Source organism: Cupressus sempervirens, chromosome 9 (assembly GCF_028749045.1).
Source record: "Cupressus sempervirens isolate cs-2001-9-10 chromosome 9, ASM2874904v1, whole genome shotgun sequence".
Taxonomy (NCBI): Eukaryota; Viridiplantae; Streptophyta; class Pinopsida; order Cupressales; family Cupressaceae; genus Cupressus; species Cupressus sempervirens.
The window spans coordinates 670519734-670663912 of NC_143126.1; the positions used below are offsets into that span (position 1 = coordinate 670519734).

The 144179-nt window shown below is 35.8% G+C and overlaps 1 protein-coding gene across 1 annotated transcript; it reads left to right on the forward strand.

The window, feature by feature from the left end:
- The first annotated feature begins 11906 nt into the window (after positions 1 to 11906).
- On the forward strand, positions 11907 to 66348 carry LOC149540519 (putative serine/threonine-protein kinase At1g54610). Its single transcript, XM_089801604.1, has 7 exons — positions 11907 to 13151; positions 16925 to 17209; positions 22474 to 22791; positions 54259 to 54486; positions 62992 to 63092; positions 63420 to 63543; positions 65317 to 66348. The coding sequence occupies exons 1-7, from the start codon at positions 12714 to 12716 to the stop codon at positions 65644 to 65646; spliced, it is 1824 nt and encodes a 607-aa protein (XP_089657730.1). The 5' UTR covers positions 11907 to 12713; the 3' UTR covers positions 65647 to 66348.
- The last annotated feature ends 77831 nt before the right edge of the window (positions 66349 to 144179 follow it).

The window sequence follows — 144179 nt, forward strand, 5'->3', positions numbered from 1 at the left end:
GGTTATTATGCTTATCTGAAAGCATAGAGAAAAAAATATTATCAAGGTAGAAACAATCTAGCCTAGAATAGATTCTAGACTGACCTTTTTGAAAATTACACCAGGTATACCAAAGCCCAGGGTTATTGTTCTTGTTCCCACTTAGCAGATCAAAAAGAGATTTAGAAAATTTAAAATTATTCAAGGCAAATTTCTCCTGATCTTTCCAGGAAAAGGAAAGACCTCCTATTTTATCTTCTTGATCTTCTATCATATTAAAGTCACCTCCAAACATCCAAGGGATATTTGGAAGCGAGCTAAGCCAAGACCAAAAACATAATCCTTTCAGTATAGTCATTGGCAGCATAAATAGAACATATGCCAAACTCCTAATCATTATAATTAAAGATCAACCAAATAGCTCTGTTGTAGGGAGAGAAACCAAAACTCTTATTTCTAGGTCTCTAATTAGGGCTCAATAAAATCGCCACTCCTCCTCTTCCATGAGGATGATTAGTGGAGAATTTGATAGGATCTTTCCAAATAAAGTTGAGATTGGATTCAAGATTGAATCCAATAGATTTAATTTCTTGCAACATGATCATGTCAATATTATTTCTAGAACTAAGAAAAATTTTAACCAGACTTTCTATCAGGACATTCAAGTCCTCTAATATTCCATGAAACACAATTCATTGAGACATAATTTTAGAGTTAGACGCCTCAGCACCCACAATGTCTTCCATAGGAGAGACGTCACCAGAGTCTGTGTGGTTTTTTTTTTTTTTTGTTCTTGTTTTTGTTTTTTGAACCAAGAGGTCTCCCTTTGCTCTTTGCAGTGAGGATATCCTCACTATCAGATAGAGAAGGAGAGGCAATATCCAGCATAGAAGGCTGGTTATTAGCCGAGGATGGGATTGCTGGTATAACTTCAACAAAAAATTTATCTGAAATCTCTTGAAAATTTTTAACTGAGAGTTTTGGTCTTGAGGTTAAGAGTTTGGTGAAGGTTTTTGAAGCGGAAGAGGAGGGGGTGAAAAGCTTAGCAGGGTAATTAACATTCAATTTAACTATTGGAGGAGGGGGGTAGACAGGCAGATTTAGGGCCAAATTATTTTTATTCAATCGATTTTTCCTCTTTTTGGTTACAGTTTGAAAACCATCAGCATCCATGATGCTAGTAGTAGTCACATTTTAAGAGGATGGTGTCGACAGAGAAGAAGGGAAAGATTGCGAGGAGGCGTAATGAGAAGGCAAAGGGTTGGTTTTAACAGAGGAAGAGGGAAACAATTGGGTAGAGGTAGGGATATTCAAAGGATTAGAGTTTTTAGGAATTTTATTTCTGATAATGGGGTAGTCTTTCCTAAGATGCCCTTCTTTTCAGCACAAAAAACACGTGTTTAACCCTCCTAGGGTTTCTACAGGACAGGAAACCTCTTCATTGGCAATAGTAATGGTGAGCTCTTTAGGTAAATCATGACCAGGTTTCAAAGCAATAAGAACCCTAACATCTAGATGGGGGACTAGCCAAATCAAGTCATCCATGCGCATAAACTTTTCAAGGGGTTCGACAAGTTGAGGAACAAATCACCATAAAAAGGGAGGAATATGCTTAATAAGGACCCATCTGGGGGCTAAGAGGGCAACAACCTCATCTAGGTTAGCCTTAGAGCTCCAAGCCAGAGCTCATAATGTGGAGTTGCCAATAGTCCAATATTCTCTCTTAAGCATAGCAAGCTGAGATTCATTATTGTTAAAGAAAGCAACAAACATACCTTTATGTATTTGCCTACAAAAGGAGATTTGATAGCCAAGTTTCAAATTCCAATAATTGTGAAACAAATCATCTAAAAATTTCCTAGCAGGAACCTTGTCAATTTCAACCGTAGAGAAGAAAATGGCAGTGTTCCTTAACCTTTTTTTTCCCTTAATTATCTCAGTTAACATTTTGGGGTTAGGAGTAACATGAAATGCAGAAGGATCCCCAGAATGCTTACTGTTTGATGGGTTTTCATCATGTGATGGCATGGTGAAGTGAGCACCAGAAACAATTGCAGGAGCCGAGCTTGTGATTGCCTCCATAAAGGATCTCGGCTTACCACTAGTGTTAACAGTAGTTTTGGTAGCATTGTTACCAGTATTAAGCACAACATTAGACTTGGGTGCAGATGAATTAATGGTTAGCGATACAGAGCCAGCTAAAAAATTAAAAGGCATATTGATTTTAGGGTTAGGGGGAGAAGACAGATCACACCTGGAGCTGTCCTTGTTCGCCAAGTCATTGTTGATGAGACCTTCATTACTTGCCACCTTTCCATTGCCTACGTTATCCGAGTTCGCAATGACGCCAGCAATATCTATCGGTGGATCGCAATCTAACATGCTCCTATCAACTGATTTTGTCAACTTCAACAATATTTGCTAAAAAAATCGCTAAAATTAATTTTGATTTTAGTTTTTAAATTTTATTTATTTATATTAGTTTATTTTTCTTTAAATATATATTTCAGTTTCTATAATTTATCTAATCAATAGAATATTTGTTAGAGATTTTTTTTTTTGTATTTCTCTGATTAATTTTTCATAATAGATTTTTTGATGGGTTTTTTAAAATGGTTTTTTTTTCATATTTGATAAATATAATTTAAATAAATAATATTTATTAATCTATTTAAAATATTTTAGTAAATATTATGTTATTTAAATTAAAAATTATTAATAATCTAATTTGTTCACATAAGATTATATTTTAAATATTCACTTTTAACTATTGTTTTTCCTTTTTTATTTATTTTAAAAATATTTTTTTCATCAGATAAACGATCGAAACCTAGATTAATTATTGTAATTTATTGCAATTAATTATTTTTATGTGTTAAGCGAATTCAAACTCAAAACCTCACACATGAGAGGCTCACAAGTTACTGTTGTGTTGTAGGCTCTTGCCTTTTATTTAAAAAATAATTACTTATGATCTCCACATTAGATTATGTTGTGATATTTATTTATTAAACTTTTGATTTTTTAAATTGATTTAGGTTTTATTTTGAAAATTATTTAAATTTTTTTTTTTTTTATATTAATTTAGTTTTTCTTTAAATATTATTTTTTCAGTTTATATAATTTATTTAGTCAATAGAATATTTGTTAGAGATGTCACTATTTTTCTTTTTCTTTTTTGTATTTCTCTTATTAATTTTTCGTAATAAATTTTTTGATAGATTTTTTTTAAAATGATTTTTTTCCATATTTGATAAATTGAATTTAATAATAAAATCTTGAAATTATTGAACATGTTTCTTAAGCAATATTCAAATTTTCTAAATATTGTAAATTTTTTAGCCGATAGGCTATTTGTGGGAACTTTGTTTCTGAAAATTGAATTTTGATGTAAAATTTGTAAGAGTGATCACAAAATTGAAAATCCTTCTTGTTAATTATTTACCGGCCAATTTTTATCTCCCTCCACTTTTAACTCTTATTTTGATATTTATTAGTTGTTATCTCCACTTTTAACTATTGTTTTTTTTTTCAATTTATTAGTTGTGATCTCCACATTAGCTCATGTTGTGATCTATTAGTTAACTTTTAATATTTAAAATTGATTTAGATTTTAGTTTTTTTTTTTTTAATATTATTTTTTAGTTTCTATAATTTATTTAGTCAATAGAATATTTATTAGACATATTTTTTTTTGTATTTCTCTTATTTATTTTTCATTATAGAGTTTTTGATGAGTTTTTTAAAATGATTCTTTTTTTCATATTTGATAAATTTAATTTAAATAAATAATATTTATTAATCTATTTAAAAGATTTTAGTAAATATTATATTATTTAAATTAAAAATTATTAATAATCTAATTTGTTCAATTGTAATTTAAATATCCACTTTTAACTATTGTTTTTCTTTTCTTATTTATTTAAAAAATAATTACTTGTGATCTCCACATTAGATTATGTTTTGTGATCTCAGTTTATTAAACTTTTGATTTTTGAAATTGATTTAGGTTTTAGTTTTTAAATTACTTTAAATTTTTTATTATTATATTATATTAGTTTTTTCTTTAAATGTTATTTTTTTAGTTTCTATAATTTATTTAGTTAATAGAATATTTGTTAGAGATGTCGTTATTTTTCTTTTTTTCTTTTTTGTATTTCTCTTATTAATTTTTCGTAATAATTTTTTTGATATATTTTTTAAAATGATTTCTTTTTCATATTTGATAAATTGAATTTAATTGTAAAATATTGAAATTATTGAACACATTTCTTAAGCAATATTCAAATTTCCTAAATATTGTAAATTTTATATCTATATTTTAATCTTCAACTTTTTTATTTTTGCATTTTCATTTAAAAAAAACTTATATTTACATTAGTTAATGTCCAATCTACATTTTTCTCTTAAAACTCATCTCTTATCGACACACTTGTTGCACATACAAAAGCATGCGACTGCTAGTATATCTATATTTTAACCTTCAACTTTTTTATTTTCATTTTAAAAAAACTTATATTTACATTATTTAATGTTCATTCTACATTTTTCTCTTAAATCTCATCTCCTATCGGTGCACGTTGCATGTACAAAAGCATGCAACTGCTAGTTAATGTTGTTATGGTTATTATTAGCTTAAAATAGTATACATGACCCACTATGAATCAAGATGTGCGTTTAAGATTATTGAAACACGATAATATTATATGACAAAAATAGATAAAATTCAAATGTCAAGTTTAAGATACGAAAAAATAATCTTGAAATTAAAAAAAAAAAACTAAAGAAGACTTTGATTTAATAGATAATGTGAAAGCTAGTGAACATTAAAGAATAAACATAGCACGTAATATAAACTTATTTTAATTTTTAAATTACAAAAAAGTCTTTATATAATTGCTAAAAGGTCTACAACAAAATATAATTCAAAAATAAAAATAAAAAATGATAAAAATAGTATAAAAAATTATTGATTTATATAATTTAAAATAAATATTTATTTACAATTTTTTGAAATTACATATTTACATACTTTTGAAAATAAAATTGTAAATTATATATATATAACTAAACAACTAAATTTAAAATGTAAAAAAATTGATTGCTTTTAATAATATAACATCACTTGACCCACCATGAATCAAGATGTGGGTTTAAGATTATTGAAACACAATAATATTATATGACAAAAATAGATAAAATTCAAATGTCAAGTTTAAGATAGGAAAAAATAATCTTGAAATTAAAAAAAATACTAAAAAAGGCTTTGATTTTTTAGATAATGTGAAAGGTAGTGTGAACATTAAAGAATAAACATAGCACATAATATAAAATTATATAATTACTAAAAGGTCTACAACAAAATATAATTAAAAATATATATAAAAAATGATGAAAATTAAAATAGTTTTTAAAATTATTGATTTATATAATTTTAAAAATAAATATTTACATTTTTTTGAAATTACATATTTACATACTTTTAAAAATAAAATTGTAAATTAAATACAATAAATAAATATATAAATTCTACTAAAAATTACTGTTTCATTTATAAGTAATTAAAATACACATTTCATTCTTGAAAACCAACAAAATTTAAAATGTAAAAAAATTGATTGTGTCAACGGGCCCTTGGTCTACTGGTGAACTTGAATGGCTCACAAAGAGCCCACCAGGGATCAAGTCTTGTTGAGTGTAAGGTCCAAAGACATCAAAAAGGGATGAGGCCGAGATCATGCCTCGGGCAAATTTGGCAGCGTGGATGCTCCTCAGTCCTTGGCTCTTAGCCAAACAGGTTTCAGGCATGCATGGGCCCGTATCGGGTACTTAAAACGTCTTTGTGGATGACCTCCATAATTTTTATTTATTTTTTTAATTGTTTTTAATAATATAACATCACTTGAGTCATAAAGAAAGAACATGTGACAAATTAATAATTGAAAAAACAATAAAATATGTCAAAATAGAAATTGGTTTTTAATTTAAATATTTTTAAAATCAAATTTTTTTTATTAGAAACATTTTTTTAATATATATGATTAGTCAATGGGCCTTTGGTTTATTGGTGAAGTTGAATGACTCAAAAAGAACCCACCAGGGATCAAGTCTTGCTGAGTGCAAGACTCCAACATCATAAGGGATAAGGCTGGGATCATGCCCTAGGTGATTTTGATGGCGTGGTGCCCCTTAATCCTTGGCTCTAAGTTGAAGAGGTTTCAGGCATGAGTGGGCTTGTATCGGGTTCCTAAAAAGTCTATGTGGTGGCCTTCGCTGGTTGGTAGCTCGTAGGCTAGGCTGCCTCGCAGGTCTAAACCCTCCATATACATATAAGATTAAAAGTGATAGCTTCTATAATGAAATGTAATTTTTCATTTCCTAATGTAATCTACAATAGTGAGAGAAAGATAACAAAATTTTATGCATTTATGATTTTTGTTTTATTGAATGTAAGATAAAAGTTTCTTTATTTTATCCAAGAATTAATAATTTGTTTTTTTAAAATTTTAAAAGAGAATATAATTTTTGTATAACAACTTTAGTATTTACCATTAAAAATTTGTAAGCTTATATTTATTCTCTTTCAACTCTAAAATACATAATATGTAAAGTTCCCAACGCACAGGTGAGGACTAGATGACTCTGATGATGTACGGTTGCAACTAGAGGTCGTACAAGGAAGCCAAAGAGGGCCGTACGGTAGTAGTAGAGGCACAGTACGGTAGAAGTAGAGGCACTGTACAATAACAAATGATAGGTTGTATGGTGGTAGCTGAAGGGGTTGTACGGTTGAAATGAATAGATAATATGGTGGGAAGGATAGTCCGTACGAGTGTGAGGGAAACAATAGGTCGTACGGTGTGGCTGATGTAATCCACTAGAGGGCCGTATGGCTATGGCAACGCTAATTGGAAAGAGACTGTGTGTTTTGGTGAGGGGTCTATAGAGGTTAATGCCTTAAAGGCCATACAGTTAAGAGACTAGGCCATATGTTGGCCGTGCAGTCAGTTATAATTGTGTAATAGAGGAAAAACAAGGATGTCGTACAGTAAGGTATTATTTTTGAAGCATAGAAAATCAACAACACAAACCAATTTATAGATCCAAATTTATCAAACATAATTAAGTAGAACATCAATATCCTTCGATTAATATTTGCCAAAAGATGGTACTCCAATTTGCTAGATTCAAGTAAAGTAGTACATGCAACAATGGAATAGGGTGAGGGTTGATTCCCACCGAAACCACAATAAGCCAAATAGGGAAGATCTTTCACTTCCGAAATGGCAAACAATAGAGAAACCTGAAAAGGAGTTTGTAGTATAAAGAGATAATCCAGAATGCATACCTACTACTACCTACAAGTTGTGCTTAAATACCCTTCGGATAAACATCCCAAGGGTTTAGAAAAATAGCTGACAGCCAACACCTACAGAACAATTAAATAAAAAATAGGTCCGAGATATACTAAATCAATTGAAACCCCTAAATACAAACATTAATAACTTGGGCCCAAATTAATTAAAATTGGGAACATTATAAATCCTCGCCACCCAAAAATTGCTTGTCCTCAAGCAATTCACAAGTCCAAGATCCAAAACCGTGCATTGACGGGGATAGCCATATTTTCTAGAAACTCCATGCTTCTTCATAATCACACGATCATGATTGAATTCAACTGAGGTTAGTAGACCACCATCAAGATTTTGATGCACCACTTTGATATAAATGTTGTCGTATCCTGAGTCACCGGGATCCCAAGGATGCCAATCATAACATATATCGATGTCATCATGTTCATCAATTTCTTCAGGTATGATCATACACACAGACGTCAATGTTGGTAAAAACCCAACAATTTCACCTGTAGATAAAACCTTGGCAGTACACAGAACCTCGGTTGAAGCCTTGATGATGGATAGAACCTCGATAACGAGCAATGTCTTGATGGCGACAAATGTAGGTCTTGCAACTAATGCAGCCACAAAGATAGACACATAATGATAATAGACACAACCATGATGCTGTCGATGGATACAACTACAACAACGAATACACTCTTGATGACAGATACAGACTTGACATCAGTGATGGACACGAGGTTGATAGATGTAACAACGGTGACAAACATGATGACAAACTTGGCAATAGACACGGCTGTAGTGATGACAATGGACGCAATGAAACACCCATGATGACAACGACAGTGTTGGACATGGCAACAAACATAATGACAATGATGGATATCGTGAACGGTGACAACAATGGACACAATGATGGTGACAAACACAAACTCGATGACGCACATAGACTTGGTGTCAGTGATAGACATGAAAATGACAAATATGAACTTGACAAGGGACACAAACTTGTAATCGATGATGGACACGACAGTAATGGACATGAACTCGATGATGAACATAGACTCGGTGTTAGTAACAGATGCGACGGTGATGAATACGAGGGATAGGAACATGACATCAGTAATGGACATGACGATAATAGACACGATGATGACAAACATGACAATAGTGACAGATACAAACTTGATGAGGGACACAAACTCGACATCGATGATGGACACGATGGTAATGGACACGAACTTGGACACGAACTCGGTGATAGACACGATGGTGACAAATATGAACTTGACGAGGGACACAAACTTGACATTCATGACATACATGACGGTGATGGATATGACGATAGTGACAAACATGACGATGATGAACACGATGGTGACAGACACAATGATGGTGACATACATACAACTTCAGCAACATACAAGACCACGATGATGGACATAGCTTCGATGATAGACATAGAGCCTCAGTAATAGGCACAAAGCCTCGGCAACAGGCACAACTTCTATGATGGACACAACTTCGGTAACTAATGCAACTTCTTGAACAGATAGTGCATTGGTGACAAGCACAACCTTGGGCACAACTTGATCCGTCCATTTCTTCACAAGATCCATGCAAGCAACCTCTTCATTTCTTTGGTGTTCTCCCCATGTTGGTGTAGTAGAAAGATTTAGCAAATCCTCTTGGACTAGCCCTGTAATCATGCCTTCATTCTCCTCATGTATAACATCACCCTTATCAATGTCATCCATTTTCTCCAACTTGTGCAAATGAGATATTAGTTTTTCTTCACAATGCTTGAAAACATTACTGACCAATCTATATGTTGTTATAGAAGGGATACATTCAAGATTATGAACAACCCATAACATAGATGTGATGGGTTGGGACATCTCATCCATCTCTTTAATGCACAAAATCATAAGACTCTCCATAGCAACTAAAATCTTAGTATCATGATCTTCCTTGATGGTGACTAAGAAGTGATGAAACATATCATGGACCAAATTTTGCAATTCAAGATCTAAGAGAAGGTTACTTACTTTGACATTTGCACAATTCTCCAATATTGTAGATCTCCTACCAAAAGGGTCACTATTGAAGTCATTAAGACTCTGAAAGCTGTCAACTATCAATTGCAATATCTCTATCATGGTGTTATCATCATACAATGCTTTAGGAGCTGAAATTCTCAAGATCTCACTAAGACATGCTGCAACTGCCAATCTTTTATCCTTGTCATGGTGTCTCAAAAGCTTGGTTTGACTTAAGGCCTCCTTAATTAGTGAGAGGATTCTCTGTATAAATCTTGGAGGTAATTGGTTCACCTGACACAAACAAACTTCCAATATATCTAATGGAGGATCAATACCCTCGCTAAGTTCTTTGCCAATCTTTTGTAGTGCTTTCAACCACCACTCTCCATCGCTGTCTGGTGCCATAGTGTGATCCCAATACCAAAATTTCTCAATCATCCCAGCAGGTTGGCAAGATCACTAGCTTTGATACCACTATAAAGTTCCCAATGCACAGGTGAGGACTAGACGAATCTGATGATGTATGGTTGCAACCAGAGGTCGTACAAAGAAGCCAAAGAGGGTCGTATAGTAGTAGTAGAAGCATTGTATGGTAGAAGTAGAGGCACAATACAATAACGAATGATAGGCCATATGATGGTAGCTGAAGGGGCTATATGGTTGAAATGAACAGATCGTATGGTGGCAAGGACAATTTGTACGGGTGTGAGGGAAACAACAAGCCGTACGGTGTGGCAGATGCAATCCACTAGAGGGCCGTACAGGTAGGGTGACGCCAACTAGAAAGAGACTATGTGTTTGGGTGAGGGGTGTACAAAGGTTAATGCCTGAAAGACCATATAGTCAGGAGACTAGGCCACAGGTTGGCCGTACGGTCAGTTATAATTGTGCAATAGAGGAAAAACAAGGATGCTGCATAGTAACATATTGTTCCTGAAGCATAGAAAATCAACAACACAAACCAACTTATAGATCCAAATTTATCAGACATAATTAAGTAGAACATCAATATCCTTCGATTAATATTTGCTAAAGATGGTGCTCCAATTTGCTAGATCCGAGTGAAGTAGTACATGCAACAACGAAATAGGGTGAGGGTTGATTCCCACAGAAACCACAATAAGCCAAATAGAGAAGATCTTTCACTTCCAAAATGGCGAACAACAAAGAACCCTGAACATGAATTCGCAATACAAAGAGATAATCCATTATGCATACCTACTACTACCTACAAGCCATGCTTAAATACCCTTCAGATAAACATCTTGAAGATTTACAAAAATAACTGACGACCAACACCTACGAAACAATTAAATAAAAAATAGGTCCGAGATATACTAAATCAATCGGAACCCTTAAATACAAACATTAATAACTTGGGCCCAAATTAATTAAAATTGGAAACATTACATAATAAGGAAAAACTTAAATGCAATTTCTAATTATATTTATATCTTCCTAAACATCATTCAAAATTATTTTATTGCATAACAAGCTAACATTGTAAGAAAAATAAATAAAAATTGTAAGTCTTATTTTAGTTCACAATAACAATATTCAAGCTTTATTGAAATTTAATCAAAGTATTGAAATCCAATCTACAAAGTCACTTCAGCTCATTCTCATGGATAACATAAATTAAAATAGGTGGGTGACAAGCTACAATCTCCATCAGCAACAAAGCAATTTCATTAACTACACAAATTATTTTAAAAAAAAAACTTCAAATAATTTGTCAAATACTATACAAATCTAACTTATATATCTTGGATGGTATTATAGGGCAAAATTGAAAGTATCAAGAATATAAAAGAAAACAACATAAGAAAAAGTCATTCAAGAATCTAATGCAAATTGTAAAACCTGTAAAACATTTTATAAAAATATGAGAACCTAGAAAAATTAGAAACTCTTGAGAAAAAAGAAATATTAGAAACTTTAATGATAAAATGAAAATATGAGAAGAATAATGTTAATTTTTTAGAAACTTCTAAGAAAATATTTTTAATCAGAAAAGTAATCTGAAAAATTGAAAAAATGAAGAGTCTTACAACATTTCAATAAAGCAAAGCTCCCACATAAAACCTATCGACTTAAATTATCCATAATTTCAACCTACTATAAATTAAAAATTAAAACATTTGGATAATAAAAATATAGTTAGAAAGAATGAGAATTCCAATTCCAAACATTTGGATAAGAAAAATATAGTTAGAAAGAGTGAGAATTCCAACTAGTAAGTAGGTAGGCAGTCAAAAATGCAACACCCAAAAACCTGTACGCCAAAAAAAGCCCTTGAAAAGTAATCGCACACTCTTTACGGGACACGATAAAACAGCGCACTGTTTAAGCGTCGTCCAATGAGGACCGCGTAACCTGTCCTCACGTCCAGTCTAAAACCCCTAACGAGAATCTCGGCAAAATAACGTCGACGTGGCAGTATGATTGAGACAGAGGACCCCTTTGACCAAATCTCTGTTAATCACTGCAATTTAAATAGGCGTTTTAGTTTTAAATAATAATTACGTGAACTGTTGTCATCATTATTATTATTCCCCGCTCTATGCTCCAAATTTTCAACGACGCCACAATTGGAACGTAGATAGACAAATTAGAGCGCGCTGCCGTGTTGGAAGAGCCAAGCGGAGGTCGTAGGGTCGAGCCCGGCGAAAGGAACAGCATCACTTGATCCTCCGCACTGTCAAATGCACGCTCCCAACGACGAGATCGTGGATTTTTGGAAGCTTCCGCAGTTTCTCGCTGTGTTGTGATTTCATTGCACACGAACAAATCTAGATCAATTTTTTTTCCACGGAAAAAAACGAAAGATTTCAAGGCGTGGCGTGTAGTGAGTGCATCAGTAGCTTAGAAAAATACTACGAGGTCTGTTTTTCTTGTTATTATTTTTTGGGTTTTGGTTTTTTTAAATGAAGGGGAGACTGGACCGTAGAATGGGAGCAGGGCGTGGAAGTAATTCGGGGTTAAGGAGGGAAGAAGAACGTAGGGTTTGAGGATTTTAGGGTTTGGAGATCGGAATTTGTGGTCTCTTAGAAATGCTCCTGGACTAGGTTTTCAAAATAATGGAACGAGATGCTCTTGTTAACTGTTGACCAGACTAAAAGCCTTCAAAGTCAAAGCAACGCGTGAGGTAAAATTGGAGTGCACGACGAGTGTACAAAGGCAGCGTGGTCAAATTTGTAGGCTTAGAGGTTTGCTTCACGGGGTGGACGTTGATTGATTCTTAGCAGAATTTACCTTCTGCAGCTGCGAGTATAGGAACGCAGAATGAAATTTCGAGGTAGCGTAAATGGCCTGACGCTATAGATGAGGGATGGGGTGCATATTTGCGAAGCAGCCAGCTCCCGCTGAAGCCCCTTCGACAGGGTATTATAATTCTGCAAGTTCGCCTCCTCCCAAGGAAAGTATTTCTGCCTCTTATTTGTCGTCTGGAAGAAAGCCTAATGTTTCTGTAACAAGGATAGAAAAAGGTACTGCCGACGAGGTCTCTAATGGAGTGGAAGAAGTGAAGGAGGTGATCAAGGTGAAGAGCAAGCACAATGGGAATGGTCATGGGAGTGCAGGTGGTGAGACGCATGGGACTCGAGAGAGGAAGAGAGAGAAGCCAAATCCGAGATTGAGCAATCCACCTAAGCATATTCATGGAGAGCAGGTTGCAGCAGGGTGGCCTGCCTGGCTGTCAGCAGTGGCGGGAGAAGCAATCAAAGGGTGGACTCCACGCCGGGCTGATACATTTGAAAAGCTTGATAAGGTGAATACAAGTCTTCTTATACCCTCATCTGGATGCTGGGGCATAATTTGGTGTCATAGGTTTGCAGCAAAAATTTGCTTGATTTGGTTCACCGAATCCTCTAATTTCATGTATGTTTATGCATAGAGTCCACAGGTGTGGTTTTTAGCTAAAATCCTGCGTAATGCCTTTTATCTGCACCCAACTAGTTGGATGCGGATATATCTTACCTGGAAGCAGTAGTTTGTACAATTCCAACAATTTATCATGCTGCCTGAATTTTGAATGTAGGCTTCATTAAAAAAAGTCGAATTCTGCTACCACTTGAGTTCATTACACTTTACTTATCTTAGAATGTTTCATAATTCTATGTTCCGTCTGAAATTGCTTGTGGGAATTAGTATAAGCCTATTATTTATGCAAATTTCTCGTGTCTTTTTTTGCCATTTGAAACTTAAGCTTCAGCCTTAATTTCAATTTTGAGATTTCATTTTGAAAACTAGTATAATACTGCTGGGAAGATTTTGAAAACTACGTGGCTAATCTTTTCCAATGGTGTTAATTTCAAATCTGCTTTTGTATAGTGTCCAAAAATTGTTAGAGAAAAAATAGTGTTCTAAAAAAATGCAGGTAATTCTTCTTGTTAAACGTTAAGATCAAATCTGGCAAACATTTTTGGTAAATTTTAGAAAAAAGTAGTCACTGTAGATCTTTTCCAATGGTGTTAATTTCAAATCTGCTTTTGTATAGTGTCCAAAAATTGTTAGAGAAAAAATAGTGTTCTAAAAAAATGCAGGTAATTCTTCTTGTTAAACGTTAAGATCAAATCTGGCAAACATTTTTGGTAAATTTTAGAAAAAAGTAGTCACTGTAGTTTTATAGATGTTGGGTGGATATGAAGGGATTGTTGATGAAAGCTTTTTTCACTTTTCTGTTCCATTTTCTCTTTGCCAAATTTTTAAAGGTTTTTCAGTTCTCCAATACCCTTTGACCTTAATATTAAATTTGTTTTAAATATGGCAGAACTGGAGTACTTCCTATCCCATTGTTCATCCCAAATGTTCAGGTTAGACTGTGGAAGTCCTTGACATGATGATTGATGCTATTTAATGTCTTTTGGTCAGTTTCTTGCATCTTAACATCCTTATCACCGTCACCTGATACACTGAGTGCCAAGGAAATGGGGACCATTCACTCTCATGGCTGATTTCAATTTTGCCTTGGTAGAACTAAATTACTCAGCCATTCAAATGATCTATATCAACATTAAATATAGAAAAGCTGACTGCTGATGTTAGGTCATTATAATGGTTCGTTAATTTTCTTGATGACCGATCATCGCTGAACCCAAAAGAAGTTTCAAATTAGCCTTCTTGGCACTGAAATATCGCTTTATACCATTGTCTCAGGATTTGGATAAGTTTTAGTTAACCTGCTGATGTTAACAGATTGTCTGTGATCTAATAAGCTTTTGTATCTGGCTGTGCTACTTATATAGATTTTATCTTCACAATATGTTTGGTTCAGTCATTTATAACTCCTCATAAGTTTGCATGCCATTGAAAATCATCAGGATATGGATTAACATCATTCTAATGCTGGTGCAAATACATTTGATCATGGCGTAGGCAGTTGTTATATTAACTTCTATTAATGATTATAAATTATATCATTTAGGATGTTTTGATATTTTATTATGTTAAGTTTGTTATTTTAAAGCATAGGGGTGCTATAGGGCCAACTCTGGAAATCTTTTGCCCAGTCACTTTTCTGAGTTTTCTCACACTATTTATTCACAATTTGTATAACTGGGCAAAAAGAATTCAATATGTAGAATAGAAATTGTTTAATGTCAAAAGCTAACATATGAACAAGGGGATGATCTATGTACTATGCCATGAGCAATTAAAATAAAATGTAGAAGTGCAATTAATTCAAAATGTTTAGTTGAGTGTGCCTTTTCAATGATCCAAACATCTTACTCTTTCTTGATGTCAAAGGTGTTGTCATCATCTGTGGTGCACATGCAGTGCTGTGCCCAGTAATGCATTGAAAATAAATAATTCTGGCAAAGCAAGATTGTTTCATCCATGTCAGAAAATGGAAGTCTACTCAAATTCATCACTTTTGCATCTTTGGCACCCATATTTACTCTTCTTTCTTCCTAAAAAATTTTCATCTTAGAAGTGAAACATTTTCCAAAATTTTAGGCATGCAATAATTCACAAAATGTTTAGGGAGATTGATAGCTTTTCTAGAATTGATTTGTTCCCCAACAGTTTAGTGCCAAGGGGTTAGCCATACTTAACTTTTTCCTTGCAGTGTGTTCAAATATTCTCGAATCCTCGAAAGATTAATCAATTTAAGTAGTTCTTTTGTTCAAGAAATTTGCTTGCCCTACCAATAAAATTTGTTTTTGCACTTTGTGACAGGAATTCACAATGTAGCACTTGCCAGTAAGTATGATATCAAAATCCCACTTACATGCTGCCATTTGCCTGTTTCAAATTTCGAAATGATTTCACCCAGTATACCAGTTTCTTTCATATCCAGTTCCACAGGCAGCCATGCACAAATGGGGAAGGGTAAAGGATGTTTATAGGTCACTGCCAAGCTAAATGCCATTTTGGTGTATGAGACTTCTCTTGTTGTAATTGATAAAAGGGACTCTTTCCAGTTGTATTATATATTGTTCAAATTTAATGCTCCTGGCATTTCAACATTATGACCAAGTTGAGAGAACTGAGCGCTGCCAATCCATCTAACTTGGCATCAAAATTTTGTAGCCCTGGGGTTTTGTCACCATGATCAAGTTTAGGAGTGAAACCCATCTTTCCTAACCACCTACATCCATAGTACAGAGTCTTAAAAGTGATATGGATCTTGTACTTTGTTTTCAGCTATGGGCTCAGACTTTTTAAGGTATTCCCAGTCTTTACCAATTTTTCCACAAGACAAGATCGATAGATTGGGAAGCTTCATTCCTAGAGGGATTAAAATAGGGATATGGGTTCTATTAGAAACCAAGGTTGAATGGATATGGAGTGAACCCCAAATCAAAAATACTTTTCACGAGCCTTCAAATGATGCTCCTTATTCATAAGACTATCCCTTATAAGATGCACAGACAATGCCTTTTCATATTATCTAAAGGCCCATGCCATACATAGAGAGGACGGGGAGATGATTTAAGTATGGCTGTAGCAGAAGCCGTGCATAATACTTGCAGATGTCAAAGGTATGCTGCACATAGAAGAGACTGTAAAACATTCCATAGGCAGGAGTGGAGCTGGAGATTACCGTTGCAGATTCCTTATCTCAGTTTCAGATAAGTAAGATTCACTGAGAATTCCAAGTATCACTGCCAAAAATTGTCATGGACATGAAGCTAAGTCTTATCATGATGCCAGGATGCTATACCATAATCTGAGATCTTAGCATGATGAATCATGAAAGACAATCCACACCCCTTTCGTTCTGGAAGACTAGAATATGGCTATGCCTGTATTGGTTTCAATACTCTTTGATTTTCTGTTTCATTAAATGTTATACATTTAGAGAGTGTATGTTTATAGCTGGCTTGCTAACAGTTAGTTGAAAGCAGAAATTTCATGGCCATGGAGATGTATACCTTCTTATTGGAATTATGAGCTAACATAGTTTCGAAAGCTTACTCTGCTGATCTGATCATGTTGAGACAGGTCCTATTTTATTTTTGATATAGGTTGCTATCAAATATGACTTGTGATTCATATGTCAGTTTTCAAGTATCTAATAATTATTTTTTACTACAGATTGGACAAGGCACATATAGCAATGTTTATAAAGCTCGGGATATTGTTTCTGGAAAAATTGTTGCTCTAAAGAAGGTTCGCTTTGACAATTTGGAACCCGAGAGTGTAAAGTTTATGGCTAGGGAGATTTTGGTATTACGACGCCTTGATCATCCTAATGTAGTGAAGCTGGAGGGGTTGGTAACTTCAAGAATGTCTTGTAGTTTGTATCTTGTATTTGAGTACATGGAGCATGATCTTGCAGGTCTTGCAGCTTCTCCTGGAATCAATTTTACTGAGCCACAGGTTAGTGTGTGGTCTCCCTTTCTCTCGGTTTCTTGTCCTTGTTGCTTTTACACTTTTGAACTAGATATGCCTGTGTCCTATTTTTCATTGGAGAGGCTGTGTAAAGAGTGTTTCTTTTCAAGATTGTCAGATATCTCTCAAATGTATTGGAGGCTGGAATAGTAGAAGTTAAAATATAAGCTTTACATCACAGGTAGAAGGGATTTTAAATTTTTCCTTTAGTCTAACATTCTCATCGGTGCTGACAGGTTAGGGAGTAGTAGTTCTGTTTATTCATCACCAAGCCTTGTGCATGTTTTAAAGTTTTTAATAAAGGAAATAAATTAAATCTTTATTTGTAATCTAAAGTCCATGACTATATATGGTCACACAAGGCAATCTGTGTTTTTCTGAAGTTCCTTGGAGACTTTACAGGTTATGATTTTGGACAAGCTAGATTAGCTCCATGTCCTTACCAATGTATGAAAATAGTGTATATTTCATGCAAATTTTCTGGATTGTACAGTTATCTGGGCAACAAACTCATTTGCATTATTTTGGAGTTGTCTTCTTGGGAATTTATTTTTAATGGGCATATTTTCTGAGTTATTTGTCTTGTCTTCTAGTTTTTCAGAATATTCAATCATGGTTTTTGCAAACATATAGGACAAATGTCTCATATTCTTGGCAATTTATTTTGAATGGGCATATTTTCTGAGTTATTTGCCTTGTTTTCTAGTTTTTCAGAATGCTTTCCTATTCAACCATGGTTTGTGGCTGTGCCAAGATATAGGATAAATGTCCCTCAAAAACTTCGGCATAATTATGCTAACGTTGGCTGAAATCGAAGTGCAACTATGGTTGCAATAGGTAGTAATTGTTGTTTCTTCTTCAAAAGTATCCATTTGTATTTCAAAAAGACTATTGGGCGGTAGTTCTGCTGAGCTATTGGTTTTAGTCTTTAACATACTCTGTCTAGCACACATGCAAACGTTGGTCCATATGGTCTTGATTTACCTACTTATTTTTCATTTTAGGAAGGAATATGAAATTTTGGTCTGATCTTGTTGCAGAGATGGTTGGTTGTGTGACAATGAACAGGCTTCCTGTTGATACATATCTTATTTATCTGAACAGTCACAAGAGTATCCATTTGTATTTCAAAAAGGCACTTAAAGAATAGCCCTTAAGAGCTATTAGTAGAGAGGTGTATCTCCCTTTGCCAAGCTCTGTATGTGCCTCACTTTTTAAATTTTTTTTAAATTTCTTCTAACAGCTAAGATCTTCCCCAAATAATCCATGTTGTGATCTGGATTTTCCTGCGAAGTTTTTGAGGTTTATTCAACTGTTTTCCAGCTTAGGGAAATGTCCAATTGCACATTGCAGTTGTTTTCTACATTACATGTGGGCGTTGAGTTCCTAATGTAAATGGGTGGAATGAGTTGTTATTCTTAGTTGTTTCTTTCGAGATCATTGAGCCATCAATCTTGGATACTTCCCCCACCAAATTTACTGTAAATGTGGGCGTGTCATAAAGTGCCTACTATTTTGTGAGACATATAAACAATCCTATGCTAGATTAGGGCTTGACATAAGACATTATTGTGGCATAGGTACAGTATGCTGGTATTACAATTTTTAGAGTGGGTCTTGGTGGAGGGGATAGGAGGGGGGAGGTGTACATTTTGGTATATATATATAGTATTAAAATTTAATATATAATATATATTATATACAGTATCAATAATTCATTATTAAACTATTGGCAACATATGTAACATTTATTATATGTGCAGAATTGATAGTATACGTTTCTGAATTTGTATGAGTACATTTAATGTAAGCTATACAGAAATAATATAAAATCATAAATATGTACCTGTCTCAGCCTAAGAAATTATATAAACTTATGCTATATTAAATTTATCTTTAAATGTGTTATATAATAATAAATATTGAAAAAATCGAATGAGGACCGACTTACGTGTAGAATATGGATAAAAATACCTTTCAGAACCCTTTGACACAGATACCATCAAACATGACATTCTTAAAAAAAATGCATATATGACAAGCAAATAGTAAATTTGAATAATTAAACTTCAATCAATATAATACTAGTTAATATATATTTAACAAATATTGATTTAACTAATAAACTAAGCTTAATTAACAATATGCTTCATTAATAATAATTGTAAGATTAGTGGGCAAGAGCCTACAACACAATGGTAAATTGTGAGCCTCTCATCTGGGAGATCTTGGGTTCGAGTCTACTTGAGCTTAACACATAATAATAATAATTAATCTTAACAATTAATAATAATAAAAATAATAAATACTCTAGGCTTTCAACCCAATACTTATCAAAAATAAATAAAAAATGTAAGATTAGTAATTATAAAAAACAATTTTAGATTTAATAAGATTTTAAGAAAAACAAATGATATTAAAAAAAATAATAGTAAAGCTATCTAAATATTAATTAGAATTATTGAAATCAATTTTAGGGCATCTCTTTGGTAACTTCAGTCTTTCTGTTGTTTCCCTACTTTCTAATGAGCAGGTAATCAATCATGTTATCAATTATTTCAGTTCCCATTGACTATCTTGCATTATGTGTAAAGTTTGTATGTAGCATAATGTTAAATACAATTTTGAGAGTGATGAAACGTTTTTATGGGCGAGATTGTACTACAACAATGTTTTGAGGGGGAAAAAACCTGCACAAATCATGTTTGCAGGTTGATATGTTTGGGATTCTGTTCAGAATTGACATGTTGTTGGAGTGAGCTGGATTTGACAGAAAAGGAATGATGGAATTCATAGGTGATTCGAATTATGATCCATTTTCATGATGTCTTGTATGTAGAATTGGCTGCTGATTCAGAAGCATTGTATAAAACTTTAAAATATTTGTTTCTTGTTTTAACCCTTGGCAGATTTGGGTCTGATCAAGCCTGGATACGAACCTGGTTTCAGTTTGCAAGGGAGTTTGTCTAGGGTTTCAAAAAAACCAAGGTTACCGGGAGATGGGGAGGCTTGGAGGTCTTCGGTACTGGTACTAGTACCGGTATGACTATTTTAAAAAAAATAGGAGACCGGGTGTACTTGGAGACGACAACTTTTTTCAATAGTTTGAAGAGTAATAGTAAATACAAAATAGTAAAACTGTAAAACTAAAAGACTAAAGTAAACACTAATAGTAATGTCACATTAATGTAGAGTCAACAGTTCAAAACTCACACAATCACATTAATATATTACATAGTCATATCTGATTTCTGAATATTGAATACGATCATCATCATATCAGTTTAATAATCGCTGAGATTATCATTACATATTCAAATTTTAAATTAAAAAGTATATAGTTTGATGCTAAATCCTTGATATGCAAACAAAAATGAAAAAACTTGGTACTGTAAACAAAAATCAGGAATCTATCTAGTATCTAGTATGATGATGATAATTATTGCTGGTCGGGTTGGATTCTGGAATAAAAATTAAATAAATTAAAAGTGCTTTTAATATTTTTAAAGCTATAAAATAAAACTTTAAAATGATTTAAATGATTAAATCATAAGAACATTAAAATGAGGGCCAAAAGACAAAAAATTATTATATATATTTTAAATCTATTTTTTAATCAGGAGACTCTGGGGAGACTTAACTTTTTGGATTCAGAGACTTGGAGACTCCAGGAGACATTGTCATGAAGTCTCCAACCTTTTTTGAGGTCTATGGAGATGCAAAAAGTCTCCGACACGTGTCTCCTAGGGGGGTGTGTCTCCTGGGAGGGGTGGGTAGGGGGACGAGTCTCCCTGTAACATTGAAAAAAACTCAATGGGTTCATCAGGGGTGAACCTATCACTAATTCTGTGATGTTTTCTGCTGTTGCTGCAATAAATCTGCTACTTTAATTCTCTGAATCACATTTAAAATATTTGAAAATTCTCTTGGTTTTTGTTGTTTGCCATTTGTTTGCCCCGCATTTTTCTATTTCCATGGGTTTGGAAATATTATGGTGTCCATAACATGTAGCTGATTTTTTCAGGAAAGTTTCTGTTGGCATGATTTTTTGGAGTGAGCACTTGGGTGAAAAAGTAGTTTTTGGTCTGATTTCTGATAAATAACAAACTTTTGGTAACATTTGATCCTATTGCTTAAATAAACAATAAATATTAAATAGTGACAAAAAAATTGTGAATCACAATGAAATGTTATATTGTGATTCACATTATAATCATGTTTGCTGAATGTGACATGGGTATATGGTAGCATCTAATTGTTATGCGCTTTAATGTGGTCCTGAAATATTGTGGCATTGGTGTATGTCAATGATGGTTTTAAACTGGCACGAAATCACTGTCTACACTGGTGGTGGGGGACTACAGATTTCAAATTTTCCGATATGTATATAGTTAAAGGATTGGTAAATTAGATAAATTAAAGAAGTTACAAATATTAGTTGTGATTATAAGTTATCATTAATAGTAATAGTAAATAGTTGTGTAAATTAATTATAAAATTAAACAATATATTACCCATTTGAACAATTATAGTTATGCAAATCAATAACACTTTTTTGAAGAATGATTCTAATTTTGTTGAAATCCCCCTTGGAAAACAATGAATGCCAAGCTAAATGTATGACCTGCTATAAATATCTCTTTAAATAAATGTTGGCTTCTTAACCAGAGGAGCATGTAGCCCAAGATGCAAATTATATCCTTTAACTAATGCCACCTTGTTTTCCTGCTTGGGAAAATTTCAGACAGTAATTCTAAATTGTGAAATCCTTTTCTGGAAGAGAAATTCATTCTAAGTAACAGTTAAAAATTCTGTGATTTCTTCAAACTCGTATGCTACTACTCTCCTCTTATCAGTTGGAAACATCATAACAGTTAACTAGATATCCATTTTGTCTTAGGCTATTAATTTTCTGAGATGGTACACAGTGATGTTTCTTGACCAATAATAAATGTTAAGTAGGAGATATCCTCCACAGATGTGAAATTGTGATATCACTATCGTGATTCATCTGTGTAGTTTTTGAGTCTGACTCAGAAAACTACACAGTTGAGTACTGATAGCAATATCACAATAATAAATGGTTTATGTCTTCATTTCACTAATTACTGTCCCAGATGCTTTGACAAGGATATAAAGCTACATTGTTTCTTTCAGTTTACTGCCATAGATAAATGCTTGTTTCAGTTTGGTAAATTCCGTAGCTGGAACCTTGACAGTAGTGACAATATTGATGCTTGATTTATTTGCAGGTGAAATGCTATGTACATCAGCTGCTTTCAGGACTTGAACATTGTCACAACCGAGGCGTCTTGCATCGGGATATTAAAGGCTCAAATTTGCTTCTTGATAATGGAGGTGTTTTAAAGATTGCTGATTTTGGACTTGCAGCATTTTACAATCCTGATCACAAGCAGCCTATGACTAGTCGAGTGGTTACACTTTGGTATCGTCCTCCAGAACTTTTGTTAGGTGCTACAGATTATGGTGTAGGTGTTGATCTCTGGAGTGCAGGTTGCATACTTGCTGAGCTACTTGCAGGCAAACCGATAATGCCTGGACGTACAGAGGTAATTGTAGAAGTCAACTCACAGTTCTGTTTCTCTAGTTGATATTCTTGATTACGGCATGCATAGATCGTGACCTATGTTTAAATAATTTTGTGAATTAACCGATCCAGGTTTATATGTTTACTTCTACATGCCATCTTGTGTGGAAATAAATAGGATTGTATTTTGATTTACTTCTTTCCTCCTGTACAGTGAGTCATGATTACTGAAGGTTGCCCAACACTATTTGGGTTCAATTTGTTGAACAAAATGGAAAATAATAGCAAGAGTTCTGATCTTATTACATCCTGGGAGGTTGTTTTTTATAGTTTCATCTGTTTATAGCTGTTTTCGTATTTGTGTATAACGTGCTGACTCCCAGTGGTACTTCTGATTTGCTCATTTCATTGAGTTTGGAGCATGTACATATGCTTTACCAGCAACATGTCTTGTATGGCAGCCAAAACTCTATAGTTTCTGGTTATGATGCCCCTGATTGTCATAGCAGAAAAACCAGTTTCATTCTCTAGTTTTAACTCTTGATGATCTTTGGATCAATTGTTTTCTCAGCTAAACTTTAAAGGAATGCAACATTCTAGGATTTACTTAGCAGCGTCTGTGGACAGAGTCACTCTCAATCCTTTTACAACATTCCCATTGCCACTTGTCAGGAACTTCCCCCTCTCCTGGTCAGATATGTGTATATGCATAATGGATGGGAGATACAGACAGTATTTCTGAATGCATACATTATATCCAGACATTACATATATGACCCTGTATGTTGGGCTGTAGCTGATATGTCTGATATGGTACCATAGTATCAGGTGCCTTATTCAGTTGATTGTTTGGTAAAACTTTAAAAAAATAGTAAAAAAAAGTAAAACTCAAGATACATTTGCTCCAGGAATTTAAAATATTCGCCAAACACTAACCCCTTGTACTATCTAACAACCTTTGAGAGGCAACAAAATAAGTAAAATTATTTGAACACAATTAAAAGTTGTGGGTTGTAGCTCTAATCATTGAGTAGAAAACAGTGATATTGGTGTTGTTAGCATACTTTTTCAATTTCACCCAAACTTTTCATTACGGGGAATCCTTGGTACTTATCTAACAATTTTTGAGGGGAAACAATAAAAGAAATAATATTCGAACAAAATAAAAACTTGTAGGTTGTAGCTCTAATCAATGAATAGAAAACAGTGGTATGGGTGTCAGCATATTTTTTCAATGTCACCGGAACTTTCCAGTACAGGGGCTGCAAGGGACAGGGGGATGAGTTTTCAGGCAGATTTTTTTTGCCAAGTTTGGGGACAGCAATGGCACAACTATATAAATATAGGGAAGTTTTTAAATATAGAGAGAAATTTGCCTTAGTTACTGGATTCGTGCCCTAGAGGTTGGATTTGGATTTGGATCCGATTCTGATCTGGATTTGTGCTGATCCGGGCAGGATCCTTATTTTATACAGTGGATTTGTCCGGATTTGCGGGCCACGAATCCGGACGAATCCACTGTGTAAAACAAGGATCCTGCCTGAATCAGTACAAATCCAGGAAAAAATTTCAAGGGTCCAATGCGAATCCTCAATGATTGACTGGCAGGCCAAGGTTTTAAGTGGGTCTAACTTATTTAATGACTTTTTTACTTAGTTACCGGATTCGTGCCCTAGAGGCTGGATCCAGTCCATATCTGTGGCTGGATTTGTCCGGATTCTTCCAGTTTTCTTTTTTCGGATTATTTTATTATAATCATAGTGGATTTGATCCATAGATTCATACTATGAAATGATTTAGAATCATAGCTTCCTACTTTAAAATGATTTAGTTTTAGAAATATGTATATTTCTCGCATTTTTTAGTATATACTATATATAATGCATATTATATGTTTATATATATATATATATATATATATATATATATATATACACACACACATATATATAAATATACACGAATCATAATTGAGAAAAAAATTATGAATCCACAGATCCAATTCATGTGCCCGAATCGGATTCATTTCACGAATTAGTAACTAAGTTTTTTTAATAATGTTTTTGCGTTCTAACCCTAAAATGATATATATATATATATATATATATATATATATATATATATATATATATATATATATATATATGTATGTATATATATTTGCGAATCCTCCACGAATCCTAATTGGGAAAAATAATAATTCAGGAATCCATGGATCTGATTCACGTGCCCAAATCGGATTCGTATCACGAATGGGTAACTAAGAAATTTGCATATATACATTACATTCATATGAAAGCATAGGTAAAGCATGCCATTTAAACATCATAGAACCTTAATGTGTGACAATTCAACAGTCAAACTCAATGCTCAAGAGTCAATATGCGTTCATAATTTAGAACTCATTGTCAATATGCATGTAATATTTAAATAATAACTTACAGATTTGAAATACACCCAAGAACATAATTTAGAATTCATTGTCAATTGCAACAAAACAATTACCTACCTCCCAAATTGAAGCACACAACTATCATTTAGGTCTGATATTAATTATCGGCGTACACATTATAAGCATAGTATTACAATTGCTGTCAAAGATAATCATTTGCACATCAATGTTTGTACATGAAATAACATCCCCATGCAATACTAACATAAAAATCCTTGGAAACTGTGTTGGAGTTGACTGTTGCAGGTTTGACATTGCCTCTATAAAGGGCTGCTACAAATAGTGGATCAAGTATGTCTCTCAATGCTCGTCTCACTCTAGACTACATTCACCAATGATCTAAATTGGGGTTACACCATTACACCCCAAAAACTATGAGTCTAGCTCATTGTAAATGGATTGATTGTAATATGAACAGGTCTGCTATACAGTTCCAAACATGATATAGGTCTGTTACAGCAAATTGACACATTGATGCAACCTCCAATATTCACCAAATCTTCCACAAAGGACCCAAATCAATTCACAACCAACCTAGCTCTGATGTATTGCCACAAAATGGCATAAATATGCATGTTTTAGCCAATAGGCTATTTGTGGGAACTTTGTTTCTGGAAATTGATTTTTTGACGGAAAAGTTGTCAATTGGCCGGAAAATTGTAAATCTTTCCTATTAATTATTTATTGGCCAATTCTCATCTCACTCCACTTTTAACTCTTGTTTTAATATTTATTAGTTGTTATCTCCACTTTTAACTATTATTTTTATTTTTCTATTTATTTAAAAAAAAATTAGTTATGATCTCAATTTATTTAACTTTTGCTTTTTAGAATTGATTTAAATTTTAGTTTTTAAATCATTTAAATTTATTTTTTTATATTAGTGTAGTTTTTTTTTTAAATACTATTTTTTAGTTTCTATAATTTAGCCGATAAGCTATTTGTGGGAACTTTGTTCCCAAAAATTGAATTTCTGACGGAAAAGTGGTCAGTTGGCCGGAAAAGTTGTCAATTTGACCGAAAAATTGTAAATCCTTCCCGTTAATTATTTACCAATCAGTTTTCATCTCACTCCACTTTTAACTCTTGTTTTGATATATATTAGCTGTTATCTCCACTTTTAACTATTAATTTTCTTTTATTTAAATTATTTATTTATTTGTGATCTCCACCTCATGTTGTAATCTCTATTTATTTAACTTTTGATTTTTAAAATTGATTTAGATTTTAGTTTTTAAATTATTTAAATTTATTTTTAATATTACTTTTAGTTTTTTCTTTAAATATTATTTTTGCACTTTCTATAACTTATTTAGTCAATAGAATATATATTTTTTAGAGACTTTGCTATTTTTTCATATAATTTTTTTGTATTTCTCTTATTAATTTTTCATAATAGATTTTTTGGAGGGGTTTTTTAATGATTATTTTTTCATATTTGATAAATTGAATTTAAATAAATAATATTTATTAATCTATTTAAAAGATTTAAGTGAATATTATGTTATTTAAATTGAAATTTATTAATAATCTAATTTGTTCACATAAGATTATATTTTAAAAAATAATTATATTATCTAGCACCTATCAGCTTATCATTGCAAGCACAAAAGCATGCAACTTCTAGTCTAGGTTTGTAATGCACTTTTAATACTTTCCCAAAACCTTGCAAATAGTCTACTATATGATTATGACACATGTAGCATGATTTTAGCAACATTCTTAATATGATGTTGTTAAATACTAATCAAAGGGACCCCAAATAGCAGGAATTAACTACCATACAATAATAAACGCAATAGGGCAAACTTGGAAGGAGGGACCCACTTTAATATTAAAAACCAAAGAGTTTTATAAAAGAAAAATGTGTTTAAAAAGTTGAATTATTGGGAGAGGGGCAACTAGTGTGATCAGAAAGGATACGCTCTGCAACTGGTAGATGAAAAGTCATCCTCCTAGGGCTATACCTTTTGGTTAGCTCTTTTCTTGCCCACTTGCTGCCCTTGGTTTTCTTGCATATGCGGAGTGTCATTGCTTGATTTTTTTGCATTGCTTATTTTCTTGTTTAGTTTGCCTTGATTGTTTCTTTGTTTCTCTTAATTGTGTGGGCTCTGGTTTCTTGGCTAGGGCTCGCGTGTGTGCTCTATCTTTTCAAGAACTCTTTGCCTGTGGGTTCAACCTTGAAACCCATTCTGAATTTAATTTGGTGCATTTATGGACATTGAGAAGCCAATGCTTGACAAGGAGGAAGTTGGGATTAATAGTAATGTTGAGAAGGTTATTGAGAATGTTGTGGCAAAAGAAAACTCTAAAGAAGTGCAAAAGATTTCTCAGAAGCCCTCGTTTAAGTTTGTGGTTGTAGAAAACCTTGCTACTGTTTGTCTGCTCATCACTTCTTTTGATGGAACCATTGTGGAGCAGCCCCAGATGGTGCTAGAAGGATCTTTGGAACTCGGACCTGATAGAGGTCAATATGGAAGCCTACTCAATTTGGAGATCTCGGAGGGGGAGAAAGTGGTAAGCATTCTCCTCTTAGCTAGACTAGTCTCTCTAACTCTCCCATTGAGGATATGGTTAAGGCTATTAGGAATGAGTAGGTTCGCTTGAAGAATGAGGCAATTCTTTTTCGATTGTATGAAGAACAATGCTTTGCCTTCCTGCAAGTTGTTTGATGACCGGTTGGCTAATGTATGGGGAAAGAATTTAAGAATTAATGTGAACTTCTGCTGCATAATTTTGTTGTTTCTTTGAAAACTCGTAGTGTGAAAGAAAGGTTTTTAAAAAAATGGTCTTTCTCTATTTTGTGCCTTTCCTTGGTCCCCAAAGGGTAGCCCTGAGACTGTTGTAGCACATTCTTCTCCCAATTGGATTGAAATCAAAGGGCTTCAACTTGAATTCTGGCTGTTTATTGCTCGGCTCTCCAAGTGGAAGAGTTAAGAGTCACCCTTCCCCATTTGAATGCTTTGTCTCTAGATGCTATAATCCTTGAAAGAACTATTTTAAGCATTGACAAGGATATGCTTGGGATGTTGCTGTTTGAGGAAATCTTGGTGCTTGTTTTCATTGTAAGTTGAATGGACACACTAGAGGAGAGTGCCCATCTCTAAAAAGATGTTCTGAATGTTAGTTTTAATGTGAATTCAAACCTTAATATGGGGCCTGACCCTAATGTGAACTCTATGGAGAATGATTTTGTTACTATTGAAAAAATTGTTGTTGATTCTAATGATGAAGTCAATGTGGATTCTATGTTGGGCAGTATGCATGCAGATAATGCAACAATCAACTTGATCATGTTGGTTCTAAATTGATATCTTTAGCAAATCCTCTATTCGAAGAGGAACTTGAAGTTATCCTTGCAAGTGGGTATATTCAGATCATCCCCAAGGTCCAAGATGGTTGTCAACCTCCCCATTTTGATAATGAAACCCTTGTAATGTCCCCACTCCTTAGGACAAGTTTAACATAGATAAATTATTAACAACATAAACTATTAAATTTAATTCTAATGATTTATATCTAGGGATTCCATTAATACTACACATCCTTAAGGATTCCTTCAATGAGGCTTCCTAATCCTTTGGGAGGATCCCCTGTGTCCTAAGGAATGGTCCTTGATTATTCAGCCTTCATTCTTGAAACTACCTTACAAGTCTAGCTTCACAATCCTCTGTGAAGACCCTCTGTGCTCCATAGGACGACCCTTGATTAGTTAGCCATCTCATTGAAGAGAGTATCATTAAGGTCTACTAGGTTGGTCTATCAAAGTCACTACAATTTATATTATAATCAATCATTAATCCTTGATATTAATAATCTAATATAAATTTATTTATTTATCTTATAAGAAATTATATTGATATCTTATAACCAAGTAATTACTCTTATAGTATCAAATATTAAATAATCACTCTTTGAACTAAAAACCATTTTCCAAATATTATTTAGATAAAATAAATATATTTTGTAAAATCCATATATGAATATGTTCACATATATAAATAATAAATCAAGAAAGAGGTATATCAAAAACTTATTTAACAAATAAAAAACAAAGAAACTATTTCTAATTAATAAAATACACTTACATTTTTATCACATACCTTCCATCTTTTACTCCTATAATTTTGGCTATTATTTCTCTTCACTCCTTATTTGGTGGACCTCCTCTTATGTATGCATTTCTTTATTAAATTTTTCCCATACTCGTGCAAATTTATACGGGTTGCTTGTATTTTTGTTTTGTTCTTTTCATTTGATGCTTTCTTGTATGCCATAATGTTATTTAAATACCATCCCTATGTTTTTTTTCAAGAGATGTGACTTGAGTGGGTGTTGCTAATATATGCATACTTTCCCATTAATCCAAATATTAGTTTGTTATAAATGTCATTTTCTAGTTTGTTATTTATTATTATATATGTTTGTGTTTCATATATATTTGTTTGTTATTATGTTTATTGTTATTTAATAATATGAAATTTAAGCAATTAATAAATATAGATTTAATATTTCTTGTCTAATCAATTAATAATTATTAATGTTAATTGATAATATTTAATTATTAGTTTAGTTTAATACTAATATTGTTTATTTTTCTATTATATAGATTTATCAATAAATTAGCTAGTTTTATTAAATGATTATTATTAGAGGGGATACTATAGGCCTACCCTCCTAAAATTGCTTGACCTCAAGAAATTATGACTTCTATTTGATTTGTTAGAGCTCCATGAATGTCACTTTGTGTTATCTCTAAATTTGGATTAAATGATACAATCAAGAGTTGAAGAGAAATTGATTAATGCTGTGAGTGATTCAACTTTGATTTACATGCTAATCAAGTTGTTAAATATGATGGATTGATCAATTCATTTTTACCCTACAGGATGGCAAGATCATTGCTCTGATACCACTGTAATGTCCCCACTCCTTAGGACAAGTTTAACATAGAGAAATTATTAACAAAATAAACTAATAAATTTAATTCTAATGATTTATATCTAGGGATTCCATTAATACTACACTTCCTTAAGGATTCCTTCAATTAGGCTTCCTAATCCTTTGGGAGGATCCCTTGTGTCATAAGGAATGGTCCTCGATTATTCAGCCTTCATTCTTGAAACTACCTCTCTAGTCTAGCTTCACAATCCTCTGTGAAGACCCTCTGTGCTCCATAGGACGACCCTCGATTAGTTAGCCATCTCATTGAAGAAAGTATCATTAAGGTCTACTAGGTTTGTCTATCAAAACCACTACAATTTATATTATAATCAATCATTAATCCTTGATATTAATAATCTAATATAAATTTATTTATTTATCTTATAAGAAATTATATTAATATCTTATAACCAAGTAATTACCCTTATAGTATCAAATATTTAATTATCACTCCTTGAATTAAAAACCATTTTCCAAATATTTTTTTAAAAAAAAAGAGGGGTAAAAACTTTATTAACAATCAGAACCACTTATTACACATCAGCAGAGGGCCAAAGCCCAAGGAACCCTAAGAAATCACAGAAAACAAGAGCAAGCTGATCAACCTTTCCTGATTCCCCTAACATCCTTAGCAAGAGTCCTCTCCAAATCTTGACATAACTCTGTGGGCATGTGCTCCCAATCATCAATCATCCCTCCATCTATATTTTTCGACGCCCATTTTCCCAAACTATCAGCTGCCCGATTCCATTCCCTTGGAATATGGGCATAAGACACTGAATCCATCAAGGAGCTAACCTGTAATATCTGTTGCACTATCAATGACAGCTGCCAACTGACATTTGAGATCTGCCTCTCAAGGAGAAGATTAACTAAAACTTGAGAGTCAGATTCACAGATCACCTTACGCCATCCAAGAGCATAAGCCTGCTTCAAAGCATGTAAGATAGCCATCCCCTCCATCCTATTAACAGTCTGCACCCCTCTATTGGCCGAGAAAATAAAGACTACCGATCTTGAAGAATCCCTACCAATCCCACCTATGCCAGCCGGACCTGGGTTACCCCTAGAAGAACCATCTGTATTAATTTTCAAAAAACCAGCCGGAGGGGGCAGCCACCCGCCCATCCTTTGGACTTTCTGCTTCACACGCCAACCTCTCCTGACACAGGCTGAAGCCTGAGATAACCTCTGTATTCCCAACCTATCAGCCATCTCCGCATCGCTCTCCTCAAGTGGCAACACCAACTCACTCTTAGCATTGACAGACTCCTGGATCATACCCATAATTCTGAGCCAAACCTGGTGAATCCCCAACTTTTCACCCCGGAAGATTCTCCGATTCTTTTCTAACCAAACTTGCCATAACAAGAAGATGGGTCCAGCGTACCAAACATCCTGCAAAAAGGGAGTCAGGGAAGGGGGCCTCCCCAGACTCATCCAGAACTCCGCAAGGGAGGAGGCATGAATGCATGGCCGTTTCCAAACATCCCACCAGGAATGCCAAAGTTGAAGAGTGAAAGAGCAGCGAAAGAACAAATGCTTAGAATCTTCCTCTCCACAGCTACAGAGAACACACCTCGAAGGGCCATAAAAACCTCTTCTTCTGGATATTGTCCCAGGTCAAGCATCTATTCCAGACCAAAGTCAAAATAAAGCAATTACACTTCGGCCAAGAAAGCTTATTCCAAACTCTCTTCCACCACTGAACCTCCCCTCCCACAAGTTGTTGGGAAAGCAACTCCTGATACCCAGATGAAATAGTGTAAGTACCCTTAGGATTAGGGGACCAGGCCAAAACATCCTCTGCTGAAAGGGAGCTACAGTTCCGGCCAGCTAATATGTACTGTAGTTCAGTGCACTCCATATCCAACCCAAAAATCGGCCATTCCTCTGGGCTCTTCCATCTTGGCTCCACCAACTGTCCTTGAGTGTAAAAGGACTTAAAGTCGCTCACCCTTGTCCATCTAGCTTCACAAAACCTCTGGGACAATATGCGCAGATGAGGGAATTGAACAACCAGGGGAGGGTAGCCATCCCAAGCATCATCCCAGAAATGTGCCTCAGATCCACTTTTGCATATCCAAAAAAGGCCACCTTTAATGAGTGTAGCCCCTCTCCTAAGGGTGGTCCAAATCATCGAACATTTCCCATAAAGGCTATATCGGGGAATATCCTTGTGGGAGATTCCAGGAAAGTACTTCTGAGACAAGATTCTAGCCCAAACACGATCCTGTTCAACACACCATCGCCAATACAATTTGGCCGCCAAGGTAGTACCAGTTAGCATTGATTGTCTTAGTCCAAGACCCCCGAATTGCTTAGGACTACAAACAACCTCCCATTTAATAAGACTCCACTTAGATGTAGATAAACTTCCAGCCCATAAAAACTGTCTAGCTAAAGCATCCAAGTCCCTAACAAAGCTCATGAGAGCCACTTGAATCATACACCTATATAGAGGAAGAGCTTGAAACACAGATTGGATCAGCTGGACCCGACCCGCAAAGGATAGCCACCTATGGGTCCAATGAGTGACTTTGGCTCGAAATTTATCCAGAATGGCCTGCCAAGACTCCCTAGATTGTCTGCCCACAGAAATGGGAATCCCAAGATAGAGAAATGGAAGACTCCCAGTTTGGAATCTGAGAATATGAGCAATTCTCCTTTGAATAGACAACGGAGTGTTGAAGAAAAAGATGGAAGACTTGCCCTCATTAATTAGCTGACCTGAGGCTGTAAGGTAGACGTCCAACACCCTGCGAATGTTAGAAGCTTCCTGAACGGTTGCCATACCCATCAAAGTCGTATCATCCACAAACTGTAAGTGTGATTGAACCGGAAGGCCCCCTCCCCACTGCCAACCCTAAATGAAGCCCCCTGCTACATTCATCTTTATCAACCAACCCAAACCTTCCGCCAGAAGAATAAACAAGTACAGAGAGAGTGGGTCACCTTGCCGTAGACCACGAGAGGCCCCAAAAAGATCAGAGTGCTCCCCATTAATCAAAATAGAGAAAGAGGTTGAAGTCACGCAACTCATAACCTAACAGATCCAATCCTTCTCAAAACCAAAGGCACCCAAAACCTTTTGGAGGAATGACCAACGAACCCTGTCATACGCCGTAGCCATATCTAGCTTGATGAACATAGCCTTGTCCTTAGATTTGGCCATGGAATGAATAGTCTCAGTAGCCACCACCACCCCATCCAAGATTTGGCGACCCGCCACAAAGCCACTTTGCTCTTCAGAAATAAGCTTTGGAAGCCATGTTTTTAGCCTATTAGCAATCAACTTAGATATAATTTTATAAATGACATTGCAAAGAGAAATAGGGCGAAAGTGACTTAATTGATCAGCCCCTTCCTCCTTGGGAATGAGAGCAAGGAAGGTAGAGTTTAAAGCCCAAAGCATTTGCTTATTCCTCTGGGATTCTTGAACAACTGCCAGTAAATCTATCTTGATAATGTCCCAAAATTCCTGGAAGAACTCAATCGGAAAACCATCCGGACCAGGAGCTTTCCCTTTTTTCATCTGGAAAACAGTCAATTCTAGCTCCTCCAAAGAAATGGCTCTCATAAGGTGCTCCTTCATATCCAAAGAGACCAAAGAAGGAATACAGGAAAGGACCTGAGCCTCCTCCACCGATTCCCCCTCCGAATCCTCCCTAAATAAAGAAGTAAAGTACTGCATAGCTTCATTGGAGATATCCTGAAAGGAAGAAAGAACCTCCCCCCTATCATTCACCAAAGTTGATATAGCATTACCATGTCGTCTAGCCTTCACTGAATTGAAGAAGAATGCAGTATTCTTATCACCCTCCTGAAGCCACTCAGTCTGAGCTTTTTGTTTCCAAAAGATTTCCTCCCTCAGCTTCCATTCCTCCACAGATCTTAAGACTCTAGCTTCGTCACTTAACAGATGCTCAGACACCCCATCTTCCCTAATCTTCCTAGTGATATCATTCAACTCAGCTTGAGCCACCCTTTTCGCATGGAAGATATTGCCAAAACATTGCCGATTCCATCGTTTCAGCTGATATTTAGTGAACTGGAGGAGTTTAACAAAGATATACATTGTTGTACCATAGGCTGGTCTACCAATCTTCCACCACTCAGCCACACATCCATACAGGTCCGGGTCCCTCAACCACCTGAGCTGGAATTTGAAAGGTGGCCTTTGAGGCAACCGGGTAGAAGAAATAGCAAGCCTAATGGGCCAATGGTCCGAACCACGCCAATCCAAAATGTCAGAACTGGAAGACCACAATCTGCCCACCCAAAAACATGAAACCATAAACCGATCCAGTCGTTCAGCAACACATCTATCTCCTACCCTTCTGTTGTTCCAAGTGAATTGACCATTGCTGGGATTAACATCCACTAGATTGAGTGCCAATATATTATCTCGGAATAACACCGAAGAGGGCTCAAGTCTAGCATTGCCCCCCCTTTTTTCAGATAAATCAAGGATAGCATTAAAATCCCTTGCCATAATCCATGGTAAGTAAGGAAATTGACTACGAACAAAATGAATATTATTCCATGCAAGAAGTTTACCTTGGAACTCAATAGGAGCATAGACATTGGTAAAGAGAACAGATTCCCCCGACTCAGGGCACAAAGAAACCATGGATAAGGAGGATCTAAAAGATAACCACCACAAAGGATGAATCTTGCGAGGGTTCCAGAGACATGCCACCCCCCCTGAAGAGCCCTGCGCACCAATGCATTGACACTGCCCACTCTTCCATAATTTAGGTGCCATAATTTAGGTGCCAGGCTCATCATGCACTCAACAGAGACCTTCGTTTCCTGAAGAAAAAGAACATCAAGAGAATGACTTCTAACCAATTCTCGAACAGCTTTTTGTCTAGGGCCGTTGTTCAAGCCCCTAACATTTCATGAAATAACGATCATTTTGGGGGGGACGAAAAATGAGAATCCAGGGTCTTAACAGATCTTGACTCCACCAGAGTTTCCCCAACCATCTTGATCTTCGCCAAGTCCTTCTTACGTCCACTCTTACCGCTTTTCTCTAAAACCCCCTTCTTGCCATCCTTCTGAAGGATACCCAAATGGGAAGATGCTTGCCACGCTTGTCCATATCTGAAGCAGTCGTCCTTGCAGAAAGAATAGGGTCCTCTTCTCTCTGCCCCAAATCAGCATTTGACTCATGAACCAATTGGGCACCTGTATGCCCATCAGTGACCATAGGCGTATCAGATTCCACCTGTAGAGCTGGGACAGGAATGGAAGTGGCAATTGCCAGGCTTTGATCCGCCGCTAATTGATCTACACTAGTAAAACCAGGAATGGCATCATGCTGACCCAGTTCATCTAGGACCTCAAACCTGTTAAAAGTATCCCCCTCCTGTCTTTCCATTAGAGTCCTCTTCTGACCTCTTCTTCGGTTACGAGCCTTAACCTGAACAAAACCCTCAACATCCATACCATCACCAGAGGCGGGCTTCTTCCCTTTATCCAAACCAGGGGTATTTCTAGGAGGAGGCGGAGGCTGCTGCTCCCCAGTTTTGGCCTTCGAGCATCTTCTCATCAAGTGCCCATATTCATGACACAAGCGACATCGAAAAGGAAGGGTTTCATAATCCAGTTGCTGCACTCGAGTGTGACCCTGCACACATATCCACCGCATCTGGCAAAGGTTTACTCAAATCAAGCTCCATGCAAATCCGAGCAAAAGTCATTACCTTTTTACCAAGGGTTTGTGTTGAAGGCCCCACTGGCCTCCCAAGCATCGAGGCCAGCATATGAAGAACATCCTCCTGGCAACATTCTATTGGAAATTTGGGTAGACGTACTCACACTGGAACCCGATTTGGAAGCTCCTCAGAGGGATTAAAACCTGCATGCCATGGCTTAACAAAAAGCCCAACTTGGTTATAAAAATAGGGCCCTCCCTCAAAAACCCTATTGCGATCCGCCATGCATGTGAATGTAACCATGAAATAGTTATTTGCAAGCAGGGAGACCTCCATTTCACCCTCTGGATCCCACGTTCTCCGAGCCCAATTCTCCAGAAATTGCAGGGAGACTCTTAATCCCAAAAATTTACAATATAACGAGTGCTTCGAGTAATATTCAACATCTTCGGCAATCATTTCAAAAGGGATTACCAGCTTTGGTCTTTCTTTACATCTCTCAAGGCAACCGTTGATCTTCAAGATCTGGGATTCACCAAGCGAGCTCGAATCCGTAGCTCCTGACCTCTGAGAAAAGAGAGCATTATCGAACATCCTCGCCCTTTGCCCTGACGGACGCACTTCCTCCGCATCAAACAAATCTAAATCGGGCGTAGCCCTAGAAGGCTCACCCCGAGACATCGTTGGGCACCAACCTGGACAATCAACCCTAGGTCACCCCGTCCAAGTATTCCCCCTACAGATTGACCAGGCAGAAACCCTAAAAAACACGTCCAAGACAATACAAACCCGCGTCCACCAATAATTGCAGCAGCTGTTCTTCCCCCCTACACAACCAGACACCCCCCCCCCCCAGCCTACGCAAGCACAAAAAGAACAAAAACGAGCTAGGGCACGGCTGCCCTAGCTCGGTGTCGAGATGCAGAGCTCCGCCATTACCGAACCAATCTGAAATCACTACTCTAGAATACTTTTTCGACATCCAACCATTTTCCAAATATTGTTAACATAGAATAAATATATTTTTTAAACTTCCATATATGAATATGTTTATATATATAAATAATAATATCAAGAAAGAGGTATATCAAAAACTTATTTAACAAATAAAAAAAAAGAAAATATTTCTAATTAATAAAATACACTTACATTTTTATCACATACCTTCCATCTTTTACTCCTATAATTTTGGCTATTATTTCTCTTCACTCCTTATTTGGTGCACCTCCTCTTATTTATACATTTTATTATTAAATTTTTCCCATACTCGTGCAATTCTTTCCATTCCTATTTATACGGGTTGCTTGTATTTTTGTTTTGTTCTTTTCATTCAATGCTTTCTTGCATGTCATAATGTTTTTTTTTTCAAGAGATGTGACTTTTGAGTGGGTGTCGTTAATATATGCATACTTTCCCATTAATCCAAATATTAGTTTGTTATAAATGTCATTTTCTAGTTTGTTATTTATTATTATATATGTTGGTGTTTCATATATATTTGTTTGTTAATATGTTTATTGTTATTTAATAATATGAAATTTAAGCAATTAATAAATATAGATTTAATATTTCTTGTCTAATGAATTAATAATTATTAGTGTTAATTGATAATATTTAATTATTAGTTTAGTTTAATACTAATATTGTTTATTTTTCTATTATATAGATTTATCAATAAATTAGCTAGTTTTATTAAATGATTATTATTAGAGGGGATATTACAACCCCCAAGAGAAGAAATGCTCAGCAGTGCTTTGGATTCCATTAAAGAAAAAGCAGAAAACTTGGAAATTCTAAAAGGGTGCCCATGGAGCATAATGGCCTTACACCCGAGGATATGGACTCTTCCTGAGCAGATGCTTTTGATAAACAAATTGTTCCCTTAGTCCCAAATTTGGATTTTGCAGTTGGTGATGACTCCCAATTTGCTGAGGTTGTAAGTAAAATTTCCAAGAAGAAAAGGAATGATACAGATAAACAGTCTGTCTCTAATTCATCATCCATAGATAAGAATCAAAAGAAGAAAGTTTCGGATATGCCTGACTGTTTCACAAGGGTTTACCAGAATCAGAAGCCAACCTCTCATAATGTCTGACCCCGGGGCACAGAATGGTCAACAAAGATATTGTCTGTCTCAGGAAGTTAAGGCTACTGGTTTCTTAGCCTTCACCATAATGAAATTCATATGGGACCAAGCAACCTGTTTGATCTCTGATTATGATAAGGGTAAAGGAGGTGTTGCTATACTGGTTGGGCTGGAGTGGGCTGATAAGATTGCCTATCATGGAGCCTCTCCCCGTTAAAGAGCATACCGGGTCACTTTTTAGATCTTGGACAGTGTGATTGGTATCTGCAACATTTATGTTGCTAATGACTACAGAAAGAAAGCTGCCCTTTGGGATTGGCTTGCCACCTCTCTCCCTAAGACATACTGGATATTCTTGGGAGATTGCACTATGGTTGAATACAATGAGGACAAATGTGGAGGATCTAAGAATACCTGGAGGAGCAATGAGCACCTTTTTGGGCCAAGTTTAAGAGAAGACTGAATTTGATTGATCCTTTTGGAAAGAGAAAGGAACTTTGTTACGATATTTGGTTTACATGGTGTGACAACCATGAGGGGAAACAGAGAGTATATTTTAGACTTGATAGATTTTATGTGGACTCGACAATGTTCTCTTTTTAGTTTTTAACTAATGAATTGGAAAATGCTGGTTGTTGTCTCTCCTGCTTTCTGATCATTCTCTAATCTCTGTTGTGATTAAAGGTTGAATTGAATTCTATCCTAACCTGACGTAATACATCTCTACTTCGGGATAGTGATACTCTTGATACTATTAAGATGGCTACTTGTCTCTAGGAATCTTGGGCCTAGAAAGCAATGGGATGCCCTAATTGCTGTATGGAGGAATATGTTTCAGTTAGTGGGGGAAAAGAATGCCAAAGCTAAATCTGAAACCTAAAGAAGAAACTTTATGAAACTGAAAGATTGTTACAGACCAATGGGCACAACAAGCAGTTTGTAGAACTATGCTTTACCAAGATGGAACTGAGGAAACTCCAGAATTACAAATTTCAGGGTCAAAAAATCAGTAACCAAGATGAACTGGCTAAGGGAAGGTGATGGACACAACTTATTCAATATCATAAGAGAAAAACAAAAAAAGAGAGTTAATTGAGGAAATTCAGGCTGATAATGGTGTTGCTTGGAATGAAGAAGAAATAAAATTAGCGTTTTACAATTTCTATAAAGAGTTGTTTTCCTCTGAACATGGCAGTAAGAATCAGGAGGGTCTTGATTACTGTGTGAGATTGATCCCCAAAAAACTTCTCCAAAGATGATGCTTAAGGCCCTTAAGCAGTTTGTCCCTGTTGATGAAATAGAAGATACCATCAGGTCTCTTGCTAATGAGAAATCTCCCAGACTTGATGATCTCTGCAGAATTCTGCAAGGAAAATATTGAATGAATCAGTATAGAATTGTTAACCCTTAATAATGATGCCTTTGAACAAGGTTTTCTTGGTGAGAACATAAATAGAGGGGTGATTAAACTGATTCCCAAAAATGGAGACAGAACCTTGGTGAGGAATTGGAGATCCATTACATTATTGAACCTTCATATAAGATAATTGCAAAAACTCTCGCTGTAAGGATTACTGGAATATTAAACAATATTATCTCAGTTTCCCAAATTTCTGGGAAGCCCTTAATTGGGCTAAAGAGGGTGGGCAGAACTGTGCAACAGTTTTGCTGGGCTTTGAGAAGGCTGACGATAGGATTGAGTATCCTTTTGTTCTTGGCATGCTTAGGGCATTTGGTTTTCCTACATAATTTTCGTAAGTGGATCCATATTCTGTTTAAACTTTAAAGACTGTTCTACTGTCATTGATGTGAATGGTAATTTATCTGAGCCCATCTTATTAAGGCGTTCAGTAGGCAAGGATGCCCAATTGTACTAGGCTTTTTTGTTAATGCAGCATATGCTATGTTCTATATTCTCAGAGCCTCTTCTCTTGGTCCCCTAGTGAAAGGTATTACCCTCCCCAATCAGGAAGAGTTGATTAATGGCAATGCCCAATTTGCTGATGATATTGCTCTTTTTTTCGAAATTTCTGAGGAATATTTTGGTAATGTATTGGATAGACTTAAGTTATTTTGCGTGGAATCTGGAGCAAAAGATGCGCTCTCCCCCCACCCCCCCACCTCCTCCCACAAATCTACCGTCCTTGGCTGGTTTGAAGAAGCACCTAACTAGATGGCAATGGGTATGGGTTGGGCCCTCAACTATTGTCCATTATATTGGTATACCTTTCTCTATTTCTCCCTCTGCAAAGGACGTGGATGTGGGGTTATTCTAGAGTTGAAAAGAAACATTTGAAATGGAAAACACATCCCCTTTCTCTGGTTGGCAGAGTGCAGGTAGTTCAGAAGGTACTACCCTCTCATTTTATATACTTTTTCTTCATCCTGGCTCTTTGCTAACCATTAGATTAACAATTTAGAAAGAGTCATGAGAGACTTTCTTTGGTCAAATGGATTGGGATCTAAAAAGAGGCCCTCTGTCAAATGAGAGTGGTGTTGCATACTAAGAGAGCTGGGTCGGCCAGGATTTAGGGCTGCTCTTGCATCTAAATGGATCTTCAAGGCCATACATTGCAATGAGACCTCGGAGGTACTGGTAGGAAATAAAATTTTGAGATCTTACATAAAAATGGGTTAAAGATCAAAACACTTTTTTTTTTTTGACATCCTCATGGGGGATATCAATATAATTTTTTTAGGTTACAATATTTTTGCATCTCTATCGAAAGCTTGGACTTAGGTTAGAGGGTTATTGTGCTCCAAGAATACAGTTGGTGGTCCTCCCCATATTCTTTGTTGGATAGGTCTTTCTGGTGGGGTGGGCAAATGAACAGTATACCCCTTGCTCTCATCCAAAGTTGTTCTGCTATACAATGGAACTCTCGTGAGATCTCCCTTATAAAGGATGTGCTAATTGATAACAATCTTGGATCTTGGGAAGCCCTGAAAGCTAAATATGGGATCCTCCTATCCCATAAGAAAACATACACTAACTGTTAAGGCTACTGGAAACTTCTTTCCCGGTAAGATCTTAAACAGCTAATCTTTTCTTAGACAACTTAAATGGTAAGATGACACTAATTTGTATGATGTTTCTACTAATTGGATATATAATATGATGGAGGACTTTTGCATACTTAAGTGGTTAAATTAACTTAGGAGTCTTCAATGGCTGAACTGAAAATGGCATTTTATTCTTGATTTGATGTGGCACCAACCTGTTGAACTGAAACAGCCTGCTTTAGATGGAATTTGTTGCTTAATAGACTTGCTTCAGGCACTGTTTATCCTCTGTTGGCATTACACCCCCTTCTTGTTCCATTTGTAATGTGCCTGAGATTGTTGCACATGTTTTTTTTGAATGTCAGTTTGCTCGTTTGGTATGGTCTATCTTCCTTGGCTACCCTGTGATATGGAATTCACACCCTTTCTTGTCTTGGATTGAAGTATTAGCTGGTTATGTTGATGTTTTTGATCATAAGCTGAATAAATTTTGGGCTGTCCTGTGTGCTGAGATTTTATGTTTCCTCTGGATGCAGAGAAACAAGGAAGTTCCCCAGGCTAAGAGGGATGGTGTTTACTGAGTTTAAGTTTAAATCCACACTTTATTATGATGCAGGTCTCTGCGGTACTTGCAATACCATAGATTAGATTCATGATTCTTGTGCAGGAAGGTGCTCTTCTTATCTACAAATCATAGATTCGATCAACTCACTACTTCAACAGTTGCAGAGATATGCTGGATCAAAAAGAGCTTGATATGCTGAACCAGTTCCTAGAAGAAAAAGGTATTGATAAAGAAACAATGAAAGCAAAGAACAAGGAGCCCAAAACAGTAGATGCATCAAGTTGGGAGGCTGCAACAAATGTTCCTCCAGCTGTTGATCCTCCACTTGGGACATGAGATTGATTGTGCTGGTTGCAGCAACAAGATAATTGCGTCATGGGACTTTTGATGACCTATAGTAGACTTAGAAACATCTACTTTTTTTGCTCTTAGATTCTCAATGCACCTATATTTTGATATGTAAAAGCAATGTAATATGCATTGCAGATTGATAGTACAGTTGCTAGACTAGGAACAAATACTCTCCATTCTAGTTTCTTTTGATAATGATACTGTCAGCTTGCTGATATAGTCTAACTGATATAGAAAAAGAAAAATGTGTTTTTTAAACACAGATGCAGCCTATCCCATTGTGGGAGGTCTATATGTCCTGGGGATTTCCAAGGTGCCCGTAGCTGTCCCTTTGATGTACGATTGTCCCCCCCAATTTTAGGCAGCATTGTTTAGTTTTCAGGATGTCCTGTCATTTAAAAAAAATCAGGGATTGGGAGGGGACATCCCCTAATCGTCCCCCCATCTTGGAAATGTTGCAAGTATGGGGACGTCAGATTTCTGGCCAAGGATGTGTCTCCAGGTCACACTGTACTTTTTTTCTTAGTTATGTTTTACTCAATCAGTTATGTCCGACATAGATGGAAAAGTTGCAGTTTTAATGCCGAGTTTTACAAACTTGTTGGTCAGGGTCACTAATTTTTTGATAAAAACTCGGCGAGTTGTTGAATAACACTTGTCCGTGTGGTGAAACAGAGGTGTGAAATGCCCAAAAACATCATTTTTTGATATTGGTTTACATTGTGGAGCATGGTTTCAGCATCTAAAAGAAAAACGATGTTATTCTTGAGGCTCATTTCTTATTTGCAGGAGGATTTTGTCATCTTTTCAGCTCAGGGGCAGGAGGATTTATACAAATATAACATTTAAGTATAAGATACTTTAAGTTATTTTTCTATAAATTCTGTAAGGATGTTTGAGATAGTTTTCAGCTGCATAGGAGTTAAAATACAGATTCCGGATTTTGGGGGTTTTCGAAAAATTCTAGGATTAGCCAAATTATAGGATTCAACATGCCTTCATCAGTGTTATCTCCTGCAATCTCTCCTGGTTATTAGAGGTCAAATTAAAGCGAGAACAAGGATTTTCTAATGATTCTAACTCATTTTCTCACAAATCACTTGGTTTCAATTTTATGTTTTGAGCTCTGACAGACTTAGCTCAACCACTTGCTCACACCCAAGAGAAGCATTACTTTCCAGCAAGCCAAAGTTGTTCAAACTCACTTTTGAATTATTTTGCTATGATGTATTTACTTCTAGTTTTATAGAAACTATTTACAATGATGTATTTCTAGTTTTATAGAAATTATTTACCATTTTGCTTCTTGCCATCAACATTCCACATGCCAATGCAATTTTGTATCTGCTTAGCATTTATATATATCTGAACTCTGCTTGTTTCTTTTGTGTTCTCATTTATTAACTCATTGGATGCATCTTCTCATTGAATTTAGCAAAAAAAAAAGGTATCTTAAAATTAAATTTAAATTGTTTTTAGGTTCTTGCGTTTTTTCAAAAATTGGTCGAATTTTTCTTAAGTTTTTTGGGCTTTGACAGTTTTTTCCGTGTGAGAGTTTTCCATCTATGATCTCCGATATGTATGCTAATATTTGGCAGCTTGTGGAAATTAATAGAAAAATAGTTTCTTGGTAATTGTTGAAAGTTGTTCCTTGGTAGTGACTGAGGGTTGATATAGATCTCTAGTAGTTAGGGAAGGACACATGTTTGAGTTACTTCTTGAACTATAGTTTTGTTCGAAAGCAATTATTGTTACTCTTTTGCAAGTTTTGGTATACCATTTAAATATATTAATTTTTTTTTTTTTGCTATAGATATTTCTTCATTTATTGAGTAGTAGGCGTTTAGTGTTGTTTTAGATTAAGGTAAAAACAGGTTTTGAAGGGACCTGAAACCCTTTAACAAAAACAAAAGATAAGCATTAAGAACCAACTAGGTTTTACAAGGACTTGAAACCTAGAGTAAATCAAAAACACAAAAAACCAAGTTTTACAAGGACCTAAAACTGCAAGTTTTTACCAAAAACTCCCAGGTTTTACAAGGATCTGGAACCTAAAAGTTTTAAATAGAAAGTTGGAAAAAATAAAAATAGAACAAGCAAAAACACCCGGATCTGCAACCAGCACACCAACAACCACAACCAACATTTACACTAGTTCATTGATGCTCTTCTCCACCTCCTTACCAACTTCAGTAGTAGCGTGGATAATATCAATCGTGGCAGAAACATGAAGCTTAGGAGCATCAGCAATCTTTTTTCTCATACTTTGCCTCATTCTCTTGCTAGGCCCTCTTGGACTCCTCACCGCAGCAGTGATGGGGACATGATCTCCTCATTGCTTTTCTTGACTAGACTGGCCGCAATGACACACAAATTGGAAGTGACTTGCTCCATTCTTTGCCCACTTTCCTTAATAAGTTGATGGAGTTCCAGCGCATAATCCTTAAGTTTATTAGGTATGTTGTCAACAAGTTTCTCCAGTTGGGCTCTCATAACACGTTCATGGTCCAACTCTTTTTCAATGACTCCAACCTTTTTCTTGAGCACCATGATTTCATTGTATAGCATGAGTTCGCTTGAAGAGAGGCTTCCTCTTTAAGTTTGACAGTATGAAGAAAGGAGAGTTTCACATGGTGGGTCTCATCCTTGGTATCTTCTTCAGTTCTAATCGCAGCGTCAATAGTAGTATTATTGACCTGGATGTCAGTGTTAGCATCTTGCTTCTCCTTAGACTCCTCTTTCTTCTCCTTACTCAGGCTTTGCTCTTTCATAACAAGGACATTACCCTCATTGTTTTTTTCTGTGTCAATGTCCATTTTCTCCTTGCTGGATTTAGTAGGAGGAGAAGAAGGAACTTGATCTTCCCCCCCATCATCCTTTAAAGCTTCAGACCCAACATTTGATTCAGTTTTTCTATCTTTACTCTCCTCCACTTGTTCCTTACCAGTAGACATGCCCTTACTTCCCGAGTAACCTTCCAAATTCGAGCTAAGGTCTCCCATTTTTGTCTTCTTGTCCTCCTCAGCAGAATTCTCAGAATTTGTCACTTCTTCAACATTCTTCTTTTTCATCTCCTGCTTATGACCCTTTTAGTGCTCTTACTATCACTGGTGCCTTCCTCACTTTTAACCTTTTTCTTAGAGAGTTCATTACTAGACACTTCCCCTTTTTTCTCCAAAGTCCATACTTTTAAATAAGAAGGATTAAACCCTTGTGAAGCACACGACGAGAATCCTCATATGTGCTTGGAGGCTTTGTATCAGAGAGTTCTTAAGGTAGAACGGGAAGGAAATTCTATCTTTATACCTAAAATGATTTAGGAATACAAAATGAAACTTGTGGTCTCTTAGCTCTACCATCAAGGATAAAATACTCATTGATACACGAAAGAACATCCCTCTAGATAACCTTAATCTGCTTTAGATCATAAAAATCGCCATTCTTCTCCAGTCTTTTCACCTCGTCATCAGTTTTGGGGAATTTTTTGAAGGCCGCATTCGAGATACTGGTTTCCTTACCGAATTTAAGATCATTGGACGACCCGTAACCTCAGCGATGAATTACTCCGACTATCTCACAGTAACCCCATGCAACATTACGCTGTCCTCAATCCAATTTTTGAAGAAGGCCTCAGTAATGTGTGGCTTATACCCTTGAAGTTTCTCAATATAAGCTGTGACCTTCCCTTTTTTAGAATTTCCCAAACATTTGAATTCGCCCTCCATTCTTTGTAATTGTTCGGCTCTTGTTTTCTTGGTTTCCCTTCCATCTTGTCTTCGGCTCTGCACGTGCAACTGGATTTGAAAAACGATCACCAAAAAGTAGAGTAAGTTGTTAATGATTTCCAAGAAACCTTCAACCTTTCATGTGTGCCAAGTACAATCCATAATTATGTAAAAGTGCCGTCTAGGGATACGCAGAAATTCCTCCACAAACCCATCACTTCACTTAATAAATTCCTCGATCTTGTGTGACCTTTCCTTCATTAGCATGTGTCATATCATACTTAGCAATTGCCGTCGACTTCCTTGCTTAGGTCATCTTGCCAGCTCAACCTAGTTTCCCTATAGACCGCTTGATTAGCAATCCAGTCAACAACTTTGTTGCCCTCCCGAAAAGTATGAGAAATATAGACATTATCAAATTTATTCATAAGCTCTTTTATTTCCAATATACTTACCTCTATACTCCAACTAATCAGACTCTTGTTATTCAACATGTTAATGATGTTAAGAGAGTCTCCTTCCAACCAAAGATTTCGAAAACCAAATTCCATAGCCATCCTTATAGTGAAAAGAGCAGCCGTTGCCTCAACTTTATGACTAGTAGACTTCCCAATAGGGATTGCAATAGCATCCACAACTGTACTGTAATGGTTTCTCCAAACACCACCACATCTAGCTTTTCCCAGGTTCCCTTTGGTAGAGCCATCAAAATTTTCCTTAATCCAACCCATAGGTGGAGATCTCCACTTAACATTTTGTCTTTGATCCTTTTGTTTAATAGTAGTTTCTTTGGCATTCATAGGATTACTTATTTGAATCTCATCAGACATTTTCCTCTGAGCTTTGAAATTCTCTTCTATAGCTCTGATAATATTATGACCTAGAACCCAATCAGGAGTCTCCTTATTTCTGAAAATTCCATCATTCCTCTCCTTCCAGATTCCCCACCAGAGATGAGGTAGAGAAATCTTCCAAAGAAAATCAATATCACCATTCTTGGTAGGACAAGTCCAGTCGTAAAATCAAAGATCAATGTCATTGTGCTGAATCCAATTTAAATTCCAGTAATTGAGAAGATAGTTCCAAACATTCTAGCTTAAACAACAATTTTAAAAAAGGTGGTTCTTGTCTTCAAAGTCCTTACAGAGACGACATCTATTCACCAAGTAGACTCCTCTCTTTTGCAGATTATCTAGAGTTAAGATTTTGTTTTGAAACAAAGTCCAAAAAAAGACATTGATTTTAGGAGTAAGCTCTTTAATCCAAGCTTTAGCCCATAGAGGATGATTTCCTCTATCCTCTGATTTGAACAAAGAAGAGACCTTGAAACATCTTCTTGGTTCAATACCCCAAACCAAAGCATCTTCTTTTTGAGGGTAAAGGCTAACAACATTCAGGGCCAACTGGATGCTAGAAAAATCCTAGTTAATAATCTTGGTTAATATCATCAATATTGACCCATTTACTCTGGTCCCAATAATTCTCCACAAATTCACCATAAACCTGTTTGCACCTGTCCACAAAAGTCCTATCATCAAAATCCTCAGTCAGAGGATGATCCAGAAGCCATTCATCATCCCAAAACCTAATCTTACTCCCATTACCTACTTTCCATTGGCAACCTTTGTTTAAAATATGTTTAGCTCCCTCAATCGCATTCCAGATTGCAGAAGAAGAAGGAACAATAGGGTAGGAAAGGAAATAGGCAAGGGAAGGACATTTAGTGTTGTTGCCTTCAAGAAGTCAGGTAAAATAAAAAGTTGGCCATATAAATGAGACAATTGGTTGAGGAACTAGTGGAATGTAATCAACAAATTGAGGATGATGATGGTATATTTATGAGATATATCTCTAAAGGAACAATTATGTAAAGAAGGTTGAAAGATAAGTTTTACAGGTGACAATCTAGAATACATTCCGAAGTCGAAGTCGAAGTAAGAGCGTGAGTCGGTGTTGTAAATGGTAAGAGTAAAATCAAAACATTGCCAACATAGTCACATGAAGAGTGAGAGTAATATTAAGACACTCTAGGATGATTTAGCACGAGTTGGTGTTGTCATTGGTAAAGTAAGATCAAAACATTTACACCACAAATAATCACATGAATAGTTGGAGTAATATTAAGACACTTTCGATTACCCAACAAAGTGTGGGCTGGTTGTTTAGACCAAGTAGACCTAAAATCAATATAACCTCCTTTGGACAGGAAAAAAAAGAGAAGTGTATGAGAGACACCTTCAAGGCATTAAGGAGTTGTTAATCAAAGAAGAAGAAGCTGAGTGAAAAACCTAGGACAAAAGGTGTAGTAAGTGAACCTAGATAACCCAAGGGTAAAACCGATTTGCAACACATTTAAGGTATAGAAGAGTAGAGCATTATTACACCGCTGAGAGTGTGAGAAAAGCCTTGGAATGTTTGATTCAAAACTCTTTGATAAGCAAGTTTTAAGCACTAGACATGGCTAAGAGTGTGAGAGAAGCATTGGAATGTTTGATTCAAAATTCTTTGATAAGCAAGTTCTAAGCACTAGATTTGCATCAAAAGAACCATGGTGGCACCACCATTAAGCCCTAGCTGCCCAAGTTAATGGGCAATGGATAGAGGATCTTGTAAGTCATTGCAACACTTATGAGACTATTGATGCAAAACAACTAAAATGATTGATTTTATTGGCTGTAGTCTTTTCCAACCACATTTAGGGATCTGTTTCGTTGCTAGAATATAACTAGAGTAGGAATTGAAAATTAGAATTTGTTCTGTATTCTCCATTTGGCACGCCAAATCGGAATTGGGGATAGGACTACATATTCTCATTTAGGCCCCAAAATGAACATATGTCCATTCCCAAAAAAACTTGTTATTGATATAGCTATTCCTATTCTCAATCTGACTTTCCCAAATCATATACTTTTTTTGAGTCTGTGCATTGGTTATTCCTTTTCCACTGCAAGGCCATATCAATCGTATGATGCAGTTGGCCTACTTCAAATGGATTTATTGTTATATTGGTCAACAATGTCCAATCATTATCTCATAATCGAAAAAAGGATACCCTTGGTCTGAAGCAATTGAGAGAGATTCATTAGATTTTAATGAAGGTGGAGTGCAAATATGTGATGTCTCTCAACTTTCGGTGGATTAAAATTTTTGGATTTCTTGGGAGTTCTCACAGATTCATGGTCGAGGTTATTTGAATCTCCCATGAGTTATCCTCTGATAGCTGAAAATATGGATTATCTTTCTACCATTTTTGAGACCATAGGTCGATTTGGTTATTTCTATGAACAATTGCCCTTAAGTAGTTGTTTTTGGATTTCCAGCAACAACATCATCGTCAACATTACTCTTCCAAGATGTGGGCATTCCAGCTGGTCTTCCATATTTTATTTCTCTTAATCAAATACATTAGCATTATAGAGCGCTAGTGGACCATTTCATTGAGATTTGAGGTACCATCTGAAAGTTTAAAGCCGTGTTAATGAAATATCGATGATTGGATGTAGCGGCAAATCAATGCAGTTGACGCTGTAATAAAAACAAAATTGCGAGCTCAAGTCGGATGTACCTTTGCTTTCTAAATTCTAGGGCTTAAAAGATTTCATATCCATGTGCATGATTTCCTGCGGGTGATGAAATTCCATTTCCCTCCAAAATTGAAGCATCATATCTACTGCGACAGGAGTGCCAGGGGCGCCCTGCTTCCAGAAATTGTAAGTAATTTGTTGAATCTGAATCAAACAGTTTTCCAATTCCATTCCAATTTTTTACAACCAAACAAGGGATTAACATATTCCCAATCAAATTCCAGGTGAACCAAACAGGATTGGAATTGCAATTCTCAAATCCCATTTTCAATTCTAATTTCCAATTGCTATGCCAGCAACCAAATGGGCCCTAAGAGATGAAACAATTGATTGGTATTGGAATATTTGAACCAACCTGCCAAAATACCCGGGAGAGATTAAAGAAGGCATTTCAAGAAGAGTTAAAGCTGCTTTGAGATAAGAATGAAATCATAGCAAAAATCTGTAATGTAAAATAAGTTAACACAACTTTTAAGAGCTTATATTCACAGGCTTAAGGAATTACCTGTAAAACTAGGAAAGGAACCTTTTGATGGTCTAAAGAAAAGATTGTTTATTGAAGGTTTTATTCCTTCATTAAGGAAAATATGAAAGTTGCATAGCTCTCATTCTATGTAGAAGCATATAACGGGGCATCTGATTTAGAAAGAAAAGATAAACTACACTTTCCAGCCAGAAGAAAAGTGGATGAAGATGGGAGCTCAAATGGGACTAGTGATATTGAAACAGCAACAATACAAGCACTAAGCAGGCATATGCTACATATGAAGGAGGAATTGAAGGTGGAGAAAGAAACCAAAGAATTTTGGTGCTCTATTTGCAAAAGTGAACTCCACACCAATGTTGATAGACCCAAGAAATTTTGTGACAATTATCAAGTTTTGGGTCATTCAATAAAATAATGCTTATTCAATTTGACAAGTAGAAGCATACAAGTGCTCTAGACACTAGGAGACCAGTCTATTCCAACCAGCCCACCACCAAAGTTGGAGAACAACAACAATGCATCCTTCAGTGGCTATCAGAATTCTTTAGTATGTTTTATTACTATGGTTGTATCTGTCTGTAATAGTTGTTTGTCGTTTTGCACAGCTGTCTTGATATACTCGATAATGAGATTTCTTCATTACTGCATGATATATTGTCTGTTGTGGATTACCCTATCTGATTGCAATTTTGATAGATGGTTGTGTTGTTCTTGGTAATTGTTGGGCCCTTTAAATAAAGTTTGTGTGTTCAGGGAAAGGAGTGTGATCCTTTGTTGATCATCATTGGTTTACTTTTGTAATAACTTCATGGGCGAAAACTAAAAGAGATAATTTTGTTGGTGTATTTGTTCATTATTTCAAACACTAGTTAATGACAGTAAGATAAAAATAGTTTCTTGGTAGTTTCCAGGGTTTATGTAGATCTCTTGTCAGAGAAGGGACCACATGGTGCAAGTGCTCCCTGAACTATAGTTTTGTCGAAGAGCATACATGAAATGAAAAAATACATTATTCACAATATCCGGAATTCCATAACTTTTGGTATAGATCCATTATATATTTTCAATCTGTTTACTCTGCCTTGGTTAGTCATTTATCAATTGAGTAGTTAACATTGGTTGAGTGAAGAATTAGAGATAAAAATGTATTTTAGCTCTTGTTTTGTTTGGTGTCCTAGAAGTCAGTTTTTAGGTTTAGTTGGGGTCAATTGTTTTTATTTTATATTTATTATTAATAATAATATTGACATTTTTTATGTTTGGTCACGGGTTTTTTCTAGTCATGGCCAAGATTTGGTTTAGAAGCTTCAATTGGTTTTACAAATATAACTTGTGCAAAGAGTAGTTTGAATAATTATAACATTAGGGAGATTGTTGTAGCATGCTTTATGTGATCTCTTTGTAATTCTTTTGGTTGACGGGAAAAGAGGAACTTGAGCAATTCCCACTTCCAAATGCTTTTACCATACTAGGGCTACTAAGTTAAAGTCTGTGTCATACACATTTCAATTGTTTTATGTAGTTATTTTCATTATATTTTTGGCTTATCTAGTCACAAATACTTGTTTCTCTCTGGATTTGCTCAGAACCCAGAACATACTCAAGCCAATTTGAACCAAGTGCAGATCCAAGTCTGAGTATGGGTTGGGTTTTATCCAGTATTTACTCTGGAGCTTGTGAACTTAATCTGGTTTCAGGTCATAATAAGTGAACCTAGAAAAGTTTTTCAAAGAAAACTATTATTGTGACTGCTTAAATTATTTGGTTGACGGGAAAAGAGGAACTCGAGCAATTCCCACTTCCAACTGCTTTTACCATACTAGGGCTACTAAGTTAAAGTCTGTGCCATACACATTTCAATTGTTTTAAACTTTTACATAGTTATTTTCATTGTATTTTGGCTTGTCTAGGCACAAATACTTGTTTCTCTCTGGATTTGCTCAGAACCCAGAACATACTCTAGCCAATTTGAACCAAGTGCAGATCTAAGTCTGAGTACGTGTTGGGTTTTATCCAGTATTTACTCTGGAGCCTGTGAACTTAATCTGGTTTGAGGTCATAATAAGTGAACCTAGAAAAGCTTTTTCAAAGAAAACTATTATTGTGACTGCTCAAATTATTTGGCTAACAGGAAAAGAGGAACTCGAGTAATTCCCACTTCCAACTGCTTTTACCAGACTAGGGCCACTAAGTTAAAAGTCTGTGTCATACACATTTCGATTGTTTGACATAGTTATTTTTCATTGTATTTTTGTCTTATCTAGGCACAAATACTTCTTTCTCTCTGGATTTGCTCAGAACCCAGAACATACTCTAGCCAATTTGAACCAAGTGCAGATCCAAGTCTGAGTATGGATTGGGTTTTATCCAGTATTTACTCTGGAGCTTGTGAACTTAATCTGGTTTCAGGTCATAATAAGTGAACCTAGAAAAGCTTCTTCAAAGAAAACTAGTATTGTTACTGCTTAAATTATTTGGTTGATGGGACAAGAGGAACTCGAGCAATTCCTACTTCCAACTGCTTTACAATACTAGGGCTACTAAGTTAAAGTCTGTGTCATACACATTTCGATTGTTTTACGTAGTTATTTTCATTGTATTTTTGGCTTATCTCTGGATTTGCTCAGAACCCAGAGCATACTCTAGCCAGTTTGATCCAAGTCTGAGTATGGGTTGGGTTGTATCCAGTATTTACTCTGGAGCTTGTGAACTTCATCTGGTTTCAGGTTATAATAAGTGAACCTAGAAAAGCTTTTTAAACAAAACTATCATTGTGACTGTTTAAATCATTTACCTTAGAGAATAACAAAGGATAACGATAAGAGCGTATATGAAAGATTTTATCCTAGTAATTTGAGTTTGGAAAAACTAGTTGGAAGTAGCAATCACTCAACTAACTCTCTGTCTTTTCAGCCAAAAAACATTACAAAGAACTCAGGTAAAGCATGCTATAGCAATCTCCTTACTGCAATTCCTTTTTGAAGTAATCTTTCTCCCACAAGTCTTTACAATTGGGCTATTGACTCTTGTGGAACATTGGAAGTGCCCTTACATGTAGCACAAAGCTTTTTACTGCCATGGAATTGAACAGACATTGGTTTCTACAATTTTTCCGCCTCTTATATTGTATTGGGCCATAATTGGTTGTTTGTTATTTTCTTTATAATTCTAATGACTTTGATTCATAGATTCATACTAGAATCAAAAAATGAAATGATTTAGAATCATAGATTCCTACTATTAAAGGATATAGTTTTAGAATTATGTATATTTCTCTTATTTTATTGTATATTTAATGCATATATAAAAATATTTTTATATATACACATGAATCCTTACGATTCATAATAGGAATTTTTTTTTCAATGAATCCACAGCTCCGTTTCACATGCCCGAATCGGATTCGTATTCTGAATCAGCAACTAAGAATTTTAGTTGTTTGATGGAGAGTAGTTTTTCTACGTTCTTATTGCTAATTTTCTATGAAACCACAATGATTTGCTAATTATTCCATTTGAGTCATTTGTTTTTTTGACAATCTCTTTGTTCAGAGATTACTTTTTTCTTTCTTATGCCTTTTTTAAATTGTGAATTTGCATTGAAGATTATATTGACCCACTTGAGGATGTGTTTCAGTTGTTCGAAGTGTTCCTCTTCTCTTTAAGATAAAGATGGAATCCAGTGTCCTTTAGTTATCATGTCTGATATCTGGGAAAAGTTATATTTTCTGCATAAGTTTCTTTCCTTGCTTTTAACAATGATGGATTTGTTTTAAACTCCTGCTATTCTGCATAACTAGGTGCCTTATGGCTAATCTATGTGAGTCCACACCTCTTGGTAGCTATTGCATTCAGATATTAACATGTAGTTTATCTTCTTAGGTGCTAGGTTATCTGTCAATAACTTAGCATCCTTATTGGAGCTTGGATGCCTTATACTTCTTTGGAACACTTCTATGCTTGACTGCAATTTTTTGTGTTGAAAATTTCCACATGTAAACCCTCTGAAGTTTGAGCTAATGCAGATTTAGAACTGCATTTTGTATATTTAAACACCTGTACAGGTCACGGACCCTGAAGCAGTTTTGTAAAACACACTGAAAACTTGCAGAAATCGCGAGTACTAGCATGTGTAGAGGTCACAGGGTTACCCATTTACTTGTGGGCGAGTTTGGCAAGTTGCAGGCTAAAACTCAGCAAGTGCTTGTTGAGTTCACACTTAAAACGTGACTGATTCTGAGAGTTTCTGAGTTAACAAGTTTAGGCATTTTCTAATTTGATCAGTCCAAGTCAAAAGGACTGCTGAGTTTTGCGAAGTTTCAAGTTTTCAAATTATGCTCACTACCATCTTCTGTTCTAAATTAGGAAGCTAGAAATCTTTAAAGTTGGCACATGCTTTAGTTTTTGTGCTCTGCAAGTGCAATGTGACTATTATGCATTTCCTCACCAAATTTTTTGTTGCATCTTTCATTTCTTAGGGAGAAGTTACATAAGTTTCTTAGCTGCGAGTGACATCATGCTGAACTAGAGATGGGAAAAATAATCTATATTACTCTTTTAAATGAACTGGTAAACATCGGTACTTCAAGATTTGTTTTGAAACTTTATTTACTGTCTTTTTCTGTATCAGGTGGAGCAGCTACACAAGATTTTTAAGCTTTGTGGATCACCATCCGAGGAATATTGGAAAAAGTCAAAATTGCCACATGCAACCATTTTCAAGCCACAACAACCATATAAACGCTGTATAGCCGAGAATTTTAAAGATTTCCCACCCTCCTCATTACCACTTATTGAGACCCTCCTTGCAATTGATCCAGCTGAGCGTGGTACAGCGACTGCTGCATTGAGGAGTGAAGTAAGTTGTCAGTTGTATCTTGTTTTAGTGAAAAAAGGTTGTTGCTCCTTTTGTCTTATAATTTGCTGGTCATAATTTTGTAGTATAATGCTTATTTAGGGTTACTATGATCAGAATGTGTGGCTGTTTATTAATATACCTAATCCTTTCTTTCCATTAAGTTTATTCACACATATTTTGTAAGAAGCCAAGATTTGTTACCAAAAGAATTCAGAAGTTTAAAAACAAAGAGTTTGAGAAATCAAAAGCTACAAAGACGGGCTACAAAGAATAAAGAAACTCTACGAGGAGAAAATATAGCAAGAAATGTATTTTGAACAAAAAAAATATTCCAAAAAGAATCAGATCCAAGCAAGTAAATCTTTTCCCTTTTCAAAGTTGGAAGTTTTTCAAATGTTGTTTGAGCAGTTGTCATTGTTATTTCAGGATCTTTTGCAAATGTTTACATTCCTCTATATGATTCTATTTGGGCAGATTGCTAGAAGAGCAGACTTATAGATTTCGGTGTGTCTTCTAATCTGCAATCTAACCCTCCCTTATACCTAACTCAAGGGGCATGATCATTGAATGGACACGTCCCTCTCTAAGTTGGCCTACTTAACAACATAATTGTTTCCTCAAGATTGGTGCCCATTCCAAGAGTTAGTAATGGTTAGTATCTAACTAGCCACATTAGTAATTAAGAAGGCTTATAAAAGCCACAAGGAAGATGCCAATCTATCTAGAGGGAACAATATGTTATAGTGATCGATACTTAAGGGAACTCATGCATCTAGATCAGACTGATCTGAAAATTACAACACTTATCTTGTCAAAGTTACAAGGAATTAACACTCCCTCTTAACTTGATAAGATAAGTGATAGAAACATATCTAGCAATATCAATAGAGATGACTAAGCATAGATATACACTCTACACCTTTCTGAATTTCAAGCATGATGTATCATTATACAAATGATACCTGAAAACACATCATATTACAAATCTTGTAATATAAGCTATCACTGGAGCTTGTGATCAAATCACTAAGCATAGTTCGTAATACAAACTATCAAATCACCTAGGCTTGTAACACAGGGTGTTTGACAAAGCTTGTGATATGAAGTATTACTTGAACTTGTGATAACAGTGTTGCATAGAATGCAATACTCGAGATAAAGACTAGAGAATAATTAAATTCTCCCTTTACCCAAGTTGTGATGTCTGGAGTTTTAGAAATGTCACTGTCACAACATGATCTTGATTTCGTCCAAGATCTAGACTCTACCAGCAATCCATTACTAGAATGCCTTACACAGGATAAAATTCAGAGAATAATTAAATTCTTCCTTTATCCAAGTTGTCACTCCTAGGCACACAACATGATCCTGAATTAAGATCTGTCAGTAAATTGGATAAAATCCAGAGAATAATTAAATTCTTCCTTTATCCAAGTTGTGATTCATAGACATAGAAATGCCTCCATCACAACATGATCTTAAATTCATCCAAATTTGCTAGTAGTTCTCAACTGGTCAAAACATTATCTCAGAGATCGTCACCTCTTATAATGTCTTTAAACAAGTGTTCATTATTTCAGAGATAGTCACCTCTTAAATAACAAACACAAATGGTGAAGCCCCATAACAGTCAATATCCTAACAATAATATAAATTATCATAAGAATATAAAACAATTCAATCATGCTTGGATCTTTCCTGAGATGACCACTCTCAGAGAGGTTTGATAAGAATACCTGCTTTCTAATTTCCAGTAATTAAGGATAAAGTGTAGAGAATAATTAAATTCTCTCTTTGTCCAGGTTGTGATTCATAGACATCGAAATGTCTCTTTCACAACATAATCTTGAATCTATTCAAGATTTGCTAGTAGTCCTCTACTAATTTAAAAACCACAAGATCATTTGCTATCATTGCAAATTCGTGCTGGAAGATTGCTTTCTATTACTGCGAACTGATGCTGCAAGACTATTTACTGAGAAATGCTTCCATACCATGATGTTTATAACGGTAGTCCCATCAGATGGTTGCTCATTTTAGATTTTCCAGACTCCTACTGGATATCAAATCTTCCGAGCTCCTTATTCAAGGTTGCCTTGATGAGATGTCAGACTCCCTCTGAATCCAAAAATTCTTTCTTATAAGAACATTAATAAATACTTATCTTCCCATCATAACCTTGATGAAAGCTTTTGAACTTTATGAGTATACACCATCTTGACATGGTACACTCAGTTTGAGTTTGTATAACCTTGATCCTGGGGAGTCAACTTGATCTTCTAGGTACTCTCTCTGACATATAACCTTCTTATAAGATGATACTTATGATTTTCTGCTACGAATTCTTTATTACTCGGAAATCAATAAAGCATGGTCTACTCCCTCTGAGTCAAGATTCACCATTGCAGATCATCTAGCATCTCCTTTTGTCAGGAAGGCATACCATGCTAATATCCATGATCTTAGCGTCACAACATGATGTCACTTTATTCCGTCCTTTCTAAGAGAACCAATACTAATAATCTGAATAGACATAAGATTATATAGAATGCATCTTTTCTAAGTCCACAATCATTAACACTCCCTCTTGGACTTGAGGGAAGATCAGAAATGCCTTGAGTAAAATGTTTAATGATCTGTAGTCTCATGATGTAATCTTTATCCATGTGCATCTCATCAATGATTCTATCCACGAGTTGTCTTAAATGATGAACTCCCTCTCAAACAAAATAATCGAGTTTGTTTAAGATGATAGAATCATTTGTTCTTATTCCAAGGTTTCCTTTTATAGTGTATCAAACTTATTTTGAAAGGGAGTTTCCTTTCAGTAGAGTGGCATTCGGCTTGCTGTAAATTCTCCAAATGTCTCCATATCTTATGATTAGAAAATCAGACTCTCTCTGATTTTGAGTCTTCATGGGAGCCAAGAAAACTTTCTAACTTGATGCCATCTCCGCTTCTGGAAGAACATGTAGGCAATTACCAGGAACTGACAAACAATTCCATATACTATTGATCATAGAATGGAATTCATCAATCAACCTGGTATGTCAATTAACAAGGTCACCGGGAGACGGGGAGACTTTGAGGTCTCCGGTACTGGTACTGGTACCGGTACGACAATTTTTCAAATAGGAGACGGGGGTACTTGGAGACGGCAATTTTTTTTTTTTTTTTTTTTTTAAAAATAAATTTTTAATAGTTTAAACTTAAAGAGTCTAATACTAAAAGTAAATACAAAATTTCAAAATTTCAAAATAGTAATATCGTAAGACTAAAAGACTAAAGTAAATAATAAATTAATAATACTAGTGTTGTCACATTAAAAATTAAAATAGATTCATAGAGTCAAACTGTCAAAGATTATAATAATAATAAGCGGTCAGATACAGAAGTATATTACTGAAATAGATTTTAAAACCTGACAAATTGGCATTGCTACAAAAAATTTGTGAAAATTATTGAATTATTCAACATTGATGCATGCATAGAGACACACTTAGGATTTCTATTTTCTAACTAAGATTTAGGATTGCTTAGTTTAAAAGGGAGTAAATCATTTTGTAATAGTGTTTTTTTTCCAGTTACACAGATTCAACTAACAAAGATTCCTATATTGGTACTAGGATATTGCCAACAGCAGATAAACAGGTACGAATAACAAATACGACTTATACATCAAACTGAAACATGATATCCTCTTGAAAAAACAGAAATATGGGACCAAATACATTCATGTTAACATACATAAAACCTCTAGTCTATCACTGTTATCGCTGAGTCTTTATCAGCAAATAGATGCTTGGTTTTCATGAGGAATAATACTATTATCAAGCATTTGCATATCAGATTTCTGTAACATATGTAATACTATCTTCTAATGCACTAACAACAGTTTTTGCACCCTAATTCCTCAGCCGCATAAATTTATGTGATTTGGGATCTTTACTGCAATCCTGTACAGCTTCCAATATGTTGTCTTAGACTTGTATCGTGTTCCTGTGGGTGACGTACATCACCAAGCAGTTGTTACGGAATTCATATAGTACCTTAGATTTTTGCATTAAAAACATTTAAATGAGGGCTAAAATATATAAAATTATTTAATATTATATTTTACATTTATATTTTATTAGGAGACTTCGGGGAGACTTCACTTTTTGGATTAGGAGACGGGGAGACTTCAGGAGACTTCGTCATGAAGTCTCCAACCTTTTTTGAGGTCTCCGGAGACGCGAAAAGTCTCCGAGACGCGTCTCGGTCTCCGAGACGCCACTTTTAGGGGGGAGACGGGTCTCCTGGTAACCATGTCAATTAATCATTCACATTACCACTTATCTTCAATCATCCTCTTAATCTGGTTGTATTTTGTTGGTTTGGCTATGGGTGTCAATTAAATGAGACCATTCCCACAAGTCTCACTGTTTCACATATCAAAAGTGGTTCTTCTCTTTGCTAGTTCAATATTTGGACAAACCTGCCTTCTATTCAGTATCCATAGAATGTACCCTTGAACAATTATCTAATGAGATAACCCATCATATTTCATTCATAAGCATTTCTTCTCAATGGGAGGAGCCATCTTAGTTAATGATCATATGATCAAATACGAAGGAATGAACTTTCTATGAATTTATTATTCTCTATGAAATATATTCCTCGTGAATATATCCCATATTCCTTAGTCCCATAATATGTATGAGTAGGTTTCCTTATTGGCTATTCATGCTTTACTTAATGTGAACTTTCCCTGGTTTGAACAATTAAGCCGTGGATATTCTGGTGGCCGTAGATACGTGCCCCTATAGTGACCCTTGACCCTTGGTCTTTGCTTGATAACATACAATCATTGCATGATTGCTACTTATGTGTATATAAATACAATTATTCAAAAGACCCGAGTTTGTAATGAATAGGGAGAATAAGGTGGCGGTTGGATCTTAAATCTTATCTTTACACGTTTTCAATTGTATTTATTTGACGGCTTATAGACCCATTCAAACTTGGTACACGTCTTCATAGATGACAATACTTGGACGTGTTACTGCTCATCTGGCTCACATATTATTCTAAATTGGTTCTTCCCATTCTTTATAACGTGGGTTTGTTTTACTCTCATGCCAAAAACATAACTTGAACCAATTTACTTGAATAAGAACCGTTAATTACATCAATACTGACTCTTTCCTCTTCCACACACTGGGCTTTCCATCTGCATGAGCACAATAGAGAAAATAAGTGTGAACGTCTATGATCAGAAAAAAAAAAACTTCGCAGGCTCACGAGGGAACGCAATGACTGACAGAGGTGCTCCATACTGCATATCAAAGATAACAATCTCTCTTGGAAACATCACATATAGTATGTGTGAAAACAAACATTTAACAAAATATTAGGGAACAAAGCCAAAGCCGGAGATTGCGTGTGGGGCCCATGGCTGGCTAGATAAAAATATGAGGAATGATTTTTTTTTTTTTTTTTTTGTTTCCTTGTCATTCTTTAAATTCCTGATTTCACTAACTTGAAGGTGATGTTCTTTGAGGACCGTATCATTCTGTTCATCCCCAAAGAAAGCTCGTGTCACTTTCCTTTGAAAAGATGTGATCGGTTGTGATAGAACAAATAAAAAATGACTCTTGTTACTTCCTGCGATCTTGATAGAGAGGAGGTGGCCTTTGAGTCCAAGACACAAAGGTGCCTGAAATTTAAAAAAAAATCACTGCGGATGGAAACAAGAATATGAGGAGCCGCATCGTATTTCCAGACGCAGCGAGCGCTCTGTGTGTTCCAAATGGCCAAGAGCGATGGCCTGTGAATTGCCATCAAAAGCCAGCTTCCCGTGCCCATGCACCTCCCCCAACACACATCCTGGATGCCCAGCTTCCCCTTCTCTGACTCAAAATTTTCATCCAGTGGGTGACTTGCCTGGATCCTGCGTCCCAAACGGCAATCTGATTCTGGCGATCTCCCACGGCCAGCTGAAGATGCGCAGTGGAGTCCATCTGAATCTGATTCTGAATTGATTGGGGAGTCCATCGGACGGAGGTGATGAAGAGGGCGGGGAGTAAGGGGGAAGAAGAAGGCGGAGGCATGGGCTGTACGCTCACCAGTTGCATGGATCTCGTCTCTATTATCACTATGTTGCTGCCTGCCCTGTACGCCAGTAATCCCTTCTCACTACATTGCGTGCATCCTCCATTTTCTCTGCTGGGAGGACCCGGAAGCATTCCCATTCCCATTCCCTCTCCACTGTTTCTTGTTCTCATCTCTCATTCACTTTCCACACGCCCGCCTTGATTCAGTCTACACTATCCTCCTTCCCACTCAGTACAACATTTATCAATATGATGATCAAGGAGGCAAGGATATGTATTCAAACAATGGTTTTCATCAGCCAATATATAACTTTTGCATCAGCATGGACGGAAGCAAGGAGCAGTGTAGTGTTTCTCCCATGGTTTGAGAAAATAATCCCATCTTAGATTCGTTCTTACATTTGCAACTTGGCTCTAATACCATGTTATTTCAGGATCTTTTGCAAATGTTTACATTCCTATATATGATTCTATTTGGGCAGATTGCTAGAAGAGCAGACTTATAGATTTCGGTGTGTCTTCTAATCTGCAATCTAACCCTCCCTTATACCTAATTCAAGGGGCATGGTCATTGAATGGACAATGGACATGTCCCTCTCTAGGTCGGCCTACTTAACAACATAATTGTTTCCTCAAGATTGGTGCCCATTCCAAGAGTTACTAATGGTTAGTATCTAACTAACCACATTAGTAAATAAGAAGGCTTATAAAAGCCACAAGGAAGATGCCAATCTATCTAGAGGGAACAATATGTTATAGTGACCAATACTTAAGGGAACTCATGCATCTAGATCAGACTGATCTGAAAATCAGAACACTTATCTTGTCAAAGTTACAAGGAATTAACAGTCATTAGATTAATTATGTATAAGTTTTAATTATACCAATAAACCAAGTGAAAATCTTAAGTTGTTAAAAGGGCCACAAGAGGCAATTCAATATTTAAGGGGATTAGAAAAGAATAGAATTGTGGTCTTAGGGTGTCTTCCCGGTATATGAGGGTATATGGTATGATGGGATCTACTGTCTGTTAATGGCTTATGCTATTATGGGCTCGAAAGAACCTACAATAGCACCACATTGAGAGACCCTTGAAAGGAGAAGTCTGCCTAGCAGAACAATCCTATTTCGATTATTATTTCTATTATTAATCTAGGGATTGAAATCATAGATTGACCAAATCACCTATAATGATCTGACCTAGGGTAGACCAATAATGGTAGAGTATATTGGTTTTGTCTCTGTAAAATTCTCCTGTCGATAGATGGATCCCCTATCTATCATGAGGGGATGGAGGGGCCTGAAACAACTTCCTACCTGGGCATTCATAACCACCTTTGACTACCTTATCTGAGCATTTGACTCCTCTCCCTTTCCATGCAGGGTGGGCCATGGGTGGGAGGGAAAGTATAGTTTCAACCCCACACATGGAAGATAGCCATTGGGGGTGATGGAGGCCTTACCCACACCACCCCAGCAGACACCAGAGGGATCAGGGCAAGGATTTGCATCCCAATAAGTTCATGGTAAAACCAGAAGCGTGCTGTCATACCTGGGATTCCGTGCTTCATTAATGTTAGCAAAATCTATCTCCCTTCTTTTCCTTAGAGTTTGATTATAGAAACTACTGAAAATGAGTCTGCTAATGCAGGTTACAAATTTGGTCAGGAAGAAGAAACCTACAATATTGTAGCTGCTCACGGTTATTTCAGAAAACACGAGTAATGCTGAGATGTGGGGGGGGAATTAGTATATAACAATTTTCACCTATTTCAACTTTAGAAATCATAAAACAATAATCAAAAGCATCCACACAAGCAAGATCCAACAATTGAGAACGGGAGTCACTCACAAGATTTTATGTGGAAACCTTTGCAGGAGAAAATCTTAACAAATATTGCCTTTATAGGAAACTTCTTACAACTTTGTAGGCACCAACCCACAGGAGATGCCAATCGCCTCCATTGAGCACCGACTCAAATAGAGACTGCAATCTATTTGAATGAGAGGCACTGACCTCCCCATATCTTTCGAATAGAAGGTTCCAACCTCTGAAACACAACATGCTAGATGGGGGTGAATTAACATACACTAATTTTCACTTAAATTCTATCTGGATGAGTATTTTTGACTCAGTTTTTTCCTTTTAAAATATTAAGTACTAACTGCTCACTTCACAATGGCTATCTTGGACTCCTTAGTACAAGGGACATATGTCGCTTCTTGTTTAAAGTTCGTTGAAGAGAGGTATACCATTTATTCATAGTCTAGATGAAAACAATGTCATTAAGAACCTGGAGATACATGCATCCGATATGCTAGTTGTCATGATAATATTCAGCATGTTAGTGTAAGTCTTGTGCTTAAGAACTTTTTGGGGGCTAATGACTTTTTTTCTTGTATTGAACAGTTCTTCACTACCGAGCCTTATGCTTGTGACCCGGCAAGCTTGCCTCAGTATCCTCCAAGCAAGGAAATGGATGCAAAATTGCGTGACGAAGAAGCTAGAAGGTATGTTGGGCTATTTTGGTTGAGTGATTTGATCTTATGATGGATAAAAATGACGAAAGATATGTAAAAAAATTGCACTCTGAGATTCATGGATTTAATCATTAATATGTTTACTTATTTGGTTGTTGAGGCTTCGGCACTTAAAGGTGTACTAAATCCAAATCAGTGAGGGTTACCTGTTTTGGATTCCTTTGTTGCTTTACCATCAAAAAACTTATTCATTGAGATTTTTCTTATTGGTTTTTTTTCCTGTTTGTTTCTATCCTAACTGTAAGAAGACTTGGGGATTGGTAAAGATATGATGTATATCATGTTTGTGCTGTGAAGGCAAAGGGCAGCTGGTGGAAAAGTTCATGCAAGTGATAGAACAAAGAAGACACGTATCCGTGACCGGGTAGGCAGGGCAGTTCCTGCTCCTGATGCAAATGCAGAAATGCAGACAAATTTACAAGTATGTATCATTTTATTTATCTACGATACTCTTGCTATGAAAGACTAGTATTTGTCAATAGTTTCCTCTTAGCCAAGAGAATACAGATATGTTGCTATCGAGCTATTGCCAGCGCCCATAACCTTACTGTATGTATTTGCCTGAGGCAATTTATAATTAACATCAGTCCAAAGTTAAACTAGAATCCCTGACCAATCATGAATATACGGACCTTTGGCTGGTATGATGGTTGATAAGAAACAATCCAGACACTGAAAAATCACTACTTGAGGGATTCATACTCTTAATAACCAGAAGTGGGTGCTTTTAGTCAGATGTACATGTTTGATTCAGATATTCTTCAGTCATTCCCAAGACGTCTTGACTCTTCATTACTAGTTTCCAGTTTGGGTGGAGGGATGGGAATCGAGTGCATGAGTGTGTGAATGTTTGTTAGGGGTTTGGGTGTGTATGGGTATGTGTGTGTACATAATATGCAAAAAAAGAGAAATTTAGAGAATTGTAAAACTAAATCATTTCATAGTATGATACTTGATCATTGATCAATGCCAAATTCCAAAAATAAATATTAAATGCCAGTTGATAGTTGAAAAATATTCGAATAAGCCATATGAATGATATCATAGATGTCCATGTTCATGATTCCAATGAAAATCATTATAATTACTGAATTACAAAATGTATTTCAAATAAGCCATATGAATGATATCATAAATGTCCATGTTCACGATTCCAATGAAAATCATTACAATTACTGAATTACAAAATGTAGTTCATGAAACTTGATTCAATGTTCATCATTCATCAAAAGGATTATAAAAAGTAAAGAGGTAAAATATGTTTTTGGGCCTCATAAGGGATTGTTTTAGGGTATAAGAGTAAACAAAAGAACTCCTTGCTAATATGTTTTTATGCCACTTTTAAGAAGTGAGCCTGCAGGTACACTTGGGTGTGGGCTGGGTGCGCACAAGGCGTATACCCATCCCTGTGGGTGCGCCTGGATGTGCGGAGTTGCACACCCACAGGGCTGGGCACGTACCTTGTGTGCACCTTGCCCTCACCTGCACCTGGTGCTGGCCAACATAGCTTCATTATTAAAATTAGTTTATTTTAGAGATTTTGTAGATCTTGAGAAAATGTTAAAGAGTTACTATTCTAAACTTTCTTGGTGCTGGAATAGTGCATCTCCCAAATAGCTAGTCCGAGTTTGTTGCTTTCTGTGAAAGAGATGTGTTAGGGTTCTCAATTACTACATATTATGGTAGTCAATAACTAATTTCTTTTTCTAAGACACTTGTTTCAAACTTTCAAGCATATTCTCATCAACAAATTTTAGACATGCACATTCCTAACATTAGGGATTGTGGAAGCTTGAAGTCTTTCATGGTATCAGCATGTCTTGCTACAATCAGCCATAACTGTTAGAATTTATGAAATAGTGTATTTTATTTTTACATCCTTGCTGAAGAATATTCAGATCAGGAAATAAAAGTTAAGGCCCTAGGTCAAATTCACAATTAAAAAGGGATGGTTAATGAAGAAAAAGGTTTGCTTAGACCATCTACCAAGGGGAATGAGTTCTGTTATGTAGTGACTCAATTATTTGTTATTATTCCTTATACTGTTTTTAGGTTGTTTCTGCCTTCAAAGAGAAGAACTATAAATGATTTACCTAATATAAATGATTTCCTTAAATTTTACTCATACAGAGTTGAAGTCACAGCATGTTTCGTACTATATAGGAATCTCTGATTTGTTTCTGGTTGATGGCAGAGACGGCGCTTGATTACACACTCTAATGCAAAAAGCAAGAGTGAGAAATTTCCTCCGCCACATCAGGATGGGGCTGTAGGATTTCCAATGGAGCATTCACACTATGATCAACCACTTATAGCACCCCAATCTTATGTTCCACCTCCTGTAACATCTTTGTCGGGACCTTTAGGAAATCCTGCCAGTGTTGGACCCTCAAGACGGAAGAAAAATAGTCACGGAGATGTACGAATGGCTCCTCCTCGTGTATCAACTCGTACGTTGAAATCAGCGAGTACAGCAGATGGCTCTGCACAAAAAGGAAAAGAAACTGCTAGAGATGATTTTTAATACTTACAGAAAAATAGTTGCTTGGTGGAAAGCAGTGCTCATAGGAACTTGCAGTTCACGAGTGTCTGTAAAGATTCAAAATTTATTTGCAAATTGTCTGCATACAGAGGGTTTGTACAACCATGGTTTGGTGCCATATTTTCTTCAGATTCTTTTGAGTAGTTCCATTCAACAATCTTCTCAAAGATTTCAGTATGTAAATTCTTTCAATCTTGACCTACCTTGGTCTTGCTCTCAACAGCCTAATTGTTTGGAATCAGACTGTACCATGCATACCTTCCTTCTTATTCCAGATTGTTCATTTCCATCTGAAGCTCTGTTTACTTAGTTGTAGGTATTCATGACATTATTCCATGGGAATAGGAATATTGCATGGTGAGCAAGGGTGGGAACTTGATGGGATTTCTGAAGATTGTCTTCTTCTCTTTGGGTGGTCCACAGGGACCAAACAGAGTTTTGAGTTTTGGCTTTAAATTAATTCCATCAACTCCTGTCATGTGTGATTAGCATCTGAATTAAGGCCCAGAAAAGAAGAAAAAAGTCTAATGGAGTTTCAGAGGTTGGTATTTGAAGTCAGGATTGTGTCGCAACATCCAGCCTTTTGTATTGCACTCCATTTATTTATATCCAGGTAGAGTTCGGAATTGCTTTACTTTTGTATTATTTTTTGTTTAAGGTAATGACCAAAGAAATTTATGTAAACCCCTCCAGTAGCATGAAAATATGTAAGACCTTGTGGTATTGAACTGTTGCTCTTCTCTATCATTCAATTGACAATTATAGTATCAATTCGTTTTTCATGTCAAGAATTTAAGTTGGAGAGCTGCTTTGAGAGGATGTAAAGAAATGAATACTTATTTTCTTTGAAGTCCCCAGGTTTATTACGTATACTTGGAAACCAAATCGGCGGTCGAAGGGTGTGTGGTATCTACTTTCTTTGTTTATTTGTTCTGCATTCCTCTAGATTTTTTTTTTCTGAGAAGTTCTTTGCAGGTAAAAACAAAATTTCAGCTAGATCAGTTTAAAATTTCTAGGATTGAAAATCCCATTAAATTTAACAAAAGCTTCCTAGTATATGAAGTGCCATAAAGCAAACATTGTAAATGAAGTTTAGAGTTGCATGTATAATGGATTCGATGACAAAGGTTTGGGAGTTAATTTGAAATAAAGGTGTTATTCATAAGACCCACTACAAATAATGGAATATTCTTTGTATTCTGGTTTGGATCTTGTCTACATTAGTCAGTCATTATGCATGCCAAGAATCAGGTTTATGTGTTTATCATGAGAACATAGGATGTGGAGAATGTCCAAATGGTTGCAGTGATCAAAATTGAATGGCATTGGTATTGAATGATGAGATTTTCTTGTTTCAAATCCAATTCATTCCTGATCTCTTAAGACCCTAGCTACGTGCCCTTTGAGGAAGCGATAACTTAGATTTGAAGATGTATTTTTTTTATGCATTAGTGCACACATGGGCCCATGTATAAATATGCAATTTTTATGCATGGTTCAGAAACATTGTTCATGCAGAGATTAGTTGCAGCTGATGCTTTGCAAAGGGATCTGATGTATTTAAGAGCTGTTTCTGAAAATTTTAATTGTTTCGAGAAAAAGAGACTGCTGGCCTTTTATCATGTAGATCATGTGAATAATCCAATCATAAATTCCTCATTCTCCAATGTTGATAGGTAAATGTAACATTGTTCTTTAGAACTATCATTTGATGGAAGCATGTTGGCTGGCACTTGCACTTTTGCTCTTGATAGCCTATTGTTTTGTTGGATATGTAAACGAAGCTAAATTATTCAAATTTCTTGATAAGTTAATTTGTAATCATATTCAACATTTTGTTTACACAACTTTGTCATCGTTGGAATGTATATGTTGTAAAAATCAAAGTAGGATTTCTTGGCCTGCCCTTAACAATGGATCACTTATTACCTCCTACGCTAAGCCTCAGAGCTTCTTGCATATATATGATAAATGATTTTTCAGTACTAACACCGTGTTCATAACCCGTACCTTGAGAGGATAAAGTAATGAATGGTATATATGGTCCTCTATGGTGTGAAGCTACGTGTCTGAATATTAGACGTAAGTTGGGAATTTTATGTGAAGCTACATGTCTGCATATTAGATGTAAGTTGGAATTTTATTATACAAACCAAACTTTATGCATTTTCATGTAGATTTATCGAAATATATTTGTTGAACTAGACATGCTGAACAGAGAGAGAGAGAGAGGGTGGTGGGGTTGTGCATATGGTAATGATCATCTCAAAATGGCACTACTGTGATATACAAAATTCAGATTTTTATACAGTGAATAAATTAGTTACACATACGGGGGTAACAGGCTGCACAGTTAATAATGCAATAGTAAAATATTAAATTAAAAATTGAGTTCCTCTACAGTTATTGAAGTGAACCAAATCTAATATCATAAATGCAGTGGAATCCACAAAAGATCTTGAAACCCCTTATTAACTACATCTAAATCAGTTGATATCAAATACAATCAACAATCAAGATGGTTGAAGCAAAATGGGGTGACACTTGGAGCAATATCTTGGAAAATCCAAAGCTTACCGCCAAAATAAATCAGCAAGTAAATTCATAAATATTTTCAAAATGGGAATAAAATGGATTTTTTCGGCACATTTGAATACATTCAGGTCAACTCAGAAATGGTGAGGTATTGTAGTGTTACGGAAGACACCATAGCGACGATATGGAAAAATATTCTAGTGGACTCGCAATCTCCGAAAAATTCTCAACATTAGTGGTAATATTTGTGTGGAATTGAGAGGGTTGTTATGTGTAATTAGAAATCTCTATGGTTTTTGTTCTCTAAATCCCCAAGTAAAGTGAGTTTTTCTCCATATAAGGAGAAAAGGTGAATACAAGTGTACGGCCTTCCTAAAATAAGGTGAACGATCTTCCAAAAGTAAAATATATGAAATTCCAATAATAAGGTTTTATGGCCAATGCGAATGGACGATTTCTTCTATTACCTCACTTTAAATTATCTTGTGACTTCAAGTTTTTTTTCATCTTATCCTGAAATTGATTTGAAAAACCTTTTTAAATTTATGTATTTACTACTTTAATTAGAAATGTTTCTAATATTAGACTCTTTTTATAATAAGATAAAAAAATATTTCAAAAGTATAATAAAATTATTAGGAGAGTTTAAGACATATTAATCATATTCCTTTAACTTATAATAAGTTTAAAGAATTAAAACATTAATGTTTCAAATATATAAATCTCATTTATAAGAGTAAACATGAAATTATAAGTTCATTTATTGTCGTGCATTTATATTTCTAAATTGTTTTTAATTTAAGACGATCGATTTTTAGTTTATTAGTATTGATGTAAACTTCTTATCATAAAGCACAAACATATAGTTACTAGTTTAGAGAAGAAAATGTGATCAACCAACAATATGTCATACAAGGTGACTAGTAGCAAGAGAAACACTAGGATCAGGACATGCAAGGCTACCATAAGCATGAGAGTCAACAATGTTAGGACATGCAAGGCTGCCATGAGCATAAGAGTCAACAATGTTAGGCCATGCAAGGCCAACAAAAATAAGAGAACTAACAACGTTAGGCCATGTAAGGGCACTGAAAAAGTGCTAGCATTAATGTTGATGTTATTCGTATAGGGGAGTATATTAGCATTGTTGGAGACATGATTTAGAGTTTATGTGTTGCTTTTATGATAGTGTTTGTCATTGATGTCAACATATTGATTATTTTGTGAAGACTGATAGAACAATAGAAAGAGATTGGCTTCGTGCGGTTTAAGGATTAAAAACCAACTTATGAACATTTGAGATTATGTTCTAGAGTATGCCTAGATGCTACATTTAAGAGCACACACAAAAGGAAGGTTGAACATAGTTATGCAGATTTTAGTGAAGGCAACTTTTAGACAACGGTTTTGGAAAGAAAGTACTATTGTTAGCATGACCAGATGTTCATCGTATGAAATGTTATGAAGACTGTGAGTTGCTAGATTGATTGTAATCTTGAAAAGATGTAATATTGTAATGTAACGTGTATTAAAATACCTTAAGGTGGTCTTATGTTATGATTGTAAATTGGGAAACCCTCAAGGTCGATTCAATAACTTGTTTTAGGAATTTGTGTAAAGGAAATATGTTTTTCTTTGTTGTAATCATTAGTGAGATCATTTAGTATGGTATGTGGCCATATCTTTGCAATATCTATTGTGTGAGCTTGGCATGTGAAGTTGTGAAGATTAGAGCAAAGTTTGGTTTAGTTGAGGCATAGTGAGCTGAAAAGCAATTATATTTGGCAAGACAAGTTGTTGGTTGGATAGTTGTTGTTCTACATTGTATTATTCAGAAGGAATAGTACATAGGCTATTTGGATAGTTAGTTCAGATCAGAGCAAAGTTGTGAAAGATCAGAGCAAAGTTTGGTTTAGTTGAGGCATAGTGAGCTGAAAAGCAACTATATTTGGCAAAACAATTTGTTGGTTGGATAGTTGTTGTTCTACATTGTATTATTCAGAAGGAATAGTGCATAGGCTATTTGGATAGTCAGTTCAGTGGTCTTCCTTTCAACTCCTAACAGGTTTGACACAACTCCTAACAGGATTGGAATCGCCTAACAGGTATTCAAAGTCTCATAACAAGGGCTTATATGTACTGATTGTATTTCATTGACTCCTAATAGGGTCTATCCTCTTACAAGCAAATTTTATATTAGTGCATCATTTTGTGGGTACCATCTCCATTGGGGTTTTCCCTATAATCAAAGGTTTCCGTAGTGAACAAACTAGTGTTATTGTGCATGGTTATCTTTCTGTAGTTGTTGCATCTAATGTTTACGTGTTTCAAAATCAATAAAGATATTGAGAGTTGTTTTAATTACATGACTTATTCACACCTACCTCTTAGTTATTGTGGTGAACTTGACTTTCTAACAATTGGTATCAAAGCATCAAGTCCTTGAAGGAAAAGATTAACTGCTTAAGGAGATCTATGGCACATTTTAGGAAAGATAGTTTGAAGTTTGATGTAGTTAACTATGACAACTCGAAAGAGAAGACGAAGACACCTAATATGTATGGGTCCAAAATTTTGGTTGGTTACAAAAGATAAGAAGGATGTGATTGAAGAAAACAAGCTTGAAGGATGTGAGGAAACAATGAAAAACCTATTCATGCATAATATGCTTACTAGAAAAGCATTGTTATTAGTTCTTCTTGAAAATGAATATGGATAGGTAAAACCTTTTAGAGTTGCTAATGAAATTTGAAATTCCTTACATGTTACATTTGAAGGTGATAAACATGCTAAGAAGGCTAGACTATAGAGTTGTATATGTTTATTACAAAATGCTAAGATGTTGGAAGATGAAATTGTAAGAGGTTACTTTTCTAGAATATCAGAGATTGTCACAGGGATAAAGAATTGTGGAGGAGAAAAGTTTGAAGATGAAGTTGTCTAGAAAATATTGAAAACCTTGACACTCGCTTATAAGCATACAACGCATAAGATTGAACATGTTAGCCCTTGCACACCTAACTTTACAAGAGAGACTCTTCTTGCGAGATTGCAAACATCTGAGATGTGGATGAAACAAAGTGGAGAATTTCCTAGAGTGGAAACTGCTTTCAACACACTAAGAGACATACCTATGTTGACAAGACGTGCTAGTACAAGTGGAGATTATGCTAGCAGCGGTGGAACAAGAGATGAAGGACTTGCCTTGCTTATGAAGAGAGAACCTAAAGGTAACAAAATTTCTAAGTGTTGGACATGTAATGAACTTGCTCATTATTCTTCTAAATGTCCTAAGAGAGTAAATAAGGTTAAGCCTAGAAAGCCTTACAAGTCAAGTGTACCTAAGGTTTTCTTTTATGTTAATGAGGATGGTGAATTTGATTTCAAAATTGTAGACTTTCTAAATGATGATAGTAATGATGAAGATGATGAAATTGAATTTGTTGCTATTAAGGAAGAAAGCCTTAAAAAAGAACAAGTTAGATAAAGATAAAGATAAAGATAAAGATAAATATATTAATGTCTAGCAAGAGACCACAACGCGGGTCTATGGGACTGGGAGCTTACAACTAAGAAGATAGCACAAAATGGAGCACCAAACGGTACCGACAAAAGAGCAAGCATAAACTGAAAAAAAAATGAAGAAGAGAGCAAGAGTCATCCCGAACAAGATTAAGGATCCTTCCTTGAAGAGAAGGACAATAATGAATGAGATGGACGGGGGCGACTAGGGGCTCTATTCTCTCGTTGAGTGCTACGAGAGGAGTGTTGTTGGCAAAGACGAGCACTACAAGGTTTCACTGATTTGGAGTGGCTAGTGTCAGGGAAACTATAGGGTCCCTTCGTACCTCAAGCAAGAGATAAGGGTGAGAAGGTCGTGATAAGCTGTACCTGGGTCTGACCTATGGGGAAAGATAGTTGCAAAGTGTGGTCGCGAAGCTGTATGGATTCACGAAGATAGAGCACAAGGCAACACTGATTTGTGCACCTAAAGAAGTCTGAGAGGGATCTGCACTCTAAACAAACAACCGAATCTCCCTTTGATCTCATAGTATATGGGGCATTTGAAAAGGAAATTGGTCTCAGATTCTGCCTTCGCCATGCTACAAAGTCTACAAACCCAATCCTCTCTATCGATATGGTGGTCCATTTGAATTTGGGGTCGGGTGAGAGCCCACCCTAAAGGAGCCAAGAGAGATACGTAGTGCATGGGTCCACTGTCTATGTAAGTAGTTAGGGCGCCAAATGATCCCATCTCGAATATCCAAGAAGTGTTTGACATAGAATGCCATCGTCGGGTGTAAACCCCTCGGAGGATCAACCTAGGTCTGGATAATATATTGTCCGTAGATGTCATGTTTGACATACCTGTTCAACTCTTGCCGAGAGGGGAGGAGGTGAGTTGGAGTGTCTAGTGAGAACTGGCAAGGAGGGAGATGATATATGTCTATCCTGATCGATCGCAGTAGGGTGGTAGCCTGAGCGTACCAACAACGGGCCCTAGAGGCAGGGTCAAAGTTTGTAATAACAACTAAAGAGCAGTATGCCAAGTGAGGGTATCTATGTTGGCCTTCAACAGAGTCCACAAATCCATGAAGGCGGTGGAGGAACCAGATCAGGTAAAAAATGGCTACCAATCTAAAAGGGTGGGCACCAAATTCAGCCAAAATAACATCGTGGGGGGTGGATATTTGGCATTTGATAATCTAACAGAGGAGCAAAATCTAGATACGCTCGATCGAGGCCCAATTTGAGTATAACAGGGAAGGCCCCCACACCACCAAACCATAGAGCACTGTGGGTATGACTAAGGAATCTAGGAGGGATAACTTAGTCGAGGTGTCTTGGAAGTGATGTGTAAAACACTATCTCTCAAACATGGCAAGACAACCCAAAGCTTTGCAAATTCGAGGTTGAATGGTTGGTCGCAAGCTAAAACAGGGCCCAAAAAACTTAACCCCAAGGTATATGTAAGATGAAGCAATCTCAACTTCCTGACCGTGGAAGTGGAAATGGAGATGTGAGATCTTCAGACTGTTGAAGATCATAACAAGGGTCTTCTCAAGGTTCACAACCAACTATCTCAAGTCATAAAACAATGCAAGTCTATCAAGGAGCCTTTGAAGCCCCTTAGGAGAAGAATCTAAAAGAGCCACATTGTCAGCAAAAAGGAGGATGAAGATTAGGACCTGGTGCAAATGGTAGTTTTCACCTAGGGATGAGGAGTCACTAAGAAAGGCCTTGAGCTTGTCGATGTAGATTCTGAATGAGGTGGGTGAGAGTTGGCAACGCCGATTCACCCCAATGGTGCTCTAGATAAGATAAGAGAGGCCCTTGGGGGTCCTGAGTCTATCAACCACCTTCTCGTATAACCACATGATAACTGTTAGTAAGATCTTGAAAATACCGATATCTCTAAGCCTCTGAAAAAGGGCCGCATGGGGGATGAAGTCGAAAGCCTTACGAAAGTCCACAAAATAGTAGTAGACTTTTGTCTTGCAGTGGCAGGCCTCCTTGATAATAGCTTGCAGTGTGAAAATATGGTCCATGGTCTGGTCATCTGCTCAAAAGCTTGCCTGACCCTTGGCTATGCACTCTCTCATGTCAAAGTCTCTAGATAAAATAATATTCAAAGTTGCAACCTAGAGTTTGGCAAAGGTATGCCCAATCATGATGGTCCTGTACTTGTCAAGGTCTGAAACCAACCTAGACTTATGGAAAGGGTGGATTGTGTGCATCGACCAAGAGTTTGGAAAACCAATACAAACCACTTTATTGAAGAGTGTAGAGAGGAAAGGACCTAGGATCAAGGTGCCAAGCTTGAAGAGCTTAGCTTGAAAACCCTCCTCATCAACCGCTCTGCTGCATCTCATAAGTCCGATGGCCTCATAAATGTTGGAGGCGGAGAATACGTGACAATGGGGAGGTGGGAAATAAGAGAGGAAAAAACACTAGCACCAAAAGTTGAAATTAAAAAGTTTGATTAAAATATAGATAGTGGTTGTTCCCATCATATGCTAAGAGATATGAACAAATTTGTGGAATTCAATAGCTATGATGGTGGAACTATCAAAGTTGGAAATAATACATGTCACATAAAAGGGAAATGAAAGGTTGATATAACATAAAAATGATAAAGTCTAGTGTTAAATCTAAAATGTCAGATATAGACTTTAAATATTCTTAAAAATAAATAATTTTGAAATTTATTCATTTTATATAATAATATTTTATTTTTTTCTATATTTTAAAATAGATTGAATATTTTAAATAAAAATGTAAAATAGTTTAATGTTCTAAATTATTTTACAAAATTATAAAGTACAAAAATAATGAATAATTCAAAAAGTTAAAAACAGAGAGTTATTAAAATCGGGGACATGCTAATCTCCAACAAAATGCACTAAAGACAAAACAAAGTCAAACTTTTTTTTTTTGCAGATTCACGAAAATGTGACTTTTGTCCCAATTTTTTTGTTGTTTTCGACTACAAGCTATGTAGATGATGAAGATCAAATGCTGAAATTTTTGAAAAAATCTATGATGTTTTCAATTTTTTGAAAATTGGTCAATTGTACAATTTTTTAGGAAGGATAGCCCTTAAAATTGTTTGAACCTTTCTTCCACCTTAATTTATTACATCGAGAGGCGTTCTATACAATCACAACACAAATCCCCAGCACAGAAATATGTCAAAATAGATTCTTCGTCAATAAAAAAAAAATGGGAGTAGTTACACACTAATTTAACAAAAAATGATTTTAAAAATGCATTTTCAATTTGTGTTTGCGTTTTGTTTTGATTTGCGTTTTCATTTTCTTTTTCCAACTGATGGAATGCAAATCGATTTTCAATCTTGTAATGGCAGGAAGCTGTAAAGCCATTCCAAAACTTTAAATATGTTGCCCTTGTCATATTCAAACATACACAGAGATCCGACTTCAGCTTTGTGATAATCCACTGCTTCCTGTGGAGATTTGAAGAAGGTGTCTGAAGTTCAGGTTATAGCCAATTTGAGTGCATAGCATTGAGTCAGGTATTGTTCATGTATTCAGATTTATTGCGTTGAATCTTGGCATTGTTAATGTTATTACTTTTCCTTTCTTTTCATATTTGTAATAATGTTTCTTGGCACAACCTTCTCTTTCAATCTATATATCTGCAGCTCCATAGAAAGTTTGAAGAACCACTTTTTCTTGGTTATTTTCTCCGTAACCAGGGATAGTTAATAGCATCTAGTATAAATACCTCTGCAACAATCGAATAAATTGTTAAGTATTTATATCATCTCTATGTAATGTCAATAATATATTATTCAAGGTTTGAAAACATTACAACTATACAAATTATAATGTCAATAATATGTTATTCGAGTTCTCAAAACATTACAGCTATACAAATTATTGAAAGATGATTGTTTCTTCTTCAAAACCGTTTGAATTAGTATCATATTCCTATTATTGTTTATCTACGAGTTGAATTCTTCAATAATAATTGGGAGGATTCTCTACTACCAAAAAAAAGGATAATGCCATGTAAAGAACTAGTCTAGACTAACTATGCCACTTCATCTTCAACCGGAAAATGCAAAAAAGAAACCAATAACATACAAGTGGAAAAGTCAATCTATTCGTTACAAAGATTAATAATACAAAAGATAATTAATACATCATTAAATTGATCATCATAAAATCTTTTACATACATTCATATCATACATCATTACAGTCTTGCTGATCCAGCTTTCAACATTTCAACAGTTACATATAATTACAAATTGCTGATCAACATACAATAGTTACATGTTTCTTTTTTAGAATGAGCATCAACTTACAGCTAAACATAAATGAGTTACAATGTTGTAAATAAGTACATCTCAAATGACGAGCTGGGCAATCAAACTGAGATGACTTTCCAATGAGCTCTCCAGTAGTTCCAATCTCCAAAAGCTGTAGGACGTCTCCCACCTGCTTCTCGAGACGAAAGTGTGGCCCAGGCGCTTTAACCTCGCCAACCACGGAGTGAAGTACTCCCCCAGGACTCCTCCTGACACGAAGAATTCCCCGACCTTGGCACAAGAAGCCTAGCTTCCCGGAACAAGATGGATCAGATGTATCTGGTGCGACCGTGTAACATTTCTACATTGCAACCATGTGCCTAGTAGTCTAAACACGAAAATGTAGTTGGGAAATAAATAGCTACATATCTACTCATGCAATAAAAGAATACCAAATAGGCATAACCATGTGTCACATATGCAATATTTGGAAAAATAAAATGGCTTGGCCAAGCACTTTCAATCCAGATTTATTTGTAGAAGAAACAAAAACAGAATGCAACCATTCTACAGTACTGGCAGATAGCGAAACTAAACATGAAGATATCCACCTATCTGTCCCATAAATCGCTACATTGCACCCAACATGAGAGGATATATACTTTTAATGATAACAACGAGTGCTCAAATAATTTTAGATTTATAATTCAATTTCAATCAATCACAGAGCTACTGAAATGATCTATTAAAATGCGTTTCATATTTCTGTGTTTGCAGAGTTCAGTCAACTTAGGAGCACTGATTTGTACTAGGTACTATGACATGTTGGATTTTCTTTTGATTAGTGCACAAGAATGGTTTGAAACAACTTTTCCAGAGGAAAGAGCAATGCTTTAAAGAATAAATAAATTGGTACAACTCAGTACCCAGGTATCTCATGGTACTAGTAAGTCTAGTAAATATCTTAATGAAAAAAGGTTTCACTTATTTTCTGACAATGAAGGATAAAATAGTCTAATTTGTTCGCAATTTACCGTCTATAAGAGTTTTGGACAACAGTGTTTTAAAAATTAATCCCAACAATATCTTAACATCAGACATCCTTTTAACGAATGAGGGTTAAGATGTAGAATTAAGAGAAAATAACAGGATTCTATCTTGAAAACAGTCAGGGTTGTATTATATCTGCTTACGTTACCCAACGTATTACCTTCAGTAAGGCGTAGGGTGGGGTTTTTAACAGGTAAGGAAATTCACTTAATGATAACAACATTAACTGGTATGTAATTAATAGCCATGGCATTCAAAGCATTAACATTTATCAGGGACATTTTATTAAGGTACAACCAAGAATTTGTAAGCAGTATTAGCAATTCATGCAAGGGTAATAGCAAGTCGATGTACACATTTTTAGCTCTCAGCAAACCTATAAGGTAACATCCATAGCAGGAACAACAAAATAAGGGTTTAAATGTATTCCTCAATATTGGCATAGCATCTCAAGGTATCAAAGTATTCTCAACAATAACTGTACATCACAATTGTTTTAGGGTATACATCAATAACAACAATACGTTTTATTTATAAGGGTAACAACAATCGTTGATTCCAATTACAGAACTCAGATTTAATGTTAAAGGTACTGACATAGCATTATATTTAAACGTGTCTTCAAGATTTTCAAACTACATTTCCAAGGTAATACACAACATTTAAAGACCAATGCCCCATCTAAATGTAAGTTACAGTTTTACTAATATTTCGTGCCCAAAATTTTAAATTTGAAGTCCACTGATTCCAAACAGGACTAGTAAAAGAAAACAGAGTACACTATACATATGTCACTCCCTCAGCAATGATTTTCCATTATATGCAAAAACGTAAACAAAGGAATGTAATAAAAAAAAGGAACCTGGAAGTTTAGACCCATAGCTGCGTTTGCTCCCACAACCACTACTATTCAGTGCCTTCGCTGCTCTAACTGCTTCTTCCGCCTGTGTACTTCCTCTTACCTCCGTGCGTGGGTTTCTTCTTCTTATCCCCCATTTAAAACAACTCTTCCCCAAATAAGGCGTGCAACTGACCTAACGACCTCTCTAGGTTTCACATTTTAAACAATAAAAACAACCATCGTAAAAGCTGAAGGCACTCAATGTATTGAACCATATCATTGTTTTTAAATGGTATATTTATTATTTTTAAGGTTTAAAAGAATAATGAACATATATAATTAAAACACACATAAAGTTATATAATAACATTATTATTTATTTATTTTTGCTAAAATCTTTGTCAATAACCAAATTTAACATTACACGTATATATATATATATATATTAAATTTAAAACAACGAAGCTCTCCTATTAGCAAGTCATTTAATTTTAGGTTCTATCTAACATCTTAAATATGTCATCTTCAAATTAATTTAAACATCTAATTCATTTTGGTCCTTCGAGGTTAGTTCTAGAAATACAACAACAACAACATAATAGTTAAGTGATGTGTGTGTGGTTGCTCAGACATCTGACACATCCCCTTCTAGGAGGCTAACCTTCTCTACCTCGACCACACTTCTGTCATAACGATCCCTGCATCCACTCAAACACTCACAACCATAACAAGGAGTCAATATCAAACATTATTAACAACTTAATTTCATCATCATTAAGAACAACATTAACTGAATCAAAACTATAAGCATGACATCATGATTACATCAAATAACATCATCATCGAATGTAACATCTCATACGTATCCATCATAATAAATCATTTCAATTTAGAAATCTAAAACATTAATTTTCATTTATCTTTTAATTAAGTCTAAATTTTGACCAAGTCGACATAACCACATAAGCAAGAAAAGAAAGGGTTCTAGGGTGAGACGTGACATCCTTCTCCACTAGGAAAAGGCATCGTCCCGATGTCTTTCACAACAAAAATTTTATTTACACATACCAAAACTGTTATGTATTCTGAAATTAAGCAGCTATACAAAAAGATGGGGAAATTATTTTTGTAAATCATCAGCATCTTCCCAAGTGGCACTATCCACCTTGAATTAGTCCCATTGGACTTTACACTAGGGTACATCCCTATCTCATACCCTAAGGATACGCTGCTCAATGATTCGGGTGGGCTGAACTACCATCACCCTTGGATCTTGTACCTGTAATGCATGCCAGTCAAGAATGTGGGATATAGCAGGATGATAGGGTTTAAGTAAAGACACATGAAAAACATTATGAATGCAGGCTAAAGCAGGCGGTAAAGCAAGCCGATAAGCAACTGGGTTGATGACTTCTAGAACCTCAAACTGGCCAACAAATCTCAGAGCAAGCTTTGAACTCTTGCCAAATGAGATTGAACTCTTTTGCGGCCTAACCCTGAGAAACACTTTATCCCCGGTGTGAAACTGGCGAAAAGTGCGTTTCTTGTCCGCATAAATCTTCTGTCGATCTGCTGCCTCCTTTAACCGACTGCGGATTAGGGTTACCTATTCCTCCATTTCTCTTATCATCTCAGGACCTACAATAATCCTGTCCTCAACCTTATCCCAACTGATAGGAGTTCGACATCTCCGTCCATAGAGAGCCTCAAATGGGGCCATACCCAAAGATGAATGATAGGAGTTATTATAGGCAAACTCCACCAATGGAAGATATTCCTCCCATTTGTACTACTGATCCATACAGTACATGCGTAGTAAATCTTCCAATACCTGATTCACCCACTCTATTTGACCATCAGTCTCAGGGTGGTATGTTGTACTGAAATTCAAACATGTACCTAAAGCAGCGTTCAAGGTTGTCCAAAACCTTGAAGTGATCCGGGTGTCTTTGTCAAAAATAATAGTCTCAGGAATACCATGCAGTCAAAAAATCTCCTGAACAAAATTCCTTGCCAACACTAGAGATCCGTCCTTCAGGCTACCAGGAATAAAATGATCAACCTTCGTCAACTTATCAACTACGACTAAGATAACATCATGCCTTTGTCGAGTCATGGGTAAACCCTGTACAAAATCCATGCTAATAACTTGCCATTTATACTGTGGAATCTCGTGGGGGTACAGAAGACCTGCTGGATGGGCATGCTCAACCTTGACATGCTGGCATTCTAAACACTAGGCTACATACTCTGTCACATCCTGTTTGAGTCCTGGCCAAAAATACAAAGGCCTTAAGTCAGCCATCATCTTATTTATGCTTGGATGCCCTGAAAATGGAGTGTTATGCATTTCCTCAAGTACAACTTTTCGCAATCTTTCACGATCGAGAACATAAATCCTGTTTTGATACTTAAGTAGAACATCCTCATCCAAAGAATAGTCGTCAAATCATGGGTCAGAAGCATCTGTATCCAAAATCGACTTTACCCATTCATAATGAGTATCCCCAAGAATATATTGGAGGATATACTCCCTCATGCATGTTCGAGATGTAGAGATAGCAGCAATATGTCTTCTGCAGCTAAGTGCATCTGCTACTCTGTTTTCTTTACCCTTTATATACTCAATGCTGAAATCATATTCACTGAGGAATTCGAGCCATCATCTCTGTCGAGCATTTAGATTTGGTTGAGTAAAAATGTACCTCAACCCCATATGATCAGATTTTAGCTCAAATGGCTTTCCCAATAGGTAGTGCCGCTACATTTGCAAGGCCTGTACTATCGCAACCAACTCTAAATCGTGAGAAGCATAGTTTACTTCATGAGATTTGAGTTTCCTAGCTTTGTAAGCCACAACTTTACCATCTTCCATCAGAACACCCCCAAGTCCATCCCCTGAGGCATCGGTGGTGACAACAAAATGCCCATTTGGGTCTGGAATAATCAAAATAGGAGTCGTAGTGAGTTTTTCCTTGAGTAACTGAAAGGCTTTCTCAGATGCCTCCATCCACACAAACCTTTTTCCCTTGCGCTGAAGAGATGTAATCAGTGCTACTATGTGGGAAAAACCTTCAACAAATTTCCTATAATATCCGGCAAGTCCCATAAAACTCCTAACTTCACTAACATTCTACGGAGTTGGCCATTCAAGGATGGCTTTGATCTTTGCAGGGTCCACGACGATGCCTTTGGCTGACAAAATGTGTCCCAAATAATGGATCTCCTTTTGATAAAAGGAACACTTAAAGAGTTTCCCATAAAGTTTCTTGTCTCTCAATTGCTACAACACTATCTGCAAATGTTCTTCCTGCTCTTCCAAATTCTTGGAGTATATTAATATGTCATCAATGAATATCTCCACAAATTTATCAAGACAATCTCTAAAAATGCTATTCATCAGGTTCATAAAAGTAGCTGGTGCGTTTGTTAGTCCAAAAGGTAAGACTACAAACTCATAATGGCCATATCTTGTTCTGAATGCAGTCTTAGGTATATCTTCCTCTCGAATTCGAAGTTGATGATACCCAGATCGCAAATCAATCTTGGAGAATATGGTTGCCCCTTTCATTTGATCAAAAAGTTCATCAATCCTAGGTAGAGGGTACCGATTCTTTATGGTCACCTTATTCAACATACGATAATCTATGTACAACCTTAAGGTATCATCCTTCTTCTTGACAAAAAATACAGGAGCTCCCCATGGTGATAGACTAGGGCGTATGAACCCTTTGTCTAAAAGTTCCTATAATCGAATATTCAATTCATACATTTTCATAGAAGTCATGTGGTAAGGGACCTTCGATTGAGGTTCTGCTCCTGGTATGAGATCGATAGAGAAATCAAACTCCCTCTTAGGGGGTAATTCAAGCAAATCATCTGTAAATACATCTCTAAACTCCTGTAAAATAGGGTGATCCTCTATTCGAGGTGGAGTCTCATCCAGATTTTTAATATGGGCAATGTATAACTGACACCCCTTCCTTTTGGCCTTCTTCAACTGCATTGCTGAAATTTGCCTCAATTCCAAAGGTCATTTGACACCATTTAGTGTCAAGGAATGACCTGAGTCATCAAGACATCTAATTACCTTATCTCGACAGTCCACCAAGGCCTTATGCTCACTTAACCAATTAATACCTAAGATGACATCATATGAGCCCAGAGGCGCTACATACAAGTTGACCTCAGTTCAAAAACTAGGAAGCTCCAACTCGCTACAAGATAAGCATTGCTCTATCCTGTGTTCAACCCTGTTACCATACTCTACAATCCATGGTTCTGCCATAAAACCAGCCCTAACAGGTATCTTGGTTAATATTTTAGGATCCACAAAACATTCAGTAACACGAGTATCTATTAAGATAGAAACAGGGTAATCAAAAAGTGTACCAGTCATCTGAATGGGAGTAGCTTGGAAATTTGCTTGTCGGTGATCTACTGCAGCATGGATACGGTATTGTGGAGGAAAGTCTTTCTTATCAATTCACTGTAGACACTTAGCAGCATAATGGTTTCCTCCAAATATGTAGCAGCCTCCCCTAGGTGTTCTTCTATTTTGATCTCCTCGGTTGTTTCCATTCCTGCCACCACCATTTTTGGAATTTTGATTGTTGTTCCAATTTTCCTTTTTCCTGTCAAAATTCTCGTGTCCTTTGCCTTTCATGTTCCTGATTTGCTGTTTCTTTTCTTTTCCTTTTGCTCCATCATCCTGATACCCTTTGTTATCCTGATATGACCCTCTATCCTGAAACTTCCTCTTATAGTTCTGGTTGAAGGATTTATAGGATGAAGCATCCTTCAACCTCTGCTCTTGCTTAAGGGCTTTACACAATGCAAAGTCCATGGTTTTAGGCTCCTGCATCTCAACCTCACTATAAATTTTAGGTCGCAAGCCCATTACAAACTTTCATGTTCTAAAGAGTTCATCATGCTAATACTGTGGAACATATTTTACCAAATGGAAAAATCACTCATGATATTGTGTAACATTCATGTTCCCTTGCACTAACTTATAGAAATCTATTGTTTTCCTGTCATAATAAAGTTGAGGTAACCATCGTTTGCGAAACAACTGTAAGAATTCTTCCCAAGTTACCTCTCCATGTTGGAATTTCTTTTCAGCCATGACATTCTCCCACCAGTTGGCTGCTTCACCCATTAGCTGATAGGTGGCCCATACTGCTTTAGATTTCCCAGTGTAGTTTCGCACTAGGAAGTACTTCTCCATGCTAGTAATCCAAGCCTCTACATCTTCCCCATAAGCTCTTCCATGGAACGTGGGTGGATTTACCTTCTTGAGATCTTTGCTCAAGTCAGCAGCTATCTGAATCCTGTCAGAATTAAGGAGAGCACTACGATGGTCAGCTTTCACTTTCTGCTCTATTTCAGACCTCCTAAGAGCTTCAGCCATTTGTTCATCCTCACGTTTCTTCCTTAGCTCCTCTTCCTACTTATTTAAAGCTTCGGAGCGTTGATCCTCCTCATGCTTCCTGGCTTCTTCTTCGACTTGTCTACCTCGAGCCCCTTGCTCTAGGTTGTCCATCCGCTGACTTTGTTGTTGTAACAAAGCTCCCTATTGGGTTAACAGTGCCATTATCTGATCCAACCTCTCATTAGGTTCTTTAGCCCATGCACTACTACTCGACCCAATTTTTTGTTTAGATCTTGTGGCCATGGTAATATTCAAAACATCTGTCAAACATAGGCACAATTAGCATAGTAGCCCAAGGGCCTAGATTTAAACCATGCTCTGAGACCATATGTAAAGAACCAGTCTAGACTAACTATGCCACTTCATCTTCAACCAAAAAATGCAGAAAAGAAACCAATAACATACAAGTGGAAAAGTCAATCTATTCGTTACAAAGATTAATAATACAAAAGATAATTAATACATCATTAAATTGATCATCATAAAATCTTTTACATACATTCATATCATGCCATACATCATTACAGTCTTGCTGATCTAGCTTTCAACATTTCAACAGTTACATATAATTACAAATTGCTGATCAACATACAATAGTTACAAGTTTCCCTTTTAGAATGAGCATCAACTTACAGCTGAACATAAATGAGTTACAATGTTGTAAATAAGTACATCTCAAATGACGAGCTGGGCAATCAAACTGAGATGACTTTCCAATGAGCTCTCTAGTGGTTCCAATCTCCAAAAGCTGTAGGACGTCTCCCACCTGCTTCTTAAGACGGAAGTGTGGCCCAGGCACTTTAACCTCGCCAACCACAGAGTGAAGTACTCCCCCGGGACTCTTCCTGACACGAAAAATTCCCTGACCCTGGCATGAGAAGCCTAGCTTCCCGGAACAAGATGGATCGGATGTATCTGGTGCGACCGTGTAACATTTCTATATTGCAACCATGTGCCTAGTAGTCTAAACACGAAAATGTAACTGAGAAATAAATAACTGCATATCTACTCATATGCAGTAAAAGAATACCAAATAGGCATAACCATGTGTCACATATGCAATATTTGGAAAAATAAAATGGCTTGGCCAAGCACTTTCAATCCAGATTTATCTGTAGAAGAAACAAAAATAGAATGCAACCATTCTACAGTACTGGCATGTAGGTGCACTTTCAGTACACCTTTTTAAAAACTTTTAATGTTTCCACCCATAAAGAATTTCTTAAAATTGTTCTCAGTGTGTTTAACAAAATTTCTATGAAGGATTGAATTATTTCTGAGTCCAGATATGCAAATGTGGAAGCAAATAGAAGTCAAAATTCATTTTTCCACCATGGAGAAGCACTTTTCTAATTTTCCACAATGGAGAAATCAACTTGGAATTTTCCACCAAAGGATAAATGAAGTGTACTGGAAAACTCATTTTCCACTGTGCCTTTTGCAGTCATTTTCTAATTTTCCATGGAGAAGCACTTTTCTAATTTTCCACAGTGGAGAAGTCAACTTGGGATTTTCCACCAAAGGAAAAATGAAGTGTAGTGGAAAACTCATTTTCTACTGTGACTTTCGTAGCACTTTTCTAATTTTCCACCATGGAGAAGCACTTTTCTAATTTTCCACCATGGAGAAGCACTTTTCTAATTTTCCACAATGGAGAAGTCAACTTGGGATTTTCCACCAAAGGAAAAATGAAGTGTAGTGGAAAACCCATTTTCTACTGCGACTTTCATAGCACTTTTCTAATTTTCCACCATGGAGAAGCACTTTTCTAATTTTCCACAATGGAGAAGCCAACTTGGGATTTAACACCAAAGGAAAAATGTGTAATGGAAAACTCATTTTCTACTTTGCTTTTCGTAGTCATTTTATAATTTTCCATTGGAGAAGCAAAATTTCATTTTCCAGCAAAAAGAAAAATGCATAGCGGAAAATTCATTTTCCACTACGACTTTTGCAGGCAAAGTCCAATTTTTCACATGAGGAGAGAAAAGGCAAATCTCAATCCAAGATGAAGGTATATGGAGTCTAGCATCAAGATTACTCCAGAAAAATAATTTGTGAATCAATCTACATCAAAATTGTGCCCACTACATGAAAATGGAAAATTCATTTTCCACTGCGACTTTCGTAGTCAAAGTTCAATTTTCCACCAAAGGGAGAAGACAAAAGTCAGATTTCCGCTATAAGAATTCCAGAGAATTTCTCCCAAATTTTAGCAGAGAATTAACATTGTAAGCATTGAAGATAACATTGTTGTAGATTGAAGACATGGATTATAGAGCATTGAAAGAACAATGGCTGGAAATTTTATTTTATTAATTCTAATTTTGTAGCAGTCATATAGAGCAGAATTCAAAAATTCATATCTTTTTACTCATTGATTATTTTTTCGATCGCTCCAGTCAGGATGAAGATAACTAAGTTTGGAAGAACATATCCAAAAATGAGCTCAATCCAATGGTGGAATAAAAAGATATGCCCCACGAAAAATGGCTCATTTTTACCTGGCAGCACTATCTATTTTGCTGTCCACTCAATGAAGGAAAAATTTTGATATTGATTTAACATTTTTAAATGTCAATTGTTAACATATAATTTAAATATGTTAATATCTATCATTATTAACTTTAAAAGTTAATAAGCATATCAGTTTTCAAAAGGAAAAATATGAGAAGTTGAAGAGACAAGATCAGTTACAGAATTGAAAAGTCACTAGAAGAAACCAAACGGTTGCTGGAGAATGTATTTATTGTAAAACCTTTTCCATTGAGAGGGGCTTCTTTTCTGCAAGAGTAGGTATTGCTAGAGTAGAGGGAAGATAGTAGTTTATTTTATGCATTTCATTTCATGCATTGATTTCTGTAATAGATTTGGCCAGAGTTGCAGGCAAATAAAAATCAGAGCATTGTATTTGTTGTGTTCAAAACAAAGAAGAGTTTTGCTTCAAATCAGAGAATTTGAGTATTATTTTCTGAATATATTCAATCAGAGTATTTTTGTGTTCAGTTTTGGACATTATCTTGCATCTTGCATCAAATAATGAATGTGTTGTAGATCAGAGTATTTGCACGTATTCCTATTGCATAAATCTGAATATTAAATCTTCATTTCTTCACTGCATTCACATAATCTGCATCCATATTGCATTACCGATATCAAGAAGTCATAGGAGTTGTGGATTCTTGGCATTGGCTAGATTTAGGAGTTAAAATTTGCCTGAGTTAGTTCTATCTGGGACTGGCTTGGTTTTCCCTCTTCCGTTCTCAAGTTAAGAACGTACCCAATTAGTTTAGGAACAAAAAAATTCATTGAATATCATTGATAAGGGAGATGTACCTTTCAATTCAGAGGAAATCTATCAACCTCATGATAGATTGTCCAACTGTTGGTATCAAATTGTTTCTCACAAGTTTGGGCATGTAAGAGTTACATTGGAAAGAACAATCTGTTTACCAACATGGCAGATAGGGAAACTAAACATGAAGATATCCACCTATCTGTCCCATAAATCACTACATTGCACCCAACATGAGAGGATATACACTTTTAATGATAACGAGTGCTCAAATAATTTTAGATTTATAATTCAATTTCAATCAATCACAGAGCTACTGAAATGATCTATTAAAATGCATTTCAGATTTTTGTGTTTGCAGAGTTCAGTCAACTTAGTAGCACTAATTTGTACCAAGTACTATGACATGTTGGATTTGCTTCTGATCAGTGCACAAGAATGGTTTGAAACAACATTTCCAGGGGAAAGAGCAATGCTTTAAAGAATAAATAAATTGATACAACCTAGTACCCAGGTATCTCATGGTACTAGTAAGTCCAATAAATGTCTTAATGAAAAAAAGGTTTCACTTATTTTCTGACCATGAAGGATAAAATAGTCTAATTTGTTCGCAATTTACCATCTATAAGAGTTTTGGACAACAATGTTTTAAAAATTAATCCCAACAATATCTTAGCAACAGACATCCTTTTAACGAATGAGGGTTAAGATGCAGAATTAAGAGAAAATAACAGGATTCTATCTTGAAAACAATCAGGGTTGTATTATATCTGCTTACGTTACCCAATGTATTACCTTCAATAAGGCGTAGGGTGGGGTTTTTCACAGGTAAGGAAATTCACTTAATGATAACAACATTAACTGGTATGTAATTAACAGCCATGGCATTCAAAGCATTAACATTTATTAGGGACATTTTATTAAGGTACATCCAAGAATTTGTAAACAGTATTAGCAATTCATGTAAGGGTAACATCAAGTCGATGTACACATTTTTAGCTCTCAACAAACCTATAAGGTAACATCCATAGAAGGAACAGAAAAATAAGGGTTTAAATGTATTCCTCAATATTGGCATAGCATCTCAAGGTATCAAAGTATTCTCCACAATAACTGTAAAGCACAATCGTTTTAGGGTATACAGTAATAACAACAATACGTTTTATTTATACGGGTAACAACAATCGTTGATTCCAATCATAGAACTTAGATTTAATGTTAAAGGTACTGACACAGCATTATATTTAAATGTGTCTTCAAGATTTTCAAACTACATTTCCAAGGTAATACACAACATTTAAAGACCAATGCCCATACCCCATCTAAATGTAAGTTACAATTTTACTAATATTTCGTGCCCAAAATTTTAAATTTGAAGTCCACTGATTCCAAACAAGACTAGTAAAAGAAAATAGAGTACACTATACATACATCACTCCCTCAGCAAAGATTTTCCATTATATGCAAAAACGTAAACAGAGGAATGTAATAAAAAAAAGGAACCTGGAAGTTTCGACCCGTAGCCGCGTTTGCTCCCACAACCACTACTATTCAGTGCCTTCGTTGCTCTAACTGCTTCTTCCGCCTGTGTGCTTCCTCTTACCTCTGTGCGTGGGTTTCTTCTTCTTCTCCCCCATTTAAAACAACTCTTCCCCAAATAAGGTGTGCGACTGACCTAACGACCTCTCTAGGTTTCACATTTTAAACAATAAAAACAACCATCATAAAAGCTGAAGGCACTCAATGTATTGAACCATATCATTGTTTTAAAATGGTATATTTATTATTTTAAAGGTTTAAAAGAACAAAGAACATATATAATTAAAACACACATAAAGTTATATAATAACATTATTATTTATTTATTTTTACTAAAATCTTTTCCAATAACCAAATTTAACATTACACGTATATATATATTAAATTTAAAACAACGAAGCTCTCCTATTAGCAAGTCATTTACTTTTAGGTTCTATCTAACATCTTAAATACATCATCTTTAAATTAATTTAAACATCTAATTCATTTTGGTCCTTCAAGGTTAGTTCTAGAAATACAACAACAACAACATAATAGTTAAGTGATGTGTGTGTGGTCGCTTAGACATCCGACACATCCCCTTCTAGGAGGCTAACCTTCTCTACCTCGATCATGCTTCCGTCGTAACGATCCCTGCATCCACTCAAACACTCGCAACCATAACAATGAGTCAGTATCGATCATTATTAACAACTTAATTTCATCATCATTAAGAATAACATTAATTGAATTAGAACTATAAGCATGACATCATGATTACATCAAATAACATCATCATCGAATGTAACATCTCATATGTATCCATCGTAATAAATCATTTCAATTTAGAAATCTAAAAGATTAATTTTCATTTATCTTTTAATTAAGTCTAAATTTTGACCAAGTCGACATAACCACATAAGCAAGAAAAGAAAGGGTTCTAGGGCGAGATGTGACATGCCACCATTTACATATGACCACTATGTGAAAATGAAAAGTGGGAAACAACTTTCAAAGAGAAAAGTAGAAGAATGTAGATTGAGATGTCTTGAAAATCATTGATGTTTTCAAACAGACTATTTAATAATAAATATTTATTTGTTCTACTACATTATGTTATCATCATCGTGAACTATTATGTTGTTATTCTTATTATTACATTGATAGTTTATATTCCACAGTTAATGACAACTATAATTGGATATGCTCAATGCAACATTATAACCTTATTATTTGCACTTTTTAATTGTTGCAAGTACGATTAGGCCAAAATTTAATTTTACTAATTCTCCAATTTGTAATATTAACTATGATCATCAATTGGGTCCTCAAATTAAGGTAGCTATAACATTAATTCAAATTATAAAGACCTTCTTCGATTGAAATAAATCGAAATGATTATGCTTCATGACTTTCAACCAATACATTGCTACTCAATATTTGATAAGTATGTTTGTATATTCTTCACTATCCTTCAAAGGTCATAATATTACCATGTTTCCATACCCAAAATTTCATTACCAATTCTAATACAATTAGGTTTTTATATTCATTTTCTCCACAGTTGATTATACTAAGTGATCTATTATGTTTTTTCAAAACCATTATTGATTTAAAATTTATGTCCCTCTCATTAACTATGCATTTATTATTCTTTTTTATTGGTTCTAATGCTTTCTAAATTGTTTTCCATGATTTGTTTCAGGCATGACAACCTCTAATAGACAGTCAAGCATTCTTGACATGAGCCCAACTTCTTCTGTAGGACCAAATCATTTTTTTGAGACAGAGTTTTAGAAGTGTGCACGAATAATTAAACAATGTTGTGCAACCATGGTAAAAGAACTTGAGAATGTAGCTTTATCAATTGATCATGTACAAGAGATAGAGATAATGGAGATGGAAGATGTTGCCAAATACGTACACAACATTTTTGCAAAAGTAGATGCATTTCCACCCATGATGAAAGAGGTCTATGATGATCATATTACAAACAACGGTCGTAATACGATTTTAATCTCTGAAGAATATGTGATGTACTTATATCATTATGGAGAACTCTACACATGGTCCATATGATGATTTCTCATCTTTCATTTTTTCAGTTATTACTTTATCTAAATAATTGTACTAGGAGATATAGTTCTCCTTTCATCAATTTATTAGAATAATAAATAAACGATTTAACTTTTTAGCTCAAATTCTTCTTGACTATACTTGCAAATATTTGAAATGTTTTTCCTTGACCTTTGTGTTTGTAGTTACACTATTCATGCTAATCATAATTAACATTAACCAATGGTCTATTTATAAATGTAACTAATAAAATTATAAAATTACTTAAGGAACATTGTAATCCTTATGTTGCTCCTTAATTCTAAGAGGCACGTCTAATGACAACAAGCTATCCTCCTCGATATAATTGTAAATGCAACATTAATCATAACTCTAACCACGGTCCTACTTTATCCCCTAACCTTAACCCTAACCATAATTCTAATGCTTTTTCTACCCCTAACTGAAACTATAACCCTAATTGTAACTTAAATTCTAACCTAACTTATATTCTAACACTAAACCTAACCCTCACCCTTACCCTAACCCTAAACCTAACCCTTTATTTACCCCTATCTCTAACCCTAACCTTAAGCCTAACCCTAAATCTAATCCTAACCTAACTGTAACTCTAATCCTAACACTAAACTTAACCTTAACCCTACCCCTACCCCTAACTTTAACCCTAACTATAACTCTAACTCTAAAGAAGAATATTCATTTTATACTCATTTTAAGTGTAATCATTACCTCAATAACATTTACTAGCCCTTCGTTGTACACTATTCAAGCTAAGAATAATTAACATTAACCAATGGTCTATTTATAAACCTAACTGATAAAATTATAAAACTACTTAAGGAACATTGTAATCCTTATATTGCTCCATTATGCTAAGAGGCCTGTCTAACGAGAACAAGATTCCCTCCTAAATGTAACTCTACATGGAACATTAAACGTAACTCTAACCACGATCCTACTTTATCCCCTAACCCTAACTCTAACAATAATTCTAATGCTTTGTCTACTCCTAACTCAAACTATAACCCTAATTATAACTTAGACTCTAACCCTAACTTATATTCTAATACTAAACCTAACACTGACCCTGACCCTGACCCTTACATTTTCTCTACCCCTATCTCTAACCCTAATTGTGATCCTAATCTTAACCCTAACCCTAACCCTAACCCTAACTGTAACCCTCATCCTAACCATTTCTTTACCCCTATCTCTAACCCTAACCCTAACTGTAACCGTAACCCTACCCCTACCCCTACCCCTAACTCTAACCCTAAATCTAACTCTAACATAATTAGACTCTAACCCTAGCCATAACCGTCATCCTAACCTTAGACCCTGATCCTAACCATTTGTTTACCCCTATCTCTAACCCTAACCCTAATCCTAACTATAATCCTAACCTAACCCTAACTCTAATCCTAACACTAACCCTAACATTAACCCTACTCCTACCCCTAACTCTAACCCTAAATCTAACTCTAACTCTAAATCTAACTCTACCATAATTAGACTCTAACCCTAGCTCTAACCCTAAATTTGATGTTGACTAAAACCCTAACACTACCTTTAACTCTAACCTTAACCTTGACTCAAACTCATATCCTAACCTTAACCCTGATGTAGCTCTATATATAACCCTACCCCTAACTCTAACCGTTAATACCATAATTGGACTTTAATATTATACCCAACTCTATATATAAACATAATCCTAACAATAACCTTAAGCCTAACCCTTTCTCTAACTCCAACACTAAACCTAACTATAACTATAACACCACCCCTACCTCTAATTGTAGCCTTAAATCTTACTCTACCGTAATTGGACTTCAACCCTAATTGTAATGGTAAACCTAACTCTAACCTTAACCTTGACTCAAAACTCTAACCCTAAACCTAACTGAAACCCTAACTCAAACTCAAACCCTAAATCTAACCATAATTCCTATGCTCTGTCTACCCTTAACTCAAACTATAACCTAACCAGGCTAACTCATATTTTAACCCTAAACCTAAACCTAACCCTTTCTCTACGACTATCTCTAACCCTAACCCTAACTCTAATCCTAACCTTAACCTTAACCCTGACTCAAAAATCTAACCCTAACCTTAATCCTAACTTAACCCTAACCTTAACCTTAACCCTGACTCAAACTCTTACCCTAACCTTAACCTTGATGTAACTCTATATACAACCCTAACTCTAAATATAAACCCAACCTTAACCATCACCTTAAAACTAAGCCTTTCTCTATCCCTTTCTCTAACTCTAACCGTAAATATAATTTTAACCCTAACTCTAATCCTAATTTTAACCCTAATTTCAACTCCAACTGTACCCCTTATTCGAGCTCCTATTCTAACTCTACCTCTAACTCAAACTCAAACTCTAATTCTAATCCTGACCCTAACTATATTTCTAACCTAAACCCTTATTCTTACCCTTGCCCTTACCTTAACCCTAACCCAAACTCTAATTCTAACCCTAACTATATTTGTAACCCTAATTCTAACCCTAATCCTAACATTAACTCTAACTCTAATTATAAACCTAGCCCTAGCTATAACCCTAGCCCTAACCCTAATGATAACTATAACTCTACTCTTCAGTATAAGATTTTATGTAACAATATGCTTAAAATAAAACTAAACTAAAGTGATGCAAATAAACACCATATATAGAATTAAAAAAAAATGTTCAAGAATAATTTTATAGTAAGTTTATACTATTACAATTTTATAGTAAGTTTATACAACTGTATTTTAAAAAAAAAAATAGAAAAAATTAAAAAAATACTTTTCTTGTTATACTGCGATTGCTACTAGCTTATATATACCTATATATATTATGCCAAGAGTAATCATTCTTGAAGCACCTATTTTCATTTTCATAAATCCCAACTGTGATTACAATAACTTTGGGATTAAATGAAAATAAGTGCCTCAAAAACAATTACTCTCGCCATAATATCTATATATATATATATATATATATATATATATATATATATAGCAAAATTTATCAAATCCTATATTGATTTACATCAGCATTAAATAGATCTGGTCCTTCAGATTATCCACCGCTTGCTGTAGAGCGTCGTTGATCTGGTCCTTAAGGCTCTTATTTTATAAGCGATATCTTCCAGGACAATTTGCTGGATATCGTCATACGTGTCTGGCTTTATTTCGCTCTCAAGAATGAAATTAATGGTGGTATCCAGTTCCTTTACAAGATTTCCGAATACATTAAACTGGTAAAGCCCTAAATTAGTTATGTTCTTCATTGCCTCTACGATCTCACCTTGTTCCTTGATCCTCCCCTCTACGGTCTCACTAAATTGCCTGTACCGCTCCATGCAAAAGGTTTCATTTTGATCAGGTGCCTTTTGTAATGCACGTTGAATTCCCATCTCGATATTGCCCCCAACTCCCATAAGCTTTATTGGACTATCATAGAAGATTGTAATCCCTTAACCAGTTTCAAAATACCGCTTAACCAGACAACACCTCTTGATTCTTCCATGTATTTTTAGTTTCTCAGTCCATCTGATTCAAACCTAGATATCTGTCAAATTAGGATTTGTGAACCGTCTCAACGAGCCACTTGGTGGCGATGATTTTGTGAGAGATGCTGTTGAGAGAAAATGTATCAAAGACAAAAAAAAAGTCAAACATGATCCTTTTCTAGATTCATGAAAACAAGCAAAATTTTTTCAAAATTTTTGTTGTTTTTGATCACAAAATATACAGATCATGAAGATCAAATGCTGAAAATTTCAAAAAAATTCATTGTGTTTTCGTTTTTTTGAAATTTAGTCAATGATGCAATTTGTAGGGCATCCGTTATTTTACACTTCTTATAGTTGCATTTAATGTTTGCATTAATTTCCTCATCATATTGCCTTGCTCAGGACACAAGTCAATATACTAATGTCAGTAAATTTTTTCCGGGTAAGACATCTTGCTCTTGGATCCAAGTCCTCCATATAACTTAGCCTATTGACTAAATAATAAACATTGAATTAACAATTGAGCGTAACAATTACGAAGGTGTCCCTTTAGGTTAGGAGATGTTTTAATATGATCATGTGGAAGCTCAATGTGGATTAGAGAAAATTGGAAAGTCTACCTCTTGGTGGAAAGGTGCTTTGACTCATCAATATATGGCTATGAATTTATTTTTATCCGAGGTGGTAGGACACACCCCTCCTTGACTCGAGTCCTCTTCTCAAGAAGTTATAGAGTTGGAAGTTGGTTGTGTTGATGTCAACATACCTCACGTGGTTTTTTCACGTCTTCTAGATGTCTTTGTGAAGGCCGATGTTCGTCTCTTCTCCTGTAGTGTCTTGGGTTTTAGTTTCCCATGATAGAGCTCCTATTGGAGGTCCTACTATTGGCTCTATTTCTTAGGTTGCGATCAATCCTACTGTCAATAATTTTTGTGCTATATCTGTGGACTTGATGTATATTTTATGACCCACCAAACAATAGAATAATATACCAATGTATCTTATCCACTCTTGAAAAAATTCTCATGTATGCAAGATTACAAGCATATAGTGACTCTAAGGCTCCTTTTATGTCATGTTTTGACCGTTGAAAAGATTAGTGGTTGATGTGATATGCTTAATATCACAAGGGGCCTTACGTATGTTTATGAAGATCAATTCCAAATTATGCTGGATGTGGGAACTATTAGAAGATTTTACAGTGAGTACTTTTTTGGGATTTTTACAAAATATGTAGATAGAAAAAGGAAAGGATTTAGAGATCTAGGCTACTCCTTAGGGTAATGACAACAACATATAGTACTTTCATGGACAAACTCCTTAATAACTAAGCTCCTCTTGCCAAGTTAAACTGCAACTATGTGTGAACTAATGCAATCTTCAAGGGTTTGTGCAAATGATTTTCATATCACCATGATCACCATCAAGAAGAGAAATGTATGTGAATGCTAGAAGGTAAAGCATGCACATATGTGGGGTTTAAAATAACTTTGTGTAAGCTAGTACAATAAGTAAATTGTCAAAAGTATGAGCCAAAGGAATTCACCAAAACACCATCATATTCACCATTGTGATTTTTTTGAATCTAAACAATCTTATCTTACTAAGGAAATAAGTAAACAAGAAAGTAACAAAATGCTTCAAGTATTCACCAAATGAAAAATTCATTTTCTTAACAACTCATAACAACAATCTCAAAATACATTTCTTACAATTGAGAAGAATAAGCCTTTGTATAGGTCCTTGAATATGATGGGTTGGCCAAATTGAAATAATAATTGATGATATGGAATTTTCCATCTCAAACCTAATTAGGATTAGAGAAAGGAAATAAGAATCTACATTAATGCAAAAGTAATTTACTAATGTAGTGGGAAATAAATTCCCACTACACACTCTCACTCAGGAAGAGGGGTGAAATGCCAATAGTGACATGTTGTGATGGTTAAGTTGTTGAATTGTTATCCTTGCCATCAAGGTTCAAATCTAATGGGGATGAGGTCCCTCGTTTGTGGCCTCACTGGTTCATAGCTCCAGGTCAAAGCAATTACCCAAAAAAAAAAAAAAAAAAAAAGAAGGAAGAGGGGTGAAATAAATATCTACTATGCATGCCCACTATGCATTAAATGCACATATCTTTTACTTTGATGTTTGAATTGCTTGAATCTATCCAATACAACCTCCAATTTGTCCACACACAATGACTTGGTGTGTTGATTCATGATTGAATTCCAAGGCTATCACTACATGCTTAGTTTTCTCAAACTTTCTTCCCAATCTAGAAATGCATCTTGGGCTAAATGTATATCATTTGAGAATGTGGAGGGATTCTTAGAATCATCTCTAGTGAAGAGCTTCAATATAAATTGTTCCTTTGATCTAATCCTTAGGTTGTCTATAGTTATTTCATCTTCAACCATTCTCCATGTTAGTAACAATTCTATAGTGTTGACCTCATGTAAGATATTTTCAACTACCTTCCTTAGTCAAGTGGACTACATAGTGTAATGTGAAAAAATTTCTCTTACCGTGAGTATTTCTTCATACCATCAAGGAAATTCATATGCATATTTTCTCCAATGAACCCACCATCAATCCCATGATTACTCCAAGTGGCGAGTCTTAGAAAGGATGGCCAATTGTCTTGTACCATCTTAAGTTGGAGGCACTCTAATTTGACAAAGGTTTAACACCTATTTAATGCAAGATCATCATCTCTTTTCATTTCTTCATCCTTCTTCCATTTTCTTCTCCTTTCTCCTAGGTGGAATTGGGCCAAGACCTAATTGGTCCTCTTAAAAGCTATTATTTTCATGGCATAAAGCTCAAGGTAGGATCTAACCAACTAGGTCCTTCCTTTCCTTAATTCAATCACTCAAAATATCTTATCTACATCGAAATGACCATATCTCAAACTCTGTGTTTGAGGGAATCCCATAGGTTATGAGACTTGGTGGTTAGGGATTTAGTGCATCCTTGATCTATCAGGGGGATGCAATGCATCCTTGGTGGGATGATAAAGGATGCAATTCATCTCTATTTGGGCCCTATCTTGGTTCCTTTGCTCAAGTCCCGTGTTCGAATAGCTTTGGGGTGTTAATTTCTAGGTGGGTTAGAATGTTGTAGTTAGTCAATTATAAGCCCTTTATTAACCTTCCATTTCCTAATTTTCACATATCCATGATCCATTAAGTTATCATCACAACATTACGATCATTGACAAGAACTCATACTCAAGCATTCTTTAAGCAATTATTCCATTGAAGATCAAAGACTCAAGCATTCAAGCAATTGAAGAAGTTTATCTTCAAGATCCTTATTAATATATTTAAGGTCCTTTGTACATCTACATCCATTCATCTTCATCTTCTTGATTCAAATCAATTGGTGAAGTAAACACATTGCATGCGATTCGAGAGATCCTACTACTATAAGGTGATTTCATATATTTTCTTTACATTTATACATTTCAATCATTTCAATTCAAGGTTAATTCCTAAACTAGGGTTTGACCAAGGAAAACCCCCCATAAATAGTAAAAACACAAATTTGTTGGCAGTTGTAGATCTCAAAATTGGCAAATAGGTTATGGATTTGGATACCGTTTTCAACTTTCTTCAAAACTATAAAATTAGGGTTAACATCACACTCAAGTCAATAGGGTTAATGAATGTCACCCATAAAGTCAGTGTTAATGGATGTCACCCCTGTCGATGGAAGTCTCCCTTGCTAGATCACCAAACAATTTTTGGGTTTCATAGATTTCAACATTTTAGGCCTAGATCTAGTGTTATATATCCATTTTGAGTAGTACAACAAGCATAAAATCAGGTCTAAAAAGTTTTCCCTCTACCTTCTTTTTAAATTTAGCATATCTACTTAGTTCACTTACACATCTAGCCCTAGCTTTCATTATATCATAAGGGATCTCAAGGACATGTGCATCTTCTCCCCTATTATACCCCACACTAGATCTACCTTGCATTGGTTGTCCTCTCTCTTTTGGTTAGCACCACTCTCTCGAGATCTAGTCTTATAGAATTAGGGATCGTGAGGATCATTTTCCTTGACTCCCTTCTTGAGTTGTATAAGTGGGATTATGTGATGAACTTAGGGTTTCATACCCTTGATTCACTTTCCCCCCTTATCATCTTTGGTGAGCCTAACTTTCAACATTTCCTCTTTTAATTTTGGAGTTAGATTATTACATTTTGTTGTGTTTACCTTTCTCATTGGTGAACCCGACTTTCAACATTTCCTCTTTTGGTTTTGGATTTAAATGATTAGATCTTTTTGTGTTTACCTTTCTCTTTGGTGAACCCAACTTACACCATTTCCACTTTTGATTTGGTGTTAGATTCCTTATTGAAAGTTAGATCTTTGAATTTCATTGTATTATATTGTCATCTATCTTTGCATTCTTTATACATTCATTAGATTATATTGTGTGCTTTTTGATTTAGTTCATACCATAAGGCTAGTTTTTTTGTGTTTTTTTGGGTTGTTTTGTATGAGCTTTAATACCTTAAGTCCTACTTATAGTATTCCCATTAAGAGAAATCGTAGACTCATGGCACATTTTGATCCCAATTCCTCTTCTCCTCTCTTTATAAACCTTAGTGATCCTATGGTTTCTCATGATCCCAATCCTTCTATGGAGCATAACTCTCCTCACTCATTTCATGATAAGGATGAGGCTTTAAGGGCTCCTCCTAAAAAAGTTGATAAGATTTCTACCGAGATTGATAAAATGCATGATTGGATTCCTCAAGAAAATCATAATATTGATGCTATTACTGCTTTTGATGCTCTTAAGAAAGTGATCCATAATGATGAACATGGTGTTAACCTTTTATGTGGTCTTACTCACCTTGTCCATTCTCATGTTAAACCTTTGGCTCAAGCTGCATCTGAAATAGGAATGGTTCCACCTATTATTACTCTTGAAGTTGCCTTGCCTATTTCTGCACCTATCTCTAGAATTTTTATCTACGTTTCTCCTATTGTGACTACTTTTATTTATTCATCTAATCCTCTTATTAATAGTAATAAAAGACTTATGTTGACCTTTGCATGAATTTTCCCCTTAGCCCATGTGTCTCCCTTGTGACACCTATGTTGATTCCACATATATGCCACCTTCTAAAGGTCTCCCTCAAGCCTATAAATATAACCCTTGTCTCAAGCATTTTTCATCTCCTCCATTGCATTGTTATCATGCTAGTATAGTGTTAGAGCTTTCTTAGAGATTTTCATGCTTAGAGCTAACCTTTGGTAGTTGTTGTAGATGCTTAAAGTCGTCCCAAACGCTATATTAATTCATTTAATATTTCCTTTGATATTATAATTAATTATTAATTAATTAATTATATTTGTCATATTCTTCTACTTATTTAATTAAATAGGTTCATTTCCTAATGTGTTTAAATTTAATATAAATACTTCCCCTCTAATGTATTAAATTCATTTAATGCATAATGCTACATAAATACCCTTTTAAATAAATTCTAATTTATTTAATTCCCTCCACTCTATCAAAGTCTTTTAATCCTATGATTAAGTTAAATTCTATTTGATTTAATCCTAATCCCATCCTAAAACCTAGTCTACACCCATCACTCTCATCCTTCTAAGCCTACCCACTACTTAATCTCACTAATTTATTTTAAACACATTTCTAAACACCTTTTTAGCTCCTAAGTGTTTGTTCACACATGTGTGAGAAGCTCATGATCCAATAAAGCTTCCACTTCATTTACACTTCTTACACCTCTTACACCTTTGTCCCCCCATTCCTTTCCCCAAGGTTGCTCACACATGTGTGAGCACACCTTGAGCCTCTTAACCATAAAGGCTCTTTTTGAATTTTGCATGGCTTGTCCTTTAGCCCATGTGTCTCCCTTGTGGCACCTATGTGGATGCCACATAAATGCCACCTCTCTGTTGAGTTGTCATTTTGCATGATGCTTAACGACATGAATTCTTTCGAACTCTTCTCTTGAAAAGTCAATCTTTGTGGATCAAGTCCAAGGTTCTGGGTGATCTTGCGACCTACTGAAATTTTTTCAATTGAAGATAAATTTTTTTGTTCACGAGGAGGCATTTGCTGGTTCAAATAATCTTGAATATGATGTAAAATCTATTCGCAGCTTCAAGATAAGACATACAAAAGAACTATATTTTTGTATTTTTCTATTTTTTAATGAATGCAATCTAACAATGCAACTAATATGAGTTCCTAATTTAACAAGGGGTTAATAAAGAAAATAACAAAGATAAGGTAACAAGAAACTTTAAGCAAATAACATGAACGAAAATCCTAACGGACATAAGCTACAAAACAACACGTCTGCGAGTTACGCTTTCAGAGAAATTGGTAGGTAACCAATGAAAGTAGGAGCAACGCTTCCTTGATTCCACTGATGCAATCATCGATAGGAAATTTAGTAACCATATTATGTTTCACTTTTCATCAAATCGCAAGGCCACAGAAAGTGCATTCATGTGAGACAAAAAGTTATGTAGGTACAATTTGGTGATTTCTTCTTGAGCTAGATACGTCAATGAAATTTGTCAAACCATAGCAAACGCTAGAATTAAAAGATCACACAACCAGATATAATGTAATAAACTTTTGGCTCCATCACAATTCCATGAACATACACTCACAAAAATATGACACATTTAGGCAAGAATTACTACACTCCAAATGCGAGCACCAAAAGCATATATTATTGCAAAATAATGGAAGCCCTGATTACATATTACAATCTTGTATTTATAAGAAATTATCTCCTTAATTTGTGTTGAGAGTGAGAGATATCTTCATGCAATCATATGCTTCTAATTTAATAAAACAAATTAATTATATACAAACTCACTATCTAACTGGTGCTTACTAGGACTCCATCCATTTTTATATCATTAATTAGATGCATGAGCCTTTACATGTCATAAAATTTTTTTTTATGAGAAAATAAAAAGAAGATAGCCTTCAGTCAATGTGGAAGTGTCAAAAATAGAAGCTAATCCTTCATTGGCATTTTTTGGAGTTAAACTGTGGTCAGAATACATTTTCGATGCATGAAAAACTCTAATTTTGGGAACTAGCAGTTAACTATCGGTGCATCTCTGAAAAAGCACACCTCAGAGAAAAGTGCATCAGTGCACCTGCACACCTCTAACTTCTTCAAAATTCTTCCAATATTTTGTGAAAAAAAGCGCAGTAGCGCACCTCAAGGGCCCAAAATTGCAAAGTTTTACCGAGTGTCAAAAATAGAATTCAGGCTTCTGGGTTTTGTCCCCCTTCATACTAGAGCTATGTTTGGATGCTTGCCCTTGAATTTCTCAATAATCTAAATGATTTTTGCTGCATCTGGTAAATCTAAAGTATTATACTTATCCTTGACCTTCTACCTGTAGTTGTCTACCTTAATATAGGTCTTAGCAAAATCCTTGAGTTTAGTATCCAATCCTAGCAAGGCTTCTTTTGTCCTGAATGCCCGTCGAACATCTTCATCACTAGAAACCTCATAAAAAATCTTCTTAAATTTTTGCACTACTACCTCAATCAGTATCAATTTCTCTCATGCATCATCTTCAAGAATGTCAAGACATGCATCACTATAATGTTTCTCTACTTCCAAAATCTGCTCTCAGGCTTGGTCCTTGAGCCGACGGATCTCTATGTGTAATGATTCCATTACTTTATTACTATCTTCTATCTTTTCTATCCAATCATCAATCAAATCTAACTCTTCTACAGTATTTACATCCATAAGCATTCTATACCTCTGGCCCTTTATCACCTGCAACACTTGTAAATCTTTTCCCCATGCATGTACCTCATCCATAATACTAAAATCTTGTTTTAAAATTGCTATTATGTTATCCACATTTTCCTGCATAGCATGAAGTAGCTTCAGATTTTCTTGGATTATAAGAATTCCCTTTTCCTCAAAGCTTTCCTGCCATTGCTGACAGGCATTAAAAAATAGATCTAATTGTACCCCTCCCCCATCTCTTCTTTCAAGTGCAGCATTCTGAGTCTCCTCGGGGTGTTCAGGATCCAAGGGACCAACATCTTCGACTAAATATCCTCTTAGGATTTCATTTTGCCTTCAAAGTGCTATTAGTTCTTCCCCTTCTTGTTCCAAACTTCTAAATACCTCGTTCATCCCCATTGTAACCATTAATTTAGCAGTGTCTAATGTGGGCTTCCCAAGCATAACTTCTCTGACTTGATAATCTTGTGGATCCAAATCTTCTATTTCTGAAACAAGAGGAGGGATAACTACTTGTGCAAATAAATCCTGGTTTCGATCAATGTTAATAAACATCAATGCTTTTGCTTCTTTTGATGGGGACTCAGGTTTCCTCAGAACCTCAATCAACTCTATCATATCTTCTTCATCAACATTGAATTGTTGCCTTTTACTCCTTATCATTTCTTTTTGCAACCATCTTGGGATGCTTTCCACTGAAGGCCTACCTTTTGGTGATGAAGGAGTTTTCTCTGCTATCCCTTTTCCCTTATCACTCTTGTGGGGTTTTCTCTCCCTGTGATGGATCTCCCTCTGTAGTCTTAGTTTCGGTAGAGCCCACAGTTCTTACCTCTATGTCCTGGGAGGCTTGCTGAAGATATTCAACCATTCATTCTTCTCCAAAAAGTTCATCAGTTGATGCTTGCTGTGCCTCTTCCTCCTATTCCTTTTGGACTTGTTCTTCTTCTATACTTGGTGGCAGAGGAGTAGCAGAGCCTTTATCTACAATAACCGTGAGTTGTAATGGGGATGAAGGAGTAACTTCAGGAGCTTGTGTTTATGGTGGCATCTAATCCCAATCTTCTTGTTGAGGTTCATTAGTTGGTGTATCCTAAATCTTGTCCCCAACTAATTTGCTTCCCATGAACATGAAATCAAAATCTAACATCTTAAAGACATCGGTGCCCATCTTGCTCATCAATTCATTGCTGCATTTCATCCTCTGATGTGGTTGTTTGCAGAGGTTCTTCTAGGATTGGTGGTGGCATGGTGATAGAACTTCTTCTCCTTTCCTGTTTTGTGGCTCTTGCTAGTTGGGTTCTTTTATTCAAAGGTACATCATCCTCATCATCCTCTTTTCATCTTCCTTAGGAATAGGTTCTGGGATGGATGGGATAGGAACTACTTTTTAGATCACCCTTTGCCTTTTCTTGATTAGAGTCTTGATCTTTCTTCCCTTTTAGGAATAGAAGGGGATGCTTGTTTTTTTTTTCAAGGAGGGGAAACCTCTTGAATCTTGAATTTTGTCTCCATTTGGCTAGGTGCAACAACTGGTGGCAATTGCGGGTCATCCTAAACTTGTGACACCCCAGTATCCTTTGACCCTTGTAAATTTACTTCTCCTTGCTGTGGAGGTGCTAGGATTTCACCCTCTTTTGGTTCAACTCTCTGAGGGGAACTTCTTTTCCTCTTCCCTCAACCTCCACATTTTTGAGCCTAATAATAACCCACCAGCCTATCGATTTAGTGTACTATTTTTGGCCTCATTGGAGATTGAGCTGCAAAGGTAGGGATGGTGGCTTTCTTCCCTCTACCTTTGGCTGGGCGGGCTTGTGCATGAAAGATTACTATTTTAGGAATTGGATCAAGCTCAAATGGTTTTTTGATCTAATACTACATCATTTTAATGATGTGCCTTTCCCTGTGATTGATATATGAATTTTCCTCGTTATCAACTTCTGCATTTATAATAGGCCTATCGCCTATTCTATCCCTATTCATTAGAGGATCTCACAACTTGTCAGAATCTTGTTGCAATATGTTGAAGATAATTTTTATTTTTAGGGCCTTCTCTACCAAGTACAAAGTCATCCTACAATAATCCCTTATCCGAATATCATAGTCATTTGTAGCATTCATCCAGTCATCCTCGATGACTTCTCCATGGGTGAATGTTTTGCCTATTAAATATTGTACTCTCCCTATGTTGTCAAAACATGGCCCTATAGAATTATACTCCTCCAAGGGATACTAATCCCATTCACACTCAAAGGAGGGGATGTCTTGCCTCCAATCTACCTGAAAGTGTCCTATAACCAATGGCCAAGTCCAACATTTTTTACATTGCCTTCTCACTCTGTCATAGGCAGATAAGATTTGTCGAGAGATCTCTAAGAGAACCAATCTATCACAAGGGTACCTCAGGAGCTTCTTGGGGTTTATAGTGGTACCTTCTACCCTTAGATATGTGAATTTTTTGAATTGAATGTAATATGCTTCGAGTACTGTTATTTGTACTATCACATCATGTGATAACCTCTTTTCATAATTCCCTTCCATAAATCTAATTATAGAAAATATGAATGCATCATTTACAATTTTTTACTCTTTTCTTTCTTCTAAAAGCTTCTTCTTCACCAACTATGGGTACACAATGTATGGCTAGGCATTAGGATCTTGCATGCTACCCTTTCTGTACAACCTTGGATAGTCTATCGCTCTTGCAACTAACAAATACACCAAATACAATGTCATATAGAACTTCCTTTTTTTCTTTATCACCACCAATTTCTCACAAAAATTATCTCTAAGAGTAGAAGCCCAATCTAGTGGCATTTTTGCTTTCTAGATTGTTTCAATGAAATGCACCATGAAGATGTTTAGGTGCCCAATTGCCTGTTAAACCCATAACTCTGCTCAAAAGAATGATGGAGTAACCAATATCCTCAATCATATATCCCCTAGTCATATCAACTTTGCCAATCTTTTTCCCCAAGGGAGTCTTCTCGATAAGGTACAAGGACTGAATGATTTTTAAGGCTTCCTCAATATGTTCTCGGTACCACCTTTGTGCTTGTTGATAGGTAAGTCTGATGAACTAATCTACCCTCAGGAGATGAAATAATTTCTCAATATTATTGGAGCATAGATCAAGGATGATTTCTCTTGTTACCCTTTTCACTACCCTCTCCTCAGGAACCAAGTGTTCTACAAGTGTCATAACAAGCTCTAAAGATTGCACCAATATCGGGTGTGAAGATGCATTGACTAGTCTAGATCGGATAAGTGCAAAAACCATTGGTGACCTCTCAGTACGTTTGTTGCAAATCTTAAGGAAATATCCCAAATTATTATGCCCTAATTCTATATCTTTGATCTTTGAGTAGTCATCGTAGAACCTTGATTTTGTTGGAATGCTTTGGAACTTGAAGACTACAAGTTTATGTGCCATTTTCTTGCCCAAGGGAGCTGATGAAGATGCCATAATATATGCATAAAAGGACACTTATTAGTTTGGATTTGAGGAAACAATAAATTAATGACACACCATTAAACCCTAAAATTAAATTGTTTGAAAACATCTCAGAACCATATTTAGAACTCCTAATATAAAGGATTGGTGCACCAGACACACCTATCAGGTGTGCTTGATGTGCAAAAAGCCCTTTTATTTTTTGAGTCTTATCACAATTTTGGGTGTGCACCAACGCACCTATTTAGGTGCTCTAAAGCACACCTCATTTAGGATTTTTTGTTTTAAGTTTTTATTGTTCTTGCTTTATATTTTGGGGTGCACACTAGTGCACCAAGTCAAGTGCGCTAATGCACACCCAAGTTGCTATGTTTTCAAGGCTTCTCTTTTTATTATGTTTTAGAGTAGTTTGATTGCACATTAGTGCACCCAAGTAGGTGCTCTAGTGCACGCCCAAACTTTAGGTAGACATTTTAAGGTTTTTGAAATTCTTAATGATAAAAATGGTTGGTGTAGATCAATGCACTAGGGGAGGTGCACTGATGTGCGCCAACCTTGTTTTCCTTTGTACATGTAGGGTGTGGGGAACAAGAGAAAGATGGAGCAAACCTGTCATAGTGAAGAGATGTGGTCAAAGTGGGGGGTGCGAAGAGTTTATTGTGACAAGAAAAGACAAAAAGCAAGGTCGGTGGTATGGGGATCCCCCACATTTATATAGACTTTGGGGGTCTCTAGCACAGCTGTGTAGTTGTGCCAACACGCAGCTATGTAGTCAAATTTTGGACACACTAGCACACCTTGAGAGGTACACCTTGTGTGCCAAAATTCTCAAAACTTAGCTTGTTTTTTAAATCTTTTGAATTTTTGACCTTTAGGTTTTTCTAACAGGCTCTAGACATGACTATGGGGACTAGAAGAGACCTCAAAATGGCTTGGATCCTGGATTAGGAGTCCAAAAAAAGGCCCAAAGTAAAGTAGGGGTCATGCGTTGTGGAACCACAACACTCCCCAAGGCCTCTCTCAAACCTATAAATAGAGCCCTTGTCTCAAACATTTTACATCTCCGTCATTTGCATTGTTATCATGCTAGTATAGTTCTAGAGCATTTTAGAGATTTTATGCATTGTTACTAACCTTTGGTAGTTGTTAGATTTCATGTCATTTGCATTGTTAACTTAGTTTGATTTCTTGCATCCATATCCATATACTTTGAGTGCTTTCAGGCATGGTTGCTTCCATAGCCATTGTTTGAAGTATTCTCCATTCATCTTAGTATAGACTCATTATCATTACATATCATTTATTGACTATTTGGATTCATAGTTGTGTTTGGGGAGAGTAAACTCACATCCCTCCAATCTAAAGCACACCAACAAGGCTTCTTATGGGTGCCCTTGTTGAGTTTCTTTGAGGTTGCATAGGGACTCTTTCTTTTTAGTTGCATATTTTTAAAACTCAAGTTTAACATTTAGTTGTATTTTATTTGTTTTGAATCTTTTAAATATGCACATGTACAACTAACATTTTCTTGTTTATGTGTGCTCTCAAAAGGTTAGGTTTTCATGTATATAGTTGTTAGTATGCTTTGTTCCAATTCCTAGTTCTTGGACATTTTGATGGTAGCATAGTATTGTTAGTTTATTTCATTGCATCCCATTTCCACATTCACATCTTTTAGAATCCTTTGAGGTTGGATTACTCATAGCCATTTCTTGAAGGTATTTTATATTAATTTTAGTATAGCTTCATATTTTCATTCTTGAATTCATTTGAATGGTTTTGAAGGGATTCCTTTATAGTTGTTTTTGAGAAGAGCACGTCCATATCCCTCATTATTGAGCACACCAACAAGGCCTCTTGTGGGTGCCCTTGTTGAGCTACTTTGAGGTTGCATGGGAATTCTTGTCTTTAGTTGCAATAAGTTTTAAAACTCAAGTAAAATTAATTGTATTTCAATTTACTTCAATCTTTGATATACATGTACAACTAATGCTTTCTTGTTTACACATGCACCTGATAGGTTAGGTTTTTACGCATACATTTTGGCATGTCTAGTGGGACCTATGTCCCTTTTTCACACTTAAATTTGATAAAAAACTCAGTTTTTTGTAAAAATTACACACTGTCATCTCTATTAGGGTGCAATGTCATCTGTGAAGATGCTTTGTCATCTCCGTAGATCCTCATCTCAATAATTTGACATCTTTGCTAGCAACAAACTCAATAACCCACTTGAAAATTGCAAACAAAATTTGTTTTGTTGTCTCCATTATTTTGATGTCTCTACAAAGTTAACTATCATCTCTAAAGTTTAATGTTTTGTCATTTGCATTGTGGGTGGCTGCAAGTCTGTACTTTTAGTTGACTATCATCTTCATAGTTTAATGTTCCATCGTCTGCATTGTGGGTGGCTGAAAGTTTGTAGTTTTAGTTGACTATTGTCTCTGCAAATTTATGTTCTATCCTCTATGTTATGGGCGACTGAAAGTTTGTAGTTTCAGTTGAATGTCATCTCCGCTTCTTTTGGCATCTATGAGTTTAGTCATTTGCAAATCTCTCTTGTCAGCTGCAATCTACAAGTGTATGTATTAGGTATATCATTCTTGGTTATTTCCTATCATCTGCATTTTGTTATCTTTGAAGTTTTGTCATATGTGCCTACATTCTGTCATCTTAGATTTTTTACAGATCGACTAATTGCTTGCTACTTAACTCACTATTTTTTTGATGTACATGGATCATTGATTAGATTTTATTGCAAGAGAGAAACTTTGGAGGACTTTAAAATTAGGGGATAAATTAACATGTATGGTTTAATCATTTGTTATTGGAATGAATGTTGCAAATAATACCAAAATCCAAAGAAACTCTCGAATGCATTTAAAAGTAACATTACACACATACTCTTGAATGTCTTAAAGATAATTTACACACATTTCATTGGAATGGATGTTCAAATGCAATCTTGAATGCTTTAAAGGAATGAACAAAGTTTTTATTCGAATGGATGTGTAGAATAAAAAAATACAATCTTGAGTGCCTTAATGAGATTGACAATCTTTTCATTGGAATGAATGGTTAGATACTAAAACACACTCTTGAGTGCTTAAAGATTAAAGAAGAATGCAATGAAATATTTTGATTTGAGCTTGAAACATTCTCATACAATCTTGAATGCTTAAGGGAAAAAGAAGCTTGCTATGAAACATTTGGACTTGGTTCTTAAAAGTGAACACACTCAATCTTGAATGACTTAAGGGAACTTGTTCTATCTCTATCGATTTTCTTATGTTGATGCCGATCAATTTATTTTTATTGAAAAATCCTTGATTTTGTTATGTTGACAATGTTGTCAAGTTGGAAATAACTTTTCATGCTTAAACACGAGTGTCTTCAAAAGTAGATAGAAAATTTAAAGCTTCAATTGGAAAGAACAAGTATCTTTTAAACCTTGAGGCCACTTACATATTCTCTCCTCTCGCACCTTGAGGTGATCTTGAGTGTACAAGAAATAAGTGGTCTTGTTTTTATTTTTAAAAGACTTGCTTCAGGATTTCATCACCCCTTGGGATGACCTCAACTCCATTGTTCTGGTGGAGTATAAATATTGGGAGGCGAATCCAAAGAAACCTCTCTTGGATGTAAAATTTTGTCACTCTTGGTTAAGTCCCAAAGAACTTTATACCTTTGGGAACTAAAGGTGGAGATTTGGGTTATCATCTCCTCCTGTTGTGTGGCAATATTTTTTTCATCTATAGATTTGGGCCTCACATACCTTGTGTATATCAAGGACACCCTCTAGTTGAACTTTGTATATCCTAGTTGAAGCCTTATTAGGATTGTTGATGTGTTCAACGTGCTTGAGTGTTTAAAATCCAAAACCAATACCAAACATCAAGCATGTCTAAATGAGTGAAATGGTGAGCTAAACATTTAGTGAGAAAAATGGTTGTAAGTGTAAGAATTTAGTATAACTTTGATACCATGTAATAATTTTCCTTAGGGTAAAATTCACCCAAGACCAAGAAGCATAATAACTAGCACAAAATAGACCAACAAAGTATGATCAGAATAACAACTTGATATTAAATTGATTGATTGATATGATAGTACACTAGAGATGCCTGTATATAAAGGCCTTTATGATGCATCTACAATGCATAGGAGTTAGCAACATGATAAGTCTTACAACGATGCACATGTCCACCAGGTGTGGGTTATCCTCCATTAAGCATAGGAGTTAGTGTGATGATGAGAGGATAAGCCTACAAAGGTGTAGCACACAAAATTATGTTCTAGACACCATGTGCTAAAATAATAGTGTGAACAACTATGTTGTCTACATGATGACTCAATTGTTTATGCAAATTCCAGTGTTGTAGACACCATGTGCTAAATTAGAGTTTCTTACTCCAGTGTTGTCAACAAGAAAACTCATATGAGTACACAAACTCCTAGGTGTCTAACCTAAGAAATAATAAAATAATGCATTTATCCTAAGTAAACTCAAGTAAAGCATAAATAATAATTATTTACACTAACATGCCCCCTTATGTGCAATTTAGGGAAATGTGTTTAAGTTCACAAAAGCTATGATGAAATGCATAATGGGTCCCTACTATTAGGCCATGTTAGGTACCCAAGGAACACACAATGCAATGCAATCTCTTTGCAAATGGGGAAAAAGGGAAAACCTCATGTGAAAAACCCTCCCACAAAAAGAGAGAAAAGCACAAGAAAGAAAGATATATGAATGGATGGAGTAATCAAGACCCCCCTATTATGACACACATCATGCATATACAATAGAGAATCCCTTGATGAAATCCCCCCCTTAGAGAAGGATCTCATAATGATAAGTGTTTGGAGACAAAAGAAAATCCAATGCCGACAAATAATGTTTCTCCCTTTAGGAAGATGTAACACCAAGTAGAGGTACAAGTATGCTTCCCACTGTGGATAGGATGATGGAAGAGGGATCCATATGTAGTATGTGGTGGATGTTGCCTCTGAAGTCTGCTCAAATGTCAACAAGTCCTTGATGAATGAAGATGCCATGAACCAATCTGGCGGAAGCCCAAAATAAGGTGGCAAATAAGGAAGGAAGCATGTCCATGTATGATGCTGAATCAAGCTCCAAAGATGATGAAGCATCCAAATAGTAAGATTTAGGAAGAGAAGCAATGTCACCTCCGTTCAATAATATAGGCACACCTGTGAAAGAAGCTCCTTGATGATTGAAGAAGCTACACCATGAAAGCTGAATGATGGTCTTCCTTCTAGGAAGAAATGGTGCCATAGGTGTTGTAAAGAATGCTCCTCAACTGGTAGGAAGAATCCTTAGAAAATATGATGTCTGAGGAAACTAGATACAATCTCCACAAACTGATATGTCTCCTCACAAGTGAAAGAGTCCTCCTCCAACTGCTATAAAGAAGCCACAATCATGTTAGAAAAATCAAGTGGTTGAGGGTTAGAGTGTACCCTCACAACGAGCAAAGAAATCTCCTTAATAAAGAGAAGATTGATGTCATTGATGATGTCTCCCACATCTTCAATGTGAGACTCCACAAATAACTCTGCAATGTCTAGAAGGAAGTCATCCCATGAAGCCAAAATAGGAAGACATGGTAATGCTTGATGCACTAATCAGGAGCATCTGTGGATGGAATTAGATTAGTAGACATAACAGGAGTATCAAGATGTGGGATCTCATCTAGAGTTGGAGGTACCATAATTGGAGTGATTGAAGATAAAATATCCTTTGGAAATGGAGGGACTCAAGGATCTCAATAAGCTTCCCAAAGAGCCATCCAAACATCATGAGGAAAACTTGCCATACTAAGAGGAGCAAAAGCTTCCTCACTCATACTCTGATACAGAAAGAGAATAAGTGTAGAAAAATGTCTCCAAGTAGGATTAGGTGGCAATATCTTTGAGGAGAGATAAGGAAACTCCTTCTGATGTTCTCATAGATGATCAAGCATCAAAGCACTCCATTTGGGATAGTTCCTCATTATCAATTTCAGTTGTAAACTAGATTGACATATGTGACAAGACTCCATGAGATCAATTAATGAACCCTCCAAAATGCAAAAATAATCAATCAACCCCCCCTAATGTATCTATTGTCATTGAGGTTTGCACCCTTGTCCAAGGCCTATGCATGAGGACAACCTAGTGAAACATGGAAACAACCTCCAAGCTATGGGACTTGAACTATGAGGTTGAGTCTCCGGAGAAGGCTAACTTCCTCTTACTATTAGGGTGCACCTAACTACTCTTGGAGAGGAAAAGGGAGAAGGAGAGCATGAAAGCAAATCTACCTAATCTAATCTAAAGAGGTGATGCACCAAAATAGAGTGTTCGGACCAAACTCTGCCCATATATGCACTATTGAACGAGAATGAAACTAAGGATATACACATTTAGACTTGCTTTAATCTAATAATCACATGTAGATAAGAAGACCAAGATGAATGACACAAGGAAAGAGAGATTCACTTATATTATCATTCATAGGCCAAGGAGATACAGTCATGTAGATCATAGATCTCTACAAAACACCAGTAAGAGGCAAAGAGTTCTTGCACTTTCATACCAATGGCTGAAAGAGATAAGACAGAAAATCATGTAGTTCAGAGGCACATGGGAATTTACACTGAGAATCTGCAGAGTAGTAATAGAGAAACAAAGAAAGGTCAACCTACAAAATTCAAAAGTTGCCTTTATAGCTCAGGCATAACTGAGATGTTCTCCAAATGAAGTTACTCCCAAACCACTACATTGAAGTCCTACAAAGAACAATCATGGGGATCTAGAAGAAAATCCAATCTGAATATAGCTTTTTGGTACCATGAAATGTGATTTTTAACTAAAAAAGGACCTCAAAAAGATAGAAACGACACCATAACTTTTCTCTGACCAGGTAGATAGGTTGGATCGGGGGGTAGAGTGTTCCTGTATGCTTCACATTCACTTCTGGTGGTTGGAATTGATCATGAAGATCAGATTCGTGTAAAACCTTGATATTCCTTGTTCCCAGTTCACGAACTAGTGTGGTCAGTAGGTCAACATAACCCTAGCACCGGAATGAGCCATGTGGACCAACGATCTCTTTTCACTTTGCCACCCCACAAGGTCTTCCCGAGGTTGACCAATCTTTCTTTACTAACAACGTCAATTCCTCAAACTCCAACTGTGACGGTCACATTAATTGCCATCACATCTAATAGTTACTGCCTCCACCAGACCCACTAGGACACACATCACCAAGGTGCTATGTCACTATGCGTATCCTTCGAGAAATTTCCTATAGCGAGATAGTGCCCACCGTGGATTTAGACTGATCTGACAATCATGAAGACTCACCATATTACTATGCTTTTCCCTTCAAACTTCTAGACCCACGAACCAACTCAGCACACCTGGCATCTAACTTGACCCAAACTGGTACCATCCCTGCGGTTTCATAACACTTGGCCCCACCCTGCTATGTGTCACCGAGGTGCTATGTTTCTATGGGTAATATCCTCATAGCTTTCCATAGCGAGATAGCGCCTACTATTGATTTTTTTAGATCTGGCAGCGAGCAAATAGATCTGACCTATTAGTGTACCAACCAATAAGAAACTAGCCACGTACCAACCTATCTGACAAGTCCTCATAGTTTCATCTTTCAGGAAAGTGCCAATCATTGAACTCCATGAGATCAATGATTGTGGAAGATCCTCATAATACTGCGCTTGCCTCCTCAAAATTCTGGGCCCATGACACACTTGGCAACCTCCAGGCATGACCTAGAGTCTTCATTTTAGCATGACTTGGCCCCACTGATCCACGTGGCACAATGGCACTATGTCACTATGGGTAATATCCTCGCAACTTTCCATAGCAAGATAATGCCTACTGTCAATTTTCCTTAGATATATGGTGATCAGTAAAATTGCACAACTACACACCAAGTTGGCTGAGTGGGCCAATGAAATATCAGCACTGTACTATGACCCACCTAACAACTACCATGAAGGATGAGCTGTAATATTACTTTGGAGAAGGGCGGTCCCATTACGTCATCTATGCCACATGACATCGAGGCGCTATGTCGCTATGAATAATATCCTCACAGCTTTCCATAGCGAGATAGTGCCTATCGTCGATCCAAACTGATCTGAGGGTGAGGAAATCTTCATGCATTCGAAAGGGGCATGGATCTAGGTAACTGCTAACATCAACAGACCACCCAACTGGCGATGAATCAAAGCCTCATTTCAAGCACAGTCATCCTTCCATGTTGCCTGGGGTCCCATTGTGTTTTTTCAAATTTCATCACTAATATCCAACGGGGCATACTTGGGACCCACCTTCCTTCCGATGTCACCATAGTAACACTTTTCATCTGGGTGCTATGTCACTAACGACGAGGAACACAAATTTTTTGATAGTGCCATAGTGCCCACCATGGATCTAGCAAAACTCGGTACCAGAGAAACAACAAGGAAAAGGAGGACCCACTTACCACATGGCCAAGAGGCGCTATGTCACTATGGCAAAACAATGTTCAACTTCCCATAGCGAGATAGCGCTAGCCGTTGATCTATCTCAATTCGACGATGGGGACCGCGGGCCTGCAAAAAAATTAAAATGCGTAGGGAAAGAAATATATGAGGTTAGCATAAAGTATTTTGTGCCCTTTTGAATATTTGAATATTTAAAACTTTTGAACGTTACTAGGTTGAATTCGAATGTGATGATTCTGGCAGGAAGGCAAAAATGACCAACATTATCATTTGGCACTTTATAGGTAGTGTGTTTATAATAGCCCACTTTGCCAAAATGGACTTTTGATTTTGTTGTTTACAACCTCCTTTTAGAGTTCAAATCTGGAACTTTATAATGTACAACAATTTTGAAGCAATACAATGCAAAGAAAGGACCTATTTCTAAAAGCGATATTTGTATCCACACAAGCCTATAATTTGATTGCATATCTAGAAAGTAGATGAAAAATTATTCACTTAAAAAAAAATGGAACCTGATTATGTGTCTAGATGAGCCCGTACTAAGCATTTGAAGTTGCAAAAATTAGGATTTGTGATTTGTAGAAAAATTTAGGAACAAAGAGCTCAAACATCCTACATCAATGTGTAGATCATGAAATTCTACCCAAAAACAAAAAAAAATTGCTCACAAAAAGGAGTCCGTATGAGGGAGATATTACTGTTTGAAAATCACCTCTATAATTATTTTTCTTGAATTGCCGCCATCGTGCCTCCAAAAATCAATTGACTCTAGATTTCACCGTAGATGTCTGATTTTGATGAAACAAAAGTTGATTTGGGGGATTTTTGACCTTCTGAATATGATGCCAATATCTGATTAGCACCAGCAAGCTCCAATCTTGTCCTGCAAAAAATTCTCTCCTATTGGCTTGATGGCCAAAATTTTTTCAGACAAAATATGCAGATCTAAAAAAATAATGTAGAGAAATTATAGAGACTGAAATAATAAAATATGAAGATCTTAAAATTAAATTGGGAGATTTGAAATGATCATATCAAATTCATAAATCGGGCCTTTGGGTGCTAGTTTGCAAAATTTTTTGCCTCAAATTTGACTATGACCCAATATAGGCAAATTTATAGTCAATTCTCACCAGATCGATGCTTTGAACACAATGATGAGGTCTACTTTGACTCTAGATGCTCCTAATATCTGTGGATACTTTGGATCTGTGTCGAGGTGTCCTTAGATAGGTGAAGCAAGATTGGTCTCTAATGGCTATGAAATGACGCCTCTATGGCTCTTATACCATGTAAGAATTTGGTATAGCTTTGATACCATGTAAGAATTTTTCTTAGGGAAAAATTCACCTAAGATCAAGAAGCACAATAACTAGCACAAAATAGACCAACAGAGTATGATTAGAATAAAAATATGATATTCAATTGATTTATTGATATGATAGTACACTAGAGGTGCCTATCTATAAAAGCCTCTATGATTTATCTAGAATGTGTAGGAGTTAGCAACATGATAAGCCTTACAACCAAACACATGTCCACCAAATGTGGGTTATCCTCCATTCAGCACAAGAGTTAGTGTGATGATGAGAGGATAATCCTACAAAGGTGTAACACATAAAATTATGTTGTAGACACCATGTGCTAAAATAATAGTGCAAACGACTATTTTGTCTACATGATGACTCAATTGTTTATGCAAACTTCAGTGTTGTAGATACCATGTGCTAAATTAGAGTTGCTTACTCTAATGTTGTCAACAAGACAACTCATATGAGTATGCAAACTCCTAGGTGTCTAACCTAAGAAATAATAAAATAATGCATTTATCCTAAGTAAACTTAAGTAAAGCGTGAATAATAATTATTTACACTAACAGTAAGTAGGTCCTCTTGACCCACGATCATTTGCGTAAGTCCTTGTACTTGGTTTCGTATTTGAGATTCATTGGGTCTTTTCCTCACAACTTTTTTTGGTAAGATTCTTGTGTTTGGTCTTGTAATTGGCATTATTTTGTTCTTGCCACATCTAAAAAAGTCAAACTTAAGAAGGTGAAGTTATCCAAACCATTTTCCTACAAGGAAAGAAAAAGCGTAACACATAGTGATAAATAATTCTAATACACTATCATAGACATAAAAAAGGAAGAGGATAAACATGATCGTTATGATAGGATCTTATACAATGCTAAAATTTAAGAATGGTCCATCTTCCTTGGAGTAAACCTGAGATTTTTATTTCCAATGAGAGAGGATTAGCTAGCCACATAGTGACCATATCACCATCATTTTCTATGTCAATCTATTTTGTCTCTTCTTTGTCAAAGCTTCTAGTCTTCCATTTGAAAAATTTCCTCTACAGAGCTTGATCATTTGAACCTTAATCCTTTGACCTGAGAACATCTTAGTCACAAGACTTCTGAGATCACAATGCTAGACCTTTATCCACAAGAAAACATTTATCATAGTTGCACTCACTCATTTGGGATCACAAGTGCATCTCTAAATATTGAGTCCTCTATTCAATGTCCTATCTTGCCTAAAGATCATTTGTCCATCTTTTGGTAGGAGAAAGATACTTTTATCCTATATCACAGTTGGTTTGCTGAATAAAAAAGGTCTTTTGTTCACATTTAGGTTGTTTTCCCCTTTTATCATATAAGTTTCAACTTCTCTTTCACATCTTCCCCTTCCACAAACTTTCACCTATCAATTTGGTCACAATTGTATGGTACAAACATGATCCGACAGATTCATATTTAACCCCATGTCTCATTTATTGGAATCACTAATACAACAAGAGATGGAGAATCCTTTCCCTCCTCAATCAACCTCATTGGGGAAAACATTTCCCCCTAGTACAAACTTTGGTATGCCTATCTCAACATGCACACAAGAACTAGAGAATCCTTTTCAAAACACTATTATAGGAAATAACACACACAATGAGGAAGAAATGTACCAAGATGAAGACCCCATTAAAAATAATGACATTCATAATGATGTTCAAACATTTCTTGCAGACCCATACAACTTGGAAATGTTGGAAAAATCTATTAAGGTGAACAAAACTAAGATCTTCCCAAACCGTGTCAAGGATGGTGTTAATGTCCCTACAAATTTTGATGAGAGCACTTTCTTTAGAAAAATTAGCAAAATTGGTGCTCCAGTATTGCAAAATCCCATCATACCATAAACATCTAGCAAAGGAAAAGAACTCATAGTGGGAACTAGTTTTATACCTACATCAACTTCGGCACAACCCATGTTCCAATTAGGTGCAGATTACATTCAAAAAATCATTAATGCTATGCCCAACACAGGTACACATGCTAGTATTTCATAGTTAACCTTGACAGGTCTAGCTACAGGATGAAATTGGACAAGTACTTATCCACCAAATGGTAGTCCCAACACAACCAATGTATTCCTCCTATTTACAAATGCCAACAAGTATGTTGAAAACATTTGTGCAAATCCCAATAACTGCATATCAATACATTGGCCAAAGTGGCACACCACCACCTCTACCACCTCATAATCCACCACCACCATATAATCCATTTGATAACTCATAAAAATTTGGAGGTGAATTCAACATCAATTCACAACCACCACAAATACAACCAAACTAGGATCTAGCCCAACAGTTACATGAACTCTAGAGTTTTGTCCACAATATGAACAACAAAGGGATGAAAGATTTTTCTTTTTAGAAAATTTTCCCTTTTCCATTTGAAAAATCTATCAACATGATACCATTTGAAATTTTTTCCCTTTTCCATTTGGAGATTCCCAAATTTGACAAATACACAGGAGAAACGTGTCTTGTCACACATCTCAAAGAGTTCTCTGTATTATGTCAAGAAGTTTCCTATAGTGAGGATTACCTTAAGAGGCTCTTCATAAGAAGCCTTGGAGGCCCTACACTTGAATGGATAATAAACTTATCCAAAGGCTCCATCAACTCCTTCAATGACTTGATAAGAAAATTCATAGCCCAATACTTGTACAATATTGAACAACATTCCTACTTGAGTGATTTGTGCAGTATGAAACAAAGAATTGGTGAAATATTTGCTCATTTTCTACAATAGTGGTGACACCTTGCCAATCACATGCCCTAAAAAATTGAATATTCCCACCTTTTAGAGACATTCATCAAGAATTTGATTCCAAAGATGTCTTTCCAAATGAAGATGGCTAGTCTTGAAGACTTTGCCACATTAGTTAAGAAAGGAAAGAACATTGAGAATTGAATCTTAGAAAAGGATTCCATTAAACACTATAGCTCATTAACATCAACTAATGAAACCAACAACAATGGCAAACCATAATTCCGGTCCATAAAAAAGGTGTTACCCACAGTGGTGTCACTGACGTCAAGAGTGTGCAAAATCTTCAAGGTGGAGATAATAATAATAACAACAACTATCATCATTGAAAAAATAATAATTCAAATTGTGACACTTAGAATTAGAATTGAAACAACAATCAGAACAACCAACAACATTGTAATCAAACACAATTCTTTCTAACAACAAAAACAATACCAATAACAACTACAATCATGACTATGACTGAAATAGAAAGTTCACTAGCTTTCATGAACCCTTAGATGCCATATTCTAGAAGCTAGTGGATCAAAATTTGATGGTTTTTCCCAACACATGGCCTTTTGACAAAAATCAACCCAAGTCCAAGTGGTATAGGGATAATGAATATTGTAATTACCATCGCATCAAAGGACATGACACTAAGAAGCGTATCAAGCTCAAAATATTCATCCAAAACCTTGTTGATGATGGGGAAATTAAGGTTGAAGGAGGACCACCCTCTAAAAATGCTAAACTGAAGATCTTTCAAAAGTTTTTCCTTGATCATAACAATGAAAACAACAATGGAAACAAAAACACAAATAATATCAACCAAGATTCCACATCTAATGCACTCCATTATGACTATTCTACTAACCACATATCAGGCTTTGATTCCCTGTGTGGAAAAATAGAAACAAATGATATATGTGGCTTTGACTCCATGTGTGGCCACATTGAATAAGTAGACACCCATGTAAATACTCTTGTCTTACAAGTAGCTAATTGTGGTGCAACCACTCAATGAGGAAGAATTATTTTACATGATTCCACTCCCACTCCCACCAATCCATCAGTTCTACATGTACTTGTTGTGCCATCCACTTTGTAGAGACCCACTTCTTGCTATGATGTCCTATCTTAGTTAAAGAAGACTACTACACAAATCTCTTTTCTAGAGCTTCTCACTAGCTCACCTATCCACAAAGAAATCCTTGAGACTTCTCTTTTAGAGTCTCGTGTCTTGGAAAACATTAACACATCCCAATTCACTACCATGATCAAAAATCTTATTGCACAACACCTTCTCTTCATAGACAAAGATTTCCAATGTCTTGATCACTGCCACAATTTGTCACTCCACATTGAAGTCCTTATACAATGACACAAAATAAAATGAGTCCTTATAGATAATGGATCTAGTTTAAACCTATGCACATTGAAGATGATCTGCTTCTTGGGGCTTCCAAAAGACCTCCTAGACATCAATAAAAGGATAACCATTTAAGCATATGATGAAAGAGAAAGAGAATCAAAAGGGGTTATCATGCTACCACTATAAGCTAGACCAGTTGTAATCAACATTGAATGTCATGTCCTAGATTTGGACTTACCATATAAAATCTTGCTTGGTCGACCCTAGATACATACATTGAAAGCGGTCCCATCTACTTATCATGAGTGCTTAAAATTTCCCCACTAGTGAAGAGAGGTCATGATTTTAGGAGATCCTTTTCCTTTTCCTTTTCCTTTTTGTAAGAGATTAGAAGGTGTCCCAAAGAATTTTTGTCTAGTAAGTGAGTTTTCTAACCTGTTATACCTAGATCTCTGACCATAAAAGAAACACCTTCCACAATAATTCTAGAGTCACCCAATATTGGTTCCAGTTTTTGTAAAGGAAAAGAGAAGTTTGAAGCTATCAAGGTCAATTTTGCAATGGAGAAGGTTACCTTTGCTGATTAAGGAATGGGAGAGTATAAATTTGAGAATGCCTTGTGCATTGGACAACTACCACTCTCCCCCTGATCCTTTGGTAAACCTTCCCAAATACCTCCCTCTACAAATAAGGATACTCTGCATGTTAAGAAAACAACCTTTGAACATTGAAGTTTACTTAGTGATGAGCACATGGAGTTAAATATCTTAGATTGGCTATATTATGACATAAAAGATGATCTTGTGGAATTCCCTAAAGATAAGTATGTCAAGGCTCCTCCCATCATCGAGAATGTGGGATATCATAGTACAAGCCTTGGACCTAAAGAAGATGGAATCAAACAACCTCTTGAGTCTTCTAGCTATCCTAAAGGATGAGGTTTGGACTCCATTAAACCCAAGGTGTCTTTTTCTTACAACTATTGTATGGTTGTACCTGATCCTGAGATGAAAGATGAGGAATTCTTCAAAGTACCTTTCCAATACATTGAGCATGACCTAGATAACTATGTCCATGCCATCAACATAGTTAACCTCTCCTTCATCAACCTACCCCTCACTAATCCTGACATGATAGACTAGAACCTTTAAGACACACCACTAGCTCTCGATATCTGTAACTTTGATGAAGTAGTGATGGCTCTTTTTGGCCTCAACAATCTCCAAGATTATAAACATGAGATCCAATACAATGAGGAAGCCTACTTTGGTAGCCAAGTCAACTCTCTTAGTTACAAAAGTGAAAAAGAAAACAAAAACAAAAAAAAGAAGAAACATCCTCTAGTGAAAATGCTTTTGGAGTACTCTTGGATGAAGAAAAAGATAAAATAAAGGATGCATCTTCTGGTGAAAACCTCCTAGAGGCAGCATAAGAGGGAGAGATTAACTTTCCATTCATAACTCTACCACCAAAAAAGTCATCTATATTGAATGAAGACACAATTCTAGTTAACTTGGGTACAGTAGATAACCCATAAATCACCTACATTGCTGCTACCCTAAGCCCAAAAGAACAAGAATGATGACCCAATTTCTGGAAAAAGGTGAAATCAATTTTGCATGGACATACAAATACATGCTTGGTTTAGACACAAACTTAGTTGTGCATCACCTAGCAATGGATCCAAAGATTAAAATTGTTAAGAAAATGTTACGCAAGATGCATCCTAAGTTAGCACTCTTCGTAAAAGAAAAATTGTAGAAAATGTTAGAAGAAAAGTTCATCTGACCTATTGATTATCTTGAGTGGGTTTCCAACATTGTTCTTATAGGAAAGCTTCTCAGGACATCCACATATGTTTATATTTTTGAGATTTGAATCTCGCATGTCCTAAGGATGATTTTCCACTACCCAACATAGACATTATAGTGGATTTGACTGTTGAACATGAAATGTTATCTCTAATGGATGGTTTCTCTGGTTACAATCAGATCAAAATTGTAGAAGAAGACTAACAAAAAATGAAATTTACTACCCCATGGGGAACTTTCTATTATCAAGTCATGCCTTTTGGCTTAAAGAATGCTGATGCCACCTATCAACATGCAATGACCACAATATTCCATGATATACTACATGTAATAATGGAGGACCATGTTGATGACATCCTAGGAAAATTTAAGACACGTGATTCACACATTTCTGTTCTTACTACCATATTTGAGAGATTTGAGAAATACAAAGTTCACCTTAACCTCAAGAAGTGTGTTTTTGGGGTCCAATCTAGAAAGTTGTTAGGTCACATAGTGTCAAGAAGAGGCATTGAGGTAGATCCTACAAAAGTAAAAGCCATCATGGAAATGCCTCCACCTACTACATTGAAACAACTCTACAACTTTCAAAGGCAGTTACAATCCATCAGATGGTCTGTGTCCCAGTTAGTAGATAAAGTTCATCCACTCCAACACTTTCTTTGAAAAGACACCAGGTTTCAATGGGATTGCCTATGTCAGAAAACATTTGAGAAAGTTAAGGTATACCTGGCTAATCCACCAGTACTAGTCCCTCCAATCATAGGCCAACCATTAATTCTCTACATTCTTGTCACTTTAGTTGCACTATGTGTTCTTTTAGCACAACTAGATGATGATGGAAATGAGAAATCTATCTACTATCTCAATCAAACATTAGTTGTCTATGAGTTGAACTACAATGCTATTGAGCAAGCTTGTTTGGATGTAGTCTTTTGCACACATAAACTACAACATTACATGCTTAATTATACTACACATGTCATTTCTAAGATAGATCCCCTCAAGTATTTGCTATCAAAAGCTTTCATCACTAGTCATGTTCCAAAATGGGTCTTGATTTTAAGTGAATTCGACATTGTCTATAAAGACTGCAAGGCCATAAAGCAACAAGCCATTTTTGATCAACTTGCAAAAGCTCCTCTTCAAGGAGATCATCCTATCATAGTAGATTTTCTAGATGACACAATTATGACTATTACCCCTAGTACAAAATGAAAGCTCTATTATGATGGTTCTTTCACACAAAAAGGATTGGGGGCAAGTATTTTGTTTGTTACACTGCAAGAAGACCTTATCCCTAAGTCTTACAAAATTTCATTCCCTTGCACAAAAAACATAATTGAGTATGAATGACTAGTAATAGGGCTATTTCAAGCTATCTGGTGGAATATTAAGAGACTATTTGTCTTTGGGGACTCCCAATTGGTCATTAGACAAATTACAAATGAATATCAAAAAAAGGATGAAAAGTTGTTGCCCTATTGCTGGATAGTAGAAGATCTTAAACAATATTTCATTGAGATAGTCTTTTAGAAGATACCAAGGACAAATAACAAAGCAATGAATGCTATGTCCACCATAGCCTCCATGATTGCCATGCCTGAATACAATCCTAAGTGTGAATTTCTTATTGAGAATCTTTTCCTTCTTATCTAAATCACAACTAGTGTGTGAGATTGTTGGTCTTGAGTCTCCATAGTACTCTAAATTTTTTTCCTACCTTCATCATAAAACAATCCCCATAGGGCTTTCGACAAACCAAAGCAAAACCTTGATCTGTTGCACTACTTGATACACTATCCTAGATTAAACACTTTGATGGAACCCTCCTTGGATGTCTCAATTTAGATAAATCTAGAACAATGTTAGAAGAGGTTCACCAAGGAATTTGTGGTGCCCATTCTAGTGGACTTACACTAGCAAAAAAGCTCCTTAGAATGGGTTATTATTAGCCTACAATGGAAGTTGATGCCTATCATTTTGTGAAACGATGTGTTCCTTGTTAACAACATGGAGATATGATACATTCTCCCGCTCAAGACCTTCAACCTACTATCACACCATGGCTCTTTTCCTATTGGGGTTTTGATCTTGTCAGTCAAATATATCCAAAATTCTATGAATGGCCACAAGTATATTATTGCCGCCATCGAGTACTTCACAAAGTGGGTTGAGGCTATCCCTTTAACCTACACTACCAAAAAATAGGTTTCAAAGTTCATCTTGAACTACATCATCTGTCATTTTAGAATCCCTCAAGACATCATGACTAATAATGGCCTCCTTTGAAAAAATAGGAGGCCACTAATAAAACCATTTTGAAAATCCTAAAGAAAACAATTGATGCAGCTGACCATGATGGGAACCTCCAAATTGTTCTTTCCCTTTAGGCCTATTGCACCCTCATCCATACCCCTATAGGAGCTACTCCATTTATCCTTGTTTATGGGTTTAAGGTTGTAATACCCATTGAAATTGAGCTCCCTTCCCTCAAAATCTCTCTCAAGAATCTGATGTCTGAAGAAGAATACCAAGTTGCTTTCTTGCAAGAGATGCTACTCCTCGATGAGAGATGCCTCACTACCTTAAACCACATCCATGTGTATCAAAATTGCCTTCAAATCCAGGTTCACAAAAAGGTTAGACCTTGGAAATTTGAGGTGGATGACCTAGTGTTGCAACATAACATGAGGAATCTCCAAAACTTAGAAAAGAAAGGAAAGTTTGAAGCTAATTGGCTTGGTCTGTTTATCATTACAACAAAGTATGGTTCTGGGGCATATCAAATTGCCACTTTAGAGGGAGATCTGATCCTTAAGCCTATAAATATTTAAAACCTCAAGAGGTTCTATGCTTGAGTTCCACAGTTCCTATACAGTTTTGATGAAGTTTCACAAAAATCCAAAAAAAATAGAAAATCAAAAACTCCAAAAATATTTGTAAAATGTTCTTGAAGAAAAGACTAAAAATAGAAAATAGTTCCTGAAATTTTTTTGTGGTGTAAAATAAATTAGGAGCATTATCTATAAGACTCATCTCACTTCACCATGTTTCCCCATTTCATCCCATCTTTGTACAAAAGTTCTATCTGGCTCACACTTTTCATGCTTCCAATAAAAGACCTCTTATCTGCGGGGCCTCTATCCATCTTTATTTTTTCACAAGACCTCTATTTTGCGAGGCACTTTCCTGTTGAATGTTCACCCTACTCCCATTATCATGAGATTTTTTCCATGATAGTGACTACAAGAGAACCCAAACAAAATCACCATTGAGACTTAAAGATTCGAGAAACTTGTCCATTTGATAGCCATTGTCAATGAACACTCACGACAACAACTTAGACAAAAAAAATTTCATAAGATGACTCCTTCCTACACATGACACTACAACCTTCACTCTTGGACTAATGTTCCTAGTAAGAACTATGGACTAAATGACTAATTAGTCATGCAACCTCTTTTGGTTGATTTCATCTTTGTGTGTTAGTAGTAACCTTCTACGATGTGATCCAATCTTCCATATCTTGGTATCACTTGAATGGTTCCAATTGACTACACATGCCATTTTTGGTATGATCTATTTGTGATGCTTTAGTACATCTATTCCAATTTCCAAGTTATGACTATGCACTACTCACTGGGGGCATCGAGTTAGCACACTTTCCACCAAGATCCCTAAAAAAGAATTTGGGTGTGCCTAGACCTCTCAAGTGTGTATATGTCATTTGTTCTATCATAACTATGAAAACTACATTTGTTGTCCTAAAGTATCTATTTTGTTGAGAGTCTTGTCCATGCAAAGGAATCTTGTCATCTATGCTATTATAACATTTGGTGCATAACTCCTTTTGTAAAATCAAACTAGGGTGTGCTCTCCCATATAAACACAATTGAATTTTGTGATATCATGTAGTATAGGGCTTCATTATGCTCTACTTGAGACAAGGGTTTTGTTTATCCCACCCCCCTCCTATGCTAGGATAGTTGATTCCTACAAGCTATAGTCTAACACAAATTCATCCATTAGGTCTCATTCATATTTCATTTTCACGTCTCACATTTACACTTTGTGTTGGCATCATTTCATTTTGCATTTTTATTTATCATTCATGATTAGTGTGACTTGCTATGTTACTAGCATTTTCATTTAGGATACATTCATTTTTATATATATTACTTTCATTATACTGATATTGTGCACCTCATTCATTATTCATCATTAGGTTACATTATTTATTCATTACATTAAATCCATTAGGTATCATCATTACAATCATTACATTTAGTCACATACACATCATGATATATCTATTTCATTAACACAAATCATACAATGAGTCCAGATATTTAAAAAAAAAATGCATACATCTCATAAATTGTCATCATATAGGACCTACATCATCCATACATTAACCATCATTTATGCATCATAGGCATGACTACATTACATCACACACATCTTGTATCACAATGTCAGTAACCATATCATAGCATCATGCATCACATATAGTACTCATAAAACCTCATAAACATAAACATCATAAGCATCCATAAAACATCATCATACATACACATTTAGGATCATCGAATCATGTCATCATATATATCAAAAAATTAGTGTCCATGTACAATCCATATACAAAAATCATGTAGTACATCATACATGATACATCATCAAAATTCATTGCATATGTATATTCCTCATTATGTTAAAATTGATCTCTTTAGGGATCATATGCCTAGCTGTGAGGGCCCTGCTCCTCCTATACTTCCTCCTCATTCAAACCTCCCTTACCCAACCAACAACTCTGATCTTTGCTAGCTAGTTGTGGCCCATTAGTTGGGTGCCTCCTAGAACTTTGGTTGTTGCTACTCTATTGGCATGACATCATGGTATAATGTCTGATAGTAGCCCACCTCTCACAGAGCTTGTGCGTCATGATGGCATGTAGTTAGGGCCTCTTGCATCATAGTGACAATCCCCCTATCATGTGCCATCTACATCACAATGTCCTGTTGACCATGATGCTCATCCAATTGATGCTAGAAGGTCTCTTTGTCGGACTGAAGGGAAGCCACATCATATTATAGAGCATCTAGCTTTTCCAACTCATATGCATCTGCATGTATGGTGAGATCGCTGAACTCACCAACATCTATCGTTACATGTAATGTTGCCAGGGCCTTCTACGTGCTATCTTCCTTGGCCCACTCTATGTGTACCTCCCCCTATAGATGGACAACTTTTTCTTGGAGGCTATCCTACTCTTCCTTAACTATATCTGCCTCATCATGTTGTGATGGTGGTGGCCCCTGTGTCACTTGTGGTATGAGCACTTTCCATGGCTCATGTACCTATACCTATGGACCTTGATGTCCTGCACTAGTCATGGCCCTATTGGTGCCTTCCCTCCCTGCTAAAGAACTTGTCATCCCTGTGGCCCTAGTAACTAGGGTGCTTGACTCTTCTCCCCCCCTCTAGCCCCATCTCCCCTATTTTGTGCCTACTCTACTAGTGGAGGTGCCCCTAGCACTATCAATCTTAGTGATTAATGTGATGCCCACCATTGTGTGCAAATTGGTGTCATCCTAACATCTTCATGATCCTTCCTATGAATCTATGGCACTGGATGTATGCCACACCATGAAGCCCTCACCAATTTGATTGTGGTATCAAATCCCCACAGTTGGCCCACCTCTTGAGACACTGTTGTATACATGAACCTATCTGCCACCACATCTTACACCTGTTTGAACTGTCTCTGCACCCTAGAGGGCATGTAGCACATCACAATGTTCATTATCTAACCAATCAACTAATAATTTGACTATGCATACTACAAGTAGAGCTGATCCTCTGAATCATCATCTCCACCTGTAGGAAGTATGGCTCCCCAACACTCATAGTCTACGTATGGTGTCTATTTAAACATGATAATCTCATCCAAACACCATCATCAAAATCTTATCGACTCAGTGGAGGTATACTAGATGGGTGGCTTGTATCAACATATGTATGGCTCCTCAAGTTGTCGTGTCTTGCACATTTCATTGCTATATGCTCCCATGACCATACCGTGAGTATAGTCAATGTTGGGCCTATAGTCCTCTACATCCTATAGGTGCACATGTGTAAGTCATAATATAGGTGGGCCAAGATGGTATGGCCCCAACAAAAAACCACTCCATCATCCTGAGTAGCGTGCTAAGCACTCATGCCCATCCAATCAAAAATCCATGCCCAGTATGGTCCAGTACCATCCTCCATATCAAAGAGGCCAAATAAAGAGCTAGCTGCGATAGTCCTTGGTCTAGTGCCTCTCTCCATGTTAGCCACAACTACTAAATCAATAGTCAATGTCTCTATCACCCAAAATACTCCTACAGATGTGGATCTTCTCCCTCTAGCACATACTCAAGGTATCTTCCATGAATTAGAACTTGCAATATCTGCCACACATCCAATAGAGTAACTGTCGCCTCTCCTATAGGCATATGAAAGCTCAAAGTTGGTGTATGCCACCACTCCACAAATGATAATAGCTATGCTGAATGCACCCTTAGGACTAGCCACTCATATAATGCTCAAGCCCACAAATCTGCACATATCCCCACGCTACCTCCACTAGTACATTTGGACCCAATTTTTGACCAAGGTTCATCACTATTTTTCTCGTCAAAATTTTGACCAACCCACAATTTGGTCAAAATTTTGACGAGAAAAATATCAACAAAGCTTGGTAAAAATTTAACCAAAATTGGTCAAACATTGGGTCTCTATTAGTCTCTCACCTAAGACCATAGTCCTTGGATAGTGCTCTTGTAACCAAAATGTCACCGTTGGTTCCTACAACACAAACATGCAATAGTCAGCCTCCATTTGTTTCAATCCTCATATTCTTTATCAAAGCATGGGACATCTTTCTTTGTCAACCCCCAACCATTTCTACCAACTAAGTTTTTTGATATGTCCATATCAACAAAGATGCCAATCCATACAAATCTGGATTCGTAGAGATGCCAAAACATAGAGATGTTGATCAGGCACCTCCGACAGCTTCGCAAACACTAGTTTTCTTGTCGATGACTGAGGTTTTGTCATTTATGGAGTTGATGACATGAAAATCATTGCCTCTAACCTATTCCTCAACCTATTCTTTATCTATGTAGGTAACATGATATAAACTATCATCTTTGAAGATGATAGGATGTATCCTCTTGTCTCTATAGCAATGGTTTCCCTAGTTCATTGTTTGCAAAGAAGCTGAAGTGGAAAACTATCATGTCTATTCTGACCCCATTTTTTGCCAGTTTACTACCCTAAAAATGCATAATTTAAATGTGAAATAAAAAAATTGACAAGTTGGGATAGTTGACTTACTACTGGTCCCATGTTGGCTGATCTTTAGTGCACCTGAATGCACTCTCCAAGCTGTAATCTCTTGATTGGATCCAGCCTTCACTCTGGTTCTTTGCTCTCTAGGTGTGCAAATGACTCTTCCAAGAGCCCCTTGGAGGCTTATATAGGCCCTTTAAGGTCTCCTTTTGATCCCGTGCCCATTCCTTGATCGTATCTAACCTTGTTTATCCCCAAGTTATGCAAAATTTTCATCTACATCTTTTCCCTTATCTTTATTTTCTTCTTGGGTCCTTTTCATGAAATTGCACAAAATTTATTTTTTGATCTATTTTCATTAGGGGAACCCTCCTCCCTTGTTGTCACTATACTCCTAGGAATCCTCTCCTCTCTGAGGCAACCTATATTTTCTTTTCTTTGATATAATGTCATCCTGACATCGCATCAAAGATGGGCAACATGTAGACACCTAAAATCATCCCAAAACACTATACTAATTTATTAATGTTTCCCTTGACATTATAATTAATTATATATTAATTAATTAAATTTTTTATAGTCCTCTACTTATTTAATTAAATTTATTTAATTAAATAAGTTCACTTACCTAATGTATTTAAATTTAATTTGAATACTTCCCCCTAATTTGTTAAATTTATTTAATGCATAGTGCTCCATAAATCCCCTTTTAAATAAATTCTAATTTATTTAATTTCCCTCCACTTTATTAAATTCTATAATCCTATGATTAAACTAAATCCTATTTAATTTAATCCTAATCCCACCTAAAGCCTAGCCTACCACCCATCACTCTCATCCTTCTAAGCCTACCCACTTGTTAATCCCACTTTATTACCCTAAATAGCCTCTTAAACACCTTTTAGCCCCTAAGTGGTTGCTCACACATGTGTGAGCAACTCAAAGCCCAAGAAGCCCCCCTTTCATTAATTCCTCCAAAAAGCCTCTTACACCCTTGTGCCCCATTCATTTCTCCAAGGTTTCTTACACATGTGTGAGCATGCCTTGAGCCATCTTAATCATAAAAGACTTATGTTGACCTTTGCATGGCTTGTCCCCTTAGCCCATGTGTCTCCCTTGTGGCACCAATGTGGATGCAACATAGATGCCACCTCCTCAAGGTCTGCCTCAAGCCTATAAATAGAGCCCTTGTCTCAAGCATTTTTCATGTCCTCCATTGCATTGTTATCATGCTAGTATAGTTTTAGAGCTTTCTTAGAGATTTTCATGGTTAGAGCTGATCTTTGGTAGTTGTTAGTATGTATTATTTCAATTCCTAGTTCTTGCACATTTTCATGGTAGCATAGCATTGTTAGTTTATTTTATTACATCCCATTTCCACATTCACATCTTTTAGAATCCTTTAAGGTTGGCTTACTCATAGCCATTTCTTGAAGGTATTCTATACAAATTTTAGTATAGATTCATCATATTTGCATTCTTGCATTCATTCAAATAGTTTTGAAGGGATTCATTTATAGTTGTGTTTGAGGAGAGCACATCCACATCCATCATTATTGAGCACACTAACAAGGCCTCTTGTGGGTGCCCTTGTTGAGCTTCTTCGAGGTTGCATGGGAACTCTTATCTTTCGGTTGCATTAAGTTTTAAAACTCAAGTAGAATTAGTTGTATTTCAATTTACTTTAATATTTGATATAAATGTACAACTAATGTTTTCTTTTTTACATGTGCTCCTGAAAAGTTAGGTTTTCACACATACAATTACATTAGCAAACTGAAAGATAAGATAGACCATCTCAAATCTAGAAAAGAATCAAAAGAGAAGACTAGTGACAATGATGAAGTAGAAATCATTATGAAAGAAAATGAGATCTTGAAACATGAGTTAAAAATTTTTGAACTTAAATTAAGTCTGATGAAGGATGATAGTAAGATTGAACTAGATCTAAAATATGAGAATGTAGACCTAAGATCCCATCTAACTTAGGTAACATCTAAATTAGATTTAATCATAATAGATCATGCAAAATTAGAGGGTTACAATATTAGTGTAAAAGAATATTTAACTTAGGCTAAGAAATAGTTAGAGAAGCTTTATTCTAGTAGTGAGAAAATTGATGAAAAAACAAGTTTTCTAGAGATCTTCTTATGATAAGATAGGTCTTGGATATATTATTGGAGAAAAATCAGCCAAGAAAATTGAAGTTAGGAAGGAACCATATATATTTGTTGAAACCCAAAGCCTAAAGAAATTGATCAGAATAGGATTGAACCAAGAAAATATACAAAAGTAGCTAAGTAAGTTGATCAAGTTAATCTATCTGAGAAGTATGATGAACCTTAAAAAATAGAGCAAGTTGAACCACCTAAGAAGACTAGATATGAATCTATAGGTATATGTTTTACATGCAATGAAGTTGGTTGTATGAAGAGAGATTGTATAGGTAAATATTTTAAACCTATCACTAATTCCTATTGTTATAATTGTCATGGTTTTGGACATAAAGAAGTATATTGTAAGAAACTTAAGTTTGATTGTAATAATGGAAATACTAGAATATTTAGGGATACAAATTCTATAGGTAATGAAAGAAAGAGATTGCAAAGCAAATCCAATGATGGAGAAATATCTAATAGATTAAGGAACTAGATTGTATGTTACAAGTGTAACAACCTTGGACACATTGAAAGGAATTGTAGAGCACCAGATAATAAAAATGGAACCAATTAGAGAAGGAATGCACCTGTATGCCAGTTAAGAAATAACTTTGGACACATAGAGAGATTTGCAAAATGGATAGAAGGAATTTCAACAAAAATCCCAACTACAGAAGGAACAAAAATAGAAATGACAGAAGAAATGATAATGGTAGCATTAATAGTCAAAAGGAAGTACTTAAACAACATGTTGAAGAATTTAAGGAAGTATTGTGAGAGAAAATGATCTAGAAAGTTCACATATAGTTTTAGAGGAACAATTTTTTGATGTACCTGAAGAAAGAGATAAATCAGCCATAGTGTGTAATTTATCTCATTTGAATTAAGCACCTTTTATCAAAGTTGGAGCATCAGGAAGATGGAACATAAGTTAGCAGTTGAGTTCAAAGTTGAGAAGTTATCATGAGGTTGTAAAGGTTATAAGGAAGCTTTGGTTAAGAGTGCAAGTCATTTGGTAATCAAATAAAGGAGAACAAAGACAAAAAAGTTTATTGGTTAAAAGAGTAACAACTTTACAAATTTTAGTAGATGTACAATTAATGTGAAGTTCAATTCAAAAGATTTAAAGGATGTAAACAAGAATTTGAGTATCATTTGATTGTGTGAAGAGTTAAGGAGCAATTTAGAGAAATTTGACAACAAGTAAAGGTGAATTTGAAGTGTTCATAGTGCAAAGTGGAAAAATCTCTAGTTTCACAAAATTTAGGTATTTTATGAAGCTTTATGAAGTGTTTGAATAAGATGATATGAAGAATCCTACTATTAGTGATATTAATGAGAGGCCAAGATATTTTTTTAATAAGCACCCATTCATATCTCAATTTGATGATCCCTTAGGAGTGTTTTCACAAGTTTCAGAGAATTTTCTTCACATAGAAGATATTAGGTCATTCATTCAATAGAAATTTGAGAGAATTGGAGAAAATGAAATTCATAAGGACCTAGACCTAGTGTGCTAAGGAGACTTGTTATTGAAACAAGAGTTGACACACCTAAAGGAACTGAATATAGTAAACCATATGTTCTATATGGACTTTGACAACCATGAAAGGAGCAGAATCATTATGAGCCACATTCATGAAGGAATGTTTTGGACTAGAGATGTGCCTATCATGATTGATAATGGAATGATTCATAGGTTAAATAGTTTGTGCAATGAGGGCAAAAACCCAATTAATGAAAAGAATGTAAAGAATATGGTAGAAACCAATTTTAACTCCAAATTAAATGGTAGGAATATGAGGATTGACCTCATAAAATAAAAAGATGTGAGAGTGATCAGAAAGATCATTGGCTATAAGATGAGTCATAGTTCAAGATTGAACTTAGTACTTGTTAGATTCCTACATCCATCCTACCTAATGACAATTGAGAAAGAAAAGGTTAATATGTGTGATATTTTGAGGCATCAATTGTTAGAAAACATAGAGAAACTTAATAAGACAAGAAATGTGGTGTTTAGGTTTGAATCTCTACTGATAAACCTATTCTTCCAAGTGGTTGGGAAATTCCTTGGTATGCCTGACAGGGAATATGACAACATGAATCAATACACCATGAGCTTGGTGACCTATCATTACATAAGATAGTCTGAGGAAAATATTGTTGAAGACATAAGAAGAATGATGAAAGGTTTTTAAACTACACTAAAGCAAAGATACAGGATACCACCCTCACTAGTGGAAAAGTACAAGGAGGGAATATGTTTCATGGTTGAAACATATGTAACATGCATGGAGGCAATTGTGTCGAGAGTTAAGTTCACAGAACCTATGGGCTATGAGTTAAGTGAAGAAATAATTGAAGGGTATGTGAAGATCATACTTAAATCTGAGGAGGATAAGCACACTCCTAGATGGGGAACTTATGCGAAAAAGATCATATAAGTAGAGAGAAATCTCTACAACAAGGAAATAAAGAAGAATGTTGAGAAGAAAATTGAATCAATTTCTAAAGAATCATGAATGATTAGAGAAGAATTCAATGAGGTAAAAGGTATAAACTTGGAGATGAAGGATAGTGGTCAAATTGAGGTATTGGAAACTACTCCTATTACCATAGCAAGACCTTTAGAGGGAATAACAATAGCAGGATCTACTTCACGGATATGTACTATTCCTTATGCCACAGTAGCACAAGTGTAACCGACTATTACACAACCATTGAAGAAGACTAATGAAGAGGAGGTACAAATAGTAGAAGGAAAATCATCCTCTCCTCTAGCCAAAAAGAAATTAGAGAGACTCACTAAGGTGAAACAAGAGGTTGAGTCTCCTAGCAGGAATAAGACAAAGCAATTGTCTAGTGGCCTAGGAAAGAGAAGAAAGATATTGCAGATGGTTGAATTAGATGAGTTTAATGAATCTGAAGATGAAATAAAGGATAGAACTACAAAGAAAGTAGTTGGAGAAGCAAGTAAATCCACTAGGAAGAAGCCAAAGGTAGAAAACTTGAATATGCAAATAATTATTGACAAAAATTTCATTCAATTGAATACATTTTATAACATGTATAGAAATATGGATAAGATTCAGTTAAAGAATGTAGTAGTAAGGAACATGATTTTGAAAAATAAAAATTTGATGATTCAAAAAGAAATATACCAAAGGACCTATACAATAGGTTGATAAATAGGAGAATAAGATTTATTGGTTAAGATAAGAAAACAAGACAAAATATGATCAAGAAGCTTTGCGAAGTTAACAATGATGAAGACATGCAAGATATAATGAAGGGTATTGAGCCCTTATTGAGAAATAAAAGAAGAGATATTATTTTGATGGGAGGTAATTATGAAGAGGTAAATGTTGTGGTTTCACAATGCACACCCCATTTCTCCTAGAAATGGGGACCCCCTAGTAAAAATTTTGTTTCCTAGACCCCTAGTCTAGGGCTTGGGTCATTTTGGAACTCTTCTTGAGTCTAGATCAAGTCCTAGTCTCTAATTGGACAAGTATGGGGTATTAGAACTGATAAAAAATTAGAAGATTTTAAGTGTTATAGTGCATAAATGGGCACTTGCACACTAGTGAACATGCACACCTATCCAAGGTGCATAGGTGTGTAGAATGTGTGACTACACACTTATCTCCCTTTGGAGATGTACACTTGTGCACATGTGCAGTGCACATCTCCAAAGGGTGCACACTGGGTCCAAAATCAACACACCTAAGGAAAGATGCACATGTGTGGGTGCACATCCTTTTTTGCACATTTTAAGAGCTAAGTCCTCCTCCCTTTTCACTTGCTTTGCATGTGTAGTTGTGCACATGTGCATGTGCATAACTCACCAAGGTGCGCATGTGCACACATGTGCAACTATGCTAAAATGGCTATAAAATAACCATTAAGTGCACCTTGTGCACCTAGAAGGGTGTGCTATTTTTCATTTTAGGCTCTTAGAGGAGAATTGACTGTTCTGAGTTGGTTTTTTACTATTTTAGGGTTCTGGGTCTTTTTTTTTAGTAATTAGTGTTTGTTTTGTGTTAAGTTTTCAACTATTTGGACTAATGTTTGCTTCTTTGTGTAGATAAATTTATATACTTAACTTGTCAGAGTCATAACTTGTGACCTAGAGCTCAGAATTCAAAATTGTTTACAGTCTTGGAAAGAAGAACTTAAAATATAATTTCAATCCCTAAAATAGTGAGCCTTCGACTACCTAATTTTATGGATGAACAAAAGCTTCAACTTGAAATTTTGAGTAGAAGACCTTTGAAAAGGCCAGTTAAAAAATGCCTAGAAAACCTTATTAAAAAAGATATGAAAAAGTTTCAAACATTTGATCATTTTGGATAATATGGATCACTTGGTCTTGAACCAAGAGGGATCTGACAGATGGAGAGAAGAAAAAATCAAGCAATTTAGATCAAAGATATAGAGGTTGGACACATGAACTAGAACATGTTCCTCATCTTATGCAACTTTTAGTGACAAGATTCAACATAGGTGCCTTTAGATTTTAGATAGAAGAAGCAAAAGGAGTGCAAGTCTATGAAAGTGTTTGGCTATAAGGAGGGTATAAATCATCAAAAAAGATAAAATAAGTACACTAGAGTGCTCCCAAACCTCATATGAGAAAAACCTAGAAACCATTTTCAAAATTGAGATCTTTGATTTTTTGGTGAATTGAGCACCTTGAACAAGTTTCATCAAGGTGCATAGGTATGCAAGGTGTGCTTCTCCAAAGGTGTGTTACTCTAAAGGCTCACTGGAAATTTTGAAAAAGTCAAAGGTGCACTGACAGTTAACTACCAGCTCCAAATTTAGAGCTTTCCATGCACTAGAAATACATTCTAACGATAATTTAACTCTTACAAATGATTAGAGAAGACTTAGCTTCTACTTTTAGAGCTTCTAGTGACTCCTAGATCTTCTCATAGCTTCATTCTTCTTATCTATTGCTTCTTTTCTTTGTTTTAAGACATGTAAAGGTTCATGCACCCATTAATTGATATACACAAGGTGGAGTCCTACTTAGCACCATTTAGATAGTTAGTCTATACATAATTAGATTTATTTTATGGTTTTAGGCATATATTTGCATGAAGAGATTTCTCACTCTCAACACAAATTGAGGAGATGATTTCTTATAAATTCAAGAATGTAACACGTACTCTAGGCCATTATTTTGATGCAATAATATATGCTTTTGGTGCTCTCATTTTGAGTGTAGTTATTCTTGCCAAAGTTTGTTATTTTTGTGGATTCTTGTTCATGATAATAATAGAGCCAATAGTTTTATTGTGCTGATTTGATTGTGTGATATTTTAGTTCTAGTGTTTTCCACATGTTGACATACTGAGTTGGAGAAGAGATCACCCTTATTGGTCCTACATAGCTTCTTGTCTCGCATGAGTGCACTTTTTGTGGCCTTGCAATTTGATGAGAAGTGAAACATCTTTCATTTTTTTTACTAAGTTTCCATCAATAATTGCATCAGTGGATTTGAGGAAGCATTGATCCTATTTTCATTGATTTCCTACCCGATCTTTTTGAAAATTTAACTCATATACGTATTGTTGCCATAGTTTATGTCCATTAGGAATTTCCCTTTCATGTTATTTTCTTTCATCTCTAGTTATCTTATCTTTGTTATTTTCTTTGCTAACCCTTGGTTAAATTAGGAATTCATATAGTTCTATTGTTAGGTTGCATTCATTTAAAAAATAGAAAATAGCAAAAACATATGTCTTTTGTTGTTAATTTTGAAACAACAAGAAGATTGGTCATCTTATCCAAAATTGGTTCGAACCAACAAAGGCCTCTTTCTAAACAAACACATTTATCTTCAACTAAGTGGATTCTAGTAGGTCAAAAGATTACCTAAAACCTTGAAGTTGATCCTAGATAAGCTTTTCAAGAGAGGAGTTCGAAAGGATTCCTGTTGTTAAGCATCATGCAAAATGATAGCTCAACAATAAACAAGGAGATAGAAGAAGCCATTATAAAATACATGACTCCTATACCCAAAGAAGTGAGTGTGGAGTTAGGGGGATAAATCTCTATCTCTTGAGTAGAATACTCCAGTAATAGCAATAGTGGAAGCTAAGGACACTCAAATGATAGATCTATCTTCACAGATCTCCATTGGAGTAGACACTATATGATTTGGTACCACAAATGTGATAGTAAACATCACAGAAGCTCCTTTCAATGATCTTGGGCCAAACATTGTTAGCAATATCATTGATTACTCCAGCTCATATGAGGAAGAGGAGAAGAAAAATAATGAAGAAAAAGAGAAGAAGAGAAAAAAAGATGGGATGAAAGAAGAAGAGAGGAAGAAAAAGCAAAGAACAAGAAAGAAGCAGAAGAAAGGAAGAAGGAAGAACAAGAGGAAAAGAGGAAACATGACAAAGAAATCAAATGAAAGGAAGATGAGAAGAAGAAAGAGGATGAGGAAAAGAGAAGAGATGAAGAATAGGGGAAGAATAAAGTAGAGGAGGATGAGAAACCAAGTGCACCTTGCATGTCTCTCACCCTAGCTACACTAATTTTTTCAGATGATGATGATCAAACATAGTTGATATCATTCCTCAGTAAAAATAAATAGGACAAGAGCTTTTAGAAAACTCTTATCGAGGTAACTGACAAATTACAGGTAGTCATGACTATGAAGTTAGTTGATCCAAACCATAAGGACATAGCCCAAGCTATGATTCAAGCGTTTGATGTTGAATTCACAAGTTTGTTAGATGTTGTAGTAGCACAAGCTCAAGCCAAGCATGATGCACATATGTTTGACACTGTCTATCAGAACATCAGAAATGACTTATTGACTCTTGATGCATGCATCAAGAAATTAAGGAAATTGTGAGCTTGAAGGAAAATCTCTATATGGAAAGTGTGCAATGTATTTTAGCTTCACAAAAGACATTGACAATGAGCTTAAAGGAAAATGTGCAAAGATAAAAGTATTGACAAATTAGTAAAGTCAACCTAGTGCACATATTAAAGCAATTGAAGCATAGGTTAGCAAGAGTTATGATGAGATAATTTTGCTAGAAGGCAAGAATTCAAGGATAACAAAGAGGTTCTCACTTTTGAGAGAACACTTATCCATAAAGTTAAGTACAATTGAGCATCACTTGTGTTAGGAAAAAAGTGGCTCAACCTTGGATAATTCCTATTCTTAGTATTTGTTTTATAAATGTATTTTTTGCAAATAATGTAATTAAGTGTGAGTGTAAATGTCTAGTTGGTATGTTGATGTGTCACTCCATTTGTATGTGCCAGTACCTTGAATTTTGTCTAAGGAGATCATGGCTGAAATGGTTATGATAGATTTCTATGACATGTAAGAGCTATCTCTGGAAGATTTGATAATGGGTGAAGACATGAAGACATGTGGTAATTGATCATTGAGTACTGTACACTCAAGTCTCCATCTAGAATGGTAAAACCCTAATATAGTTGTCCTTTGGAAGTTTCCCTAAATTGGAAAGCACATGATATAAGCATTTTTAGAGTTGTAGATAGGAGAGAGAAAAAAATGTATTGTTGGTTGCTACTAGATTTGTCTTCCATGTCCTAAAAGAACTTGCATTGCAAGTGTGTTGTAACCTTTTGTGTTGAAGATAATACATTGTGTAGGTTTGGAGGGGTGGGGTTGTTTTACCGAAAGGTTTTTCCCCAGTGGCATATCTTTGTGTTTATGTATTTTCTTTCTCTATCTATTTTATGTATTCATGGTTGACTAGAATATTATTGTTTACATAATATTGAATTTGAAATTGTAAGGATTTAATAGGAATTTGCACAATACTTTCCTTAAGGGATTCATGTAGGAAGTTGTTTCCGCACTTGAGTTTCCTTATAAGTGGTATTAGAGCTTGATCAAATTTTGATCCTAGTTGTTGGGTAGGGGCTTTTAAGCTAATCTCAAGTTGAGTGGGAGCTTTGTGTAGAGCATTCTAAATCTTATTTGCAGATTGAGATGGCTAGTTCATCATACGAAAATATTGAGGTTGAGAAATTTAATGACAATAACTTCGAGTTGTGGAAACTCAAGATGGAAGACTTTCTTGAAGATTGTGATCTATGGGAGGTGGCTTCACTTGATGTGAGACCTACAACAATATCTCAAGTAGATTGGAATCTCAAGGATCAGAAAGCTAAGGGTCTAATTAGACTTTGTCTAGTTGATTGAGTTCTCCAAAATATTCTTCATGAGAAGACAACAAATAGTTTGTGGACATGGATTGGATCTGTGTATTAGGCCAAATCTCTAGTGAACAAGTTTTTCCTGAGGAATAAGTTGTATTCTCTAAGAATGGAGGAAGGATGATCTGTTATAGATCATCTAAATGCTTTTAATTTACTGATTGCATAGTTGACATCATCTAGTGTCAAGATAGAAGAGGAGGATTGATGTATGACCCCATTATGTTCCTTACCAGACTCATGGGACCATATTGTGATGGCTCTTGCAATTACTTTAGTCATTTTCAGAATGGATGATGTGGTGTCTTCGCTATTATCTAAGGAGATGAGGAGAAAGTCTTCAAATTCAGCAAAGGAAGCTCTTGTTATTCGTGGGAGATCCAATGACAGAGGGAAGCAAAATGAGAATAAGTTTGGAAGGGGTAGATCCAAATCTTATGGAAAATCAAAGACACTTAGAAAGTCCAAGGAAAAATGTTGGAACTATGATAAGACTGGGCACTTCTGTAAAGACTGTAAAGAGCCAAAGAAGAAGAAGAAGGCTTCAGATTCAAGTTTATAAAAATCTGAAGAAGATGGCGATGCTTTCATTACAGCCTTGGTAGTGCATGCATTTGATGATGTGTGTTTGATAGACTCGGGTGCTTCTTTCCACATAACCTCTCATAAAAGATGATTCTCAAAGTATGAAGTTTTTGATGGTGGAAAGATCTACTTGGGTGATGATTCTCACCTAAAGATAGTTGGATGAGGATGGGTCGCTATCAAATTCCCTGATGGATGAGTAATGGGGATCAACGAGGTAATGCACATCCCTATTTTGGCATGAAACCTATTATTTGTAAGTATGCTGAATCATGTAGGTGTGCAAGTTGTTTTTTCTAAAGATGGATACTGTAGGAGTTGATGAAATCCAAATCCATAGTTGCCAAGATCACCTACATGCAAATAGCTTGCTGAAGAGAAACTGAAGGAAAAAGAGCTTGAAGAAAATAAAGCAAGAGAAAATATTTCACAATAGGAAAAATGAAATTGCTACATGAATTGAAGATTTTACAATGAGAGAGAGACCACTTATAAAGACCTCAAGGAAGCTTGTAGAACAAGCTAGAAAGTGGTAGAAGATAAGGTTGACAACCAAGCATCCACAAAAAGGTGGAACATGCTAGAAGGGAACAAACTCCCGTGTTGTCAACAACTAACCACTACGTGCATTAAATACTAAATATTAAATAAATGCATTAACCTAAGTAAGCTTAAGTAAAATAGAATAAATAATAAATAAATAATTAATTATTTTCTCTAACACCCCCCCTTAAGTGCAACTTAGGGGAATGCCTTAATCTTGCAAAACTAAGATGAAAATGCATAATGGGTCCCGACAACAAGGCCATGTTAGGTACCCATGTACAATGCAAGAAGAAGCAACCTCTATAAAGGAGGAAAGAGTGAAAACCACATGGGGAAAACCCTCCCCCAAAAAGAGGTAAGTACAAACATGCTGAAAAATAAAGAAAGGAAGGAAGGAAGAAAAGAAGGCCTCAATAAGACCCCCCAAGGACAACTTCCACTGGAAATGTTTCAAGAGACTCTCTCAAAACCATAAGTACAACCAACCCCCCCATGAGAGATACTAAAGCCTCCCCAGAATAAAGGAGCCCCTGAAGGAGGGATTAAACCAATGCAACTCTAATGTGGAAGAAACAAGGGTACATAACAAGGGAATCCCTGAATGAGAGGCAAAATTGGAAACTAGTTGATGCCTAGAGAAGAATGTATGAGGAACCAGAAAGGGAATCCCCAAGGTAGGTGTGATGACACTGTCATGAATGTCTACTGTAGAATCTGCAACAAGTGCACCTAGAGGCTCGATGAATGGAGCTGGAGGATGAGGCAGAATAGAAGAATAAGAATCTTGCTGAAGAGAAAAGTCCTCAATTGGATGTGGCATGGCAGTCAAAATAGGGATCTTAGCAACAATACAAAGGTTCAAGTATCCTGACTGCACCACATGATGCTCCTGCGAAAGAGAAGTAGTGTGCTCCAACAATGGAGATGGTGGACCAAAGTGTGAGAAGGTGTAGAGACGAGTGGAAGGATCAACTACCCCTGTAGCAATGAGACCTCCTGTTACATGATCCTGAATGAAGACTGAATTAGCAGTGAACTCAACTGTCTTCCCTGATCCACTACGTGTAATCTAAGAAATCGAGAGAAGGTTGGCAGACAAAGATGGAACATACAATACATCATTGAATATACCATCTTGGATGTGAACTAAACCTTTCCCGCAGACTGGTAGTGCAGTGTTATTCCCCATGAGAATATGAGGAATAGGAGAAGCCTCAAGAGTAGAGAAGACACCTTGAGAAGATGTCATATGGTGAGAAGCACCTGAATCCAGTATCCAAGGAACCTATGAAGAAGATGCAATGGTAGCCTGTAATGCATGACCCTTTCCAAGATCCAATGTAGATGGCAAAGATGTGGAAGAAGACTAAAGGGTAGATCCTTGTGAGGTAGAAGAGGATGGAGAAGAAATGGTGTTCTTCTGAAGAAGAGCTTGCAAATCTGCAATTTGTTTCTCATAGACATCTAATCTCTTCTGAAAACAATGTGCCTTATTATGAGATCGTTTCCCACAATAGGAACAAGTAGGAGTCTCAGTCTTCTTTTTCTCTTTCTTCTTAGAAGATGATGAACCAGTAGAAGAGGGATCTGATATCTTCTTTGTCTTCTGCTCCTGTGTAAGAAATACCTGTGACTGTGAACTTGAAAGTGAATCCATCTGAGTAATCTTGGACTGTTCATGGGTTAACCGATCACAAAATGTCTCAAAAGAAGGCATCCTATGTCTATCACCCAAGGCATCCATAGTGGAGTAGAAAGTGGAAGAGAAGATCTGATACTTTCCTCTCAACTTTGAGAGTATAAAAAAGATACACTCATTATCTATCTTGGTTTTTCCACATCCCTGCAAAAGTGTACGTAGAGATTTGAACTTCATCAAGAAGTCCTCAATGGTGGGAAAGTTGTTAAGTGTCAAAGAAGTCAACTCTGCATCTAGCTGAAGTGCCTGAAACTCATTCACTTGGCCAAAAAAGTCTAAAATTTGAGCCAATAAGCCCGTGGAGTAGTCAAACCATCCAAGTGAAATAGTAGATTGTTTGAAATGTTCAGTGCAATCAATCCCATGGCCTCATCCATTTTGTTCCTATGCTGAAGAACTTCAAAAGCTCATGTAAGAATAGGTTGATTCTCATCCAAACATGACCATAAACCCCTTGACATGAGAAGCTGTGTCATTTGTGTGTTCTAGGTGTGATAGTTGTGTGGTGTGAGATAGGTCACAGATGGATCCACCATTGAGAGAAAGAAGAAGATAGAAGTAGAAGGGTCTTATTTTGAATTAAATTACAGAAAAGAAAATGCTCCCCCCACAATGTATAAATTGGGCACTCTTTACTTAGTGCAATTATAATAGCCAATTTAAGGCCTATTTCTGAAAGTAATATTTCTATCCATATAACTTATAATCTAATTATAGATCTGAAAAGTAGACAAAAAAATATACACTTTCAAAAAAAATAGAACCTGATTATGTGTCCAGATGAGCCCGTACTAAGCATTTGAAGTGGCAAAAATCAAGAATTGTGAGTTGCAGAAAAAAATAGGAATAGAGATCTCAAACCACCTACACCAATGTGTAGATCACAAAATCCTAACCCAAAACAAAAAAAATGTAGCCAGAAAGGTTTGGTAATTCTATATTAGATTCCAGTTGTGCCTTCACTTTGATTACTAACATTGATGAGCCTAGCTCTATGAAAGAGGCTTTGGATATGGAAGATGTAGGTTCATAGATTGAGGCCATGGACGATGATATGGCTTCATTAGATAAAAAAAAAACTTGGTACCTTGTACCTTTTCCTATAGGATGAAAGCCTATTGGTAGCAAATGGGTGTTCAAGAAGAAATTTTGTGCAGATGGCAGTGTCAAATGGTACAAAGCTAGATTGGTTGTGAAGAAGTACTCATAGGTAGAGGAAATAGATTATGTTGAAATATTCTCTCCTATTGAAAATTTGACATCCATTAGATTTCTATTATCTCTTGCTACACCATATGATTTAGAGATAGAACATATGGATGTGAAGACAACTTTCTTTCATGGTGATTTGGAGGAAGAGATTTATATGTCATAGCCTAAGCACTACATTGTTAAAGGTAAAATATCTTTGGTTTCTAGATTAAAGAAGTCTATGTATGGTTTGAAACAATCTCTTAGGATGTGGTACCTTAAGTTTGATGCCTTTGTGTTGTCAATTAAATTTATAAGATCAAAATCATATTATTATGTTTATTTCAGAGTTGAAAACGATTTCCTTCTTATTGTTGCATTATATGTTGATGATATTTTGCTATTTGGAAAGGGTAAGGGTATGATTTTTTATTTTAAATCTCAATTGTAAGCTCAGTTTGAGATGAAAGATCTTGGGGTAGTAAGGTACATCTTGGGTATGGAATAGATTGTAAACCATTGTGTGTTCCTATTTCAATGGGAATAAAGTTATCTATAGATGATTGTCCAAAATCTCCTAGTGAGGTGGAGGACATGAGTAGAGTACCATATGCTAGTGTAGTTGGTAGTCTTATGTATGCTATGGTTTGTACTAGACTAGACATTGCCCAAGTGGTGGGAGTTTTGAGCTAGTTTATGGCTAATCTTGGATGGGTATATTGGGATACAATTAAGCAAGTATTCATATATTTGAGGGGTACATTAGATTACTCCATTTTTTATCATGGTAACTCTTCTAGAGCTCCATATTTAGTTTGCATTCATGGGCTTGTGGATTCAAATTGGGCAAGTGATATTGATAGCAAGAGATCCACCAGTGCTTATGTGTTCACCATGTTTCTTTGTCCACTACAAAAACTGAGTACATGACTACTACTCATGTTTGTAAGGAAGCCATTTGTCTTAGGAGATTATGTTTTGATATTAGTGTTTATGCAAGAAAAATTACTATTTGGTGTGATAGTCAAAGTGCTATTTGCCTTGCAAAGAATCCAAATTTCCATGCCAGAATGAAGCACATTGATGTGTACTTTCACTTTGTGAGAGATATGGTGGAAGATGGAAAGGTAAATTTGGAGAAGGTAGATACTATAAAAAATGTTGTAGATGTATTGACCAAACGAGTGGGCACAGAGAAGTTTAGATGGTGTTCAGAGTCTATGGACCTTTTGGCCTATAGCGGTTAGTTCCCGTTATGTTCTTGTTGCTCTTACAAGGTGTTTGACAAGTGGGAGAATGTTAAGAATAAGGTCTCTCAACCTTGGATAATTCCTATTCTTATTATTTTTTTTGTAAATGTATTCTTTGCAAATAATGTAAGTAAGTGTGAGTGTACATGTCTAGTTGGCATGTTGATGTGTCACTCCACTTGTATGTGTCAGTATCTTGAATTGTGTGTAAGGAGATCATGGTTGAAATGATTATGCCAGGTTCCTATGACACATAAGAGCTATCTCTGGAAGATTTGATGATGGGTGAAGATGTGAAGACATGTGGCAATTGATCATTGAGTAATGTACACTCGAATCTCCATCTAGAATGGTAAAACCCTAATATGGTTGTTCTTTGGAAGTTTCCCTAAAATGGAAAGTGCATGATATAAGAATTTTTAGGGTTGTAGATAGGAGAGAG

What these genes read in the sequence shown, in the direction of transcription:
- LOC149540519 (XM_089801604.1), top strand. Translation starts at nt 12,714, where the DNA reads ATGGGGTGCATATTTGCGAAGCAGCCAGCTCCCGCTGAAGCCCCTTCG. An exon ending in CATTTGAAAAGCTTGATAAG is followed by an intron (nt 13,152 to 16,924) that starts GTGAATACAAGT and finishes TTTTTACTACAG; the next exon opens with ATTGGACAAGGCACATATAG. An exon ending in CTGCTGCATTGAGGAGTGAA is followed by an intron (nt 54,487 to 62,991) that starts GTAAGTTGTCAG and finishes TGTATTGAACAG; the next exon opens with TTCTTCACTACCGAGCCTTA.